Source organism: Panthera pardus, unplaced genomic scaffold (assembly GCF_024362965.1).
Source record: "Panthera pardus isolate Hobbes unplaced genomic scaffold, ASM2436296v1 HiC_scaffold_12, whole genome shotgun sequence".
Taxonomy (NCBI): domain Eukaryota; kingdom Metazoa; phylum Chordata; class Mammalia; order Carnivora; family Felidae; genus Panthera; species Panthera pardus.
This window is the reverse complement of record NW_026526677.1, coordinates 51,521,379-51,648,232: the sequence shown is the minus strand read 5'-3', so window position 1 is coordinate 51,648,232 and position 126,854 is coordinate 51,521,379. Positions and strand designations below refer to the sequence as shown.

At 38.0% G+C, this 126,854-nt stretch overlaps 6 protein-coding genes and 1 pseudogene across 6 annotated transcripts; 3 read left to right on the top strand and 4 right to left on the bottom strand.

Annotated features, from left to right (window-relative positions):
* Positions 1 to 33,833: 33,833 nt before the first annotated feature.
* On the bottom strand, positions 33,834 to 34,693 carry LOC109271324 (proline-rich protein 3-like; annotated as a pseudogene).
* A 21,291-nt stretch (positions 34,694 to 55,984) lies between these two features.
* On the top strand, positions 55,985 to 57,287 carry LOC109271325 (olfactory receptor 2D3-like). The gene has a single exon (XM_019456652.2). The coding sequence runs from the start codon at positions 56,191 to 56,193 to the stop codon at positions 57,112 to 57,114; it is 924 nt and encodes a 307-aa protein (XP_019312197.2). The 5' UTR covers positions 55,985 to 56,190; the 3' UTR covers positions 57,115 to 57,287.
* A 9,559-nt stretch (positions 57,288 to 66,846) lies between these two features.
* LOC109271326 (olfactory receptor 2AG2-like) lies at positions 66,847 to 67,936 on the top strand. Its single transcript, XM_019456653.2, has one exon. The coding sequence runs from the start codon at positions 66,986 to 66,988 to the stop codon at positions 67,934 to 67,936; it is 951 nt and encodes a 316-aa protein (XP_019312198.2). The 5' UTR covers positions 66,847 to 66,985.
* Positions 67,937 to 80,422: 12,486 nt separating this feature from the next.
* Positions 80,423 to 81,408, top strand: LOC109271327 (olfactory receptor 2AG1-like). Its single transcript, XM_019456654.2, has one exon. It carries the CDS (start codon positions 80,476 to 80,478, stop codon positions 81,406 to 81,408), a length of 933 nt encoding a protein of 310 aa, XP_019312199.2. The 5' UTR covers positions 80,423 to 80,475.
* Positions 81,409 to 82,134: 726 nt separating this feature from the next.
* On the bottom strand, positions 82,135 to 89,628 carry LOC109271328 (olfactory receptor 2D3-like). The gene is made up of 2 exons (XM_019456655.2): positions 88,720 to 89,628; positions 82,135 to 82,146 (listed from the first exon to the last, which is right to left on the bottom strand). Exons 1-2 carry the CDS (start codon positions 89,626 to 89,628, stop codon positions 82,135 to 82,137), a joined length of 921 nt encoding a protein of 306 aa, XP_019312200.1.
* A 12,924-nt stretch (positions 89,629 to 102,552) lies between these two features.
* Positions 102,553 to 103,476, bottom strand: LOC109271329 (olfactory receptor 2D3-like). Its single transcript, XM_019456656.2, has one exon. The coding sequence runs from the start codon at positions 103,474 to 103,476 to the stop codon at positions 102,553 to 102,555; it is 924 nt and encodes a 307-aa protein (XP_019312201.1).
* Positions 103,477 to 114,983: 11,507 nt separating this feature from the next.
* LOC109271085 (olfactory receptor 2AG1-like) lies at positions 114,984 to 116,702 on the bottom strand. The gene has a single exon (XM_019456160.2). The coding sequence runs from the start codon at positions 116,263 to 116,265 to the stop codon at positions 115,321 to 115,323; it is 945 nt and encodes a 314-aa protein (XP_019311705.1). The 5' UTR covers positions 116,266 to 116,702; the 3' UTR covers positions 114,984 to 115,320.
* Positions 116,703 to 126,854: the final 10,152 nt, after the last annotated feature.

Sequence of the window (126,854 nt, the reverse complement as noted above, 5' to 3'; positions counted from 1 at the left end):
AGAGCACAGGCTTTCATATCTGAAACTTTAGAAATCATGTCTTAAGGAGTACATCTATGAGAACTGGCAAAAATGAAGCTCACAGTCAGCTCTACTCACAGGATTTATTGTTTATTTATTTATTTATTTATTTATTTATTTATTCATTTATTTATTTTTATATGAAATATAATTTATTGTCAAATTGGTTTCCATACAACACCCAGTGCTCATCCCAACAGGTTACTCATAGGATTTATAAATCATTCAAAGGATGACTAAGAGAATTGCAGAGATAAGAGATATATTTGAGTTTATTAGGCTGCTTGACATTCCCCTTAGGTTTCTTATAGGAAATGTGTTCAATGTGGTAAGGATGACTGGTGGTCAGGTGAGGAATTCACCAGGTATAAATTGTACCCAAGAAACAGTGTAAAGTTTATCTATGGCACTCAGCAACCTTTGACCCATCAACTCCCTGAAACAACTTCCTGATAGAGGAAAAACAGTAATTCTGCTGCTCAGCAAACCACACAATCTAGGTTCAGATATCTGAACAATTTGCTACACTATAATCTATGATATTTTCCTGACATTTGTACCATAAATAAATCAACATCACCTCACTTGCATTTGCGTTACAGGTCCTAGGATTTTCCTTTTATGTTTGTTTTATATGTTTGGTTTATGTATAGTCCCATGGGCAAGATGGGGCATGGTTAACCTCTGCCTGAAATAACTACCTTTGGATTTTTTTCTGTGAAACTTACTAGGAGATTGGATGATGATGAGTTTGGGGTGGAGTTAAGAAATGGGAGTCACTTAAGTCTTAGAGTTCAGTGACAAGATTGTCTTTCCTCAGGACATTTCTTCTACATCCCCCCACTATGTCTTTCCTCCAGCCTCTCAATCTAGTCATCTAGAAGAGAGAGAAAGGACAAAGGAATACTTTAGCCATGCTCTCTTTAGAGGCATGAATGGAGGTCAGGCTTGTGGAAACAAACTTTCGCTTCCCTTAAAGTAATTCCCTCTGTATTTTTTTCTTACCACTGTCTGGACATTCATTCCATCTCAGCATCTTGTTTGTCTCTGGATTTTCAGGCCTACAATGGGGAGATAACTGATGTATTCTAATCTTCCTTGCTCCAAGGTCTTCTGGCTTCTTCCTTCTTACTTTCTCTTCAAAAGACTCTTCCATACGCAGATAGGGAATAAGAAGATTAATAATTCTTTTTCCTAAGACTTCAGTAAATCTTTACTGAACATCTACTAAGTGTGAGGCCTTATGCTAATATTACAGAAATATGTGAATAAATTGACCATTGCCCGTACAAACTGTGTTTTATGGGGCAGGGGTAGGAAACAGATATGCAAGTAAATAATGAAGTTAAAAGATGCTAATCACAAGAGATGAGGAATGTCACCCCAAGTCTTACACTGAGAAAAGAGCTTCTAACTTTGCCTAACTTGTTCTTCCAAAGCTAGTTGAAAGGCTACCTCCCTGTAAAGAGTTCTTGGATGAACAACCAGTTGCGTTCTCTATTTGACCAGTTGACCAACTGTCACATTTCATATCTTCAGTGTCACTTAACTCATTGTATTTTTGCTCCCTCCTGGATTGTGAGCTGCTTGTGAACAAGAGCTGTGTCTATTCCATTTTAGGCATAGTTGGATGTGATTTGCAAACATTATCATAAAGAATTTTTGCATCTTCATGAATAAGTTTGGGTTATACTTTTCTTTCCTTGCAGGGTCCTTGTCCAATTTGGTGGCTCGATGAAATACCCTTATAAAGGAAATCGATTGCTCTCTCTTTTCCCCCTTCTCCAAACTATTTTATGAGATAGGCATTTGTTTTTGAGTATATAGTTATGCTGCAAAAATGAGTCTGGAGTCTTTCAGGGATGGAGAATTGGAAAACAAATTTGGTTTCAGTTAGCTACATTTTCTTTTTTTTTTAAACAATTTTTTAATGTTTATTTATATTTGAGAGAGAGAGAGAGAGAGAGACAGAGCAAAAATAGTGGAGGGACAGAGATAGAGGGAGACACAGAATCTGAAGCAGGCTCCAGGCTCCTAGCTGTCATCATAGAGCCCGAAGCGGGGCTCGAACTCACAAACTGTGAGATCAAGACCCCAGCTAAAGTCAGACCCTTAATGAGTGAGCCACCCAGGTGCCCCTGGTTAACTACATTTTCTAAGGTGACTGTATCATTTTACATTTGCATTCTTACCGGCAGTGTTTGTGAATTCCAGTTGGCCATATTTTTGTCTACACTAGTATTGTTAGTCATTTGAGTGGGTGTGCAGTGCTATCTCATTATGGTTTTAATTTGCATTTCACTAGTAATGAATTATTGTGAACATTTTTATGTACTTACTGATCATTTGTATATCTTCTTTTGTGAAATGTCTGTTCAAATATTCTCCCAGTTTTGTCTTTTTTTTTCTTTTTGACTCTTAAATGTTCTTTATATATTCTGGATACAAGTCTTTTGTCCAATATGTCTTGCAAAGTTTTCTCCCATTCTGTGGCTTGATATTTTTTTAAATGTTTATATATTTATTTTGAGAGAGAGAGAGAGAGAAAGCAAGAGTGGGGGAGGGCAGGGAGAGGGAGAGAGAGAATCCTAATTTGACTGTACGCTCAGCACAAAACCTGATGTGGGGCTTGATTTCACCACTGTGAGATCACGACCTGAACTGATATCAAGAGTTGGATACTAACTGACTGAGCTACCCATGTGCCTCTGATATTTTCTTTTGTTAACTATGTCATTCAGAGGGTAAAACTATTTTAACCTCTATGAATGCCGTTTTATCAATTTTTCTTGTACTGTGTTTTGTGTATCCTATTTAAGGAAGTCTTGCCTAGCCTAACCCAATGTTATGAAGATTTTCTTTCTTGTTTCCTTCCCCAAAATTAATTGTTTTAGCTCTTATATTGACTTCTGTGACCCATTTTCTGTTAACATTTGTTAATGGTGGGAAGCAAGGATGAAGGTTCATTTCCCCCACTGTACAAATATCTAGTTGTTCTGGCACGATTTCTCGAAGACATCTTTTCCATATTAGTTCAGTGAGTAATTATAAAAAAAACTATGTAAGTGTTAGTCTATTTATGAACTCTCTCTTCTATTATAAAAAAAATTCCAAAGAAATTGAAGAATAAATGAAGACATATAAAATGTTCATTGATGGGAAGATGGGGGAGGAGTAGGAGGACCCTAGGTTCACCTTGTCCCATGAATATAACTAGATGACTGTCAAAGCATCCTAAATACCCCAGAAATAGTATGAAGACTGATGGAACAAACTCCATAACTGAAGGGAGAGAAGAGACCCCATCAAAGAAGGTAAGAAGTGTGGAGATGAGGTTTAGGGCAGAAATAAATTATGGCAGCTTGGAGGTGAGGGAGCCTTAGGTACAGCTGAGGGTGAGAGAGAGGAGAACATGGTGTGTGTTGGGGGTGGCGGGGTGGAGTGGAAGGCACAAGAGGAACATTTCCCCATAGCCATTGACTTGGAAAGCAGAAGATGCCAAATTTCCTGAGTTCTTGCAACCAGCAAGACTTAAAGCCTGGAGTTTTAAGGGTCAGAGGGTTTGGCTGGGATAGAGCCTGGAGGGCACTGCCCTGCTTCTGGAGAGAAGGCAGGCAAACAACCCATCAGTGGATAGCATGGAAACAGTGTCATGAATAGCACCTGGACACACAGTGAGGAGAATATTTGCTCTTCTTGGAGTTTGTCCCTGAGAGGCAGTGTTTATGGAGACACTTCTCTGAGAAAAAAGGAGCTGGCCTGCACCATTCTCCTCTCCTTCCCCTCAGCATAAACACAGAGCCACCTGCAGGAAGGAGCACACAGTAGGAGGACAATGGCTGCCTAACTTGCATATACCAAGTCCCACCCGCACGTGCTCTGGTAGAACCCCACTACCTAGTCATGCTTGCCTCAGTCCCAGTGTGTGTGTGTGGGTGCCTCCCCAGAAGACCAGCACAGGCCCCTGCCCACAGTCCATTTCCTGACCAGAGAGTTCTGCAAGGCCCCAGTTCTAGAAGAGGTGGTGACAGGTCTCATTTTATAAGCAGCACACCTAGTTAAAATTCACCACTTTCAGACTAGGGACGAAACACTGCCAACAGCAGGATAGGAGAACCTCTGCAGAGGACTGGCCTGAAGGATAGAGCAGCCAGAAAAAAGCACAGTGCATGGAGCACATACTGAAGACAGTCCCTGAACTGCCAGGCCCTAGGCATTCCATGATCTCTTCTTCATAAGGCCACTACTTTCAGGAGCAAAAGACACAACTGGCTTTTCTAATAACAGAAGCAGCCAGATACTTAGGCATATGAGAAGACACAGGAATCTATTCCAAATGAAAGAAAAAGATAAGGCCATGGCCAGAGATCTAAGCTAAACGGATATAAGTAACGTACCTGATGGAGAATTTAAAGCAGTGATCATAAGGATACTCACTGGACCTGAAAAAAGAATGGAAGACATCAGTGAGGCCCTTACCACAGAGATAAAGAATTGAAAAAGAAATAATCGGAGATGAAGAGTGCAATAAACAAGATTGGAAGCATGTTTGATGCAATCAACAGCAGGCTGGAAGAAACAGAGAAATGAATTAATGACCTAGAACACAAAGCAATAGAAAGCAAGGGAGGTGAAAAAAAGAGAGAAAGAAGAATTATGCAAAGTGAGAATAGACCTACGGAACTCAGTGACTGCATGAAATGTAATAACATTAGTGTTATAGGAATCCCAGCAGAAGAAGAGAGAGGAAAAAGGGCAGAAAATTTATTTGAAAAAATAATATCTGAAAACTTCCCTAATCTGGGGAAGGAAACAGACATCCAGATTCAGGAGGCACAGAGACTCCCATCAAAATCAACAAACGCAGAGCAACACCAAGACATATTATAATTAAGTTTTCAAAAAAGAGTACAAAAATGTATCTTAAAGGCAGCAACACAAAAGAAGTCATTGACTTAGAAGGGAAGGCCAATAAAGCTAGCTGGAGATTTCTCAACAGAAATGTGGCAAACCAGAAGGCAGTGGTATGATATATTCAAAGTGCTGAATCAGAAAATTCTGCAGCCAGAATATCGCATCCAGGAACACTATCATTCAGAATGAAACAAAAACTAAAGGAGTTGTGACCACAAATCAGCTCTGTAAGAAATATTAGAGGAGACTCTTTGAGTCGAAAAGAGAGACCAAAAGGGACAATGGAAAGGCAGGAAACACAAAAGCAGTAAAAATGAATCTTTCTGTAAAAATGAGTCGAGGAACTCACACACAAAAAGGGGTACCTAAATATAATATGTGTACCTAAAACGTGTACCTATAATGTGTACCTAAAACGTAGGGCCATGGAGAGGGAGAGGAGAAAAGAATGGACTCAAACTTCAATGACCATCAACTTAATATAGACTGTTAATTTGCAGAGGAGATTTTATATAGATCTAATGGTAACTATGTGTCAAAAAACAATAATATACTTACAAGGAATAGAGAAAGAAATCCAAATATATCACTAAAGAAACTCAGCAAAACATGAAAGACTGTAAGGTTCAGAGAAAATCTCCAGACACCACCACCAAAGAAGGTAATAAAATGGAAATATATATATATGTGTATATATATATATATATATATATATATATATATATATATCAGTAATTACTCTGAATGTAATTGGACTAAATGCTCTGATAAAAAGACATAGAGTGTCACAATGGATAAAAAAAAGCAAGAACCATTTATATGCTGTCTAGAAAAAACCCATTTATACCTAAAGTCACCTGCAGACTGAAGGTGAGGGGGATGCAGAAACATTTAACTTGCAAATGGATGTCGAAAGAAAGCTGGAGCAGCAATACTTATACTGGACAAACTAAACTTTAAAACAAAACCCATTATAAGAGACAGAGAAAGACACTATATTATAATTAAGGGGACAATCCAACAAGAAGATATAATAATTGTATTATATTATATTATATTATATTATATTATATTATATTATATTATATTATATTAATTATATTAAACAATTGTATTTATGCCTCCAACATGGAAGCACCCAAATATATAAAATAATAATAAACATAAAGGAACTAATCCATAATAATGCCATAATGGTAAGGGACTTTAACATCTCACTTATATCATTGGACATATCATCTAAACAAAAAATCAATAAGGAAATAATGGCTTTGAATGCCACACTGGACCAGATGGACTTAACAGGTATATTCAGAACATCCCATCCCAAAACAGCAGAATACACAATTTTTTCAAGTGAGTATAGGACATTCTCCAGAATATATCACATATTGGGTCATAAAACAGGCCTCAACAAATACAAAATTTTAAAGTCATACCATGCATGTTTTCTGACTACAGCACTATGAAGCTAGAAGTCAGCTATAAGAAAAAATCTGGAAAGATCACACATACATGGGGGTGAAACAACATGCTACTAAACAATGAATGGGTCAACCACGAAATTGAATAAGATATGAAAAATTACATGGAAAGAAATGAAAATGAAAACACAACAGGCCAAAACTTTTGGGAAGCAGCAAAAGCGGTCTGAGAAGGAAGTACATAACAATACAGTCCTATCTCAAGATGCAAGTAAAATCCCAAATAAACAGCATAACCTTACACTTAATGGAGCTAGAAAAAGAAAGGAAGGAATTCTTTCCAGCAGAAGGAAAGAAATAATAAAGATTAGAGAGAAATAAATGATATAGAAACTAAACAAACAATAGAACAAATTAATGAAACCAGGAGATGGTTCTTTGAGAAAATTTAAAAAAATTAATAAAATTGACAAATGTCTAGCCAGTCTTATCAAAAAGAAAAGACAAAGGACTCAAATAAACAAATCACAAATGAGAGAGGAGAAATAACAATCAACACCACAGAAATAACAAATAATTATAAGAGCATATTATGAAAAACTAGAAGACATGGATAAATTCCTAAGAACAGATAAACTACCAAAACTGAAACAGGAAGAAGAAGACTTGAGCAGACTGATAATAGGAAAGAAACTGAAACAGTAACCAAACCAAATATCTCTCAACAAACAAGACTCCAGAAACAGATGGCTTTACAGGGGAATTCTACCAAACGCTTAAGAAAGAGGTAATACCTATTCTTCTGAAACTATTCCAAAAAATAGAAAATGAGGGAAAATTTCCAGATTCATTCTATGAGGCCAGCATTACCCTGATACCAAAACCAGATAAAGACCTCACTAAAAGAGAGAACTACAGGTTAATACTCCTGATGAACACAGATGCATTCTCAATAAAATACTAGCAAACCAAATCCAAAAATATGTTTAAAAAAACCATTCACCATGATCAACTGGGATTTATTCCTGGGTTGTCAGGGTGGTTTAATATTCTCAAATCAATCAATAAAAGAATTAATAAGAGAAAGGATAAGAACCATGTAATTTCAGTAGATGCTAAAAAAGCATTTGACAAAGTGGAACATCCATTCATGATAAAAACCCTCAATAAAGTAGGTTTAGGGGGAGCATACCTCAACATAATAAAGGCCATATGAGAAAAACCCACAGTGAATATCATCCTTAATTGACAAAAACTGAGAATTTTCCTCTGCCATCAGGAACAAGACAAGGGTGTCCACTCTTACCACTTTTATTCAACATAGTACTAGACATTCTAATCACAGCAATAAGGAAACATAAAGAAGTGAAAGACATCCAAACAAGCAAGGTAGAAGTCAAACTTTCACTATTTGCGATGACATGACACTCTATGTAGAAAACCCCAGAGACTCCACCAAAAAATTGCTAGAACTGATACACGAATTTAGTAAAGTCACAGGATACAAAGTCAGTGTACATAAATCTGTTGCATTTCTATACACCAATAATGATGAAGCAGAAAGAGAAATCAAGGAATCAATCCCATTTTACAGTGGCACTAAAATCCATAAGGTAGTTAGGAATAAACCTAACCAAAGAGGTGAAAGGCCTGTACTCTGAAAACTATAAAATACTGATGAAAGAAATTTAAGTGGACACAAAGAAATGGAAAGATATTTTATGCTCATGTACTGAAAGAAGAAATGTTGTTAAAATGTCTATACTACCCAAAGCAATCTACACATTTAATGCAATCCTTATCAAAATACCACCAGCATTTTTCACAGAGGTAGAACAAACAATCCTAAAATTGGTATGGTACTGAAAATAGCCAAAGAAACCTTGAAAAATAAAAGCAAAACTGGGAGCATCACAATTATAGACTTTAAGTTATATTACAAATCTGTAGTAATCAAAATAGTGTGGTACTGGCACAAAATAGACACATAAATCAACAGAACGGAATAGAAACCCCAGAAATGAACCCACAACTATATGGTCAAGTAATCTTTGATTAAGCAGGAAAGAATATGCAATGGGAAAAGGATAGTCTCTTCAACAAATGGTATTGGGAAAACTGGACAGCAACATGCAAAAGAAAGAACTAGACCGCTTTCTTACACCATACGCAAAAATCAATTTCAAATTGATTGAAGACCTAAATGTGAGACCTGAAACAATAAAAGTTCTAGAAGAGAACATAGACAGTAATCTTTTTGACGTCATCAGTAGCAAGTTCTTTCTAGATGTTTCTCCTGAGACAAAGGGAACAAAATATCAAATAAACTGTTGGGACTACATAAAGTAAAAAGCCTCTTCTGCACAGTGAAGAAAACACTCAACCTACAGAATGGGAGAAGATATTTACAAATGACATATCTGATAAAGGATTAATATCCAAAATCTATAGAGTTTATCAAATTCACACCCAATATTGAATAATCCAATTAAAAAATGGGCAGAAGACATGAATTGACATTTTTCCAAAGAAGGCACACAGATGACCAACAGACACATGGAAAGGTGCTCAACATCACTCATCATCAGGGAATTACAAATCCAGATTACAATATCACCTCATGTCTGTCACAGTGGCTAAAATCAACAACACAAGAAACAACAGGTGTTGGCGAGGATGTGGTGAAAGGGGAACTTTTTTGTAATGTTGGTGGGAAGGCAAACTGGTGCAGCTACTCTGGAGAACAGTATTGAGGTTCCTCAAAATATTAAAAATAGAATTACCCTACATCCTAGCAATTGCACTACTAGGTATTTACCCAAAGGATAAAAAAAATACTGATTCAAAGGGATACACACAACCCGATGTTTATAGCTACATTATCAACAATAGCCAAATATGGAAAGAGCCCAAATGTCCATTGACTAATGAGTGGATAACGAAGATGGAGTGTGTGTATATATATAAACTCAACATCCAAAATTGAATATATATCATGGAACATTACTCAGCCATGAAAAAGAGTGAAATCTTGCCATTTGAAACAATGTGGATGGAGCTAGAGAGTATTATGCTAAGGAAACTAGGTCAGTCAGAGAAAGACAAAAACCCTGTGATTTCAATGATATGTTGTCTTTAAGAAACAAAAGAGATGAACGTGGAAAAAAAGGGAAGCAAACCAGGAAACAGAGTCTTAACTATAGAGAACAAACAGATGGTTACTGGAGGGGAGTTGGGTGGGATGATGGGTTAAACCAGTTATGAGTATTAAGTGCACTTTGGAAAAGCACTGGGTGTTGTATGTAAGTGATGAATCACTAATTTTTACACTTGAAACTAATATTGCACTGTTTGTTAACTAGGTGGAATTTAAATAAAAATTTGGGGAAAAAAGAGAGAGAGAGAAATGAGTTTCAGGTGTTAAGTCCAACTCATTGTAGGAATTTATAAAATTATGCCTCTCTGGTTTTCAAAGCTAGATGTTATGTGGGTTCATCCTCCTCATCCAGTTTGCCTGTGCCCGAGTGCTTGGAGTGAGGGTTTGGTTTTTTTCCTTTCTCCGTGGCTGTGGTGTCCCTCCATCTTGTGGACAGTCTGATTTAGCTCTGTACTGTGTCTTTGCCCTTCCTACCCTCTTCAATGTGGATTATTCTGTACATTTAAATGTGGCAAGTCTGGCCTACCAGTGTTTGGATTGTGTTCTGGCTCATTCACACTGATGTGGGTGTTATCTAGTTTTATCTGTGGGAGGAAATGAGTTTAGGATCCTCCTACTCCACTGTCTTCCCGTCAAGTGTACTTTTCGATAATGGGAGAAATCCTAAAAGTTTTTTTTTTTTTTTTTAAGAAATTGACAAGCAGATTTTAAAATTTGTATGGAAATGCAAAGGACTTAGAATAGGCAAAATGATTTGAAAAAGGAAAATAAAATTAGAGAAATTCAATTATTTGAATTCAAGACTCACTGTAAAACTACAATAATGAAGAATATAATTTTAGTGTTTATTTTATTTTTATCATGATAAGTGTACTCTTTAATCTTTATAACTTATTTCAGCCATCTTCCAATTACCCTTCCTCTGGTAACCATCAGTTTTTTCCTTACAGTTAAGGTCTGTTTCTTGATTTCTCTCTCTCTCTGTCTTTCTTTGTTTTGTTGCTTAAATTCTACATATGAGTGAGATCATATGGTATTTGTCTTTCTCTGACTGCCCTATTTCACTTATCATTTTTTGGTTTTGTGGTCAAGAACTCTTTTAGATTTTGTTTGTCTGAGAAAATCTTTATCTGTCTTTCTATTTTGTATGATAGCCTTGTTGGATAAAATATTCTTGACTGCAGATTTTTTCCATTCAGCACTTTGAAAATAACATGCCACTCCCTTCTGGTCATCAAGTTTGTGCTGAAAAATCCACTGATAGTCTTACGGGGTTTCCTTTCTTTTCTCTTGCTGCTTTAAAAATTTTTTACCACTACTTTCTGCCATTTTAATTACTCTGTGTCTTGGTGTGGACCTCCTTGGGTTGAATTTGGGAGGGGGATCTCTACCTCCTACATCTGAATATTTGTTTCCTTCCACAGATTCAGGAAGTTTTCAGCTATTATTTCCTCAAACAACTTTTCGGCCCCCTTTTCTCCCTCTTCTGATATCCCTATAATCCGAATGTTATTATACTTGATGGAGTCACTGAGTTCCTTAAGACCATTCTGAATTTGCTTACTTTTCTTTCATCTCCTTTGTTCAGCCTGGTTACTTTCCATTACTCTGTCTTCCAAGTCATTAATTCATTCCCTTTCTTCATATTTTCTGCTATTTATTGCATCAAAGGTATTTTTAATTTCATTTATTGTGTTCATAATCTCTGATTCGTTCTTTTTTTTATCTCTGTGTTAAGGGTCTCACTGATGTCCTCCACCCATTTCTCAAGTCCAATGAGTATCTTTAATGATCATTACTTTTAATTCTCTCTCAGACATATTAACGTATATCCATTTCACTTAGGTGTCTTGTTTTGGTGTGGTTGTGTTGTTTCATTTACGACATATTTTGTGTCTCCTTATTTTTGTAACACTCTGTGTCTGTTTCTGTGTGTTAGGAAAGTCAGTTACTTCTCTTGTTATTATTGTTTTTAACGTTTTTAATTATTTTTGAGACAGAGAGAGAGCATGAACAGGGGAGGGGCTGTCAGCACAGAGCCTGAAGTGGGGCTTGAACCCATGGACTGTGAGATCATGTCCTGAGCTGAAGGCGGACGCTTAGCTGACTGAGCCACCCAGGCACCCCTACTTCTCTTGTTCTTAATGATAGTAGCCTTATGAAGAAGAGGTCTTGTAGTGCCCTGAACTGCAGGGTCTCTTGTTCCCCTGGCACTCTAGGAAGGCTGGCACTCTAGGAAGAGTACTACTGTTGAGTCTTGGCCTCTTTTTCCTTTACTCTGATTGTCTGCAGAGGCTCTGTTTGCCTCTTTTGGGTAGTGTTTGGTCCCCACCAGGGAGGGGTGGGGCATGTTTTAACAAGGTGTGTGGTGGTCTGCTTGGGAAATGAGACCTTCCCTGCCACCACTGGAACTGCCCACCCAACATTTGGGTCGGGTGATGTGGTGTTGGTAGGGTTTGTGCCAATCTTCTTGTGGGGACAGGGCCCACAGTGCTGGGATTAAGGTGAGTATGTGTAAGAAAGGCAGAACCACCCAAAGCACAGCGGCGTTCCGGGGTGGGGAGGGTGCGTTGGTGTAAGCAAGTTAGGCGATGAGTGTCCGCTGTGGCTGTTGTTTATGCTGGGGGTTGGGAGGGAAATGGTGCCTGCCAGTCCTTTGTTCCTGGAAGGGTCTCCCTGTGATCCTTGTGTCTCTGGGCCATACTCTGAAATGAGCAAATTACTCTTCTTCCCATCTGCCCCTGGTGTTTTCAAACTGCTGGTTCTTCTACCCCCAAGCCCAAGAGCACACTGTACACACTGTATATTAGCCAATCTGACAATAAATTATATTTAAAAAAGCAAACAAACCAAACTGTTGGTTTTATGCTGTATCTGCACAGTCTGTTTGCCATTCTGTCCCTTTAAGGGGAGGGACTCTGCTAATACCCTCCTGGCTCTCCTAGAGCCAAGCCCACCAATTGATAAAAACTCCAAGTTTTAAGTCCCACTGGTTTTAAGAACTCATGAAATTTGCTTTCAAAGGCAAATATTATGGGGATTTTTTATGGGTTCCTTGGTGTAAAAGTCTGTTTCCTGCCCTTCTCTGTGCCACCAGTTCCCTCTCCACTGTGGATGACCATGATCCATTTGCTCCCAGGCCACATCTTTGCCCTTACTACCTTCTTTGATGTGGCTTCTCTACCTTTAGATGTGCAGTTATTTCCTGTAGTGTTCAGATCATTTTCTGGGTTATGTATGTGGACGTGAGTGGTCTCTAGTTGTATCCATGGATGAAGTGAGCTGAGGTCCTCGTACTTCACCATCTTCCCAGCCAACCTCCAGAATATCATTTTAGTTGTTTATTTTTTTTTTAATTTTTTTTTAACGTTTATTTATTTTTGAGACAGAGAGAGACAGAGCATGAACAGGGGAGGGGCAGAGAGAGAGGGAGACACAGAATCGGAAGCAGGCTCCAGGCTCTGAGCCATCAGCCCAGAGCCCGACGCGGGGCTCGAACCCACGGACCGCGAGATCGTGACCCGGGCTGAAGTCGGACGCTTAACCGACTGCGCCACCCAGGCGCCCCATATCATTTTAGTTTTAAAGGAAATTTGTGAAGATAGTAGAGTGAGTTTTATATATATATATATATATATATATATATATATATATATATATATACATACACACACACACACACATATATGTGTGTGTGTGTGTGTGTGTGTGTGTGTTTAGTTTCTGCCTACCTTCTAGCCACTTTTCCCTAATGTTAACATCTTCCATAACTATGAAACATTTATCAAACTAAGAAATTGACATTAGTACATTACTATTAATTGAACTCCAGAGTTGATTTGAATTTCACCAGTTTTTCCACTATTATCTTTTTCTGTTCCAGGATAACACTGCATCTAGTTGTCACATCCTATTTTCTTTGGGTCTGTGATAGTTTCTCAGTCTGGCCTTTATTTATCATGGCCTTAATTAACAGTTTCAAAGAATAATGGCCAAGTATTTTATATAATTTCCCTCAATTTGGATTCCTTTCATGTTTATATTGTGGTTATGTGTTGTTGGTAAAAATACCACAGAGACAATGTGCCCTTCTCATAAATATAATATCAGAGGGTACATAATATCAGGGAAGAGAGAGTTTTTAGTGAACATTGAGATACCCAACTTTGATTTTGCCCTCAAAATGCATACAATTTTCTATAACATAGTGCTGCTTTTATCCTTCAGTCACTTGAAGCCCATTTTCTGGACTACACTGCCAGTTCTTGGCTAAGCCCAAGCATTGATAAAAATCCATACCCCATCATTATTATTAGTTCCTCTGATGCCATGGGGAAATTATTATTAATTCTGCCCATTGAGTGTATTTTCCTCTTTCATCCTAAGTTATAATACAATCATCAACAAACTTAAGTGCATCTACTTTAGAAGTTGAATGTTTGGCCCTCCAACATTGAGTTGCCGTACGTAAACTATACTTCTTGTTGACGTTGTCTGAAAACATTATCGACTGTGGCCTATTTTGGGGGGGTTAGGAAGTCCTCAGGGGATATAATGCAGGGACCAACGTCATGAAAGCCACCTCTTTATGTGTGCAATTGGTATTCCCAGTGGTCCCCACTGTTATATGTTCTTGAATGTAGTATTACCGTTTAATGACAGAACTCCTTCATGCATTTCCTTCCCTCTTAGAATGATGATATGTTATAACCTAGGACAAAATGGGTATTTCAGATCTCAAAATATTTTATGTTCTTTCATAATTTAAGAGGTTTCTTTTAAAACCTAATAATAGGCCAACAGGCCTTTCAAGTGGGGAAATACCTTAAACACATGGGTAGTTTTCTAGTCCAGAATTCCAGTGGTTGCTACCGGATGGAAGTCATAGCCCTTTGCCAAAGGCACCATTTATCTTGTTGGCACCTGGTCAACACTTCCACTTTCACCATCATTCAGCCCCATTTGGGAATCTGAGAAAGGAGATCCACAATAATTTCCTTCAGGTCATCTCGTCATCCAACAATAAAGTTACTTAAAAGAGCATAAGCAGTTAGAATGACTTTAAAATTTTTTTTAATTTTATTTAAATTTTATTTAGTCAACATACAGTGCAATATTGGTTTCAGGAGTAGAATTCAGAGGTTCATCACTTACATATAACAGCCGGGACCCATCGCAAGAAGTGCCCTCCTTAATATCCATCACGTATCTAGCCCATCTCCCACCCACGTCTGTCCATCAACACTGTTTGTTCTTTATCATTAAGAGTCTCTTGTGGTATGTTCTGTTCTCTCCTCTCCCTTCCCCTTTCCATATGTTCATCTGTTTTGTTTCTTAAATTCCACATATTAGTGAAATCATGTAGTGTTTGTCTTTGATTGACTTAGTTGACTTCGCATAATACATTCTAGCTCCATTTACGTTGTTTTAAATGACAAGATTTCTTTCTTTCTGTGAGGAACATTCTGTGGTATAAATATGCCATTTCTTCTTTATCCATTCATCAGTTGATGGACATTTGGGCTCTTTCCATAGTTTGGCTATTGTTGACAATGCTGCTGTAAACACTGGGGGCATACCCCTTTGAATCTGTATTTTTATATTCCTTGGGTAAATACCTAATAGTGTAATCACTGAATTACAGGATAGTTCTATTTTCAGTTTTTTGATGAACCTCGATACCGTTTCCCAGTGTCTGCACCATTCTTCATCCTCACCAGGATGGTGAGGGCTCCTCTTTCTCTGTATCCTTGCCAACACCTTTGTTTCTTGTGTTGCTCATTTTAGCCATTCTGATAGGTGTGAGGTGGTATCTCATTGTAGTTTTGATTTATATTTCCCTGATGATGAGGGATGTTGAGCATCTTTTCATGAGTCTGTTAGCCATCTGGATGTCTTCTTTGGAAAAATGTCTATTCATGTCTTCTGCCCATTTCTTAACTGGGTTATTTACTTTTTGGGTGTTAACTTTGTAAGTTCTTTATCGATTTTGGATACTAGCCCGTTATCAGATATGTCATTTGCAAACATCTCCCACTTGCAGGCTGCCTTTTAGTTTTGTTTATTGTTTGCTTCACTCTGTAGAAGCTGTTCATATATTTTTTTTAATTTTATTTACATCCAAATTAGTTAGCATATAGTGCAACAATGATTTCAGGAGTAGATTCCTTAATGCCCCTTACCCATTTAGCCCATCCCCCCTCCCACAAACCCTCCAGTAACCCTCTGTTTGGTCTCCATTTTTAAGAGTCTCTTATGTTTTGTCCCCCTCCCTGTTTTTATATTATTTTTGCTTCCCTTCTCTTGTGTTCATCTGTTCTGTCTTAAAGTCCTCATATGAGTGAAGTCATATGATATATGTCTTTCCCTGACTAATTTTGCTTAGCATAATACCCTCTAGTTCTATCCACGTAGCTGCAAATGGCAAGATTTCATTCTTTTTGATTGCCGAGTAATACTCCATTGTATATATATACCGCATCTTCTTTATCCATTCATCCATTGATGGACATTTGGGCTCTTTCCGTACTTTGGCTGTTGTGGTCGTGCTTCTATAAACATTGGGGTGCATGTGTCCCTTTGAAACAAGGAGCTGTTTATCTTGATGTCCCAATCCTTCATGTTTGCTTTTGTTTCCCTTGCCTTGGCAACATGTAGTAAGAAGTTGTTATGGCTGAGGTCAAAGAGGTTGCTGCCTGTGTTCTTCTCTAGGATTTTGATGGTTTCCTGCATCCTGTTTAGGTCTTTATCCATGTTGAATTAATATTTGTGTATGGTGTCCAGTTTCATTCTTCTGCATGTTACTGTGCAGTTTTCTCAACATCATTTGTTGAAGAGTTTTTTCCATTGGATATACTTTCCTGCTTTGTGGAAGATTAGTTGACTAAATAGTAGTGGATCCATTTCTGAGGTTTCTAATCTGCTCATTGACCTATGTGTCTGTTTTTTCTGCTAGTACCATACTGTCTTGATGACTACAGCTTTGTAATATAGCTTGACATCTGAAATCGTGATGCCTCTAGTTTTGTTTTTCTTTTTCAGGATTGCTTTGGCTATTCAGGGTCTTTTGTGGTTCCATACAAATTTTAGGATTGTTCTAGCTCTGTGAAAAATGCCAATGGTATTTTGATAGAGATTGCATTAAATGTGTAGATTGCTTTGAGTAGTGTAGATATTTTAATAATGTTTGTTCTTCCAATCCATGAGCATGGAATGCTTTTTCATTTCTTTGTATCCTCTTTAATTTCTTTCATAAGTGTTTTATAGTTTTCAGAGTACAGATCTTTTACCTCTTTGGTTAGCTTTATTCTTAGGTATCTTATTGCTTTTGGTGCAATTGCAAACGGGATCAATTACATGATTTCTTTTTCTGCTGCTTCATTATTGGTGTATAGAAAGGCCAATTTCTGTACATTGATTTTATATCCTGTGACTTTGTTGAATTCATGTATTACTTCAGGAATTTTTTGGTGGAGTCTTTTGGTTTTTCTACATAGAGTATCATGTCATCTGCAAAGAGGGAAAGTTTGACTTCTTCCTTGCTGATTTGGATGCCTTTTATTTCTTTTTGTTGTCTCATTGCTAAGGCCGGACTTCCAGTAATATGTTGAACAACAGTGGTGAGAGTGGGCGTCCCTGTCATATTCCTGACCTTAGAGGGAAAGCTCTCAGTTTTTCCCCATTGAGGATGATATTAGCTGTGGGTCTTCTCTATACGTCCTTTATGATGTTGAGATATGTTCCTTCTATCTCTACTTTCTTCAGGGTTTTTATCAAGAAAGGATGCTGTATTTTGTCAAATGCTTTTTCTGCATCTATTGAAGGGTCATATGGTTCTTATCCTTTATTTTATTAATGTGGTGTATCATGTTGATTGATTTGCAGATATTGAACCAAACTTGCAGGTCAGGATTAAATCCCACTTGATCATGGTGAATAATTCTTTTAATGTACTCTTGAATTCTATTTGCTAGTATCTTGTTGAGAATTTTTGCATCTAGTTTCATAAAGGATATTGGCCTGTAGTTCTCCTTTTTAGTGGGGTCTTTATCTGTTTGTGGAATCAAAGTAATCCTGGCTTCATAGAATGAGTTTGGAAGCTTTCTTTCCAGTTCTATTATTTAGAACAGTTTGAGAAGAATGTGTGGTAGAATTCCCCTGGGAAGGCCTAGGATTCTTATCTGTTGTGGTATTTTTGATTACTCATTCAGTTTCTTTGCTGGTTTCTTTGCTGGGACTGTTCTTCCTGTTTTCTGTTTTCTGTTTCTTTCTGTTTCAGTTTTGGTAGTTCATGAGTTTCTCAGAATTTGCCCATTTCTTACAAATTGCCCAGTTTGTTGGTGTATGATTTTTCATTGTATTCTCATAATTGCTTGTATTTCTGTGTTGTTCATTGTGATCTCTCTCATTTCACTCGTGATTTTATCTATTTGGGTCCTTTCTCTTTTCTTTTTGATATATCCGGCTAGGGGTTTATCAATTTTGTTAATTCTTTCAAAGAAGCAGCTCTTAGTTTCATTGATGTGTTCTACTGGACTGTTGTTGTTGTTGTTTCTATATAATTTATTTCTGCTCAAAGTTTATTATTTCCCTTTTTCTGCTGGCTTTAGGCTTTATTTGTTGTTCCTTTTCTAGCTCCTTTAGATGTAAAGGAATTGTGTGTAGGTGTAAATGTAGGTTGTGTACTTGGGACCCTTGCTTCTTGAGAAGGGCCTGAGTTGCAATGAACTTTCCTCTTAGGACTGCCTTTTGCTGCATCCCAAAGGGTTTGGACTCTCATGTTTTCATTTTCGTTGACTTCCATGTATTTTTAAATTTCTTCTTCAGTTTTCTGGTTAACTCATTCATTCTTTAGTAGGATGTATTTAACCATGTATTTGAGTGCTTTTCAAATTTTTTCTTGTGGTTGACTTCAAGTTTCATAGGGTTGTAATCTGTAAATATACCTGGTATGATCTTGATTTTTTTGTACTTGTTGAGGGCTGACTTGTGACCCAGTATGTGATCTGTTCTGGAGAATGTTCCATGTGTAATCGAAAAGAATGTGTATTCTGCTGTTTTAGGGGTAATATTCTGACCATATCTGTTAAGTCCATCCAGTCCAGTGTGTCATTCAAAGCGATTGTTTCCTTGTTTTTTCTGCTTAGACGATCCGTTCATTACTATAACGGGGTGTTAAAGTTCCGTAGTATTAGTATATTCTTTTATCAATGTGTTTCTTTGTTTGTTAATAATTGATTTATATGGGTTCTTCCAAGTTGGGAGCATAGATGTTTACAAATGTTAGGTCTCCTTGGTGGATAGGTCCCTTAATTATGGTATAATGCCCTTCTTCATCTTTTGTTACAGTTTTTGTTTTAAAATCTAATTTGTCTGTTATACGTATGGGAACTCTGGCTTTCTTTTCATGTCCATTAGCATGATAGATGGTTCTTCATTACTTTCAATCTGCAGGGGTCTTTAGGTCTAAAATGAATCTCTTGTAGGCAGCATGTAGATGGATCTTTTTCTTTTTTTTTTTTTTTAATCCATCCTAACACGTTAGGTCTTTTGATTGGAACTTTTAATCCGTTTACTTTCAGAGTAATTATTGAAAGATAGGTATTTAGTGCCATTGTGTCACATATAGAGACACATGTATAGGTGTTTCTGGTGATGTTTTCTGGCCCTTTGTAGTCTTTGTTGCTTTGGTCTTTTATTTATTTTTTTCTCCACTCAAAGAGTCTCCCTTAAAATTTCTTGCAAGGTTGGTTTAGTGGTCATGAACTCCTTTAGTTTTTGTTTGGGAAACACTTTATCTCTCCTATTCTGAATGATAGCCTTGCTGGATAAATAATTCTTAGCTGCATTTTTGCCATTCAGCACACTGAATATTTCTTCCTTTCTGGCCTGCCAGGTTTCTGTGGAAAAATCTCCTGCACACTGATTTGTCTTCCCTTGTAGGTTAAGGACATTTTTTTTCACTAGCTGCTTTCAAGATTCTTTCCTTGTCTGTGTATTTTGTGAATTTGACTATGATATACCATGATGATCAGCTTTTATTGAATTTAATGGGAGTTCTCTGTGCTTTTTGGCTTTTGATATCTGTGTTCTTCCTCAGATTAGGGAAATTTTCAGCTATAATTTGTTTGAATAAATCCTCTGCCCTTTTCACTCTCTCTTCCCCTCTGGGACTCCTATGATACAAATGTTATTCTGTTTTAATAAGTTGCTGAGTTCTCTAAATCTGCCTTCATGGTCCATGACCTTTTTTCTCGCTTCTTTTTGGTTTCATTATTTTCCATAATTTTGTCTTCTTTGTCACTGATTCCCTCCTGTGCTTTGTCCTTCCTCATTTTTATGGCCTCCGTTTGCGATTGCATCTCAGTTATAGCATTTTTGATTTCGGCCTGACTAGATTCTAGTTCTTTTATCTCTGTAGTAAGGCATTCTCTCATGTCTTCAGTACTTTTTTCAAGCCCAGATAATATCCTTATAACTGTTGTTTTAAATTCCAGTTCAGACGTCTTACTTATATTTGCATTGATTAAATCTCTGGCCATCATTTATTCCTGTTCTTTCTTTTGGGGTGAATTCCTCTGTCTTGTGCTTTGGAGAGAAGGAAAAAAAGCAAAATAAAACAAAATAAAGATTTTTAAAAATCAAAGAAAAACTTCTTTAAGTAAAATAAAATAAAGGAAGCTAGATCATGGGTGTGATTTGGTCTGCTTGTTACTAGAAGCTTGATAGAAAAAAGGTAGAAAGAGAGAAAAAAGAAGAAAGAAAAATTGGAAAATTAAAAAATATACATAAACTAAAATAAATTTAAAAAATAAAATAAAAATAAAAAATTGGTCTTTATCAAACAAACAAAACAAACAAAAGCAAAAGTACACCACATCCCTTTCCCCCTAGAGCTGAAGGTGAGAGCATTCTATGATCAACAGACTTGGTGTATGCTAGGGGTTTGTGCTATTCTTCTGGGAAAGGGGCCTGCTGCTGTGACTCTCAGGTGCAATTTCCCTAGTGAAGATGTGCCTGCAGGGTGCAGGGGGGTGGGGCTTGATGTAGCAGATCCATTTTCAACTTGGTGGCACTGTTAGTTAACTGAGTTGGATCAGGCTGGTGGGTGTGGGAAGACAATGGCTTCACAGTGTTCTCTCAGCCCACAGCTGCAGGCCCTCACAGACCTGCAAAGAGTGACCTTGCCTGTGTCCCTGATTTCCTTTTGAGCCCTGCCTTTACCCTGTCTGTGTCCAAGCTGTCCACCTGCCAAATAGCACAGCACTCGTGTTTTAAGTCAGGTGCCTCTGTGTTTCAAAACTCCACACTTCAGAGACCATCCCACCCCTGGCCTTACTTGCATTGATCTTCTGGGGGAGGGTCTCCCTGCACTGTGGCCGGTGCCAGCCAGCGGATCAGAGTGTATGGTAAATCACTGTAACACAGTCTGCATCAGGGTTTGCAGACCTCCACCAGTATCTTTGTTCCTGTCTTGGTGAGTGGGAGAGTTTGATGGCTCTCCCAGGGTCCTTTGCCCTTGGAGAGGTCTTATTACCTCTACCAATCCACTCCAAGCAGGGGAACCACTTCTCTCCTTGTGACCCTGGGGATCCTCAGGCTGCCTGCTACTGGGACTCAGCTCTGCTGTCCCAGAGGAACACCGCTCACCTTCCTAAGCATGAACCTGGCAATGTTGCAGACCTCTGAAACTTCAGAATCTGCTCCACTATTTCTAGAAAACTGGCAGTATTATAACCCTCTCTTTGTAACCCCACAAAAGGTTTTGGGGAATAATTTTCTTGCGTAGTCCTCTGTGCATATTTTCACTCTGTTTTTGTTTTTTGTTTTTCATCCCGTGCCTTTTCTCTCTTTTCTCACTACTACCACCACATTCAATGCTCCCTCCCCTGGGTACTGCCCAAGGCTCTTTTCTCCCACTCATTCTATAAAGTTACCACCTTCCACCAGTCCTTTTTCTTGTTTGCAGATGTGCAACCTGTTCTCTAAGGCTTCTGATGGATTTCATGGGTGTTCAGAATGATTTGATATTTATTTAGCGGTGTTGGAGGGAAGAAGCAAGCTTAGGGTCACCCTACTCCTCCATTTTACCACCAATCTCTGGAATGCCTTTTATATCACAAATCATTAATTGCAGAAATTAATAGAATTAGGAAAAACTTTAGTATTATCATAGTTTTAGGCTTAGGATTATTCCATTAACTATTCTTTTTTCAGAGTACATGTTATGTACCCCCGTCTTTAACCAAATTAATAGATACAGAATTTCTCTTCTATCCGTACTTGTGTAAAATCTTCAGCTAACTTAAGGTTATGAGTAAGAACAAATATGCATTCTATTCAACCAGCATCTAATGCAAGGGATATAGCAACTTGATCTCCCATGTGCAAAATCCATTTCAAAAAGTGTTCAGAAGAGTTGCCAATAGTGCTTCACACAGAGTGGCTTAACTTCAAAAAAATAGTTTACAGTTGGGAAATGAAATGTATTTGAGCTAGTTGCAAAAGTATGGCACATTCAAAGGAGGTAATTAAAAAAATTTAATGAAGGGTTTACTTATAAAGGGGTTGAAGAGATAGTGAAATACCAGGGGCTAGCAACAGCAGGAAAAGAAATTCTAAAATATGTATCTTTGTAGGAAAAGGCCACTGCCAACCTGAGTCTGCCAAAGTGAGAACCATAAGGACAAAAACTCAGATCTGCTCCAACCCCCTCTACTTCTCAGTCACCTGCAGGAGCCTCTCATTGGCCAAACTCAAACTGTTGTCAGAAGGCGAGGAAGCCTGGTTGATTCAAAGCACTGAAATTAGCTTCATGGTATACACTGCAAAGTGTAGAGAGGTGACAAGGATCCTGAAGAGATAAAGGGAAATTGTTCAGCACAGCTACGTGTCTTTTAAAAAGTCCCACCCAGGATAGACAAATATTCTTATGAAGGTCAACAAGACCTATGTAACATGGACCTGGCTTTCTATCTAACTTAAATTTCCTGTCATTCCCCACATACAACTTGTGCTCTAACCATATAGTGAACTTTACTTCTTCAGTATCTAAGCTCTTCCCCCTGCCTGAGTTTTTTCCCTTTGCTTGACAGTTTTTATTCTTCTAAATTTGGCTCAGGCTTCATCTTCCTTAACTTACAAGCATTACGTGATGGTTCTACCAATGTAGACTAAGCTAAGCCTTCTGTCCTCTGTGTTTCCATACCTTTCTTTAATTACTTAAGTGATAGGAAATCTTATAATTTGTTGTCAGTAATATTTATTTTTTCCTTTCAAGCAGCCCTTGAATTAAACACATATACCCTAGTGTGGGAGGTTTGAGGGAATTCAAGGCTGATCATGACCACAAGATGGCAGAAACACATTAGCTTCTATTTCCTCACTCTTGCATTTTCTGCTGCCCATATATGCGAGATTACTTTCTGTTTCCCAAACATAACCTGCTTTCACACATTTTTGCCTTGGCTTTTCTGTTCTATTTAGAATGGCTACCCACTTACTCTTTGCCTGATAAAATCCTATTCCAAGCAAGTATTTGAGGCTAATGCCATTATCACTAAAATCTATTTTATCACCAAAATACTTTTTTCTGTAATCTGTCTTGTCTCTCTTCATCAAAACCCTGCCTATTCTTGAAGTCACTATAAAATGTCATTTTCCCATCTGTTTTGATTTTTCTCCAAAGATGTTGTGCTATCTATTTTTACTCTCACAATTCTTATGATACTTCTATTTGGTCTTGTTATTATAGTTATCTGCTTACTTCAACCATTTACCTCTGTTAGATTGAAAAAAACTCTTACTTAAAGGTACAACTGATATGTATTGGGCATCATTTGCATCCTGGGTACTGTGGCAGGTACTTTGCACAATTTATCTCATTTATTTTAAACAAAGAAATAGGTATTATGTTCATATCATAGGTAAGAAAATCAAGAGTGAGAGTAAGATTTCCAAGGTAATTTAGTCTGTGAGTGTAAGAATTCAAGCACAAGTCTTTGCAATTCCAAATCTACAATCTTAACAATATTATCAACAGATAATATATTATTCATCATTGTGTACATCTCAGTACATATCAGAATACTTTTTTAAACGTAATCATTGTCAAAAGAACTTTAACTTTTGCTTATTTTTTCCAACATTTCTGAAAAATCTCATCTAAAATTCACTTATCACTTTTTTATTTTTAGTGCCAAAAAACACATTGACTAATTTATTAGCGCTCATCATGCACCGAGCAATGATCCATTGCTGGTTATTCAATCCTGGACAAGAGACAGAGATTCCTTTCCACAGAGAACTTTCATATCAGGGCAGGGTAGTTGTTGGAGTGTGTGAGAAAAACAAGAGACAAACAATAAAAATATTAGTATGATTATTTTTGCTGTGAAGATGATGGAATAAGGTAATGTAAAATATTACTGGGGTTGGAAGATAGGGACTTTTGGGAAAGAATACTCTGGAGATGTAATAATTCAGTTTAAACCTGAAGGAAGATAAGAAAGCTAATATGTGTAGAACTTGGAGAAGAACCTTCCAAGAATGAGGAAGAGCAAATTCAAAGGACTCAAACAGAAGCTAGTTTGGTGTTATAGGGGACAGGAAAAGCCCACTGTGACTGGGGCAAAATTGAAAAACAGGCGAGGGAAGAAGATAAAAGTCTGAAAGTTTGATTCATATTCTGCCTTTTAGGTCATGATAAGAATTTTGGCTTTTCTTCCATGTCATGGAAAGCGTTTGGATCATTTTAACATTTTAAGCATGGGAATGACATTATCTGGTTGAGCTTTAGGAAGATTACATTGTCTCCTGGTTGAATATACAGAATAGGGGGGTTACAAGGAAGAAGGCAGTTGTAACAGTTAAGAGACTGTGGGCAGTACCTATGGGTATGATGGGCTATCACTTTGTGATTATGTTACTTTATATGGCAAAAGGATGGTTATACTGCATGGGCTTGACTTAATCAGGCCAGCTTTTAAAAGACACAAGAAACAGCAACAAGTGTGCTCCTGATGATCTGAAGAGAGCATGTGGTGAACTGCCTGTGTGGGCCATGTGCCTGGGAGCTGAGAGTGATTCTGGACTGATAGTCAGCAAGAAATTGGGGACTTCAGTCTTACATCCACAGTCTTACAACTATTTAAGTTGTTACAGTTTTTGGTAATTTGTTATGCAGAGATTGAAAATTAATACAGATGATTTCTAGAATTTTGACCTGAGCAAATAGGTTGATGATGGTGTCATTCTCTGATATGGTCAAAGTTTATGACCCCCATGAGCAGATTGGGAGTCATATTTAATTTGTGATACCAATTAGGCAGGTAAGTGGAGATGGAAAGCAGACTAAAGTAGGCCATGCCTTTTAAGGGATGCCATCCATACCAAGGAATGGTAGTGGTAAGCTTGGCTAGAAAGAAAGTGTAGATAGAGGAGAAAGAAGGATGCTGGTGGTGGGCAACATTCTAACATTTACAAGAGAGGTAAAGGACACTAAGAAGAGGCATCCAGAGAGGAGGAGGTAGGGACTGAGACACATTTGGGATCCTTAAAACCTGGAGAAGGAAGTATGGCAAAAGTGTGTTCAACCATATTAAATGCTTCTGAGAGGTCAAGAGGGTAAGGGTAGAGAGTTGATCATTATGTATTCTAAGGTGAAAGTCATAGATGAACTTGATAAAAGCCATTTCCATGGGTGGGGGGAAAGCCAAGTAAAACTGAGTAGAAATAAGATTTGAGATGAGGAGGTGGAGTTAGTTAAAGATCAATATTTCTTGCTCTTAATATAAGCAGAGGAAAGGGACTATCACAAGAATGGTACACATAATAAAGTTTTGTTTATGCATTTGTTTTAGATATTGGTAATTCCAAGGTATTTTATGAGGAGAGAGAAAGTTTTGATGGTGATTGTATTGGTTTCCCATTGCTGCTATGAAAAATTTGCATAAACTTAGTAGTTTAAAGGAGCAGAAACATATTACCTTACAGTTCTGGAAGTCAGAAGTTTAAACTTAGTTTTATGTAGCCAAAATCATGGTGCTAGCAGGGTTGAACCAGCTCCAGGGCTAATCCATTCCTTACTCTTCTAGCTTCTGTTGCATTCCTTGGCTTGTGGCTTCATCATTCCAGTACTTATTTCTGTAGTCACATTGCTCTCTCCTCCTTTGTAGTAAAACTTCCATCCGCTTCCCTATTCTGTGATTACATTTAGGGCCTTCTTGGATAATTCAGGATCATCTTTCCACCCCAAGATCCTCTACTTAATCACATCTATAAAGTCCCTTTTGCAATATTAGGTAAAGTTTGTAGATTCCAGGCATTTGGTGATGGATATATTTGGGGGAGAGTCATTATTTAGCCTACTACAGAGATTAAAAAAGATTGTGAGACAGAGGTAGAGGAAGGGAGGGATACACAAACAGATTGAGGGAAATTGGGGAGGAGAGAAACAGAGAGGAAGAAAGAGGAAGAAAGAGGAGAGAGGAGAAAAATGTTTTGATATAAGTAGAACATGATGAGGGTTAGGGGTAGAACTCTATCAGGAAGAAAAAGATATAGAATAAAATCAATTTAAGGGTTTAAAATTGCAAGGCTTTTTTTTTTTCTTTTTTAATTGTGTGTGGAAATGGAAGTATGGGTCTTGAAGGTGATTCGTAGGTGTGTACCTAAATGGGTAATTTAGTGAGATGGGAGGCTACAAGGTACAGGGCAGCTCTGAGGGTAGAGGAAGATGACTGATTCAGTTTTGATACACTGAGTTTGAGATTAATATAATGGTTAACACCATTGTATGGTGCTTTGTATTTTCCAGACACTCTTCTAAGTACTTTACATGTATTTTTTAATTTAATACTTATAACAACACTAAGAGGTAAGATAAGTACCATCTTTTACACATGAATCAGAGATGTGACTTGTTCAAGGTTCTATGACAGCCTGGTTCTAAAACCAACCACTACCACATTAACTACCACATTAACATCCTGGTGGAAGTATCTACTAAGCTGGTTACACAGTCCTGAGTTCCAGAAACCTGTCTGGAGTTGAAGATTTAGATTAAGGAATCATCAGCATATAGATCACAGTCAAAACCATTAAAAAAATGCAGTAACTCAGGGAAAATATGTTAAGAGAGGATTAGTGGTCCGAGTGCCCTATTAATATGGAGATGATATGCAGCTATTAAGCTGTGGGATGTCCTTATCGGTATTAAATATTGAAATACAGTGCTTTCATACTGGTGACAGATTCTTCTCTGACTCCCATGTGTCCTACCACCATCCTAGCTTCCGAGGCACCAAGGAAGCCTGGGTGGGCTCTGCCAAGGAGGTATATTCACTTTTATTTTTTAAATAAGCATTTATTGAACGTATCTTATGGTGTTGTGGCAGATTATGATGAATAAAAGAAAATTCCCTTAAGAGATTTATGAAAAATGGCAGACACAACCATGGAAAAATGTGATTAAGCTTCAATGAAATTATTTTATAGTGTGGCATAGGAGCCCAGAGGAAACAGAAAGTATTGTCATCCACTCGTTGATTCACTCATTCAGTTCATTCATTCAATGTGTGTCAAAAGCTATTTTAAAGCATCTGGTGTATGCCAGGCACTGTATGTTGTTATTCAAAGACTAAGAAGACAAAATCCCAATCCTCAAGTGTGTAGTGGAGGACATGGGCACAGACCTGATTTGCATATGTGTTTGAGGATAAAGATACAAGTAGAAGACATAGTGGAGCATAATGGGAATGGTAGCCAGTTTTGCCCAGTTCCAGTGACAGTGAAGGCCAAAAATGTGCCCATGCTCCAGTTAGTTAGTGGGCAGATGAGTTTTTACACAATATTTAGAAAATTCTCACTTTCATGGGAAATTACTTTAGGGATTTTCTAGCCCACCCCTCCATTTTCTAAGCCTAGGACTCGGAGGTAGGCTGTGATCAGCCTGTTTCACACAATGTGTTAGTGGCTGAGCCATGAATCCTACCCAGTCTCTAAGCCTGTCCAGAGATGTCCTCTCTGCCTCATGTTGCTTATTTCCTGATGAGTTCAGGCTGACCAAACTTATTAGAATCCAGTCCCTCAGGTCTGTTTCTTCATTGCTATATCTCCATCATTTTAACAGTTATTAATCAAATTCATTTATTTATCCACTCATTCAATAAATTATTACTGAAATTCCTCCACATGCCAAACACTTATGTGTACTAAGGATAATGGAGCAAATAAAATAGTACCGTAGTTATAATGAATGTTAGAATGTCCACATCTTTTAGTTTCCTATGGCTGTTGTAACAAATTACTACAAACTTGATGGTTTAAAACAACACAAATTTATTCTGTTACAGTTCTGCAGGCCGTAAGTCCAAAATCAGTTTTGCTGACCTAAAATGAATGTGTTAGTAGGATTGGTTCCTTCTGGAGACTCCAGGGGACAATACGTTTCCTTGCCTTTTCCAGCTTCCAGAGGTCAGCTACATTCTTTGGCTCTTAGTCCTTCCTTCCATCTTCAAAAGCAGCAGTGTATGCTAGGAATTTATCCAAGGGATACAGGAGTACTGATGCATAGGGGCACCTGTACCCCAATGTTTATAGCGGCACTCTCAACAATAGCCAAATTATGGAAAGAGCCTAAATGTCCATCAACTGATGAATGGATAAAGAAATTGTGGTTTATATACACAATGGAATACTACGTGGCAATGAGAAAAAATGAAATATGGCCTTTTGTAGCAACATGGATGGAACTGGAGAGTGTGATGCTAAGTGAAATAAGCCATACAGAGAAAGACAGAAACCATATGGTTTCACTCTTATGTGGATCCTGAGAAACATAACAGAAACCCATGGGGGAGGGGAAGGAAAAAAAAAAAAAAAAAAAAAAAAAAAAGAGGTTAGACTGGGAGAGAGCCAAAGCATTAGAGACTGTTAAAAACTGAGAACAGGGGCGCCTGGGTGGCGCAGTCGGTTAAGCGTCCGACTTCAGCCAGGTCACGATCTCGCGGTCCGTGAGTTCGAGCCCCGCGTCAGGCTCTGGGCTGATGGCTCGGAGCCTGGAGCCTGTTTCCGATTCTGTGTCTCCCTCTCTCTCTGCCCCTCCCCCGTTCATGCTCTGTCTCTCTCTGTCCCCAAAATAAATAAAAAACGTTGAAAAAAAAATTAAAAAAAAAAAAAACACACACACAAAAAAACTGAGAACAAACTGAGGGTTGATGGGGGGTGGGAGGGAGGGCAGGGTGGGTGATGGGTATTGAGGAGGGCACCTTTTGGGATGAGCACTGGGTGTTGTATGGAAACCAATTTGACAGTAAATTTCATATATTAAAAAAATAAAAAAATAAAAAAAACAAAACAAAACAAAAAAAAAAAACAAAAGCAGCAGTGTATGGCTATTTAAGCTATCCATTTCTTCTTTACAAAGTTGTGGTAGTTTGGGTCTTTTAATGAATTTGCTCATATCATCTTAGTTGTTGAACTTACTAGCATGTTTTCCATAAGCGTTCTTTCTTTCTTTATTTTCTTTGATCTGGACAGATGTTTATAATTGATCTTCACTATTTCTTTTCTTACTCTTATTTGGGTTTAATTTGTTCTTTTTCTGTTTTTGTTTTAAGTTGGGAGCTGAGATTACTGATTGGAGATTTTACCTCTTTTCTGGTATAGGCATTTGGTGCTATAAATTTATACGTAAATACTGCCCACAGTAAATACGTAAATAGCATCCCACAAAATTTTGTATATTGTGTTTTTATTTTTGTTTCACTTCAATACCTTGTATTTCCCTGTGGAAATGTGGGTCATTTAGAATTATGTTGTTTACTTTTCAAATATTTGAGTTTTTTTCAGATATCTCTCTGATATGGATATCTAGTTTAATTCCATTTTGATTAAAGATCATACTTCGTGTGATTTTTAGCCACAAGATCACACAAACAGAAGCATTTTTAAGCATCCAGTTTCAAAAATGATTTTTTTACTGTGACTTTAGTTAGATGATTACTTTCATTTTTTCTTAGTATTAAAATGTTCTTGTAACATTTTCAACCTGGCAGGAAACTTAGATGTTTCCAGAAGTGTTAATGAAATGATTAATATAGAGGTCAGGACAGAATTAAAGAAACTACCAAGGGATATTGAGATATCCAAAGATACCACAAAGATACCATTACTACCCTAAGCTTGAAGGGAGAATGGAGGAAATAATGTACTACTGTATTCTAGGGAGAGAAGCAGCGTGGTGGAGGATCCTCCTGCAAGGGTTGGGACATCAATACTATCAGAAAACAGGGCCCATAACAGAGAGTAAGCAGGGAAGAAATACTCTACCTCTGTTTTACTCCTGCTCTCTTGTTCCCTGCTGGCACTTCTTTCTCCCTGTCTATGTCCAACCAGAAGCTAGCCAGGAAAAGAACCCAGTTATATATTCTTTAGTGATCACCTCTTAGACTATCAGAGCATAGAAGGGTATAGAATGTTTCAGTGTAAGAAGGAAAATGGCAAAAACCAATATCATCTTTTCCTTGAGGGGAGATATCACAACTATTTATTTTGTGTAAATATCTCTTATGCCGTTTTAGTGGTATCCACTTATCAACCAAGCAAAAGTCATAAAATTTGGATTTTTGTTTTTCATACTTTGTAACTAAGTTACCAATTACTTTTTATGTTGTGCAAGTATTTTTAAGGTTGCTTACCATTACATTCTAAATACTTGTAAAGGTTCTACAGTATGCTAATGGCTTCCATTTCTAAAACTGTTCACATTTATGACATACCGTGGAAATCTGTATCCTCTGGCTTCAACACGTTTGCTTCAATAACTTTGTTATGAATGATTCACTGAATGGATTTCATATGAGTTGCTATTCCCATAACTTATTCCTGAAATCTCCCTATTTTTAAATTGGCATGCAGATGAGATTTTATAAAAATAAGTTTTAAAGATGTACAACTTAAATTTTTTGTTTAAATGAGTACAGTTGACACGCAATGTTACATTAGTTTCAGGTGTACAACATAGTGATTCAACTTTTCTATATGCTATGCTATGCTCCCCACAAGTGTAGTTGCCATTGGTCACCATACAGCACTATTACAATATCAGTGACTATATATTCCCTATGCTATGCCTTTTATTCCTATGACTTATTTATTCTATAACTGGAAGCCTGTATCTTCCATTCCCTTTCACCCATTTTGCCCATCCTCCCATCCCCTCCCCTTTGCAACCATAAGTTTGCTGTTTGTATTTATAGGTCTGATTTTGCTTTCTGTTTGAATAATCCTTTGTTTTTTTGTGGGTTTTATTTTTTTGGTTTTTGGAAGATTCCACATATGAGTGACATGATTTGGTATTTTCCTTTCTTTGACTGGCTTATTTCACTTAGCATAATAGTCTCTAGGTCCATACATGTTGTCACAAATGGCATGATCTCATCCTTTTTAAAGGCTGAGTAATATTCCATTGTATATATATACCACATCTTCATTATCCACTTGTCTATTAATAGACACTTAGGTGGCACAAAAACAGACACATAGACCAATGGAATAGAATAGAAACCCCAGAAATAGACCCACAAACGTATGGCCAACTCATCTTTGACAAAGCAGGAAAGAACATCCAATGGAAAAAAGACAGTCTCTTTAACAAATGGTGCTGGGAGAACTGGACAGCAACATGCAGAAGGTTGAAACTAGACCACTTTCTCACACCATTCACAAAAATAAACTCAAAATGGATAAAGGACCTGAATGTGAGACAGGAAACCATCAAAACCTTAGAGGAGAAAGCAGGAAAAGACCTCTCTGACCTTAGCCGTAGTAATCTCTTACTCGACACATCCCCAAAGGCAAGGGAATTAGAAGCAAAAGTGAATTACTGGGACCTTATGAAGATAAAAAGCTTCTGCACAGCAAAGGAAACAACCAACAAAACTAAAAGGCAACCAACGGAATGGGAAAAGATATTTGCAAATGACATATCGGACAAAGGGCTAGTATCCAAAATCTATAAAGAGCTCACCAAACTCCACACCTGAAAAACAAATAACCCAGTGAAGAAATGGGCAGAAAACATGAATAGACACTTCTCTAAAGAAGACATCCGGATGGCCAACAGGCACATGAAAAGATGTTCAATGTCGCTCCTTCTCAGGGAAATACAAATCAAAACCACACTCAGATATCACCTCACGCCAGTCAGAGTGGCCAAAATGAACAAATCAGGAGACTATAGATGCTGGAGAGGATGTGGAGAAACGGGAACCCTCTTGCACTGTTGGTGGGAATGCAAATTGGTGCAGCCGCTCTGGAAAGCAGTGTGGAGGTTCCTCAGAAAATTAAAAATAGACCTACCCTATGACCCAGCAATAGCACTGCTAGGAACTTATCCAAGGGATACAGGAGTACTGATGCATAGGGGCACTTGTACCCCAATGTTTATAGCAGCACTCTCCACAATAGCCAAATTATGGAAAGAGGCTAAATGTCCATCAACTGATGAATGGATAAAGAAATTGTGGTTTATATACACAATGGAATACTACGTGGCAATGAGAAAAAATGAAATATGGCCCTTTGTAGCAACGTGGGTGGAACTGGAGAGTGTGATGCTAAGTGAAATAAGCCATACAGAGAAAGACAGATACCATATGGTTTCACTCTTATGTGGATCCTGAGAAACGTAACAGAAACCCATGGGGGAGGGGAAGGAAAAAAAAAAAATAGAGGTTAGAGTGGGAGAGAGCCAAAGCATAAGAGACTGTTAAAAACTGAGAACAAACTGAGGGTTGATGGGGGGGTGGGAGGGAGGGGAGGGTGGGTGATGGGTATTGAGGAGGGCACCTTTTGGGATGAGCACTGGGTGTTGTATGGAAACCAATTTGACAATAAATTTCATGAAAAAAAAAATAGACACTTAGGTTGCTTCCTTATCTTGATTATTATAAATAATTCTGAAATAAGCATAAGGGAGCATATATCTTTTCAAATTAGTGTTTTTATTTTCTTTGGGTCAATACCCAGTACTGGAATTATTGGATCATAAGGTATTTCTATTTGTAATTTTGGGGGGAAACTTTATGCTGTTTTCCACAGTGTCTGTACAAGTTTACAGTGAATGGATTTATAACTTCAATATAATATAAGACATCTATAATATAATATAGTAGATATATAATACATCTATTTAAATTTTTCATCAGAAAATTTCCTTATGGCCTTTTGCTGTCAGTTCTTTTTTTGTTATTGTTTCCACTGCATTTATTACTAATATAAAAAATGTTTAAAAGAAAAAAATTAATTCTCAGTTCTCCAACGGCTCTCATCCTTCCCTCTTGCCCACACAACTCCTGACCCATTTCCTCAGGGCCAGCTCAAAACTGAGCCTGTTCACTGCTATTTTTATAGAAAGCAACCAGTGCCAGGGATGCAGGGAAGAAGCTTAGATGAAGGCAACCCTACTGCCCAGGTTCCACCCAAAGGTAGGCCGGGTGGAGATTCACAGAATTCAGATGAAAGGGCTGGTGGCCTCACAATGACATAGTGTAACTAAAGTGGGCTGGAGAGGAGATAGGGTTACTCGTCAGAAGCTTTAGAGGACATCTCATGGACTTGTGTCAAACCCAGAAAAACCAACGCCAGGATGGGGAGACCAGGGAGGCAGTCTTGCAGAAAGGTTCACAATTCTCCCATGTTGGGAGGTATGGAAAGTCTAGAGGGCACCAAGTCTCATTTGTTTTGGCAGAAAAACTTACTCTAGTGTTGGGAAGTCACAAAGAGGCCACGGACACTGAGAGAGGCTGCATACAAGGGGATGGGCAGTTTCACAAAGCACAGTGATCGCAGACCAGAGTGGTGGAGATCATGCTACTGATGCAGAAATTACAAAATCCAAAAGCAGGGAGAGCGTCCTTTCAGGGAGTAACTCTGAACCAGTCATCCATACTTGACCCCAGGTCAACCTGGTGAGTTTCACAGGACAACTGGCAACTTTGGAGGTAAGGGTTGTTTCATTTTAAAAAGGACTTAAGCAGCTAGAAGGGAGTGCTAGGAAACTGCTCCAGGGCTCTCAGGAATCAAGGACAGTACTGGGGACTGGGTGAACGGATGCATAAGAAACAGCACCAAAGAGGTTTCCTGTTCAGTCAGTTGGTGAGGGGGAAGAGGATCCAGAAGGCAGTTGAAGGGAGCAAAGATGGGGTCTTGAAGGCGAGTCTCTAGAGGCTGGATCAGAAGAAAGACCACACACTGGCACCAGTGATGAAACACAACTCTGGACCCCAAATGGGGAGGGGATGGATGGAGGTGGGTGTCACTGATTGAGGGTGGTGGGGGGAACAGCCTCACAGTAGCCATCACAGGGCCACAGGGAAATATATGACTGCTAGGTCCAAATGGCTCTTTCCAGCCTGGATGGGAAGGCACAGTCTCACAGAGGAGGTCCACTGATGCCTGCATGGTAGAAGGCACAGAGGTCCTCATATCGACAGTGGCCCTTTTTTGGCAAAGTGTCAGCAGACAGGGTGGTTGGATTTGTCTTCCATAACTTTGGGGCCATCCTTGGGTGGGCAGATAGAGACCAACTTATGAGCTTTTGAGGATTTTTCTCTGCTCTTTGTGAAAGCCTCCCCTGGAAGGACCCCCACGGCGTGGTCCAGGAAAAGGAGGTTCAGTACTGGCCCCCCACCAACCACGACCATATGGGCCACATCTGGGGCCTAGGCCCCCCGAATTGGGCCTCTGCCCCAGGGAGGAGGTTTGAGACTCAGTAGTGGTGAAATCATTGGTCCCCTTGATCCTGGAGGACTTCTGTGAAGAGAATCTGCATTCTTTCCTATCTGGCTCCTTTCACTCAACATCGTGTTTGTGAGAATTAATCCAGGTTGCCTATAGCAGGAGTCCATTCATTTTCTTGCAGTGTAGTCTCCCATTGCATGCACACACAACAACTTATTTATCTATTCTACTGATGGTGGACATGTGGGAGGATTCCAGCTTGGGACTGACTTGGGGTCACCCGGCTTTCCATTTGGCCATGGGGGGCACCCAGAATCCTGGGTGGTCCTATGGGACTCCCACCCTCCTCGACTCTACTCTCTTCCTGCTCTGGCAGCGGGGGCTGCTGTGGTGGTGGCAGCTGCTACTGATTCTGCTTCTTTTATTTCGGCATCGTGGTTGCAGCAATGGCTGCAGCAGGATTTGGAGGGCAGTGAGGAAGGGGCACGCTGGGTTGCTGTCAGTTCTTATACACTGGTCCCCAAGTAGCTACTGACTCTCGAATTTCATAAAAATGGAATCATACAGTATGAACTTTTTTGTGATTAGTTCTTTTGTTCAGCACAGTGTTTTTTGGATTCAATTATGATGTTACATTTTTCAGCAGTTCATTAAAAAAAATACTGAGTTGGGTCACCTGGGTGGCTCAGTCGGTTGAGTGTCTGACTTTGGCTCAGGTCATGATCTTGTCATTTGTGAGTTCAAGCCCCACATCGGGCTTTTTTCTGTCAGCCTCTCTGTGCAGAACCTGCGTTGGATCTTCTGTCCCCCTCTCTCTGTCGCTCCCCTACTGGTGCTATCCCAAAAATTAATAAATATGTTTAAAAACCTGAGTAGTATTCTGTTAAATGAGTGCACTATAAGGATACACTAGTTTATTTGTGTATTCATCTATTGACACACATTTGGGGTTTTTTTCGAGTTTTTTGGATAGTTTGAATAAAGCTGATAAGAACAATTGTAATTTTCTGTGAACAAAATATTTAATTTCTCGTAGGAGCCTAGAAATAGAATTGCTCTGTTGAATAACAAATATACATTGGATTCCATATCACTATTTAAATTTTGTCTCTTTTTAGTAGAGTTTAAAATCAAGGGAGACCCAGAGATTGTAATCTGTGTCTACAAGCATAATACAAAGAGCTTCAGAGAATTTTATGAAGCCAGACTCATGGGAATGTACTGTTTATCTCAGCTCTCAGGACTTCATTTTTAATAACTTCCTCTTAGGAAAAACCACTGTTCAGGCCCTTAGAGAATTTAGGTTTTTGTCTTTGACAAGTGGTTGGCAACAGTTTAGGATAGAGAAATGTTCTGAGTGTCAGGGAATAAAAATCCTGGAAGAAGTGCCAAGTGGGATTTGGATCTTCAGACTGCAGATTTCACCATCCTATACTCAGCCCTTGACCCCTCACCAGCGACTCCACTGCTCTGTGCTTAGCCCAGCCCAGCAGGTAAGAGTAGGGAATTGTCCAGGGGACTACATCTCTTTAGGAGCTTCTGCAAGATTTGTGAAGAATTGGCCTTTCCTCTTCAACACGAACTTTCCTTTTTTGATGTGTGGGGCACTTATCTTTAACTCTCTTTGCAAGAACTTGGTACAGAGATTCTGTTCCAAGGTACCTGCAGGGATCAGATTCTGTACAGTAGAAAAAAATTAGGACTTTTACACTAAAATCTCTATGGTAATAACTTTCCACATTGACCTCATTTTGTAACAACTGGACCCTGGCCGATACTTCTCTGCCCTTTGCTGACTCTGCTTCCATCCCCTTGTACTTTTCCCATTGCTACAGGCAGAAGCCTACATGGAAACCTGGTATTTTGATTTTGAAAATCTCTGGATCTAGAAACTGAGATGAATATGACAGCTTTTGAGGACTTTTGTTACCGAAAGACCCAATAGTTTGCTCTATCATCTCTGTCACAGTGTACATACTTTACCCTGATCTCATGCAGAAGGTAAAGTGGCCAATTGGTAATTTTCTTCTTGAGTTCAAGGTAGGAAGAAAAAAAAAAAACATTATTTGTGCAACTTTACCTACTCCAAGCCTAGGTGAACATGCCTTATTTTTCCTACTTTCATGCTTTATGGTTCCTGGTTGTATAAGTGTTTGTGTTTGGGAATATAAGTAAAAATATGTATAAAATGTGTGGTAATATGTGCATGGGATATACACATATTGATTTGTTGAAATTGAATTGATTTATTGAAAAAGTTATCTGTGTCAAGAGATGGGGATAAAGTCACTGAGAATCTTTGTCTTAAGAATTCATAAACTAGAAAAAAACAGCGACTTGAAAGTAAATATATATTGTATGACAGAAAATATGTATGAATAGTGGTAGGTATAAAACCTAGAGAAACCGAGAGAGATGGAAAATAACAGCTCAGCTTAGTAGACTTCTAGAAAGATTGGGTGAAGAAGTGTCAGAGGAGAATACTGAAGGATGACTAGGAGTTTATCTAGTTGATAAGGCAGAAGTGAACTTCGATAGAGGAAATGGCACAGGCAAAGACACAGATTCCTGTACCTTTGGGTATAGCAGGGACATGAATTAGGAGTTAGGAAGTGGGGAAGGATGGCCTTTCAGACAGCCGCAGTCAGGTAGAGATGCTGTAGGATTTGATCAGGCATTTGGATTTCAGTCTATAAGCAACGGAGAATCACTGAATTGATTTAATGGGAGAATTGAAAATTATATGATTGTCACTTTCTAAAGATTATTCTATTCTCTTTTTAAAAATTTATCTTGAGAGAGAGAAAGAGAGAGAGAAGGAGGGAGGGAGAGAGAGAGAATCCCAAACAGCCCCTGCACTGCCAGCACAGAACCCAAACTAATGAACTGTGAGATCATGACCTGGGCCAAAATCAAGAGTTGGGCACTTAACCAACGGAGCCACCCAGGCGCCCCACTTCTATTCTATTTTTTGAAAGAGCAATACAGGAGGCAGAGAGATCATAGAAGTATAACAAATAGAAAGTATAGGGTCAGAAAATAGGTTGATGATAACTGGGAATAGAGAGGAGGAGAGAAATTTGAGATCTGAGATACAATCTAGTGACTATTTCACCTGTCTAGTAGGTAGAAAGAAAGGAAGGGAGAAAAATGTCTCCCCCTTTCAGCCTGAGAGACTGTCTTAGTATCTGTGTCAATATAAGAAAGACAGGGAGTATTTATGTAGAAAATAAATTATGGAAAAAACAGAGGAGTATAATAGTTTCAATTTTTGTTGTCCTAAATTGAAAGTTAAATGAGAAAATGTGTGTAGAGTGACTGGTTCATATTTGTGCATTAAGTAATATTTATTTGTTATTATTACAGATAATTAATACTTGTCATATACCAAATAATAACTGTGTTTATATAAGTTATTACATTTAATTTTTACAGCAAATGGAGAAATTAGATACTAATATCCTCATTTTATAGATGTGGAAACTGAGGTTTGTGTAACTGAAATTACTTACTCAAGAAGATCTATATATTAATTCATAGAACTCAGATTCAAACCAAGTTGTTCTGAAAACTTATACTACCATCATCATCATTATTTCTATTATATATGTAAGGAAATTGTCAGTGAGGTCCTGTAAGATGTTTGTTGTGTAAATCAGAACTCTGAAAAAAAAGCCTCAGTTGCTTATGGAGATATAGAAGTCATCAACAATTAAATGATAGCCAAAGTCAGAAGAAATGAGGTCATTCAGAGAGTGTAGACTCAGAAAGTGAAGAAATGAGGGAAATGTCAATATTAAAAGATAAGCAGAAGGAAAAAGATGATAAAGGAAAGGATGTCATTAGAGAAAAAAGGAATAAGAGAAAGCAAGGGAAAATACATCTTCAAGAGTATCCATAGTTTTAATTATGACTGAGAGATCAAGCAAGATAACCAAAAGCAAAATCAGTATGTTTGGCCATTGAAAGGTGTCTTTGAATTGTGCAGAACAGATTCATCAAAGAGATGAAAAGCACACTACATGGGAAAGCTTAGAGTGAAGGGTAAGATGATAAATATATTTATTCTTTTATTAGAAGGAAAACCAATAGCATAGGAGATAAGGAAGATAAAGGGAGAAAAGAGGTTGTAATTGTTAGAGAAATAGCCAAAGAAGAAGTATGTGAAGTTTTGAGCACAGGGAATACCCTTATTGTAGCTAAGGCAATTTTTTTTTAAAGACAACTCTTCCCTGTGAGGAAAGGATGGATTGCTACAGGTTTGTAGGCATGTGTGGTCAGAGAGGTGAGTGGTTTAATTTATTTATGTTGAGGCTTTTAATTTCTCTGTGGTATGGTCAGAAAGACAGAATCCTGGGAGTGATGAGATGGAACCGGGTTGGGTTAGGATGGGGACTAGGAAAGAATTCTGTTCCCCCAGCTATGGAAGGGGTATTGGAAAGACACAAGGAAATAGTAAAGAAGGGTGCAAGGTTTGTGGAAACACTGGCTGTAATAAGAAACTTTTGCATTTGTTGTGATTATTCTGTAGTTTAACCTAGTGACTGGCATATAAGTGAGACAAAAATCAAATATTAACTGACTTTAGGTTCAAGAAATTAGACTTAAAAGAATCGAATGGAGAAGAGTTGTGATAAAGAGGAGTGTCAAATTGCCAAAAACTCTAACTAATGAACGAACTAACTAACCAACTAACCAACCAATGAGGATACAGTCGGGGGTGCCTGGGTGGCTCAGTCAGTTAAGCATTCAACTCTAGCTCAGGTCATGATCTCTCGGTTGTGAGTTTGAGCCCTGCATCAGGCTCTGTGCTGATAGCTCAGAGCCTGGAGCCTGCTTCAGATTCTGTCTCCCCCCTCTCTGCCCCTCCCACGCTCATGCTCTCTTTCTATCTTTCAATAATAAATAAACATTAAAAACTTAAAAAAAAAGAAAAGTGGCAAAGTGGTAAAAAGGGGAAAATGGATGAAAAAATTTCAGTCATGAATCTATTTGGCAATGAAAGAAAACAGAGTGAGTGGAAAGTTTGGGAACAAAATAAAAAAAAATTAGGCAGTGGCTAGAAAGGGTAACAGGACCAAAGAAAGGCTGTGTGTGTGTGCATGTGTGTGTGTGTGTGTGCATGTGCATATATGGATTTTTTTGATCCATATATAGTGTATTTCAATAAATGTACAAGGAATAAATCCATGATTAAACAAAATTGCTAGCCAATATCCCAACATCATTAAAGTATTATCTAATCCTTATTATTGTTTACCCAACAAGTGCCCTCCTTAATGCTTGTCCATCTAGTCCATCTCCCCACCCACCTCCCCTCCAGTAACCCTGTTTTTCTTCTCTATTAAGAGTCTTTTATGGTTTACCTCCCTCTGTTTTTATCTTATTTTTCCTTCCCTTCCACTATGTTCATCTGTTTTGTTTCTTAAGTTTCCTGTGAGTGAAATCATACGATATTTGTCTTTTTCTGACTTATTTCACTTAGCCTTATACACTCTAGAGCTATCCACATTGTTGCAAATGGAAAAATTTCATTCTTTTTGATCACCAAGTAAAATTTCATTCTATGTATATATACCACATCTTATTTATCGTTCATCAGTCAATGGATATTTGGGGTCTTTCCATACTCTGGCTATTGTTGACAGCACTATTATAAAAATTGGGGTGCATGTGCCCCTTCGAATCAGCATTTTTGTATCCTTTATAAATACCTAGTAGTGCAGCTGCTGGGTTGAAGGATAGTTCTATTTTTAATTTTTTGAGGAACTCCATACTGTTTTCCAGAGTGGCTGCACCAGTTTGCATTCCCACCAACAGTGCAGCAGTGGTGAGAGTGGACATCCCTGTCGTGTTCCTGATCTCAGGGGGAAAACTCTCAGTTTTTCCTCACTGAGGGTAATATTAGCTGTGGGTCTTTTGTATATGGCATTTATGATATTGAGATATGTTTCTTCTATCTCTATTTTCTTGAGGACTTTTATCAAGAAAGGATGTTGTATTTTGTTAAAAGCTTTTTCTGCATCTATTGAAATGATCATATGCTTCTTATCCTTTCTTTTATTTATGCAGTGTATCATGTTCATTGATTTGCAGGTATTGAACCACCCTTGCAGGCCAGGAATAAATCCCACTTGATCATGGTGAATAATTCTTTGAATATACTCTTGAATTCGATTTGCTAGTATCTTGTTGAGAATCTTTCCATCCAGGTTCATCAGGGATTGTCCTGTAATTCTCCTTTTTAGTGGGGTCTTTGTCTGGTTTTTGGAATTAAGGTAATGCTGGCTTCATAGAATAAGTTTGGAAGCTTTCTTTCCATTTTATTTTTTGGAACAGTGTGAGAAGAATAGGTATTAAGTGTTCTTTAAATATCTGGTAGAATTCCCTTGAGAAACTATCTGGCCCAGGACTCTTGTTTGTTGGAGGATTTTTGATTACTCATCCAATTTCTTTGCTGGTTATGGGACTGTTCAAATTTTCTATTTCTTTCTGTTTCAGTTTTAGTAGCTCATGGGTTTCTAGGAATTTTTCCATTTCTTCTAGATTGCCCAATTTGTTGGCTTGTAATTTTTCATAGTATTTTCATAATTGTTTGTATTTCTGTGGTGTTGGTTGTGATCTCTCCTTTTTCATTCATGATTTTATCTATTTGGATCCTTTCCCTCTTTTTTGTTGTTGATATGTTTGGCTAGAGGTTTATCAATTTTTTAATTCTTCAAAGAACCAGGTCTTAGTTTCATTGATCTGTTTTACTGGTTTTTCTTTTTGTTTCTATATTGTTTATTTCTTCTCTAATATTTATATTTCCATTCTTGTTTGGATTTAGGCTTTATTTCTTGTTCCTTTGCTAGCTCCTTTAGGTATAAGGTTAGTTACACCTAAGGTTAGTTGTGTATTTGGGACCTTTCTTGCTTCTTGAGGTGGGCCTGAATTGCAATATACTTTCCTCTTAGAACTGCCTTTGCTGCATCCCACAGGGTTTGGACTGTCATGTTTTCATTTTCATTGACTTCCATGTATTTTTAAATTTCTTCTTTAATTCTCTGGTTAACCCATTCATTCTTTAGTAGTATGTTCTTTAATATTCTGATTTGTGACCAAGTATATGAACTGTTCTGTAGAATGTTTCATGTGCACTTGAGAAGAATGTGTATTGTGCTGTTTTAGGGGGTACTATTCTGAATATATCTGTTAAGTCCATCCAGTCCAGTGTGTCATTCAAAGCTATTGTTTTCCTGTTGATTTTCTGCTTAGATGATCAATTCATTGTTGTCAGTGGGATATTAAAGTCCCTTAGTATTATTGAAATCTTTTATCAGTGAGTTTCTTTATGTTTGTTATTAACTGATTTATATATTTGGGTTCTCCAAGTTGGGGGCGTAAATGTTTACCATTGTTAGATCTCCTTGGTGGATAGACCCCTTAATTATGATATAATGCCTTCTTCATCTTTTGTTACAGTCTCTTTTTTAAAATATAGCTTGTCTGATATAAGCATGGCTACTCTGGCTTTTTTTAGCCTACATTAACATGATAGATGGCTCTCCATCCCATCACTTTCAATCTGCAGATGTTTTTAGGTCTAAAGTAAGTCTTTTGTAAGCAGCATGTAGATGGATCTTGTTTTTTTTTTTTTTTTTTAATCCATTCTGATACCTTATGTCTTTTGATTGGAGCTTTTAATCATTTAAAGAGTGAGTATTGAAAGATATGTATTTGGTGCCATCGTGTCATGTATACAGCTGGTGTTCCTGGTGATGTTTTCTGGTCCTTTATAGTCTTTGTTGCTTTGGTCTTTTACTATTTTTTTTCTCCACTCAAAGACTCCCCCTTAAAATTTCTTGCAGGGTTGGTTTAGTGGTCATGAACTCCTTTAATTTCTGTTTGTCTGGGAAACTCTTTATCTCTCCTATTCTAAATGATAGCCTTGCTAGGTAAAGAATTATTGGCTGAATATTTTTCCCATTCAAGCACACTGAATATTTCCTGCCACTCCTTTCTGGCCTGCCAAGTTTCTATGGAAAAATCTGCTGTGAACTGATCTATCTTTCCTTGTAAGTTAAGGACTTTTTTCCCTTATTGCTTTCAGGATTCTTTCCTTGTCTGTGTATTTTGTGAATTTGACTATGATATGCCATGGTGATGACCAGCTTTTGTTGAATTTAATGGGAGTTCTCTGTTCTTCTTGGATTTTGATGCCTCTTTCCTTCCCCAGATTAAGAAAGTTCCCAGCTATAATTTGTTCAAATAAACCTCCTGCCTTTTTCCCCTGCTCTTCTACTTATGGGACTCCTGTGCTATGGATATTGTTTCAGTTTATGGACTCTCTAAGTTCTCTAAGTTTCCCCTCATGATCTAATAGCTTCCTTTCCCTCTTCTTTTCAGCTTCATTATTTTCCATAATTTTTTCCTTCATATCACCTATTCTTTTCTCTGCTTCTTAGTCCTTGCTGTGACTGTCTTCAGTTAGTTTTGCTTCTCAGTTACAGAAGTTTTTATTTCAGCCTGACTAGTTGATAGGTCTTTGATCTCTACAGCAAAGGTTTCTCTGGTTTCTTCTATGCTTTTTGAAGCCCAGCTAGTAGTCTTATGACTGTGGTTCTATCTTCTTGTTCAGATGTATTGCTTATATCTGTTCTGAACAAGTCCCTGGCTGTGATTTCTTCTTGACCTTTCTTCTGGGGAGAATTCCCCTGACTTGTCATTTTGGCTAAGTTTCTGTCTTTTGGGTGTTTTAAAATCTTGTTATATTACTGCACCTAAGAGTAATGCTATATTAAAAAGAGGTCATACACTGTCCAGGGCCTGGCTCTTCAGGAAATGTTTCTGGTATATGCTGTATGCACGCTGCTATTGCATTTTGACTGCTCTTTTCCCCGGTCAGACCTCGCAGAGCTCCTCCTTGCTTGCAGTGGGGAATGTTTGGAACTTTAACTAGGTGTGCTTTGATTTGTTTGTTAAAATAAGCCTGGTTAAATGGAAAAAAAAATTGAAAAACCTGATTCTCCCCCCCCCCCCAAAAAAAAGAGAAAAGGAAAGGGAATAAAAAAAACCCCAGAGAATCAAAAAATGATAATGCTGATTCTAAAGGGAAAAATAAAAGAAAAAAAAAGAAGAAAAGAAAACGAAAGAAAAAACAAAAAATAAAGAAACTTGTCGAGAAAGAGAGAGAGAGAGAAGGAAATGAAAAAAAAAAAAAAAAAAAAAAAAACAAGTAAGAAACTATGAACCTGATTCCAGAAGAAAAAAAAAGAAGAAAGAAAGAAAAAAAAAGTAAGCCTGGCCCTATTTCCACCAGACCTGCAAGTGTTGTTTTGAAGCACGTGATTTTCAGTACACTTGGTGCTTTCTGGGTGCTGTCTGTGCCTGTCTTCTGGAGGGGAGGCCTGCTGTATTGGCTCAGAGTCAGTTGTGCCCCCGTAAATAAGCAGTTGCCAGGCACAGGGCAGTGAGGTTTGATGTAAGTGGTTCCTACCTCCACTGGGGGTTGGTGTGCTGCTTTCTGAAGACCAACCATGTCGGTGTTGGGGGAAAATGGTGCCACCCCAATCTTTCATCCACAGACAGGGGATCTCACATCCCCTGCTGTTGAGGCAGCCCTTACAGTATAGTAAGGGCAGTTAGCTTGCTGTGTACCACAACTCCACTGCATTTTTTCTTTGGAATGTGGCTGGAATCCAAAACTCAAAGTCTTAACACAGCACCACACATATCCATCCCCTTACTCCAGAGTAGAGCCCCTGTATGCTGTGTCTCTGAAAAACAGTCCCACCCTACACAATGTGCAGAATCTATGGTGTAGCACCAGTAAAAGCAGCAAAAGTTTTATTTCCTCTGGTCCTCTGTCCACTATTGATGAAAGGCCTTTTGCTGGCACCTGCAGGGTCTTTTGGCCTTGGGGAGGCCATATACCCTCTTCCAAAAGTACTCTGGGGGGGATGCTCTCTCCCAATTCACCTTGGAGATCTCTGGTTGCCGCTATGTATTCTGGGGCCAGCTCCCTCCTCCCCAGGAGGGCACAGCACAGCTCTGCTCCAGAGAAGGTCACTGTGCAGTTCCAATATCTCAGAGTTTGAGCTCCAAACACTGTTTATAAAAACAAAAAACAAACAAACAAAAAAATCAAAAAACAAAAACAAGAAAAAACCCCTGCAACATTTAGTACCTCTTGCTCCCCGGTCCATGGTCCACAGAAGCTTTCCTCTTATGTGAACCTGATGCTGCACTGTCTCAACCCCTCTCTCTTCCTCTCTTTTTTTGTCTCTCCATAGAAAGGGTTCCCTTCCCCTCCACAGCACCACCATTTTTCCTCTCCCCCAATTCACTTCTACACCCCTCACACCTGCCATGTTGTCTGCCTCCAACCATGGAGATCATTATGGCAGTCCACAGATCAATTTCCTGGGTGTTCCAAGTGATCTGAACACATAGCTGTGCTCGAGGGAATAGGAAAGCCCAGGGTACCCTTACTTCTCTGACATCTTAACTCCTCCTCCTGTATGCATTTTAACATAGAGGATATTATAACATATTTGAAGGTGTAATAAATGGAGGAAAAACAAAGTCAAACACAACTAAAAGAACATCAACTTGTATTGATATTTCTGAAGAACAAAAAAAGAAGCTTCCTGCTTTTGCTATTAATTCTTTAAAAGTAATGTGGCTTTCTCCCACAACTATATGGTCAATTAATCTCAAACAAAGAAGGAAAGAATTTCCAAAGGAAAAAAAAAGAAAGTCTCTTCGACAAATGGTATTGGGAAAACTGGACAGCAACATATAAAAGAATGAAACTGAACCACTTTCTTATACCATCCACAAAAAGCAAATTCAAAATTAGTTAAAGACCTAAATTGAGAACAGAAATTATGAAAACCCTAGAGGAGAACACAAACAGTAACCTCTTTGACATTGGCTGTAGCAACTTCTTACTAGATATGTCTCCTGAGGCAAGGGAAACAAAAGCAAAAATGAACTCTTAGGACTTCATTAAAATAAAAAGCTTCAGTACAGTGAAGGAAGCAATCAACAAAAGTAAAAGGCAACCTATGGAAATGACATATCTGATAAAGGGTTGGCATCCAAAATATATAAAGATCTTATCAAACTCAACATCTCAAAAATGAATAAACCAGTTAAAAAATGGGCAGAAGTCATGAATAACCATTTTTTCAAAGGAGACATGCAGACGACCAACAGACACATGAAAAAATGCTCAACATGATTGATCATCAGGGAAATACATATCATAACTACAATCAGATATGACCTCACACCTATCAGAATGGCTAAAATCAATCATGCAGAAAATAGGTGTTGGCAAGGATGTGGAGAAACAGGAACACTCATGCACTGTTGGTGGGAATGCAAACTGGTGCAACCGCTCTGGAAAACGTATGAGGTTACTCAAAAAGTTAAAAATAGAACGACCCTATGACCTAGCATTTGCATTATTAGGTATTTATCCAAAGAATACAAAAATACTAAATCAAAGGGATACATGCACCTCTATGTTTGTAGCAGCATTGCCTACAATAGCCAAAGTATGGAAACAGCCCAAGTGTCCATAGAGTGATGAATGGATAAAGAAGATGTGGTGTGTGTGTGTGTGTGTGTGTGTACTCAACCACAAAAAAGAATGAAATTTTGCCATTTGCAGTGATATGGATGGAGCTAGAGAGTATTATGTCTAGGGAAATAAGTCAGAGAAAGACCAATACCATATGATTTCACTCATGTGGAATTTAAGAAGCAAAACAAATGAGCATAGGGAAAAAAAGAGAGAGAGAGGCAAACCAAGAAGTAGACTCTTAACTATAAAGAACAAACTGATGATTACCAGAGGGAAGGTGGGTGGGAGGATGGTTAAAATAGGTGATGGGATTATGGAATACACTTGTTATGAGCACCTGGTATTGTATGGAAGTGTTGAATCACTAAATTGTACCCCTGAAACTAATATTACACTGTATGTTAACTAACTGGAATTTAAATAAAAACTTAAAAAATTAAAGTAATGTGGACTTCTTGAAGAATTTGATTCTAGAATATGGCCCTTGATTATGTGTTGGATAAATAGAGCAATGACTATGTAGTCAGATGCCTATTTTCATTATGGCTAGTGGATTTGGTGTCATGATTAGTTTTTTCTTATTCCAAGACCAAAACAGAATTCTTTGTATTTTCTCCTAAATTTTTATATTATGGCTTTGACATATAGATTATTGCTCCATCTGTAATATATTTTGTTTTATATTATGATGTAGTGATGTAATTTTATTTTTATGAAAACATATTAAATATAGCTATGTACTTAATATCTTTCTTTTCCTAACTGAATTGAAATGCCAACATAATTATTTATTATGTTCTCATATCCATTAATATGACTTATCTTAATGAGCTTCTTGATATAGAAGTAACCTTACATTCCTGAAATATAACCCACTCTTTAATGATGTATTATTTTCTTAAGGTGGTATTGATTCTGTTCATTAATATTTTTCAACAATATTTAAATTACCTTCTGTTGGGATGAGCACTGAGTGCTGTATGTAAGCCAATTTGACAATAAATTATATGTATAAAAATAATTATTTTCTATAAATTCAGTCTTTATTTTATGGATTTGGGATGGTTTCCCTATTCAAAAATACACAAGAGTAATTAAGTAAAATTTCTGTGGTGGATGGTTTTGTTTTTGTTTGGGTGAGGTGGAGAGAGATTGTATGCCATTTGATTTTTAGTTCTCTTTTTTCTTACAGAGATCCTAATTTTTCTCCTTTTGCTTCTTTATTCTTTCACTCCCTAATCCCCAAGGTTGCTTCTCTCCTAGAAATTATGCCTTTCCAAGACTGCTACTTTCAATCACACACATTCTTAAACTCTTCCCTATGGTCAGTTCTCTGATCTTTCAGGAAGTTTTTTGTTTGTTTGTTTGTTTGCTTGCTTGTTTTGCTCTGTTTTTAGTGTTTCCTTACTAAAGAAGGACTTTCTCTTTTGGGCAATGATTATAGATCAGTCTTGAGCTTTCTATTAGTATTTCTTTTCTTTTTTTCCACCCAGTTTTCATTGGACTGTTACAGCATTCTGAAAAGATTTACATCAGGAGTATAAGAGGTGGTTTTCTGGGATTTGGTGGGATTTTTTTTCTCCCTAATTTGGGTAATTTAAAGCTTAGGCATTCTCTGTATTTTAGTTAAAATAAGCACACGATTTTTGTAGTTTATTATTTTTTTATTTATTGCCATTGTAAGATACGCTATGAGATTTAAATTTACACAGACATCATTTATTTTCACATTGTCACATTTATTAAATATATATGTATATATATTTGTAAAAAAAGCTTGATATTTTTTATCAGTTTTGAAAAATTCTCAACTATTACCTCTTTAATGTTTTTCAACCTATTTTCTCTTTTCTCTGAGACTTCAGTTATACTTGTTAGACTATTTTTCACATATTTCACTTGTCTCATTTTTCTTTTTTTTTGTCTTTTTGTCCTTCAATCCAGATATTTTCTTCTTTTTAAAAAAATTTTTTTTAATGTTTATTTATTTTTGAGAGAGAGAGAGAGAGAGAGAGAGAGAGAGAGAGAGAGGCAGGGTGTGAGTGGGGAAGGGGCAGAGAGTAAGGGACACAGAATCTGAAGCAGGCTCCAGGCTCTGAGCTGTCAGCACACAGCCCGATACAGGGCTTAAACCCACAAACTGTGAGATCACGACTTGAGCCGAAGTTGGACACTTAGCCACCCAGGCACTCCCTGATATTTTGTTCTTATCTGTCTTCTTGTTCACTGGACCTATCTTTGTCTATGTCTAATATGCTGTTAAACCATCTTTTGTGTTATTTTAATAATTTTATTTTTTATACCTAAAAATTCTTTATTTCTTCCTAATGTTTTAATCCTCTGATTAAATTATCTAATCTGTCATCTAATATAAATATATTTTTATATGTTTATTTATTTATTCTGAGAGGGAGAGTGCACAAGGGGGAAGGGCAGAGAGAGAGGGAGACAGAGGCTCCAAAGCCGGCTCTGCACTGACAGCAGAGAGTCCAATGGGAGCCTGAACCCACGAACTCTGAGATCATGACCTGAACCAAAGTCAGACGCTTAACTGATTGAGCCACGCAGGTGCCCTAATATAAATATTTTTTAACTGACAGTATTTGAAAGATTATATCTGATAACACAACTATTTGGATTTCCCATCTTGGCTCATTTTGTTTATTGTGTGGTCTCTCTCTTTCTCTCCTTGTCCCTCACTCTCTTCCTCACTTCCTTACTTTCTCCTCTGCCTCTATCTTCTTCCTTTATTTTAAGAAGTAGTTCTGGTTCTTATATTATGGTATGCCTTATAATTTTATTTTGCTGAGTCTGTGACATTGTGCAGGGAATATTGTAAAGCTAATTTGAGGTTCTGATATGTTACCTTCTCTAAAAGACAACTTATTTTGCTTTCATCAGGGATTTAGGGAAAGAGAAGATTGTCTTATGCAAGTTAGAGATTGAATTGACTAAACGAGATGATTTATATATTTCCATTTCACTCCCCATTCTAAAGTTATAGCTCTTCAAGTAGCCCAAGTAAAGATTGGGATCACATGTGGTAAGTCTTAAGCTCCTGTTTTTATCTCCCTCACCCCCACTATTTTAAAACTGTTGAAAAAATTTTCTCAACTTTTCAGCTTCTCAGACCCTACTTTGTATTGAGTTTATCAGATTCTCGGCTGCTTCTTTACAGTCCACAGACAGGAGAAAAAATAATTCTGCCTATCAGGCCCACGATATTGTTCATCTTCTTTCTCCAAGATCTTTGTCTCTTGAGGTCTTATGGATTTATAACTGCTTTTGGTGGAAAGGTTGGTCTATAACAGGTATCAAACAATTACTAGAATTGGAAATCTGTATTTGTATTTTTATATTTCTCAGTTGATGTTATCATATGCTTCTTATTCCTTAATGTTCAAAAATACTTACATTGCTTGGTAAAACTCTACAAAGGTATTATATATTCCTCATTAATATACTTCCATTTATCATTTGCTATTATTTTATTTGCAATTTTTGCATCTATAATTGAAGGGTAAATTTCTATCACTCTGTGTTCTCTTTATCAGATTTTTGCATTAGAATTTGTTAATAAAATAAAATAGACAAATATACAGCTGAATTAGATATTTGATAGTTGTGTTTTTAATAGCACTTTTCCTTTGCTCAAAACTTGCTGATGTTTTGTGGATCCATATTTTTGTAGGGAATATGATTCTATGCCACATCAGACTTTATCCCAGTACCTTTGGTGGGAATGCCTATTGCAAAGAAACTTTATTTTTATTTTTATATGTGGGCAAGGAATCATGTATCCCTAATAACTGTTAGGATAAGGGTGACAATGGTGAGAACTATGTGAAAAGCTATAAAGAAATATATTGAGTGTCTGGATAGAACCTCACCCATGGCCAACACTGCTATGGATTTTAGGTAATTAAAATCTATAAATTCTCATTGTTTTTATAAGCACTCTGTATAAACATTTTTTGGGGATAAGCATTTGCGTTTCCTTTTACTTACAAACCACACATTTTAATAATAACAATTTGATATCAGAAGTGAGGTGTTGAAAGTAGCAGTAAAATATAGAATTAACTGTGTCAAGTATGTGGGGTGAAGGAAACAAAGAACTCACTCTTATTGTAAAGTTAGGAAAACCCTTGTTAGATTAGCTGTTAACATAACCACTTTGCCTCATGTATCTGGGAATTCTTTTCTGAGTCTACTTTCTGAGGCTACTTAGTTATGGGAAAGGTTAGAAAAAATCCACTGTGTTGAGTTTTGTTGGTAACATTTTATAATTTTCATGATGACCTTCTTTTCTTTTTACTCCTCCCCTCCCTCTCCACTCCCTTTCCATCCTCCCCCTCCCCTCCCCTCTCCACTCCCTTTCCATCCTCCACCTCCTGCTTCTCCTTTTCCTTCTCTTCCCCCTTCCCCTCCCTCTCCTCCTCCTCCTCCAGCTGCTGCTGCTGCTGCTACTTCTTCTTCTGCTTCTGTTTCTCCCCCTCCTCCTCCTCCTCCTCCTCCTCCTCCTCCTCCTCCTCCTCCTTCTTCCTCTTCCTCTTTCCATAATTTCGAGATTTTGAATCCAGAAAATTTTAAGAAATAATACGCTATAATATGAAACCTTAAATAAACGATAGTTCATTCATTTAGACAATTTATTGTGGATCAATTATCTTAAAAGAGTGCTCTTTTCTGAGACAGCTAATTATACCTGCCAAATGTTCTATTTTAAAGTAAACTTTTATATTAAAGCATAACATATCTGCAGAGAAACACAGAAATTACAGGTGTATAGTTCAGTGAATTTTCACATCATGAGCATAGCCATGTGATCAGCACCCATTTTAAGAAACAGAAAATTACTAGCATCCCTGAAACTTACTCCTTGTCTTTTCTTCATCCCTACACTCCTTTAAGGATAACTACTTTATGAGATAGTCTATTTTCCTTAAAGCATATATAAAGGATAAGAAGAAGGAAATATTAAAGAGAGGTGTGGTTGGGGTTACAGCCATGGTAGTTATACACATAACTCCATACTAGTTTTTCCAGCACTTGACCTAGACTGAGTTAATTTCTCTCTCACATCCACTGCTAAAATGATATGTTCCAATCAGGCTGACTCTCAGAACTTTTGGGAGAAATCTTGGTCACATATGTTCTATCTCTCCTTTTATATTTGAACAAGGGGTAACAGTGGGAGCTTTTCGTAATTATGTTAAGATCATAAAGGGAGATTTTCTTAAGAAAATGGTGACACCTAGAATGATAGAATTTAAAAAAAAAAAAGAAATGAAAACTCAGACTTCCTGTCATGTTAAACCTTTGGATAAATCCTATTCTGTATCCAGCTCTCATCAGTTATAAGAGCAATAGATTTATTTTCACAAAGGTTGAGATGGGTTTTTGTTTCTTGAAACTTTCAACATCCTATTTTTTATCTCCTGGTATAATTTAAATATTAAGAATTATCCATTCCTTGGTGTTTATATAGAATACATCTGTAAAACTATATTTGCCAGAGTCTTATCAATTATAAATATTTTAAAACCATTTCCTATGGTTGTCAGTCTCTTTATATCTTTCCTTTTTTTCGCAAAATTGGAAACTCAGAACTTTTTAAAAATTGTTTTTTTGTTCCTAGAAATTCAACACTTTTTTTCTAAATGAGTACACGATATTCTCTTATAATTTTTAAACTATTCTCTATTAATAGATGTATGACCTGTTCTTGTTATCTCTATTTCTTTTTTTTTCTTTACCAAGCTCTTAGAATCTAATATGAATAGTTTATTAATGATTTGATTTCACTGAAACAAAGACACTTTTAAGACAGAAAAAGGAAGGAAATTGGGATAAGCATGAGATAGGATTTAAATGCTCATCTAGAGAATTTGGAGTTTATTTCATTAGATGTAGAAACCATTTACTTTGGAAGATTTATCAGTTAGTGGAATACAAGATGTTTGATTCTAGGGTGTGGCAACAAGTTAGGATATTGAAATAATACAAGCAGAACTGAATGACTTACTAGACTAGCAAGAATGACAATGACAATGAAAAGTTAGAGATTTGAAAGATGTTTGAAAGAATGAACTTGATGATTGATCAACTTGCAGAAACAAGGAGGATAAAAGAAGTCAAAGCTGATTTTATATTTTAAGGTCATGATGGTTAGGAAAAGTGACAGTGGAATTTCCAAGAATGGAGTCCCTAAAGTTAAAAATGATTTATGGAGTAAAATTTAAATTCCAAATATGTTGATTTTTCAAGCAGAGGCAAAATGTTTTACTGTAAATATTGCAACAATGTGGACAGAGCTAGAGTGTATTATGCTAAATGAAATAAGTCTGTCAGAGAAAGACAAATACCTTATGTTTTCACTCATGTGTAATTTAAGAAACAAAACAGATGAATATAGAGGAAGGGAAAAAAAGAAAGAAGTGGAAGCAAACCGTGAGACTCTTAACTATAGAGAACAAACAAAGTTGGTAGAGGGAGGTGGGTGGGGAATGGGCTAAATGGGAGATGGGTATTAAGGAGGGTACTTGTTGTGATGAGCCCTGGGTGTTGTATGTAAGTAATGATTTCCTAAATTTTATACCTGAAACCAATTTTACTATATATATTAACTAGCTAGAATTTAAATAAAAACTTGAAAAAATATCCAGAAAAAAAATTGAAAATGTAGGATTCAAGCTAAGAATAGTGGTCAGTTGTCAGATGACTTTGAGGCAGTCTAGATATAGGTGATAATTGAGCCAACGGATGTAAATGAGATCCATAAAGAACAATATGTAAATAAAGAAGGAAGAGCAGGAAACTAACTTTGAGGAATATTAAGAAGTTGCTGATAGGAGCGCCTGGGTGGCTCAGTTGGTTGAGTGACCGATTTCGGTTCAGGTCATGATCTCACGGTTTCTGAGTTTGAGCCCCGTGTGGGGCTCAGTGCTAACAGCTCAGAGCCTGGAGCCTGCTTCTGATTCTGTGTCTCCGTCTCTCTCTGCCCCTCCCCCACTCATGCTCTTTCTCTCTCTGTCTCAGAAATAAACATTAAAAAAAAAAAAAAAGAAGTTGGGGCACCTGGGTGGCTCAGTCAGTTGGGCATCTGACTTCAGCTCAGGTCATGATCTCACAGTCTGTGAGTTGGAGCCCTGCATCAGGCTCTGTGCTGAGAGCTCAGAGCCTGAAGCCTGCTTCGGATTCTGTCTCCCTCTCTCTCTGCCCCTCCCCTGCTCATGTTCTATCTCTCTCTGTCTCAAAAATAAATAAAAACATTAAAAAAAAAAAAAGTTGCGGATATTTGCACTGACACTGCTTAGCTTCCTGTCCACCTGATTCCACACTACAGAAAGATAGCGTATTTGTTTATTTTCTGTGTATACCATCAGCCTCTGCCTTACATTTTCCCAGATCCTAATTCTGTGGTGTGTTCCATTTATGGCTTTTTCTGTGGACTCAGACAGAGCATGGTTCCAGAGTATATTTTTAAAATAGAATCCGCACTCCTATTCAGTAGAACAATATCAGGGCTGGGCTCTAGAATCAGATTACCTGGGACTGAATCCTGATTCAAAAATTTACTATCTCTGTAGCCCTGAAAGTTTATTTTTTTTTTAAATATATTCACTGACCCTCAGAACCCATATTTATAAAATGAGTATATTAGGAGTCTACTTCTTTGAAACTCTTCTGAATATTAAATAAATTAATAAATATTAAATGCTTATAAGGGTGCCTGGAACATATTAAGTGCCATGAAATGTAAGTTTTTAGTCCGTGTTGTTATTATTATGATCAGAGGAGGAGGAGGAGTAAGCTCTGCTACCTAGTGTACAAGATCCTATACATGATACTTAGGCTCCTGTATCTCTTACCAAATCCAAATATTCTATATTACAAATTTAATCTAGTAATCTGAGTGTTAATGATAAATTTATGACAACCATATAGTCAGCAGTAGTATCAGAATGAAATTGACCTTAGCACCATGTTCACCCTGCTAACAGATATGCCATTTGTCCCTTAAATCTGATTGGTTGTTCTACTTGGATCTTGAATCCTCTCTTTCATTACAAATCTCCTTCCTTCCTAAACTTAAAGAAAGTTGGCTGGAACCTTACTACAAGTCTTAGTTCTTTCTAGTTTATTTTCTAATTGGCAACATGTGAAAATCTTAACCTCAGCCAACTTTAGGAGCCAAGCCATTTATGAACATGTTTGAGATTGAGGATAATTTCCTTTGTCTCTTGAATATTGCTTGGATTTCTCTGTGGGGAGTCCATCTACATGATTGGATTTTTTAGTACTAGCTGCTGCAGTTGGAATTGTGACTGAAATAAGACTGAAGATTTAAAAGCTCAGATGCCAGACAAGACTCTAGGGCTTTGGATTCCAATTCTGGTAAATGATATCTGTGTGACTAGTAAGTTACTTTGCCTTTCTACACTTCAATTTCCTTATCTGTAAAATAGAGATTGAAAAATACTTCCTCATAGGATTATCGTGAAGATTAAATAAACTAACACATATAAAGTACTTAGAACTATGCCAGACTCATAGTAAGCATTCAGTAAGTGTTAGTCATTATCATCAGACACAGCTGGAACTCCTCGGTTGAACAAGGCAGACTTGTAATAATATTGTCTTCATCAGGTCTCCATCTCAGGTCCTATATTTCTCTTAGTTTAGGTTCCTGAAAGAAGAGGCTAAGAAAAGAACTTTGGTGCAGATAGCTTATTGGAAAAGTGATTCCAGGAAGTGGTATAAGGAAACAGTAAGAGTGACACAGGAAACAACTAAACACCAGTGAAGTTTGGATTATTGAAGTTGATACTCTAGACCATGCATTCTGTATGGGGGCAATATAAATCCCAAAGTTCTTAGAAGAAGAGAGAAATGTTAGACATCGCAATGGTTTGTGGTCCTCTAGAGGGCTGCCGTATATAAATAGATGTACAGTATATCTGTGCTATTCAAATTTCATTCTGAATTCATCTAAAACAAAATTCTGAAAAAGTCCTTTAGGGACTATAATAATAATGATAATAGTAATAGTAATAATAATAAACATGGCACAGACAATGGGGACTTAACTCCATAGAGCTCAACCTGTAAGAATCATACAGAGTGCTTCCCAGAAATACCTGGTGTCTTTATTCATCAATTTTCCTTTGCGCTCTGGTTAAAGATTGCCTTTGGGGCATTAACTTGCCCATACTTCAACATCTTGGGCAGAATGCTAAAAGACAAGGTAGGGAGCTCTTGACGTAGAATGTCAGCAGTGCCAAGCAAGTCAGAATTGTCCACTACAGCTGACGCTAAGGTCAGAGGCGAGCTGAAACTGGGCATTATGGAGTAGTAAAATTCACTAATATCTAGTTCAGAAGTTTAAGCTCCTGCTTATTACTGGCTTTTTTTTTTTTTCTTGAATAGGGCCTTGGCCACTGAAGTCTTATGTTACATTTCTGAATGTCACATTTTTTCATGATACTTTTCCTTTTAATCATGTGAAATATTTATACAAGGGCCAGGATTATGATCCCTGGGTATATATTTTTCTTTTCTTCCTTTACCTGTTTGGATTGCTACTTTAGAAGCCTCTTTTAAAAATGCTATGGAAGGGACCAATGCTATGTCATGATCTCACAGTTGGTGAGATCGAGCCCACATCAGGCTGTATGCTGACAGCCAGAGTCTGCTTGGGATTCTCTCTCTTTCTTCTCTCTCTGCTCCACCCACCATCCCCACTGCTCACACATTCTCTCTCTGTCTCAAAATAAATAAACATTAAAAAAATAAAAAATAAAGATGCTACGGAAAAAAAGCCAGAACTAATAGCTGCATTTTATCTGTTGACTTTGAAACCATATTTGAAACTCCTACTCTATTATGAACAAATTTATTATTGACCTCTGTGTTTTGATTTTGAATTATAAATCAAAAGTGGTTTTATTGACTAAACAAGTTCACCTCATTCTCAGACTGCTAATCCAGGTAAATACAAAATATTTATTGAGAAGAAAAAAATTAAATTGATCCAAAGACAATTCCCCGATAAAACTTCACGGTAATTTAGCAATATGTAAGTATGTTGATATCAGGATTAATTGAGAAGCCATGTCAAGTAGGATACTCAGCCTACCAAATGGATCAAGCAAAGAAAGACGTGCTTAAAAACTATGTAACAGCAATATGCATCCTAATGCCAACTGGCACCTACCAGGAAGCATCTGAAAACAAATAGTCCAACAAGGTGCACTTGTTATCATTGTGCTTGTTTATAAAGATTGTGAAAACTGAACATTCAGAATGCATGTGTTTTCTTTCTGATGACAGGTAAACAGGAATAAACATTAATGGGAGAAGGAAACCAAACTTCTGTGGCTGAATTTATCTTGCTGGGACTTTCACAGAATCCAAAGGTCCAGATCCTGCTGTTCTGTGTTTTCCTTACCATTTACCTTCTCTCTATGTTTGGAAACCTGCTTATAATAATCCTCATTCAAAGTGACTCTCGACTTCACACCCCCATGTACTTTTTCCTCAAAAACTTGTCCTTTGCTGACCTCTGTTTCTCTACAAGCATTGTTCCTCAGATGTTGGTCCACTTCCTCGTAAAAAGGAAAACCATTTCCTTTGCTGGATGCTCACTGCAGATAATTGTCTTCCTTTTAGCAGGGTGTACAGAGTGTGCACTTCTGGCAGTGATGTCCTATGACCGCTATGTGGCTGTCTGCAAGCCCCTGCATTATTCCACTGTCATGACCCAGAGGGTTTGTGTCCAGTTGGCCATAGTGTCTTGGATCAGTGGGGCATTTGTATGTTCAGTGGACAGTGCATTTACACTGTGTCTCCCCTACCAGGGACAGAATATAATTAATCATTATTTTTGTGAACCTCCTGCACTCCTGAAGCTGGCTTCAGCAGACACCTACAATGCTGAGATGGCTCTCTTTTCAATGGGTGTGATTATCCTCTTAGCACCTCTCTCCCTCATCCTTGTCTCCTACTGGCATATTATCTCAACAGTGATTCAGATGCAGTCAGAGGAGGGGAGGCTCAAGGTCTTTTCTACTTGTGGCTCTCATCTCACTGTTGTGGTTCTCTACTATGGCTCTGGAATATTTGCCTACATGAGACCCAATTCCAAGACAATGAATGAAAAGGATCAGGTCATCTCTGTGTTCTATTCAGTTATGACTTCCATGCTGAACCCCATAATTTATAGCCTGAGGAACAAGGACGTGAAGGGTGCTCTCAGGAGGCTGGTTGGAAGATAGTCAACCTTCAGAGGCAGTGATTTCTGACATTTTTCTTAAGCACTTGGAAGCTTATGACTGAAAACAATAGCTCTACTACTATCCTTGTCCTTTCTTTCCCTCGCTTTATATGCTCCAGTTGATTTTTCTTCTCCACACGTATTCATTAAATGCCTATTCAGTGCAAGCATTGTGTCTAGAACCTCACAATATGTGAAACTTGGTGTCTTCCTTAAAAGGTTTCATTACCTCTTGGTCAACAGAGTCATGTTCTGTCTTGCACTCTTTTGTTTTCTTATGGTCTCTTTTTGTAGTTCTTTCCTGAGGGAAATATTTTCCTAGCAAAGTAAACTCACCGTTGAAATGTTGGACCAAGGGAAAAAATGGATTAATCTCCCTGAACATATTTCTAGCATCCTTCACCTATTAATGAGCTGGGAAACCCAAGTTGTCATACAGTCACCTGTGGGCTTGCTGAGGTTCTGTTTCCACGTTTCTGACTAAATCAACAGTGACTGGTTAAAAAGTCAGCATTCTTTTCAGACATAAGGATGTCTTATGAGATATACCCATAGATGCATTACCTCAAACTGCCTTATTTCCAGTTAAAAGTGATTGAATCCTATAGTGTTTCTGTAACTTTCAGGCCCTCCTTGGCAATGAATTTAACTGTACTGCATGATGACCCTTTCTAAAGCATTCCTTTCTTCTTTCTCTTTTCTCCTTCCTCCATTTTTTGGTGGATAATTTTGTGCATAGTGTGTACAGGTATGAAAGAGTGTGCAAGTATGTACAGTTGTCTGCATGTGTATGTGTGTCTGTTGTCTGTGACATGTAAGCTTGACTATGTAGAATTCTCTACCAATATTATTGAATCGGATTTCTTCTCACCCCTTTACTAAGTACTATATTATCTTAGGCCAGTCTCACCTGTCCCCTAATTATTTTCCATGCCCTCCTCAGTTTTGTAGCTGTCTGCTACAATGAGTAGCAGAATAAGTTTGAGAGTGATTTCAAATGTATCACTTTGTTCTGGAGGGAGTAGAGGGTACAGGTGAATTCGCCTCAGAAAATAAAAGTAAATGTTTCCTTTTTTGATTATGAAAGGAATAATGTGAGAGTATTAAAAAACAAAATCGCACATAGTTCCCCCTCAAGGAATAAGTCCTGTCAACATGTCAATTTTATCCTTTCAGAATTCTCTCTCTCTCTCTCTCTCTCTCTCTCTCTCTCTCTCTATCTCTTTCTCAAGAACGCATGCAGTGTTGGTGAGGTAATAAAAATTAAAATTGCTTCATGTACATGAAGAACTTGAATAAGTCTCATTGCTTTGAATGGGGTTTCTTTTTCCTGATACATTTCACTAACCCCCCAGTGAAAAGAATCTGAATAAAGATCCTGCCGACCTTCTTCCTAATGGATATGAATCTGTAGAAGACTGTTAGCACCAGAAGGTTGGAGGACAATAGCATAATATTTAAACCAATTATAGAAAGTTTGGGGTTTGATAATAGGGGCAGGAGCTCCAAAATGTCATTACAAGATTTGGTACTGAAAGTGGCTGGTGTGAACAACCACTGGAAATATTTTGGAGAGGAAAAATTAATCACTGAATTAAGGCGAGATTGGCAAATTGGGGCTGGGTAGAAGGAAAGAAAAGAGAGAAAAGACAAAGTAAAAGACATAAGTCCAAGATCAAGGTGTCAGTAGGTTTGGTTTCTCCTGAGTCCTCTCTACTTAGTTTGCATATGGCAAGCTTTTCTCTGTGTCCTCACAGGGCCTTTCCTCTGTGTACTTGTACCCCATATATCTCTTTGGGTGTCCAAATTTCCTTTTCTTACAAGGACGCCCCTCAAATTAGATTAGGGCCCACCATAATGACAAAGTTTAACCTAATCACATCTTTAAAGGCCCTATCTTCATTAGCTGGTCACATATGACTCCCCCTTAATAGTTTTTCCTCTGTTGAGAGGTCGCTTTTAAACCTACCAAGTGGTTCTATTGGCCTGAGTCCCTTTTACAGAGACTTGTCTAATTCTCTTCCATAGGATTCACATATGGCCAAGTGGAGTCATGCTTGTTCCTATTTCGTTAAATTCTGGGGTGTGGAATGCTGTCTCTTCTCTTCAACCAGGGAGACTATACCAGTCCATAATTGACTTTTAGATTTTTTATTTGTGAAGAAGGTACTTGTTCTAACATTAATCAAATTCCAGATTAGACACAAAAGTACTTTTGAAGCTCTTGTCACTTGAGGTGAGGGGAAGCACCTTATTTTCTCATGGAAGGAAGAGTAAAAATATCTTCAAATTATTCCTCTCCACCAGCTTCCAACTATGTCTATTTTCATACCATAGTAGGGTTTAAGGTTTATTGCCTATAAATCATCTATTCATCACTTCCATATAAGTTTTCCCTAATGTTTGGAATTTGGAGGTACATGAAAAATGCCTCCATGGATTTTAGATAATATTTCTGTTCTATTAAATTAGTATACATGCAATAATCTAGCTGAAATTCTAGGAAATTCAGTCAAGTAGTACCATTTAAAAATAATGTACCATGTTATATTTATTTACTCTCCATGACACTCATTATTCAACCATTTTTTAAATCTCTTCATCATTTTGTACATTCTAGTAAATTTAAGACTATACCTTTGAGCAATGTCATTTATCTTAAATATTATTGTCTTACAATATAGCAGTTAGGTCAGTGCCTTCCACATATGCTTGTGACCCTTATCGTTTCAGGGCAGTTTGACTTCCACTAGCGACTATAAGCATCTTTTGCATCCAGACTTTCTTTGGCCGATATGCCAGTTCTGCTCACATGCCCAGAAGGCCTGTGGCCCAGGGAATTAATGTCCCCTGCAGCAACCAGGACTTGGATGATTGGTGACAGTTGGTGTCTGAATACCCCAGATCCCTCACACCTTAGGTGCGATATACGTCTGAGGTACATGTTCTACTCTTCTTTCTCAGAGTTCTCCAGGAGGATTAAGATCCAGTTGCCCACAGTAACTTGCTTGATGACACAACCTTTATTTGTTCTTTTGCTTTTCTGTCCCACTTCCCCATCCTATTAGTTTTAAACTATAATCACTCCCTAAATGAACTTTTTTCATTCAAATCCTTGCTCATGGTCAACTTCTGAGGGACCCAGACACACTCATTGTTTATAAATTATGTTTCCCCTGCTACAAATTGTTTCAGCTGCATGCTATCTGCTCAGTCCTTTGATGTTAATTAAAAACTGTATCCTCGGGGCGCCTGGGTGGCTCGGTCGGTTAAGCGTCCGACTTCGGCTCAGGTCATGATCTCACGGTCTGTGGGTTCGAGCCCCGCGTCGGGCTCTGTGCTGACAGCTCAGAGCCTGGAGCCTGTTTCGGATTCTGTGTCTCCCTCTCTCTGTGACCCTCCCCCGTTCACGCTCTGTCTCTCTCTGTCTCAAAAATAAATAAACGTTAAAAAAAAAAAATTAAAAAAAAAAAAACTGTATCCTCTGGGTGTCTGAATTAAGGAGGTAAAGAAAGAGGGAAAATATGGGGGAAAACTCTGACTTGGACTAGCTTCTGTACCATTAGATGATATTTTTCCATTTTCTGGTCTGGGAAACCTCTTTATTTTGGAATTAAACATAAATAAAACTTAGTCTAGATTATTTGGGTATGTCAAGTTTTAAATTCCCAAGTTTGAAGCAAAACTTGTTATTTATTTTTTTAATTTTTAAAAATGTTTATTTATTTTTGAGAGAGAGAGAGAGACAGAGCACGAGCAGGGGAGGGGCAGAGAGACAGAGAGACACAGAATCTGAAGCAGGCTCCAGGCTCTGAGCTGTCAGCACAGAGCCCGATGCAGGGCTCAAACTCATGGACCATGAAATCATGACCAGAGCTGAAGTCACACACTCAGCTGATTGAACCACCCAGATGCCCCAAAACTTGTTTTTTAATATATTCTTTGTTAAAATATAGAGTTGGTGAACATTTCTTCTAAATCTTGTCCCATAACTTTTCCTGTCTCTACTTTACTGACCTGAAGTCAGCTTTAAGATACACTTATATCTTCATGAATATTTTGTTTGTTTGTTTATTTATTTATTTACTTTCTTGTTACCAGACCAAATATTGAATTTAACAACAATTATAGAGCAAAGGTACTATATAGAGATTGCCAAATTGGATTATAGATAATTGTTACTATTTACTATTATTTAAAAAAATTTCAAATATTTATTATTGAGGTATATAGCTGACATACAATGTTATATTAGTTTCAGGTGTACAACATAGTGATCCAGCAATTCTATACATTACTCAGTGCTCACCACAAAAATATAGTCACCATCTGTTACCGTACATTGTTACCAAAATATTATTGACTATATTCCCTATGCTGTACTTTCCATCTCCTTGACTTACTTATTTTACAACTGAAAATTTGTACCTCTTAATTCTCTTCACCTATTTTGCCCATCCCTCAACTCCCCTCTTCTCTGGCAACTGTCAGTTTGTTCTCTATATTTATGTGTCTGGTTTTTTTTTAAGTTTATTTATTTTTGAGAAAGGAGGGGAAGGGCAGAGAGAGGGAGAAACATGATCCTAAGCAGACTCCACACTGTCAGCACAGAGCCAGATGTGGTTTCTATCTCATGACCCATGAGACCACGACCTGAGCTAATACCGAGAGTTGGATGCTTAACCGACTGAACCACTCAGGTGCCCCATGAGTCTGGGTTTTGTTTGTTCATTTGTTTTGCTTCTTAGATTCCATATACAGGTGAAATCATATTTGTTTTCTGGTATTTGTTGCTGGTATTTGTTTCTCTGTCTGATGTATTTCACTTAGCACAATACCCTCTAGGTCCACCCATGTTGCAAATGCCTGATACCATTTTTTATGGCAGAATAATCCATCACTATATAGATATATATCACATATTTTTTGTATCCATTTATCTGTGGATGGACACTTGGGTTGCTTCCATCATCTGGGCATTATTTATATATCTTTTTGAGTTAGTGTTTTCATTTATTTGGATAAATATCCCTACTGGAATTACCAGATCATATGCTATTTCTATCTCTAATTGTTTTGAGAAACCTCTATACTGTTCCCCACAGTGATTGCATCCATGTACACTCCCACCAATAGTGTATGAGGGTTCCCTTTTCTCCACATCCTCACCAACACTTGATACTGCTTGTCATTTTGATACTAGCCATTCTGACTCGTGTGAGGTGATATCTTATTGTGGTTTTGATTTGCATTTCTCTGATAATTAGGGACATTCAGCATCTTTTCATGTGTCTGTTGGGTACCTGTGTGTGTTCTCTGGAAAATCCCAGACAAAGCTGGAGGTATCACAATCCTAGATTTCAAGATATACTACAAAGTCATAGTAACCAAAACAGTATGGTTCTGGCACAAAAATAGACACATAGATCAATAGAAAAGAATAGAGAGCCAGAAACAAACTCATATTATTCATCTATGACAAATGCAGCAAGAATATATAATTGAGAAAAGACAGCCTTTTCATTAATGGTGCTGGGAAAACTGGATAGCTACATGCAAAAGAATGAGAGTGGACTACATTCTTTTACCAGCACAGAAATACACTCAAAATGGATTAGAAACCTAAATGTGAGATCTGACCATAAAACTAAAAGAAACATAGGCAGTAATCTCTTGGACATCAGTCTTAGCAACATAAGCTACTCTGATATGACTCCTCAGACAAGGGAAGCAAAAGCAAAAATAAACTATTGGGACTACGCCAAAATAAAAAGCTTCTGCACAGTGACAGAAACCATCAACAAAACAAAAATGCAACCTAGTGAATCTGAGAAGATACTTGCAAATGATGTATTCAATAAGGGGTTAATATAAAAAATATATAAATAGCTTACACAACTCAACACCAAGAAAAAAAAAAAAAAAGACAATCTGATTAAAAAATGAGCAGAGGACCTGAATAGACATTTTTTCCCCATGGATATTTTAGTTGGAATTTGACAGCAGCTGTGGTAGAAACCTTCATTTATTCACTCCTTTATTAATTTAGCAAACATTTATTGAGTACATTTATGCAGTTACCATGCTATGAGCTAGAAATGTGACTGGGAACAAAACAGACTAGTTCCTGCCCTTCTGGATCATGCTAGCGTGGTGTGCTACCAGATTAACACAGAGATCAGAAGAAAAAAAAATATTCCTGCTAGTATGGAACGAAAAAGTCTTTAGCCTTTTTGCAAAAAAGAAAAGGAATGTGGGAATTTGGTGAGTTTAAAACAAACCCAGTAACACAATAGTATGTATTACAGGATTTGGCAAAGAAGATTTTGGTGATCTTGAGACAAAGTAGGTCAGTTCAGTCATGTAGGGCACTTGGCAGGAGGTGATACAAATGGGCCGAGGTATACAATGCAGAGGTGAAGTGTGCCACAAGGTGTGCCATGAAGTGAAGTCTGAGCCATAAAAACACCTACACTTGATGCCATAGGATCTCTTTCCTTTCAGACTACCCAGAATGGAGAGCATTATTGTCAACCTGGGAATCACCTACTGAAGCTGTTGTAGGCTCCACCAAATGAAAAGCCTGGATCCCCACCCAACCCCATAGAAGAGAGCAATTAAGGACAGCTCCCTAAATAAGAAATATGCATTGAACTGTTACCTGTGTGAGAAATACATTTTATTGGGTTATGCTACTGTTATTTCTGGGTTTTCTGGGCAAATGTTCTCTTCGTGTATAATGAATGAGCAATTAAAGTAGCAGTAGACCCAATTATTATAAATGCGTTTTGAAAAAATGTATGGCAAAAAAATGGGAGGCATTTAGAGAGACAGTCCAAAGGGAAGAAAATCCAAATTGTTGTTTGTCTGAACAGGGAGATCTTGATCATATTTGGGAGCTGATGAGGTAGCAGGAAGAGCTTATAAAACAAGAAGAACATGTATACGATGGAGCACACGAGACAGGCAATGAACATGAGAATTCAGAATCAAGGTAACAATTACAGAAGATATTGTGGGAGTGTCCTAGAGCTGACACGAAACCCACTTTAAGATCTGGGGCAGGACACTGACCAGGAAAAGGACCTTCTTCTTGGCCTATCCAGTCAGAAATTCAGAAATGGGCCATCAGTGCCACCTTAGGGGAGGATAGAAGATACCTGGGGCATCTGAGTTCATTTAGTGAGAGAAAAGAGCAGGGATACCAGGCCAGGAAACATGCCCAAGAGGACTCATTAACATCTTGTTTCCTGAACCAGCATTTCCAGGGGAGGCCATTTCAGCTGAGAAGATAAGTCCTTGTGAATGTAGGAATGGAATAAAGCAGAGGGGTGAGGGGTCATGGGAAAGGAGCCAGAACAGCCTCCCCAGAGACAGTGAGGCCAAGCACAGCAGGGTCTCCCTTGGGGAGCTCTTCCAATATCTACTTCTTCCAGATTCCTGCTGCTCTCATCCTTGCTCCCAGACCCTAGCAGGAGTAAATGGCAGTCTGAGCATCTGGACCCAAGAACTCAGCCTGACAACTTCTCCAGAGCTGGATGGGTTCTTGACCTAGGGAACTGAGTGACAGAAACAGTTTCTTCTAATTCTCTATGGGTGTGAGAGCAGGAAATCCATCACTGAAGTAGGAGCGCCACAGAAACTACCCAAGGACTGAACTAGCCCTCTGTCTCCACTGCATCTCCAGAGAAGACCTTTAGAAGAATAGGAGGACCAGAAGGGGCCCTGACAGCTGTATTGGTCAGACTCCTCAGATTCTTAACCCAGCTTAGCAAAACTTAAACCAGTTGGACACTGCTGGAAAAGCCTCACCCTTTCCCCATTTCTACAGGAAAATCCTTCACCTTCAAACAATCCACAGGGCAGTTTGCACGTTTGGCCATCTGGGCTTCTCACTACCTGAGGTAAGGGCTTTGTCTCTCTGTCAGGGAAGTGTGCAGCCTCTAGGAATGCCGAGTTGAGAAACAGAGCCCCAAACAGACCCTAAGGACTTAAGCTACTCTGTCTTCCAGATTCTCTAGTGCTTTGGGGCCTGTACTTGATCCTAATGCCCTCTATTCTTGGTTTTCTGAACATGAAGAAAAATCAGTGAAAATGGTGAAGGAGTCTGTGCCACATCCCAGGCCAGGGTGTCTGCTTCCTGGTGGAAATACCAGTACCTATCTTTAGCACTCCTGGGCTTTCTGCCCTCTGCTCAGAGATTTTTGCCCCTATCTGGTAAAAAATGTCTCCAAAGGGCCCTCTGAGAGCAAATGATATGCCCGTCATATGCTCTAATAATACCTTTTGTGCCATTAAAATCCTGTGGACCCAGAAGAGACCCGTAGGGGAACCAGTGAAATGTCCAAATATAGAAGCCACAGTATAGGGGAAAGATTTAGAGAAACATGCTTCTCTTACAGATTCTTTAACACATGTTCAGAATTGGACTTATCTGCCTAGTTCCCATGATGCATGACATCGATACCTGTCAGTCCCAAGTCCCTGTCTCTTCTGACTTTTCTGGGGTGGGATACCACATTCCAAACGTGGCTTTCCAGAACAGGAGTTCATCCTCCCTATCCCCACGACCCTTCAATCCAGTGGAGATACTCTGGTCCTGCAAGAAGGAGAGTGGGGATCTGGGTCAGGTGCACAAGAGGGAAGATAGGATTAATGAGCCTGATTACAGCATACAGCACATGCTCTTTTGTTGCCAGCACCTTTCACCATTTCCCCCAAACACAAACACTCTGATATTCCTGGGCAGAGCCTCATCAGTTATCAGATTTTTGAGTTTTCCCAGGCTCACATGTTGTCATAGCCTGTAAAGAAACACCTATGTCCTTTCATCCAAAAGGTTTAGCTCCTAAAACCAACACCATGTCAAACACATCACCCCTTAGTCTGAGACAGTCTAGAATTCCTTCTCTTTCAGGCACATGGAGAGTGTGGAGCTGGCCCAGAGAGGTGACTAAGGTGGACGTACTTAACTCTTTCATGATGCTTACATCTACAACCTTTAATTCTGCAAACATATGCAGTCATAAGTTATGGAAAATGAAGTGGAAGTGTTTTATTGAAATCACATTTCTGTACCTGCTTTAGAGTTTTATATTCAGAATAGGTCTGTTAGAATACTAACTGGGCATGTAAATCAGTCATCAAACATTATACTTAAAACATAGGTACAAAAATAATTAAGGGCTCATGTACTGGAGTATTGCTTTCTTTTTAAAAAAATGTTTATGTATGTTTTTTGAGAGAGAGAGAATATGAGTGCAGGAGGGGCAGAGCGAGAGAGAGGGAGAGAGAGAATCCCACTGACAGTGTGAAGACTGACAGGTCTCGATCCCATGCCCAGGAGATCATGACCGGAGCTTACATCAAGAGTCAGACGCTCAACCAACTAAGTTACCCCGGCACCCCAATGTTGGTTTCTTTTAAATGTTTATTTTTATTTTTATTTTTGAGAGACAGGCAAAAAACATGAGCGGGGGAGGGGCAGAGAGAGGAGACACAGGATCCAAAGCAGGCTCCACGCTCTGAGCTATCAGTACAGAGCCCGATGCGTGGCTGGAACAAACTGTGAGATCATGACCTGAGCCCAAGTCAGATGCTCAACCGACTGAGGCACCCAGGCAGCCCAAGATTGCTTTCTGTTAAGAAATGTTTAGCTGAATATGACCATTCAGGTGGTTCTTTCATCAAGATACAATTAGAAGTGTCAGAAACTGAGAGATCAGGAGTTAAAGTCAGTTTCCAATTATAAATCCTTATTGGGTTCATATTGGTCATCATTAGGGTCCTGTGATGTTACAAACTAGGGACCACCTTTGCAAAAATTCACCGAGAATGTGTTTGGTTCTAGGCAACCAAAGAAACAATACAGAATGGAGTACTGGAACTCCACCCTGGGCAGTGGCTTTATATTGATGGGGATTCTGAAAGACAGTGGGTCTCCTGAACTGCTCTGTGTCATAATCACAGTCCTGTACATGTTGGCCCTGACCAGCAATGGCCTGTTGCTCTTGGTCATCACAGTGGATTCCCGGCTCCACATGCCCATGTACTTCCTGCTCGGGCAGCTCTCACTCATGGACCTCCTCTTCACATCTGTTGTCACTCCCAAGGCGCTCATGGATTTTCTGCGCAGTGAAAACACCATCTCCTTTGCGGGCTGTGCCCTTCAGATGTTTCTGGCATTGATGCTGGGTGGTGCAGAGGACCTGCTACTGGCCTTCATGGCCTATGATAGATATGTGGCCATTTGTCATCCTCTGAACTACATGGTCTTCATGAGGCCAAGGGTCTGCTGGCTCATGGTGGCCACAGCATGGATACTGGCATACCTGAATGCTCTAGGACATACCTTCTATACCATGCAGTATCCCTTCTGCAAAGCCCGGAACATCAGGCACCTGCTTTGTGAGATTCCACCTTTGCTGAAGTTGGCCTGTGCAGATACCTCCAGATATGAACTCTTGGTGTATGTGACGGGGGTGGTTTTCCTTTTGCTTCCTCTTTCTGCCATTATTGCCTCCTATGCACTAATCCTGTTTACTGTGCTTCACATGCCCTCAAATGAGGGGAGGCAGAAAGCCCTAGTCACCTGCTCTTCCCATCTGACTGTGGTTGGGATGTTCTATGGAGCTGCCACATTCATGTATGTCCTTCCTAGTTCCCTTCACAGCCCCAAGCAAGACAACATCATCTCTGTTTTCTACACAGTTGTCACTCCAGCCCTGAACCCCCTTATCTACACCTTGAGGAATAAGAAAGTGATGGGGGCCTTGAGGAGGGTCCTAGGAAATTATATATTGCCAACCCACTCCACAATGTAAGGATTCATGGCTTATTTTTCACCATTTCTTATCCAAATCAAAATCAGTGCACAGTTTGTCTTTATATGATATTCTGTGTGCGAAGATATAAACACTTTAGTTGTGAGCATTGAGATCTTAAGCTGTACTCATATGGACATATCACCGTGACCTTGGAAGCCCACATTGTGAAAGGAACTAGAAGAAAAGCATGGGATGGGTATCGTAGACTCACTCCATGGTGAGGCATCATCCTGACATGATTAACAAGTAGACACAGTAGGAGACCAAGTTTCAGATTCAATATCATGTAGCAGTGAGAAGCAGCATTAGTTTCAATATCATGTAGCAGTGGAAAACAGCCTAAAACTAGTTAACCAATCTCCAGCAGCCTCTAAATATCAGAGGATGATTGCTCTTCTTTGAACTAGATTCTTAGACAATTAAAGAGAAGTATCCTTAGAAGATAAATTAGGCTCTTGTTTATTAGGCAGATGGTTTTTCAAGTGATTATTTAGAAAAAGTAATAGATTTGTAACTGCATTTGTACTTCAGTCTTAAGAAACAGTCCATATTGAATACATAAATAAAGATAATACATAGGCTGAGATAGTGCATAAGGTTAAATCGGGCATTTCTATACTACCTAAAACTAAAATTAAAGTTAAAAAAGAGAAATGAATAAAATAGAATGTGAAGCAAGGTAGAGATATAATCACAGAGACAGATTTGAAGTAAGGTGTAGATATAATAACAGAGACATCTGTTCTTTATATTACTTGAATTTTTTAAAAAATGTGACCCACAGAGCGCCTGGCTGACTCTTGATTTTGGCTCAGGTCATGATCTCAAGCTTCATGGAATCAAGCCTCGCATCAGGCTCCATCCTTTCACAGAGCCTATTTGGGATTCTCTCTTCCCCCTGCCCCCTGCCCCTTCCCCACTCTCTCTCTCAAAATAAATAAATAAACTTAAAAAATGTGACCTTACCTGTATACAGACACGTTTTGAAACATCAAAACAATTGCAAGGAACTCATATTCTTGAGGTGAGTGTATGTATATGTCTGTGTCCATAGGAAAAGAGGAATAAAATATATAATTGACTTTCTAGCTAGCTTAAATATGCTTTATTTTGTCATTTGGTATTAGTGTGGGAAGATTAGTAACAAAACATGGAAACTAACATCTGTTCAGGTAAGAAGTTCTATATAGTTGGAATTTTTTTTTTTGAGGATAGTAATTTGTGAAACTCAGAAATACTTTTTTTTTTCCTTTATAGAGATAATCTTAAATTGCTTAATCTATAAAGCTAAATCATAAGAGCTAAAGCTAATTTATAAAACTAAACCAAGTTCATCATAAAAACGGGAAATTCAGAAATTGAGAACAAATTACCTGTAAAGTTTTCCTTTCATTTTTTTGTTATCCATATATGTATTTTATGCAGTTGTTATGTACATGCTGATTAAAGTCCTGGTTTTTGTCTGTAATATAAAATTTAGTGAACCTTATTCCTTGGGGATGGGACTATAAGGGGACATTATAGTCTAGGGGGAGGAAGTGAATAGCAGCAGGAGGGGGCCAGAGTATGTGAGTGTGACTCTCGGTTTTCCCTTTGTTATCTGTGCATCTTTGGACACTAACTCAAACTCTTTGTGCCTCAGTTTGCTTATCTTAAAAGTGGTGATGATAATAGGACTCATGATGAACTCACGATGTTTTCAGTATGATTGAATAAGGTAATATATATCAGGCACTAAGATCAGAGCCTGGCAAACAGTGCTTAAAACATGCTGGCTCAACTATGAATAAATAGTAAGTAGTCTTGAAAAAACTTAATTTTAAATGACTACATAATTTTCCATCATATAAATCTTCTGTAATATGATTAGTCAATTGCTTACATTTAGTTTTGGTCCCCCAAATTTTCTTATGTGAGGGGTGATTTTATCTTAGGTCAAATTTCTAGGAGTGAAATTACTGAGAAATGGCAAAGATACTCTTTATAATTATTGTTGTAAAGAGTCAAATTACTTTTCAGAAAGTTAGAAACACTTTGCATTCTGACTAGCATTATGCAAGGGTACCTGCCTCACTGTCGTCTTTCTAATCCTGTCTTATGAACTCTTTTTGTCAATTTAGTAAACATAGCAATGTTTTAATTTATATTAATTTTGTTTTATCCTAATGATTTTTTTGTAGCTCTTTATAGATGAAGATTATGCAAAACTTGATTGTTATATATGTAGGCAACATTTGTTTTCAGTTTCTTATTTAGATACTGAATCTAAATGTGTTGGTTAGGAAATGTTATAGTATTTATGCAGTTAGTATATATCCATCTTTTTTCCCTTGTATTCTTCAGAAGATTGTACTCTAGTAATTCTCATTCTTAATTCAGAAAATATTTACGTATATTTCTTTTAGATTTGCCTAATAATTTCATAAGTGATATTTAAGTTTTTAGTTTTTGTGTGATTTATTTTGGTACATGAAGTATGGTGAGGCTTTAAGTTAATTGTGTTTCCAAATAGCTAAATTTTCCTATTAGCATTCTAAATAATCCTCACATGTTATTAATTTGTTGTTATTTTTACAATTGTTTGGCTATAACCTATCTTCTTATAAATAGCAACAATAAAACTATCTCTGGACTAGTTCTGTAGTGGTCTATCAAGACTCTTCTCTCTCATTTTTCCTCACCAACCTTTTTTTAAGTTTTATTATCTATTTAATCTTCCTGGTTAACTTTTGAATCGTCAGCTATATGTCCCCCAAATCCCACTGGTATATTCATTGCAGTTGTGTTTAACTCAAGTTGATTTGGAAACTTTGACTTTTTGCAATATAGTCTTATCATCCCATTGCACCACCCTAATATAATCTGTTTGTTACTCTCTGAAGAAACCATTTTACACCTTCACTTTCAGCTTATGACTTTGAATCATACATCCTTGACAAAAAAGGAGTCATATGGGACTTCCTCATCTTCCACTACCAAACTTAGCAGCCCATCTGCACATAGCTTTTTGTCATTTAAAAGAACCTATTGGAGAAGAAGACATCCAGATGGCTGACAGACACATAAAAAGATGCTCAACATCACTCATCATCAGGGAAATACAAATGAAAATCATGATGAGGTACCACCTCACACCTATCAGAATGGCTAAAATTAACAACTCAGGAAACAACAGAGGATGCAGAGAAAGGGGAACACTTTGCTTTGTTAGTGGGAATGCAAACTGGTGCAGCCACTGTGGAAAATAGTATGGAGGTGCCTCAAAAGATTAAAAGTAGAACTACCCTAAGACCTAGCAATTACACTACTAGGTATTTATGCAAAGGATATAAAAATACTGATTCGAAGGGCACATACACCCCAATGTTTGTAGCAGTGCTATCAAAAATAGCCAAATTATGGAAAGAGCCCAGATGTTCATGGAATGATGAATGGATGAAGAAGGGGTGGTGTGTGTGTGTGTGTGTGTGTGTGTGTACATCTATATATAATGTAATATTACTTGGCAATCAAAAAGAATGAAATCTTGCCATTTACAACACCATGAATAGAACTAGAGTGTATTATGGTAAGCAAAATAGAGAAAAACACAAATATCATGATTTCACTCATATGTGGAATTTAAGAAAAAAACCCCAGATGAATATAGAGGAAAGGAAGGAAAAATAAAATATGTTAAAAAAACAGAGAGGGAAGCAAACCATAAGAAACTCTTAAATACAGAGAACAAATTGAGGGTTGCTGGAGGGGAGGCTGGTTTGGGGTGATGAGAATTAAGGAGGTCACTTATTGGGATGAGCATTTGGTATTATATGTAAGAGATGAATCACTGGGTTCTACTCCTGAAACCAATACTACACTGTATGTTAACTAATTTGAATTTAAATTAAAAAAAAAAGCCCATTGGAGGCCAAACTTTCCACTAGTGCTTTTGATACCTAGCTCTCTTACTCCTCAAAGAAATTGGTCTTGGAATTACTTGCTTCTCCTCTGGATCATCTCCGTATTTCCTGGAACATTTGCCATAGATTACCAATGTGCACTAGTTTCTACCACCTTAAAGCACCTTTCCTTGAACCACATCCCTCCTCCAGGTATACTCCATTTCTTAGAGAAAATTATCTTGAAAGACATGTTTATAGCTTTAGTTTCCACATCCTTTTCTACCATTCATGACTCTTGCCATGGTAATCAGGCTTCCCACCTTGTGCTTGCCCATTCCCCCAACCCTGCAGTGCTTGTCAACAAAGCAGAGGTTTATGATTCAGCTGCCAAAAAGTTTATAATTTTATAAAATGGTACATTTGAATTTTAATATCATTACCTCACACACAGCTCTGTGTGTGAGTGTGTGTGTTTCCCCAAATGATTTTATGTCTTGAATCAAGCCTCCTTCTTTACTTGCATAAACAATCCTGCTCACTTCTCAAGACTCCTTTTTGTTTCTTTAAATGCTAATTGGGAGGACTTGCAATTTAAGGCTGCAGGCAATATTTCGTTTATTTAAAAAGCATGTATTTTACAGCTTAACAAAATGCAAAATTAAAATAAAATTGGGAATGCAAAATGGTTCAGTCACTGTGGAAAACAGTTTGCCAGTTTCTTATAAACTTAAGCATATACATATCATACAACTGAGCAACTTCACTCTGAGGTTATTTACCCCAGTGAACAATTTATACTCATTCAAAAACCTTTCCATGAATATTTATAACTTTTTTTTTGTAATTAACAAAAGTGGAAACGTCAAAAATGTCCTTGTGCTGGTGAATGGATAAGCAAACTATGATACATCCATACAATTGGAATGGTGGGAATGAACTACTAATACAGGAATATGGATGAATCTCAAACATATTAGGCTACGTGGAAGAAGCTAGACTCAAAATGTATGATACCATTTAAATGACATTCTGGAAAAGGCCAAACAATAGTGATAGTCAACAGATCAGACAGTTGGCAGGGCTTACGTGAGCACTTGATAATTTGGGGGTTGTTGAAATTTGATATCTTGATTTGAGTAGTGGTTACACAACTATACAAATTTGTCACAACTTGCAGAACTGTGTACTAAAAAAAGGCGAATTTTACTGTATGCAAATTTTACCTCAAAAAAATTCTAAAATAGGAAATGATAATTTTATGTAAATGAATGAGGCTTTTAATATTCTGCTTCTGTAGCTTTCTTTAAGTACCCATAGAAAAATCCCACTTTGGTCTCATTATTTTTGTTAAGACTTTTAGTTTTAGTATTTCAATATATTTTGTATACTAACCCTTTATCATATATGTCATTTGCAAATATCTTCTCCCATTCTGTAAGTTTCCTTTTAGTTTTGTTGATTATTTCCTTTGCTGTACAGAACTTTCTACTTTGATGAAATCCCAATAGTTTATTTTTGCTTTTGTTTCTCTTGCCTCAGGAGACATATCTAGTAAGAGGTTGCTACAGCCAATGTCAAAGAGGTTACTGCTTGTGTTCTTCTCCAGGATTTTTATGATTTCAGTTCTCATTTTAGGTCTTTAATCCATTTAGATTTTCTTTTTGTGGATGGTGTAAGAAAGTGGTCCAGTTTCTTTTTCTTTTTTTTTTTTTTTTGCATGTTGCTGTCCAGTTTTCCCAACACCGTTTGTTGAAGAGACTTTTTTCCCACTGGATATTTTTTCCTGCTTCATCAAAGATTACTTAACAATATAGTTTTGGGCCTATTACTGGGGTTTCTATTCGGTTCTATTGATCTGTATATCTATTTTTGTGTCAGTACCATACTGTTTTGATCACTACAGCTTGTAATATAACTTGAAGTCCAGAACTGTGATGCCTCCAGCTTTGCTTTTCAAGATTTCTTCAGCTATTCCATATCTTTTGCAGTTTCATACAAATTTTGGGATTATATGTTCTAGCTCTGAAAAATGCTGTTGGTATTTTCATAGGGATGGAACTAAATGTCTAGATTGCTTTGGATATTATAGACATTTTTATAATATTTGTTCTTCCAATCCATGGGCATGGAATGTTTTTTCCATTTCTTTGTGTCCTCCTCTTTTTCATTAATCAGTGTTTTAAAATGCAAATATATATATTTTCAATTAAAAATTTGCCAATTCACCCATAACCAGTAAAGAAATTGAATTAGTAATCAAAAATCTCCCAAAAAACATGAGTCCAGGGCTGGATGGCTTTCTAGGGAGAATTCTGCCAAACATTTAAAGAAGAGTTAACACCTATTTTTTTGAAACTGTTCCAAAAAATAGAAATGGGGGGAAAACTTCCGAACTCATTCCATGAATCCAGCATTACCTTGATTCCAAAACCAGAAAAAGACCCCACTAAAAAGGAGAAACACAGACCAATTTCCCTGATGAACATGATAGCAAAAATTCTCAACAAGATACTAGCCATGTGGATCCAACAATACATTAAAAGAATTATTCACCACGACCAAGTGGGATTTATACCTGGAATGCAGGGCTGGTTCGTTATCCACAAAACAATCAATGTGATACATCACATCAATAAAAGAAAGGACAAGAACCAAATCATCTTCTCAATAGATGCAGAGAAAGCATTTGAAAAAATACAGCATACCTTCTGGATAAAAACCCTCACAAAAGTAGAGATAGAAATATCATAGCTCAAGATCTTAAAAGCCACATATGAAAGACCCACCGCTAATATCATCCTCAATGGGGAAACACTGAGAGCTTATCCCTTAAGGTCAGGAACACAACAGGAATGTCCACTCTCACCACTGTTATTCAACATAGTATTGGAAGTCCTAGCCTCAGCAGTCAGACTACACAAAGCAATAAAAGGCATCCATATCAGCAAGGAGCAAGTCAAACTTTCACTCTTTGCAGACAACATGGTACTCTATATGGAAAAGCCAAAAGATTCCACCAAAAAACTGCTAGAACTGATCCATGAATTCAGCAAAGTTGCAGGATATAAAATCAATGCACAGATATCAGTTGCATTCCTATACACCAATAATGAAGCAACAGAAAGAGAGATAAGGAATTGATCCCATTTACAATTGCACCAAAAACCATAAAATACCTAAAATACCTAGGAGTAAACCAAACCAAAGAGGTGAAAACTGAAAACTATAGAAATCTTATGAAAGAAATTGAAGAAGGCACAAAAAAATGGAAAAATATTCCATGCTCACGTATTGGAAGAACAAATACTGTTAAAATGTCGATACTTCCCAAAGCAATCTATATATTCAATGCAATCCCTATCAAAATAACACCAGAATTCTTCTCAGAGCTAGAAGAAACAGTCCTAAAATTTGTATGGAACCAGAAAAGACCCTGAATAGCCAAAGCAATCTTCTAAAAGAAAACCAAAGCAGGAGGCATCACAATCTCAGACTTCAAGATGTATTACACAGCTGCAATCATCAAGACTGTATGGTACTGACACAAAAACAGACACTCCGATCAATGGAATAGAATAGAGAATCCAGAAATGGACCACCAAACATATGGCCAACTCATCTTTGACAAAGCAGGAAAGAGTATCCACTAGTATAAAGACAGTCTCTTTAGCAAATGGTGCTGGGAGAACTGGACAGCTACATGCAGAAAAATGAACCTGGACTACTTTCTTACACCATACACAAAAATAAACTCAAAATGAATGAAAGACCTAAATGTAAGACAGGAAGGCATCAAAATCCTTGAGGAGAAAGTAGGAAAAAATCTCTTTGACCTTGGCCACAGCAACTTCTTACTCAACACGTCTCTGGAGGCAAGGGAAACAAAAGCAAAAATGAACTATTGGGACCTCATCAAGATAAAAAGCTTCTACATGGCAAAGTACACTAAAATTAGCAAAACTAAAAAGCAACCAATGGAATGGGAGAAGATATTTGCAAATGACATATTAGATAAACAGTATCCAAAATCTATGAAGAACTTATCAAACTCAACACCCAAAACACAATCCAGTGAAGAAATGGGCAAAAGATATTAATAGTCACTTATCCAAAGAAGACATCCAGATGGCTAAGGGACACATGAAAACATGCTAAACATCACTCATCATCAGGGAAAAACAAATCAAAACCACAATGAGATAGCAGCACCTCACACCAATCAGAATGGCTAAAATGAACAACTCAGGCAACAACAGATGTTGGCGAGGATGCGGAGAAAGAGGATCTCTTTTGCACTGCTGGTGGGAATGCAAACTGGTGCAGCCACTCTGGAAAACACTATGGAGGTTCCTCAAAAAATTAAAAATAGAACTACCCTATGACCCAGCAATTACACTACTAGGTATTTATCCAAAGGATACAGGTGTGCTGTTTCAAAGGAACACATGCACCCCAATGTTTACAACAGTGCTATTGACAATAGCCAAAGTATGGAAAGAGCCCAAATGTCCATCGACAGATGAATGGATAAAGATGTGGTGTATATATACAATGGAGTATTCGTCAGCAATCAAAAAGAATGGAATCTTGCCATTTGCAACTATGTGGATGCTAAGCAGAATTAGTCAGAGAAAAACAGATATATGACTTCACTCATATGAGGAATTCAAGAAACAAAACAGATGAACATAAGGCAAGGGAAGCAAAAATAATATAAAAATAAGAGGGGGACAAAATAGGAGACTTTTTTTATTTTTTTTAATGTTTATTTTTGACAGAGAGAGAGAGACAGAGCATGAGTAGGGGAGGGGCAGAGAGAGAGGGAGACACAGAATCCCAAGCAGGCTCCAGGCTCTGAGCTGCCAGCACAGAGCCCCACGCGGGGCTCAAACCCACAGACCACGAGATCATGACATGAGCCTAAGTCGGACGCTCAACCGACTGAGCCACCCAGGCGCCCCAAGAGACTCTTAAATACAGAGAATAAACTGAGGGTTGCTGGAGGAGTTGTGGGTGGGGGGATGGGTAAATGGGTAAGGGGCATTAGGGAAGACATTTGTTGGGATAAGCACTGAGTGTTATAGGGGATGAATTACTGGAATCTACTTTTAAAATTATTATTGTGCTATATGCTAACTAACTTGGATGTAAATAAAGAATTAAACAAATAAATAAATAAGTTAATAAAAAAAAAGAAACCTAAAAGAAAGTTTGCCAATTCATTTACTGAATCAATTCTTTCTGTGTACCATGGAACCCTATATTATATTATTCTCTAGACATCACTTCTTTTCTGGCTGAATTACATTTTTATTGGGGAGGGCCTTTGGCAATAACTTTTTTATTTTTTGTTTAATGTGTCCTCTGTTTAATGATGATTTATCTGTACATAGAATTTAAGTGTACGGTTACGTTCCCTCACTGTTTTTGACAGTATTTATCTCAGCTTACTACTGTCAGTAAAAGACCATTATCATCTGCCTTTACTTATCTCTGGGAACGATTAAACATTTGAATTAACATTGACCTTGCAGCTTCAGTACTGTCTGTATCTGTTTTTATTTTTCCTGCTCAATGCTTAGAACCTGGCTCACTGTCTTTTCAAGAATCACTGGCGGTAGACAACAGTAACACCAAGACACACATATCCATGCAAAGCCAAATTGGAAAGCCAAAGGTAAATAAAGGGAAGACTTCATAACTATCGGCTCAGAGGGCACAGTCCTGAGGACTGGAAAAAGTTCAGGTTAAAAGGATCATAAAGGGAAGTGGTAGAGGTGGTGGGTGCAGAAAGAGGTGGAAGGAGTATCCTAGAGCTGACACGAAACCCACTTTAAGATCTGGGGCAGGACACTGACCAGGAAAAGGACCTTCTTCTTGGCCTATCCAGTCAGAAATTCAGAAATGGGCCATCAGTGCCACCTTAGGGGAGGATAGAAGATACCTGGGGCATCTGAGTTCATTTAGTGAGAGAAAAGAGCAGGGATACCAGGCCAGGAAACATGCCCAAGAGGACTCATTAACATCTTGTTTCCTGGACCAGCATTTCCAGGGGAGGCCATTTCAGCTGAGAAGATAAGTCCTTGTGAATGTAGGAATGGAATAAAGCAGAGGGGTGAGGGGTCATGGGAAAGGAGCCAGAACAGCCTCCCCAGAGACAGTGAGGCCAAGCACAGCAGGGTCTCCCTTGGGGAGCTCTTCCAATATCTACTTCTTCCAGATTCCTGCTGCTCTCATCCTTGCTCCCAGACCCTAGCAGGAGTAAATGGCAGTCTGAGCATCTGGACCCAAGAACTCAGCCTGACAACTTCTCCAGAGCTGGATGGGTTCTTGACCTAGGGAACTGAGTGACAGAAACAGTTTCTTCTAATTCTCTATGGGTGTGAGAGCAGGAAATCCATCACTGAAGTAGGAGCGCCACAGAAACTACCCAAGGACTGAACTAGCCCTCTGTCTCCACTGCATCTCCAGAGAAGACCTTTAGAAGAATAGGAGGACCAGAAGGGGCCCTGACAGCTGTATTGGTCAGACTCCTCAGATTCTTAACCCAGCTTAGCAAAACTTAAACCAGTTGGACACTGCTGGAAAAGCCTCACCCTTTCCCCATTTCTACAGGAAAATCCTTCACCTTCAAACAATCCACAGGGCAGTTTGCACGTTTGGCCATCTGGGCTTCTCACTACCTGAGGTAAGGGCTTTGTCTCTCTGTCAGGGAAGTGTGCAGCCTCTAGGAATGCCGAGTTGAGAAACAGAGCCCCAAACAGACCCTAAGGACTTAAGCTACTCTGTCTTCCAGATTCTCTAGTGCTTTGGGGCCTGTACTTGATCCTAATGCCCTCTATTCTTGGTTTTCTGAACATGAAGAAAAATCAGTGAAAATGGTGAAGGAGTCTGTGCCACATCCCAGGCCAGGGTGTCTGCTTCCTGGTGGAAATACCAGTACCTATCTTTAGCACTCCTGGGCTTTCTGCCCTCTGCTCAGAGATTTTTGCCCCTATCTGGTAAAAAATGTCTCCAAAGGGCCCTCTGAGAGCAAATGATATGCCCGTCATATGCTCTAATAATACCTTTTGTGCCATTAAAATCCTGTGGACCCAGAAGAGACCCGTAGGGGAACCAGTGAAATGTCCAAATATAGAAGCCACAGTATAGGGGAAAGATTTAGAGAAACATGCTTCTCTTACAGATTCTTTAACACATGTTCAGAATTGGACTTATCTGCCTAGTTCCCATGATGCATGACATCGATACCTGTCAGTCCCAAGTCCCTGTCTCTTCTGACTTTTCTGGGGTGGGATACCACATTCCAAACGTGGCTTTCCAGAACAGGAGTTCATCCTCCCTATCCCCACGACCCTTCAATCCAGTGGAGATACTCTGGTCCTGCAAGAAGGAGAGTGGGGATCTGGGTCAGGTGCACAAGAGGGAAGATAGGATTAATGAGCCTGATTACAGCATACAGCACATGCTCTTTTGTTGCCAGCACCTTTCACCATTTCCCCCAAACACAAACACTCTGATATTCCTGGGCAGAGCCTCATCAGTTATCAGATTTTTGAGTTTTCCCAGGCTCACATGTTGTCATAGCCTGTAAAGAAACACCTATGTCCTTTCATCCAAAAGGTTTAGCTCCTAAAACCAACACCATGTCAAACACATCACCCCTTAGTCTGAGACAGTCTAGAATTCCTTCTCTTTCAGGCACATGGAGAGTGTGGAGCTGGCCCAGAGAGGTGACTAAGGTGGACGTACTTAACTCTTTCATGATGCTTACATCTACAACCTTGAGTGCTGCAAACAAATGTGGACATAGTCTGTATGGAAAATGAGTGGAAGTGCTTTGTTGAAAAAAACATTTCTGTACCTGCTTTAGAGTTTTATATTCAGAATAGGTCTGTTAGGACACTAACTGGGCATTTAAATCAGTCATCAGGGGCGCCTGGGTGGCTCGGTCGGTTAAGCGTCCGACTTCGGCTCAGGTCATGATCTCGCAGATGGAGGGTTCGAGCCCCGCATCGGGCTCTGTGCTGACAGCTCAGAGCCTGGAGCCTGTTTCGGATTCTGTGTCTCCCTCTCTCTGTTACCCTCCCCCGTTCATGCTCTGTCTCTCTCTGTCTCAAAAATAAATAAATGTTAAAAAAAATTTAAATCAGTCATCAAACATTATACTTAAACCTAGGTACAAAAATAATCAAGGGCTTATGTATTAAAATATCACTTTCTAGTACATAAGCTACCTTTAAGAGAGGGATAATTTAATCATTCTGGAAAGATACTTGTCCAGGTTTGGTGTCCTGAATAATACTTTCATATAATGACCTCTCAATGTTTAGTTATTACCATGATGCCTGCTCTCCATTTAGATGGTTCTTTCATCAATATACAATTAAAAGTGTCAGAAACGGAGAGATCAAGAGTTAAAGTCAGAGTCCAATAGGAAAGGCAACACCTCATTGTATTCATGATCCCTCACAATTCCATGTCCCTGTCTCTTCTGACTTTTCTGGGCTTGGGTACAACACTCCAAATGTGGCTTTTCGAAATGGGAGTTGGATTCATTTAGGGTCCTGTGATGTTACAAGCTAGGGACCACCTTTGCAAAAATTCACCGAGAATGTGTTTGGTTCTAGGCAACTAAAGAAACAATACAGAATGGAGTACTGGAACTCCACCCTGGGCAGTGGCTTTATATTGATGGGGATTCTGAAAGACAGTGGGTCTCCTGAACTGCTCTGTGTCATAATCACAGTCCTGTACATGTTGGCCCTGACCAGCAATGGCCTGTTGCTCTTGGTCATCACAGTGGATTCCCGGCTCCACATGCCCATGTACTTCCTGCTCGGGCAGCTCTCACTCATGGACCTCCTCTTCACATCTGTTGTCACTCCCAAGGCGCTCATGGATTTTCTGCGCAGTGAAAACACCATCTCCTTTGCGGGCTGTGCCCTTCAGATGTTTCTGGCATTGATGCTGGGTGGTGCAGAGGACCTGCTACTGGCCTTCATGGCCTATGATAGATATGTGGCCATTTGTCATCCTCTGAACTACATGGTCTTCATGAGGCCAAGGGTCTGCTGGCTCATGGTGGCCACAGCATGGATACTGGCATACCTGAATGCTCTAGGACATACCTTCTATACCATGCAGTATCCCTTCTGCAAAGCCCGGAACATCAGGCACCTGCTTTGTGAGATTCCACCTTTGCTGAAGTTGGCCTGTGCAGATACCTCTAGATATGAACTGTTTGTGTATGTGATGGGTGTGACCTTCCTGATGCCCCCTCTCCTTGCAATCATTTCTTCCTATGCACTAATCCTGTTTACTGTGCTTCACATGCCCTCAAATGAGGGGAGGCAGAAAGCCCTAGTCACCTGCTCTTCCCATCTGACTGTGGTTGGGATGTTCTATGGAGCTGCCACATTCATGTATGTCCTGCCCAGTTCTCTCCACAGCCCAAAGCAAGACAACATCACCTCTGTTTTCTACACAGTTGTCACTCCAGCTCTGAACCCCCTTATCTATAGCTTGAGGAATAAGGAAGTCATGGGGGCTTTGAAGAGAGTGCTGGGAAAATACATGCTGTAGACACATTCCACCATCTAGGGAGAGCTTATGGCTAGCCCTCAAAATTTATTCCTCTTTGAAGTCAGAAGAAATATGCTAATTCTCATGGTGAAAACACTATAACTCAGAGTGTATCTTTTAATAGAAAAATGAAGAAGTGTGACCTGACTTCTGAAATGATTTTGTGTGTCTGTATTTTTACCATTTTACTTTATTTTATTTTTTCAACTACAGTTGACATAGAATGTTACATTAGTTAGGTGTGCAACATAGTGACCTGACAAGTCTATACTTTATGCTGTGTTCACCACAAATGTAGCTACCATCTGTTACCATACAGCACCATTACAATATCATGGACTGTATTCCCTTTCATCCCCACTGTACCTTTTATCCTGGTGATGTATTCATTCCCAACTGGAAGCTTGTATCTCCCACTCCTCTTGACCCATTTTCACCATCCTTCCATCTGTTCTGGCAACCACCAGTTTATTCTCTGTATCCATGGTCTATTTCTGTTGTTTCTTTGTTTGTTCTTTTGTTTTGTTTTCTTTCCATGTATAAGTGAAATCATATGGGAATTTTTTTTTTCTGCCTGACTTATTTTACTTAGCATAATACCCTCAAGGTTCATCCATGTTATCACAAATGGCAAGATTTCATTCTATGTTTATGGCTGATTAATATTCCACTGTATGTGCATGTGTGTGTGTGTGTGTGTGTGTGTGTGTGTGTGTAACATCTTCTTTATCCATTCATCTATCAACAGGCATGTGGGTTGCTTTCATATCTCAGCTATTGTAAATAATGCTACAATTAAAACAGGGATGTTTATATCTTTATGAATTAGTGTTTTCATTTTCCTTGGATAAGTAGCCAGTAGTAGAACTACTGGATCATATAATATTTCTTTTTTTTCCCAGTATATGAAATTTATTGTCAAATTGGTTTCCATACAACACCCAGTGCTCATCCCAAAAGGTGCCCTCCTCAATACCCATCACCCACCCCCTCCCTCCCACCCCCCATCAACTCTCAGTTTGTTCTCAGTTTTTAAGAGTCTCTTATGCTTTGACTCTCCCCCACTCTAACCTCTTTTTTTTTTTTCCTTCCCCTCCTCCATGGGTTTCTGTTAAGTTTCTCAGGATCCACATAAGAGTGAAAACATATAGTATCTGTCTTTCTCTGTATGGCTTATTTCACTTAGCATCACACTCTCCAGTTCCATCCACGTTGCTACAAAGGGCCATATTTCATTCTTTCTCATTGCCCTGTAGTACTCCATTGTGTATATAAACCACAATTTCTTTATCCATTCATCAGTTGATGGACATTTAGGCTGTTTCCATAATTTGGCTATTGTTGAGAGTGCTGCTTCATATGATATTTCTATTTTGATTTTTTGAGGAATCTCCATACCGTTTCTACAGTGGCTGCACCAATTTATATTCCCACCAGCATTGCACAAAGGTTTCTTTTCCTCACATCCTTGTCAATACTTACTTTTTGTCTTTTTTATTCCAACATTTTGATGGATTCAAGGTGATATCTCATTATCAAATGCTCTTTTAAGTCTTTCTTCCATCAAGCAATTTATAAGAAATGATCTGCATTCTATTTAAAATTTGCCTACTTTCCCATTTAGCTACCAAGTTGAATGAGACAAGGAACTTTTACCAATTTTGGACATGACCTCTGACTGGAAAGTCCATAGTGGACCAACGTATGAACCAAAGAAAAGAAAGTTTCAAGAAAAGAAAGTTTCAAGTTTCAAGTTTCAAGGGCCTAAACAAGGCCCATATCAAGGGAGCAGACCTTGAGATCTGCACAAATTTAAGACACCTGACCTTGTTACAAGAGCAGGTAGGCAACCTAATTAATGCCCAAACTGGTAGTAGTTTGTATGGATTTGTATCATGTTCTAACTTCCTTTTTCCAAACAGTCATTACAGAAACTGACCCACCTGGACCCTCCAACAGGTGTTTTTGTTTGACTTTGTTTTTGATGTGGAAATTTTTTATACTGCCTAAAATCCAAATATTGCTGAAATGAATAAAATAGAAAGGACATCTCATTAGCAAGGTCCATTGGAAACAATGCTTACTCCTTGGCAGTAAACAGAACAGACAAACAAACAACTGGTTGCAGTCTTGAAATGGAGCTAAATTGCAGAGGGTTCATATGCTTAATATGTGTGGATGTGTGAGTCTGTGGATGTGTATTTGTGCTGAAAAGGAGAGGACAACATATCAATTAATTTTCTAGTGGCTTAAATATGCTGTACTACTGCCGTTTGTTTGTAAGCCTGGAAATACTTAAACAAAATCTGCAGGTTGTTTTGAAGCTTCAAAATAACATGGTTCATCCAAGTGGCACTATTTTGGGGAATATTGCTCTTTTTGGAAATTTGCTAATGCTTTCTCTTTAAAAAATAATAAAAAATTATTAAAAATTAATAACAGCACTTTCATCTGTAAAACTAAGGACTTTTAAAAAATTAATAAAATTAGGGATATTAAAAATAGGCAAAAACCAACTAAAATCTTACCCAGAGATAACCTCCACACTTTTAGATACATTTTCTTTCATTTTGAAGGCAGGCATGCATTTCCCTGAGTTTATATGTGCACATAAAGTAGAGATTTTTTCATTTATTAATACATAGTGAATTTTTCCCCTACATTATTTGGCAGCTGTAAAGAGCAGTGACAAAGAGGCTGGGGTCAGTTGTCAGAGTACCGAGGTTTGAATTCAGTATGCCCCCACTAACATAACGTTGAGCGTGTTTCTTAACCTCTCTGTACCTATCTGCAAATCTCTAAGCTGTATATTGGCAGTAATAGTAAGACCTACTTCATAGTCATTTGAGGATTAAAGAAGTTAGTAAACATAAATGTAAGACATTTAGAATAACACCTGGCATACAATGAGTATTTAATAAATCTTAACTCTTCTGTGAATAAGTAGCCTTGAAAATATTTTTATGTAATGACATAACATTACATCATATGGATGCTTTGTAATAGAATTGGCTATTTCGTCATTGATATACAACTAGTGTGTGTGTAAAAATAGCAATGTTGACCTCTGAGTCAACACTGTGTGTGTGTAAAAATAGCAATGTTGACCTCTGAGTCAACAGTGATTGATTTTTTCCATCAGAATAAATTCTTGTGAGTGGAATTACTAAAACCAAAGTCAAAATCTATTTAATATTCTTGACATAAAAAGATGAATTAATTTTTTCATATTAAACATTCTGCATTTTTACCAGCAACATATGTGTACTTAACTCATTTTCATATTGAGTTGAACAGTTTTTATTAATTTACTAGGTATAAATTTAAATATATTACTTTAATTTGCATAATAGATAAATTTATATTTTTCTTTTTGAGTTTTTGGAGTTCTTTACAGATTAGGGACACTGATAATTTGTTACGTTTGTGGTGATAACTTTTTATCAGTGTGTTATTTTTCAAATATCTGCATGGTAAGGATTTGTAGACACAGAAGTACTGAAAATATTTGTGTAGTGAAATCTATCCATCTTTTTCTTTTTTGTTTTCTTTAAGTAATTTTACTGCTAGGATGTAATTTTCTACTCTCTCTTTAGGTAACAATTTATATATGTTATTTTTTCTTCATAATTTTATATTTGTATTTAACTTTTAGAATAAGTTTCTAATTTATCTTGATATGGTGAGGTTTTAACTTTTTTCAAAGTTGTCATTTTCGTTTTTTTTAATGTTTATTTATTTTTGAGAGAGCCAGAGAGAGACAGAGAGAGAGAGAGTTGGGGGGAGGGGCAGAGAGAGAGGGAGACACAGAATCCAAAGCAGGCTGCAGGCTCTGAGCGGTCAGCACAGAGCCTGACACAGGGCTCGAACTCACAAGCCCTGAGATCATGACCTGAGCTGAAGTCAGACGCTCAACAAACTGAGCCACCCAGGTGCCACCAAAGTTGCCCTTTTCTTTACAATAATTCTTTTCCATGAATTTATTTTTTAAATCATGTATTATGTCTCATAAACATAGTATTAAGGTACATTTCTTGGCTATCTGTTCAGTTCTAGCTTCTTTCTCTCCTTACTCTTTCTAAGGATATTTGATTCTGTCATCTACACCTCAAAAACCCATTGGTAATTTGATCATGAATATATTCAACTGGTAAAGTAACTTGTAATTTAGGATTTTTTTGCAGTACTCAGCTATGCCTTCCAGAACATAGTATATACTACTCCACCTTCTGAACTCAATCTTCTTTTCTTTCTGAAAATGACTCTTTCACACCTCAGTCTCAGCTGATTATCTTACCCCATATGTACTTTACTTGGAATAGAATGTGGAGTATGGGGTAAGAAAGAGAAGGGAAATAAGAAAGGCCAGCCCCTTATCTTTTTCTCTTCAAACCTCCCACCCACGTGTATGTACTGTATGTTCATGTTTGGTTTCCCCCTTTACAACTATCTATTAAAGGCTGACCCCGTCACTAGTATTTCACCTACCAAAGATTTTGTTCCTGCAGAGTCTCTTTAATCTTAAACCATTATCTTCTTCACTTCTGGATCATAATCACAGGGATACAAGTATGCTCTGATTATCCCATCATAAAGAACCCCTTCTGATCACCAAGTAATATTCCATTGTGTATATATATATGTATATTTACCACATCTTTCTTATACATTCCTATGTGGATGGACATTGGGGCTTTTTCCATAATTTGGCTATTGTCGATAGTGCTGCTATAAACACTGGTGTGCATGTGCCCATTCGAATCAGCATTTTTTTATCCTTTGGATAAGTACCTAGTAGTGAAATTACTGGGTTGTAGGGTAGTTCTATTTTTAATTTTTTTGAGGAACCTCCATACTGTTTTCCAGAGTGGCTGAACCAGTTTGTATTCCCACTAATGGTGTAAGAGGGTTCCCCATTCTCTGCATCCTTGCCAACATCTCTTGTTTCCTGAGATGTTAATGTTGGCAATTCTGACAAGTGGGAGGTGGTATCTCATTGGGGTTTTGATTTGTATTTTCCTGATGATGAGTGATGTTGAGCATCATTTCATGTGCCTGTTAGCCATCTGTATGTCTTCTTTGGGGGCACCTGGGTGGCTCAGTCAGTTAAGTGTCTCACTCTTGGTTTCATCTTAGGTCATGATCTCACGGCTTTGTGGGTTCGAAACCCTACATCAGGCTCTGTGCTGGCAGTATAGACCCTGCTTGGGATTCTCTCTCTCTCGCCCTCTCTCTCTTCCCTTCCCCCACTTACACTGTCTCTGTCTTTCTCAAAATAAATAAACTTTAAAGAAAAATAAAAACCTTGTATGTCTTCTTTGGAAAAACGTCTATTTATGTCTTCTGCCTATTTCTTCACTGACTTATTTGCTTTTTGGGTGTTGACTCTGAGAAGTTCTTTATAGATTTGGGATACTAGCCCTTTGTCAGATATGTCCTTTGCAAATATCTTCTCCCATTTAGTAGGTTGTCTTTTAGTATTGTGGATTGCTTCCTTCGCTGTACAAAAGCTTTTTATTTTGATGAAGTCCCAATAGTTTATTTTTGCTTTTGTTTCCCATCCTCAGGAGACATTTCCAGTAAGAAGTTGCTACAGCAATGTCAAAGAGGTTGCTGCCTGTTTTCTGTTCTAGGATTTTGATGGTTCCCTGTCTCACATTTAGGTCTTTAATTCATTTTGAATTTATTTTTGTGTATGGTGTAGGACAGTGGTCCAGTTTCATTCTTTTGCATGTTTCTGTCCAGTTTTCCCAACATCATTTGTTGAAGAACCTTTTTTTTCTATTGGATATTCTTTCCTGCTTTGTCAAAGATTAATTGACCATATAGTTGTGGTTTAATTTCTGGGTTTTCTATTCTGTTCTATTGATCTATAGATCTGTTTTTGTGCCAGTTCCATACTGTCTTGATCACTATACTTTTGGGGTATTTGTTTTGTTGTTTTTCTTTTAATGTTTATTTATTTATTTGGTGGGGGGGTGGTCTCAAGGGACAGAAAGGGAAACCTAACATGTGAAGCAGGCTCCATGATGAGATCATGACCTGAGCAAAAATCATATACTCAACCAACTGAGCCACACTGGTGCCCTGATCACTACACCTTTATAGTATAACTTGAAGTCCAGAATTGTGATGCCTCCAGCCTTCCTTTTCTTTTTCAAGGTTGCTTGGCTCTTCCAGGTCTTTTGTGGTTCCATACCAATTTTAGGTTTGTTCTAACTCTGTGAAAAATGCTGTTGGTATTTTGATAGGGATGTCATTAAATGTGTCGATTGCTTCGGGTAGTAGAGGCATTTTAACAATATTTGTTCTTCCAATCCACAAGCATGAAATGTTTTCCCATTTCTTTGTGTCATCTGCAATTTCTTTCATAACTGTTCTATTGTTTTCAGAGTACAGATCTTTTACCTGTTTGGTTAGGTTTATTCCTAGGTATGTTATGGGTTTTGGTGCATTTGTAAATGGGATTGATTCCTTGATTTCTCTTTTTCTTCTTCATTATTGGTGTATAGAAATGCAACAGATTTCTGTACATTGATTTTGTATTCTGCAACTTTACTGAATCATGTATCTGTTCTAGCAAATTTTTGGTAGAGTCTTTGGGTTTTTCTGTACAAAGTATCATGTCATCTGTAAATAGTGAAAGTTTGACTTCTTCCTTGCTGATTTGGATGCCTTTTATTTCTTTCTAAAAAAATTTACTTAAATTCCAGGGGCGCCTAGGTGGCTCAGTCGGTTGAGCATCTGACTTTGGGCCAGGTCATGATCTCGTGGTTCATGAGTTCAAGCCACGCATCAGGCTCTGTGCTGACAGCTCAGAGCCTGGAGCCTGCTTTGGATTCTGTGTCTCTCTCTCTCTGCCCCTCCCCCACTCTGTGCACATGCTCTCTCTCTCTCTCTCTGTCTCTCAAAAATAAACAAATAAACATTATAAAAAAGATTTTACTTAAATTCCAGTTAGTTAACATATAGTGGTAATATTAATTTCAAGTGTACAATTTGGTGATTCAAAACTTACAACACCTAGGGCTCATTACAAGTGCACTCCTTAATCCCCATCACTATTTAACCCATCCTCCCATGCAAACCCCCTTCTATATTTCTTTCCTTTGTCTATCAATATGCCTTGCTTTGAATAGGCAATTAACTAAATTTTCTTAGAATAGATATAGGCAAATAGGAGAAGGAAAAGAAGTGGAGGAATGGGATGAAAATGGGAAAAGTTTATAAGAAAATCACTTCTCTCTACATCTTTAAAATTCTCATCATGATTAAAGATCCTCACCTTAAAAGAGACTATTTTGCAGTCACTCTCCTGAGAGCCCCTTTGACATCCTTGTTTCTCAGACTATAAATGATCGGGTTCAGCATGGGTGTCACTGCTGAGTAGAACACAGAGATCATTTTATCCCTTTCATTCATTATCTTGGAGTTTGGCCTCATATAGGCAAATATTGCTGAGCCATAGAAGAGGACAACAACAATGAGATGGGAGCCACAGGTAGAGAAAGCCTTGAATCTCCCCTCCCCAGACTGCATTTGGATCACAGCAGAGATAATATTCCAGTAGGAGACAAGGATCAGGCAGACAGGAGCTAGGAGGATGACCACGCCCATTGCAAAGATGGCCATTTCTGTGCTATAGGTATTTGTGGAAGCCAGCTTCAGGAGGGCAGGAGGTTCACAAAAAAAGTGGTTAATGATATTGTTCCCTTGGTAGGGCAGACACAGTGTGAATGTGGTATCCACTAGAGATACTAACGCTCCACTGACCCAGGACCCTAAGGCCAGCTGGACACATAACCAATGTGTCATGATAGAAGAGTAGTGCAGGGGCTTACAGACAGCCACATACCTGTCATAGGACATCACCGCCAGCAGTGCGCACTCTGTACACCCAACCAGAAGTAAGACAAATATTTGAGTTGAGCATCCAGCAAAGGAAATGGTTTTCCTCTTTGCCAGGAAGTGGACTAGCACCTGGGGCACTGTGGTGGTAGAGAAACAGAGATCAGCAAAGGACAAGTTTCTAAGGAAAAAGTACATGGGTGTGTGGAGTCTGGAGTCTGTGTGGATGAGCACAATGATAAGCAGATTTCCCAGTACAGTCAGCAGGTAGATGATCAGAAAAAGGAAGAAGAGCAGGAGTTGTGTGTGTGGATCCTGTGAAAGGCCCAGGAAGACAAATTCAGTCACATAGGTTTGGTTTTCTTCTCCCATGAAAATTTATTACTGTTTATAGGTCAGCACCAAGAAAAGAAACACATATTGATCAGTTATTTAAAAAAATGTATCTGGTATTTTATTAACCAGCATTAGAACTGAGCTATTAATTTCTATCTCTTGACAGATTCCATATGTCAGAAGACCGAGCTCTCTTTTTGCTCAGTAGTTTTGACAGATGAAAGTCATTTCTGATTTTCTATCCCCTTGAGTCTTTTAGTTGCACCAGAGGGTCAGAAATCATCCTGAATATGCTACATGACCAAACCTTAGCAGGACTACTTATGGTCCTGACAAGACTATAGTGCCGCTCACAGTGCATCCTTCCTTTGATGTAGGTTTGGGAAGCAAACAAATTGATGCTGCTTTAAACCAGTTCGATTGTTATGCTGAAAACTGTGTGATAACATTTGTGAAGGCTGATTTTTTTTTCATTATTTTTGCAAAACAATCCTAAAGAAGCACTCTGAGCAACGAATGGGAAATTAAAGGAAGATGTAGTAGTCTGTGATCCTGGCCCTTAAATAAATCTTCCCTCATTTGTTTTCAGTGTGAAGAGGGTACACAGGAACATTGGTAGAAATAACTGCCTCAGTGGTTGTTGCACTCAGTAGCGTCCTTAAATATGTCTTAATCCGTTCTCCACACATAATCTCTCTTTACATAAGGTCCTTTGCCAATAACAATACTAATTATAATGTGTTGGGCCCTGTCCTGATGCCATCTTTGTTTCTTTACACTTATTTTAAATCTTCTGTTCATCTGAGGAGGTTATTATCATCCCCAGTATATAGATGATGAAACAAAGACTCAGAAAAAATTTTAAGCTTTCTCACTCTTTCTGTAATCTGCAATTCTTTTTCTTTCTTACTCAAAAACTCATTGTAAAGAAGGTTAAACTTTCACCCAGTTGTTTCTGCCTATTTCCCACATCCACTCCTAAAAGACAGATCCATAGACCTTCGTTTTATGAGTTTAAGAGCTAATCCACTATGGCAGAGCTCTCTGTAGGCACAAAAATAACAGTCAGACATATATGAACAGATATTTTTAAATAATTTTGGGGGATCTTGCCCAAAGGACAATGGAAAGAATTAAAGGAACAAGTCTTCAGAAAAGTGATACAAGTTATTCGTAAATTACTTGATTGTATACCTTTAAAAAATCAAAGGGAGGAGTGCCTGGGTGGCCCAGTCGGTTAAGTGTCTGGCTCTTGATTTCAACTCAGGTCATGATCTCATGGTTTGTGTGATGGAACCCTGCGATGGGCTCTGCCCTGACAGCACAGAGCCTGCTTGGGATTCTCTCTTTCCCTCTCTCTCTGCCCCTCCTCTGCTTTTGCAACCCTCTCTCTCTTTCTCTCTCTCAAAATAAACAAATAATCTCTAAAATAAAAAAAAAATTAAAATCAAAAGGTTCAATTTGAGTTTATGATAACCAGTAAGAAATGTGATCTTGTACAAGGTCAGTCTTGTACAACTGAACAGTCCTGTGTTACATACCAAAATAAACAAGTAGAAATCTTAGCAAAAAAAAAATTCCTCCACAGTGGCTTAAACTTAGCAAAGTGTACACCTAAGAAGTATTCATGATCTATTTGAAGAAAATCATGAAACACGATATCTGAATAAATGGACATACTAATTTTGTAAACAAAACAGCATAGTCTTATCAAGGTATTCATTTTGCCCAAATTAATTCATAAATGCACTGAAATTCCAACCAAGTTCACGGAAGACTTTTTGTAAGGGAATTTAATAATCCCATTCTACATTTTATCTAGATGACTAATTCTATGATAGAAAATAAAGTGTGGAAAAGAAAAATTAGGGGATATAAGGAACACATTCTACCAGATATAAAATATATAGTAAATTTTACCTCCCTTATTAATATAGTGTATACTGAGCAAGCACAAAACACTTGACTAATACATATAGAACTGAAACGTATCCTAATATGTATGAAAATTTAATATATGGTAAAGGTGGCATCTTAAATAAGTGTATTTACTTAACAAAGGCCATGGGACAATTACTTATGCTTTTTAGAACATCATAGATACATGTTTATATATACATATAATGTAAGTATAAGCAATAATTAATTCCGAATGTGTTAATGATCTAATTTTTAAAAACATCTAAGTTTTTTTTTTAATGAAAATTGGTAGTCTGTCCATCTCCCTATCTATCATGTGTCTATCCATCCATCTAATCTTTGGGTCATAAAGGCTTTCCTAAACATGCATCAAAAGAGAGAGAGAGAATGAGAGAGAAAGAAAGAAAAAAAAGAAATAATAAAGGAAAATACTAACAAAACTGACAATTTAAACCATAAGAGACTCTTAACGCTAGAGGACAAACTGAGGGTTGATGGAGTGAGGTGGGTGGGTGATCGGTTAAATGGATGACAGGTACTAAGGAGGGCATTTGTGATAAGCACTGGGTGTTGTATGTAAGTGATGAATCACTGAATTCTGCTCCGGAAGCCAATATTGCACTGTCTGTTAACTAACTAGAACTTAAATAAAAAATTTTAGGGGTGACTGGGTGGCTCAGTCATTTAAGTGTCCGACTTCAGCTCAGGTCATGATCTCACTGTGAGTCCAAGCCCCTCATAAGGCCCTGTGATGACATCTCAGAGCCTGGAGCCTGCTTCAGATTATGTGTTCCCTCTCTCTTACCACCCCCCGCCGCCCCCCCCCCCCCCGCCGCCACTGCTCGCACTCTCTCTTTCTCTCTCTCTCTCTCTCAAAAATAAATAAGCATAAAACTTTTTTAAAAATAATTTTAAAAATAAATAAATACATTTTAAAATAAAATCTGATGATTTAAAAATATCAGATTTCTATTTAGTAGACTACTATAAACAAAATTAAATAAATAAATGTAAGTATTTTCAAAAACTTAAAATTTTTCTATTATTCCTAATATAGAAAGACTTCTTAAAATCAATAATAAAAGATATATAATCCATTAGAAAAATGGATGAAGGTTTTAAATATCCCATTCACAGAAGTAAGTAAAAGTGAATAATAAACACGAAACAAAAACATGCACATTAAAGCAAGACGAGATACTGTATTTTGCTTAGAGGTAAAATTTAAGAAGGTATAACATACAAGTTTAGTGATATAACAAGATGATTATGATAAGTTATTAAATGTAAGGAAAGCTATTCGACTTTATATGTGATGTATCATTTTTTTTTACACGTTTATTTATTATTGAGAGACAGAGCATGAACAGGGGAGGGGCAGAGAGAGAGGGAGACACAGAATTGGAAGCAGGCTCCAGGCTCTGAGCTGTCAGCACAGAGCCCCATGCGGGGCTCAGGCTCACAAACTGCAGGATTATGACCTGAGCCCAAGTCAGATAACTTAACCAACTGAGCCACCCAGGCACTCCGGTGATGTATCATTTTAATCTTTTAAACGGAGTGTGAAGATGTATGTATATTTGTATGTACATGTGTATTTGCAGTATGTATGTATTTCCATGGGCATTTCTCCTGCTGTGAGAGTCCATTGCTCGGGACTTGTCAGTTGTAAGGAAACAGCACAGTTCACTGATTGGGAATGCAGGTTCTACCACTAAACTGGAGGGTTTGAATGCAGCTTTTGTAGTTGATGGGTGACCAATGGAGAATTACTTAGCTTTTCTGTGTCTAGTTTTTCTCATCTGTGAGCTGGTGATACAAATAAAACATATCGTGTTTATGTAAGGAGTAAATAAAATATAAACCATTTAAAGAATTTCGGACAGTAAACAAGGCTAGCTCATAATATTATGTAATATCCCATTGTACTAAAGGGATCATGGCCTAGATCCCTAGATCCCTGCATGTTAGGAAAACAGCTGTTAAGGAGAAAGCATAGGAACACATGGCTGCAGTGTTTGAGGAGGATGCTTATTCTCACTGTTTTTACCCTTTGGATTCTTTTTTTTTTTTCCCTTAGTTGTCACCAGGTAGTTTTATATATTTATATAAATTTGCACATTTTGGAAAAATTCCAAACAAGTTCTATTTTAGGCTTTGGAGGGCCTATGGTAGACAGCCATGGGTCATTAAAAAAAAAGAAAGAAACAGAGGAAGACAAATTAGGTACATCTAAATATATTGAGAATTTTTTTATAGGAAAACCTCTGAATAAAGAAATATTTACAATAATCTTCTCAGGCAGTTTTTGTTTTCCTTATAACTTTCACAGTGGTCACATAAACACAGTGGTCCCCTTGTTTCCATTTATTTTCTGTGGCTATTACTATGATATATACAAGTTAATAATAATGATGTAACAAATATTGTGACAGATAAACAAATAAAAAAGAAGAGGACAACAGATTACATCTGCCGTGACAGGATGGAGGTTGAAACAACAAAGTTCCAGCTAACTGGAATATTAATATATTAATATTATATATAAAATATGTTATTATATATTAATATTAATTGATATTAATATTATATATAAAATATTATATGTTATTATATATCAATATTAATTGATATTAATATTAATATATTTTATTAGCATGAAAATACCTTTGCATTCTTTTGCTCTTTGTTCATCCTTTGGGACTGGAACTGTGTTGCTCCAAGTTTCAATGTTGAGGCCAAATGTGATAGGAGAGCCTTCTAAAGTATATGGAATGAAAGGCAAAGATAAACATTGGTTTAATTTAATGATGTTAACAACAAGGTAAATGTAGTTAATGCATATATGCTGAACTATACATAAAAGTGGCTGAGTGGTAAATTCAGTGGCTGAATGGTTATAATAAAAGTGGCTGAGTGGTTATTTTTTTTACCACAATTTCAAAAAGTGATTTTTCCTTGGGAAAAAAAAAAGAGAAAAGCAGCACAATCTCCCTTGATCATACTATGCCTTGTATTCCTTATTATCTAACTTTCGCTTATATTTTTGTTACTGAATTATCAAATACATGTTAAACACTACTACTTCTACTTTTTATCACCATTGACTCTTCAAATCTTTTCAGTATCATTTTTATTGCCATGACTGCAATGAAACCAAGGACACTCTTTTATCCATGCAATGACCTTTTCTCCCAACGCATATCCTTGTCAATTATGGCATTTGCATAATTTAACTATAAATATTTCTTAAAACCTCTCCTTTCTTTTTTTTTTTTTTTTTTTTTCAACGTTTTTTTAATTTATTTTTGGGACAGAGAGAGACATAGCATGAACGGGGGAGGGTCAGAGAGAGAGGGAGACACAGAATCGGAAGCAGGCTCCAGGCCCTGAGCCATCAGCCCAGAGCCCGACGCGGGGCTCGAACTCACGGACCGCGAGATCGTGACCTGGCTGAAGTCGGACGCTTAACCGACTGCGCCACCCAGGCGCCCCGACCTCTCCTTTCTTTTAATGTAAGACTATCTCACTGCTTTTCTTGTGTTCTACTATATCTTAATCATGTACTCTAAACCCCATTCTCAAGTTGTTAACTTCTGATTTCTTCTTCTGGTTGTCTACATCCCATGTGGGAGAACAAATCACACACACACACACACACACACACACACACACACACACTGCAAATGATACTACTATTAAAATTGTGAATCCTCATCTCAACTTCATACCATTCTTCTAATTCTTTTCAAATTCTGAGTAGTCTGTCTTCTGCCAACAGACACCTTTCCCTAACCTTTTATCCTAGGCTTCAGCAAAAAAAAAAAAAAAAAAAAAAAAAAGAAAAAGAAAAAAAAGAAAAGAACAGAAAACAAAAGAAAATGAAATAATCTATAGTTCCCCTAAACTGAAGTTTCCTTCACAGGACCATTCTGATCCCTCTGATTTTAACTACCCGTTAATTGTCTGAAGTAAGCTTTAGCATAATGACTTTCTTACAGTTCTTTACTCAGTGTACAGTGTAGACTTGACCATTATATTCACAATGTCCAGAAAAATATTTGTATGTACTATCTTTCATGAAGCTGTTACATTGTCTTTTAAGTATGTGATTAAATATTTGTCTCCCCGGACTGAGTTTTTCTTCAAGATAGTAAAACTGATGTCACTTAATCTTTATTATCTGAATATCAGTATCACCTGAGACATGATAGGGGTTTAAAATGAATGGACAAATAGACTCCTGCTGACACTCCACACCAACACATTAGCACACCAACACATTCACTCTCTCAAGAGAAATGTAAATGAGAAGAGTGGTCTTATGTTGACTGTTGAAATGTTGAACTCTGACCTGGGATTGGGAAGATCTTGGTTTAGAAGATCCCAGGATTGATCACTAGGTTAAAGAGAATGAATAAACTGGCTGTCACCCACATCCAAATGAAGAAGGGTGAGTTCAGTGTGACAGGGGACAAGACTGTCACATAGGATTTGTGTATATCTGCACATACAAATTAGCATACTCACACAGTCTTATGTGGCCATCCGGGGATGTCTGACAAGAAGATGCTGCCTGTGTCCCCTAGGACAGGCGGTTCAGGTTCTGTCCTGGCCCTGCCTACTCTCACTGTCCAAACCCAGTGGCAAAACAGAACAAGGAGGGAAGCCCTGAAAAGGGAACATTGAGACAGCAACAGGGGGAGGAGAATCTGGCAGATTAGCTTTCGGTGCCAAATAAGAGGCAATGGGTGTTCACAGCCCCTGCAGTCACTCTAATATCCCTGGTCAGTAGCTTAATCCTCTCCAGAGGAGTTGCAGAACAGGATTTGGGAGGCTATCACTCGGAATCAGTAAAAAAAGAAGAGTACGTATTTTCTGTAGAAGCCAGATGAAAAAGAGAGGGGAGTGAAAGGCAGAGCCCACCCCGATGAACACAATCAAGATTTCAGACTCTCTAAAAGGATTAAATCTCCCTAATCACCTTACCCACTCTCACATGGAGGACTGGCATGAGCCAAACAGGACACTGGGGTCAGTGATGAAGAAACAAGTTAATGAATGAAGGGAGTTATGGTTTTGGCAGTCTGCTAATCCATATCCTAACAGGCAATTTCCACTGCCATTTACCGAATATTCTGAAGGTTAGGACATCATCTGGGCTATGAGTCCTATTCTACCCCAAGCCAAGAAGCACCATTTTATAAAATTCCCCAAATTCACCAAAGAACCAGACTGGAGGATTTTCATGGCAGGAAGTCTTTAAGTCTGAGGTCCTAAGAGCTATTGTAAACAGGGCATTCCCTTGAGCAATTCGTGCTATTAACTTTTTAAAACCTTTCTACAATAAGAGATTACCCTTGGGCATTTTTCATTGTAATCACAAAGTGAAATACTTGAACCTTATCTGATAATCATATACTACTGTAGTGTTTCTCAAACCAATCTAAGGACAACTGGTGTCTCTGAATTTTGTCACCATTTCAAAAATAGAGGTTTCAATAATGATGCTAACATAAAAGCTTACAGAAGTGTATTCTGCATGATCTGGATGATACCCACTAAACTAACTACTGCCAGGGATTTTCAGAACTCGGCTGCCATTGTACCCCAAATGCTTGAAGTCTTATGCTAATGGGGTGGGGGGGAACACAACCCTAAACAGCTTTGGATGCAGTTTAGGATGTGTGACTGTTTAAATGAAGGCTTTATTGTAACTATTCAAATACAGAAGAGTGGTGTGAGAACAAAGTCAGCATATAACAAAGGGCCATATAAACAAGTCCAAAAGAGAATTCTTGATTTCCTCACCAAACTTCTCCCTTCTGGAGTCTTCCTCATCGTCCACAACATTGCTCAGGTCAAAGACTTAGGGATATTTCATTACTCTTTTTTTCATCTTGTACATCTAATCTGACCACATTTCTTATCTCCTCTGTCTCTCCATTGCTACAACCCTAGTTAAGACCAGCATCTCTACCATGGGCTACTGCAATAGAACTCACTCCTACTGATTGCTTTTCTTGTTTCCATGCTTGTCCACTTACAATCCACGCTCCATACAACACTCAGAGTGACCTTTTAATAGTGTAACATGAACATAGCGGGAGGGAAAGAAAAATAAGATACAAACAGAGAGGGAGGCAAACCATAAGAGACTCTCAAAATACAGAGAACAAACTGAAAGTTGCTGGAGGGGAGGTGGGTGGAGGGATGGGCTAAATGGGGGTTATATAGGGGATATATATATATATATATACATATATATATCTCCATATATATATCCCCATATATATATCTCCAGATATATATATTTATCTCCATATATATATCCCCACTTGGAACCTCATAAAGTGACCTTTGGAATAAAGATCTTTGCCAGTGTAATTAAGGGAAATTTCAAGACGAAATCCTCCTGGATTGGGGTAAACCCTAAGCCCAGTGACAGATATCCTTTTAAGAAAAGGGGTAGACACAGAGACAGAGGAAAGAAGGCCCTATGAGGACAGAGGCAGAGATTGGAGTTATGCTGCCACAAACTAAGGAACACCTCAGCACCAAAAACAGAGGCTTCTGAGGGAACAGAGTCTACAGATACCTTGATTTCAGACTTCTGGCCTCAAGAACTATGATTTCTGTTGTTTTAAACTACTAACATTGTGATAATTTGTTTTGGCAGCCCTGGGAAACTAATAAAACAGCCCTACCAATCTGGTCCTTGCCTGTTTCTGTGAACTCATTCCTTGCCACTCTCCCTGGCACTTATCAGCCTCTAATCACTCTCTCTGACTTTCCTCTCCTCTGATCTCAAAAAAAACTTATTCCCATCCAAACTGTTCAGACTCTGTTCTCTCTGCCTGGACCCTCTTCCCCCAAATAATGTCTTGGTTCTTTCTTCTGAACATCCTGGTCACAGCACAAATGTTAATTTCTCTAACATGTAAGGTGTACTTTAACTGAAATGTCATCTTCCCAGAAAGATCTTTCCTGAGCACCTGCTCAAAATTGCAACCAACCCTTCCTTGCTTTTATTTCCTCATAATAACTTATTACCATCAGACATATGTGTTTTACTTGTTTATTTTATCATCTTCTGCTAAAATGTAAGTTCTATGAGTATAGGAATTTTGAACTTCATTTATTCCTGTATGTTCAGCACATAGAAGAGTTCTCAATAAATATTAAGTCAATAAATGATTAGATGTTCATTGAATAAATGAACTCAAACTGTGCTATTGAAATCAATGCTCATTGGGTTGATTTAATACAAAAGGAACAGTCATAAACCTGTGACATAAATGAAAGAAACTTAATTTCTTTTAAAAACTGAAAAACTATTTGCTCTAGAAGACGAAGGTAGTACCCAGAATATGGTGACTTCAGTATATATGTGTGTGTGTATATATATATATATATATATATATATATATATATATACATATACATATATACATATATATGTGTGTATATATATATATATACATATACATATACATATATACATATATATGTGTGTATATATATATATATATATATATATATATACATATACATGTATATACACATATATATGTATATGGTGTTTTAGTTTCTCACATGTTATTAGTTGCCTAGCTGCCCCTGCATAGTCATTGGTAGTCTGCTATTCAGTCAGAGGCTGATGTTTTCATTTTAAAATATATATCAGTATCTGTGTTTTCTTACCTTCTTGCCTCCACCAATTCCCTAATGAGGTCAGATGTATAGTTTTTATGTAACTCAGTGATCCATGGGCACTTTTTCAATGATCATTCTAATTATGTGATATAAATTCTTTTTTACTTAATGGCCGGTAAAGAGGAAGTGGTGAAGTGAGCTTCTGAATGGCCATGAAGCAGCATTATATGTAGAAGTGGATGCTATTCAATTTCAGTTCTGGGTAGTTAATGTAATGCCCCCGATTCTGAATCCGAGAGACCACCAAGGAGCCGATACCGATGCAAACGCACGAGGGTTTATTTGCAAGCTGGAGCTTGGGCCCAAGTATACCCAACACAGCGGAGCAGGGACTTGGACCCCTAGGTTAAGAGGCATAGCAGTTTTATAGGGGGCAGTGGCTAATGAGATTGTAACACACACAGAAAGTTGCATAGTCATGTCAGTCCACACGCAGGTGGCCAATTGAAACACAATTTACCCAATAGTAACTGTTTGAACTAGCCTATCACTCTGGTCAGAATTGGCGCGCAAGTTTGGCGGGCAAAAGGCAGGATTTAAGAATTGGCGCGCAAGTTTGGCGGGCAAAAGGCGGGGTTTACATTCTCTGGCGGTTAGGGGTTCTGCATTCCTATATGAGCCTGTTTCCAGTAAGGGTGTGCTCAGCGGCTTGACTAGGGTGGGGGAGTGTCTTAAGCAATAAGTAGGTCATGTGGGGGTTATACATGAGATGGTGGGTGTATCATAAAATGGAGTTAGTCTTGCTCTGTTTGTCCAGGGGTAGGGGATTTTTGTTAAATTCCTTGGGTCCCACAGTTAACTGAAGAAAATGAAAACATTAATTTGAAAAGATACATGCACCCCTATGATCATTGCAGTATTATTTACAGTAGCCAAGATATGGAAGCAACCTAAGTGTCCATCAATAGATGAATGGATAAAGAAGAGGTGATATGTGTATCATGGAGTTAGAGGATATTATGCTAAGTAAAATAAGTTAGAGACAGACAAATACCATATGATTTCACATATATGTGGAATTTAAGAAACAAACAAAAAAGAAACAAAACAAGTAAACAAAATAAGACATAAACAGACTCATAAATACAGAGAACAAACTGGTGATTGCCAGATGGGAGGGAGGCAAGGGGATGGGTGAAATATATCAAAGGGATTAAGAGATACATTCGATTATGAAATAAATAAATCATGAGATGTAAAGTACAGCATAGGGAATATAGTCAACAATATTGTAATAACTTTGTCAGATGACAGATGATATCTCCATTTACTGTGGTGAGCATTATGTAATATATATAAATATTAAATCACTATGCTGTGCACCTGAAATTAATATAATATTGTATGTTATCTATATTTTAATTTTAAAAAAGGAAAATGCTATTATTTATAACATAGCTTCTCAAAGCATCTATAGTGCAAGACCAGTTTTGGTTTCCTTGTGTAAGATCATGCTAGTTACACATAATTTGAAAATGTACCTCACACATGCATAGTGAATCTATTATTGCACACATCTGTTCTCCCATGCAGAATCATTCTGTACACAGGTCATTCAATTCAGCAAGGACATCATGGCACAGAATGAATAGCATTGGATTCTCAGGATAGGCCATGGACATTGAAGCTGGAGCAGCCAGACCTCAATGTGACAAGCTTGATTTTCATTAGGGACTTATTTTCTCTGGCTCATGCCATACTTCACCCATAATTGCTTTGTTCATAGTCATGAAGCGAGAGCAGAACTCCAAGTTGAAATTTCTCCTGGTAAAAGATAAAATTTCCCATATTCTCCCCACTGTGTGAAAGGAGGATTTGTCTATGGTTAGCAGCACTCTTCTCTGTATGACAAGAATCCCTAGAAACAGCTGCATGGAGGATAAGGTGGGACAAGTCAGGGGATATTTGTAAGTCTGGCAAATGAAGTACAAAGTAATGGAATATGTTTGTGTCATGGGACTTCTGCCTGGAGAAATAGACAATCATGGAGGAGAAATAGGCAGAACTATGAACAGGCAGAATGTAGTCTCCAGCTATGTTGTCATGACTCACAGGCCCTGCAATCAGGGATGAGAATTGGTAGTGTTTCTACATGCCAATGGAGTGTTGGGTCAATTCCACTTAATACCTGAAGTTAAACCTTCAGCTGAGGGTAGATTTTCTTCCAAAGGAGGGGCAGTGTGCATGCTGAACATCAGTGAGTGACTATAAGTATCACCAGTGGTGCTTCTGCTATAAAGAGGTTACAGCAGTTGTTTAAAAAAAAAAAAAAAAAAAGCTTAGGGACCATTTAATCCCACAGAACAATGTATATCTTCTGGAATTGCTTCTCATATATCAGCCTTTCTTTGCTACTTCCCCAAAATGAGAACTTAATGGGTACTGGCACCATCAAGCCTGCAGAAATGGGGAGAGCATGTTTGAAGAGGCAACAGCTGTGGTATATTGGTGTCATTTGTGGTATATTGTGATATATTGGTGTGGTATATTGATGCAGGAAGGTTGCCTTTTAATTCTAATTCCCTCAACCCAGCAATTGTCCTTGGAGGGAAAGTGTGTGATATATGGAAGGTGTTTGCTGAATATGAGATCCCACAAATTATTGTCTAGGCCAATAGCTCCCCCATGTGTAGTTGAATTGATGATAACAGTATTTTGGGACCATACAGCAAAACAAAAACAAAATTTCCATATCAGAACTTTAAGGTTAAAAAAAATCATTGATATTTTCTCACAAGAAATTGTAGAGTCTAGCATAATGACATCAGGTAGTATTCCAAGGTTTGTGGATGGCTGTAGATGATGTTAGCATGGGATGAAGCTGACAAGCAGCCACGGAGTTTAGAACCGAAAGGTACTATGTCTGGGTGAAAATGTATTAGTGAACCAGTAATGCAGTGTAAATGAAGATCCTCATATATGTGTGTGTGTGTGTGTGTGTGTGTGTATACACATATATATGTATATAAATGTATGTATAAATTGTATAAATTATATATATAATGTATTTATAAAATGTATATAAATGTATATATATATAAATGTATATAATATATAAATGTAATTTATATTATAATATATAATATAATAGCAAAAAGCTGTAATGAGGCAAGCAAGCTGTAACCACAGAGAATAAGGTTGAGCAAGATGCAGTTGACAAACTTGAAAACATCCTAGATATACAAGGATACATGTATGACCCTTAGTTCTGCATCAGCTTAGAAACAGTTCACAGAGAAAGCTGTTAAAAATGTTGAACCACTTTGGAATGTCTTCATTCTCATAGATGTGTATCAATATAAAGATCATTGCCTCTGAGAGGCTCTATCTTCCAAATGCTTTCCTAAATGCCTCCTTTACCTCCTTGTTTCTCAGGCTGTAAATGAATGGGTTCATCATGGATGTTATGACTGAGTAGAACACAGAAATCACCTTATCCCCTTCATTTATCTTCTTGGAATTTGGACGCATGTAGGTAAATATAGTTGAGCCGTAGAAGAAGACCACAACAATGAGATGAGAACCACAGGTAGAAAAGGCCTTAAGTCTCCCCTCACCTGACTGTATCCGAATCACAGTGGAGGTAATATTCCAGTAGGAGAAAAGGATGAGGGAGACAGGACCAAGGAGAATTACTATGCCCATTGCCAAGATGGCCATCTCAGCTTTGTAGGTTTCTTCTGAAGCCAACTTCAAGAGTGCAGGAGGTTCACAAAAATAATGATTAATTATATTCTGTCCATGGTATGAGAGACATAAAGTAAATATTGTGTCTACTAAAGACACAATGGCTCCACTGGCCCAGGACCCTATGACCAGCTGTACACACACCCTCTGGGTCATGAGGGTGGAGTAATGAAGGGGCTTACAGACAGCCACATAGCGGTCATAGGACATCACTGCTAGGAGGGAACTTTCTGTACACCCAGCTACTAGGAAAAAAATCATCTGAATTGAACACCCAGCAAAGGAAATGGTCTTTCTCATTACCAGCAAATGGAATAGCATCTGGGGGATGACTGTTGTAGAGAAACAGAGATCTGTAAACGACAGGTTTTTAAGGAAGAAGTACATTGGTGTATGAAGTCGAGAGTCAATATGAATTAGCACTATGATGAGAAAATTCCCACACAGAGTTAGCAGGTAGATGATGAGAAACACTACAAACAGCAGGATTTGGGTCTGCCAATCTGAAGAAAGGCCTAGCAAGATGAATTCAGTCAGATAGGTTTGGTTTTCTGTGCCCATTGGTGTTTATTTCTGTCCACACATCAGCACAAATAAAGGAATCAAAAGTTGACTATGGTGGAAAACCAAATCCTGAAAGTGAAGATATCATTGTAAGCACAAATATGTTTTACTGAAAACATATCTCGGAAGCATTTAAGACACTTGATTTTCCAAAATTTCCATCCTTAATTCTTACGGAAGCTATTTGAAAAAAGATGCTCACATATTATATGGATTTGAAAAAATATGAAGAGTTCTGCCTTTAGTAGAAAGCCCAGGTTTTTCTTTTATCTAGTTTACTTTTCAATCAGCAGATTTTGACTTTCATTTCATCAAGGAGCAGAACCAATAATTATCTTTTCCTTTGTGTTTCTAAGGGATCATTTATCATCCTTCCAAGAAGGAAGGGAAGTTTAAGAAACCATTTAGATCATGTTATAATCCACACATTTAGTCCTTTTCTAAATTCTTCACTGGATCAGAGAATCAAGCCTTGATGGCAGTGTTGAAGATTAAGGCATGATAGGCCCTCATTGTTACAGAGCCAAGATGTTGGAGACAAGGCCAGACTTAAGTAGCACCACACCCTATGGAAGCAGGAACAGCCCTTTGTGGAGACCAAGTGCCACCACAATAGCTGTCTGCACAGTTTCAGTATCTTTTCTAGTGTGACAGTATTTGAGCTCATTCATGCTGCAGTTTGTTTCAGAGTATCCAATCAATGGGTTAGGTACATCAGTAGGAAATCAGGTACTGGTCCAATGCTTTGCAGCCAGGCAGGAAATACTATTCACTCTATACATTATTGTACATCAGAAACAAGCAAGGAATAACATGGCTGGATATAAGCTAATAGAGAAGGAAATTATAAAGAGTTAGGGAAGTTAGCTGGGGGCATGGGTAAATGGCTGGCACTCAGGGTTGGAGACATCTATCCCTGAGAAGGGTGGAAGTAATAGTCTTAGAATTGGCCTTTAGAATGAAGATGTCAGAACAGAAAGTCAGCCCACCTGGCAGGGCCATCTTGAGATAGATATCAGAGCCTACAGACTAGAAAGGTTTGTCTTCACATGTAAGACCCTACCTCTAGCGGGCAGTATAGGAAAACTATGGTCAGAGCAATTGTGCCTTGACCACTGGCTCATGAGCTGCCAAGTAGGACTTAATTTCAGGAACATGAGTTGACAGTGAGGTTTCTATTCATGAATTTCCATTCAGATGGAAATGAAATGGGTCCAGTCTGAGCCTACAATAGAGTCCATTGGTCTTTAAGGGACCAGGAAGGCAGAGTCAGGGAATGATTTGAGGAATTGGCAAAATTAAATGAGAAATATCTTTTCTTTAGATAAGTTGAAATACATAGGAAGATCACTGATAAAGTCTCTAACCTAGTAGCCAAACTAATTTTCCAACAATTATTGATAAGTGCAGTTTTTCACTACTTCATCATGGTAAATTTGCATTCAATGAACTACGAATATTTCATGTGTACAATCTGGTGAGTTTTGATATATGTACATAATAATGTGCTTTGAAAAGGTTGCTATTAACTTATATATGATTGTTTGTTTACAATTCTGTCTTCTGACTGGGCTATAAGTTTGTTCAGGGTAGAAATCCTATCTCAATCCATATGTCTGCATCACCTGGCATATAGTAAATTTTCAAGAACTATTCACAGACTGAATGGGTGAATAAATAACTGAATGCATCCAGGACTGAACAAACTCTTCCTCAACACATAGTCTCTGTCACACACACACACATCCACTCAATAACTCCTAAGTGCTAATCATCCTATGTAAAGCATAGTATGAGATTCAGAAGGCACAGCTGATATTGATCCAGCTATGTGGTCCAGCTTGGAATGGGGATATTCTGTGACCAATCAGAAGGATAAACACAAAGGATGATCACCTGGACTACTGGTGCGAGTACATAAGTGGTAGTTCTTCCAGGGGAATAGATCCTCAATATGCAATCATATTCTCTTTCTCATTCTTCGCCTCTGAGAAGATATATGCAATGTGGTAGCAACCTGAGTAGTAGGGTACTGGGGCAGGGAGTGCCCACACACCCAACATTAGCACTCACTTAGCTCTGGCTCCTTCTCACCTCCTAAACAATGGACAGCACATTGTGAGAAGCTCTGTTGTGCATCCTCGGCAGTGTCCTGTGAGTCCAGTATCACCCAAAGAGTGTCAGAAAACTGAAAGAGGAAAAGAACATCTATAATAACAAGGATAAAAGGTCAGAATACAGGAAGATTCTGGGAATCGAAAAGGGGTAAGCTAGTTTGAGAGACAGAGGATCTTTTGGTTCTTTGCACCTGTCAGCACACAAGCTAATCCGTTAAAAAAGTCCAGTAGCAAAATTTGTAAGACTAAGGATTCTAGAGAAGAGAGAAAAAGAAAAATCTGCTCTCACAAATAGACTGTGGGTTCTAAAAATAAGAATATGACCCTTTTCCCAGGATAGACACAAGATTTCTGGTTCTGGGGAGACTTTATTCCTTCAGTATTTTCTTTCTTCTTACCTGGAGACATGGGATGAGTTTGTTCTGGAGAAGGGGAGCTACATGGGAGGGTACCTCACATAGGAATACAAAAGAACGAAATCTAGAACTCCAAGTTACAGATCCAGATTTGGGTATTGGATCCTAGTGATTTCTCAGCCCTCTCTCTTAACAGCTGGATATGATGAAGTGGACTTTTCAGTGGCTTCCATTCCAACCTCTGGCTGTATTCTCAGATGACTTAAACACTTACTTTCGAGCACCGACACTGAAATGAATCTTATTATGAAAGGATTCTTGAAATATGAGGCTCTGAGAAGTGACGCACATGGGATAGTCCCTAGGGTTCTCCTCAGCACAGCTCACTCTATTATCTCTACACACAATGAAATACCATGGGACTTTTTATTTTTTGTTTTTTGGCAACCATATTGAATACTGTGAATCTCCTTTATTTCCAAACTTTCTGTAAGAGAAAAAAATTCATATGTTCTGGGCCTCAGGATAACTTAACAATCTATCTCTACCATTCTTGTTTTCTTCTTGGGAGCGGAACCTAGAACCTGCATGTAAAGTACATGCAGGCCCATCTGTGCATTCTTTACTTCAAATCCTCAGAAAAGTGGAAGTTTACACACTCTCTCAGTATTTTTCTATTAAAATGAGTTTAAAATTATTGCTCATTTGAGATATAGTGACCACTGTTACATAATATTAGCTGGTCCTAAAAAAACAATAGTTTAAGAAAATCTCTGTAAAAACCAAGTGTTTGAGCCAATATGCCAAATGCAAGGACAGATCCTTATTTTTCTGAGGGATTCCAGGTTGAAATTACTTGGGGCGCCTGGGTGGCTCAGTCGGTTAAGCGGCCAACTTCGGCTAACGTCGTGATCTCGCGGTCCGTGAGTTGGAGCCCCGCATCGGGGCTCTGTGCTGACAGCTCAGAGCCTGGAGCCTGTTTCAGATTCTGTGTCTCCCTCTCTCTGACCCTCCCCCATTCATGCTCTGTCTCTCTCTGTCTCAAAAAGAAACGTTAAAAAAAAAAGAAATTAACTCAATGTTGTGTTTTCTTGTCAATGTTTATTTCTTTTTATATGAACAATATTGTTACCCTTGGTATATGTGTTGCTAATTTTCCCCATTTGCTTCTTTAATGGCAGCACTAACATGTTTGTTTATTTATTGCTCAACATTATTTATACATTTTATCAGTCAAATATTTCCATATTTCCCATTTTGTTTCTTTATTTACCCCAAATTTCACCCTTTCTATTATAGATAGACTATGAAAATTTTCTTTTCTTGGGGCACCAGACTTGGGGCTCAGTCAGTTGGGCATCTGACTTCAGTTCAGGTCATGATCTCACAGCTGGTGAGTTTGAGCCCCGCATCAGGCTCTGTGCTGACAGCTCAGAGCCTGGAGCCTGCTTCAGATTCTGTGTCCCTCTCTTGCTCTGCCCCTCCCCCGCTCATGCTTTGTCTGTCTATCTCTCTGTTTCTCTCTCACTCCCTCAAGAATAAGTACACATTAAAAAAATTAAAAAAATTTTTTCTTCTCTTTACTTTTGACAATTTTTTTCATCCTTGGCTTTTCAGTCAAATTATTCTTTATTCTGGTGTGAGGTATCTCATGATGATTTCATACATGCTTATGACTATCCAGAGGAATGGGACTAATTTACCCTTTCAAGTTCTCTCTACTACATCCCTGTTGCTTTTTCTTTATTCAAATCAATTTGGCGTGAATGTTTTCAATCCACTGTCAGAATGTGGTAAGAAAATTTTATATTGTTATATTTTCCATTTACTGGGATTCAAATGTTATTAGTTTTTAATTGCTTAATTCTTTAGTCATTACTGGACGTTTCCGTAGAATTTATAGGGTCTGGTAACTTGTCTTTTGAATGAGATGGATGAGAAAAAAAGTCAAGATTTGAGATTTAGTTTAGAAGGCTCTATAGACTTGTGACATTTGTCCTGATAAAGGATATGTGGGAGAATTATTATGACTAGCTATTATTATTGTTCTTATATGAAAGTCATATAGATTAAGGGGCTAGTCTGAGGTCAATCATAGTTGAAATAAGCTCAGACTCTAATCTTTAACCTTAAGACTAGTCTTAAGGCTATCTCTCTTACCTCATGCTGTACCACTTCCTAATATTTAATGTCCTTTAGCAAGCATAACGTTCATATATTAGTTTGAAGGCCAATGTGGGTTGGCTGGGTTATCTCACACCTTGGGACAAACATGTGAAAGCATGTCTGCATAAAAGTAGAGAACGGCCTGAGTTATCTAGTGAGCCCTTAAGTCTACTACCCAACAACCACATGGACCAGAATGAACAATCCACTCCTGTGGGCCGGGACCTGTATACTTGCCGCATGGACGTAGGAAATGAAGAGAAGAAATGGCTAACCTTCCCAGAAGGTTCAATGACTTTTTACCTTCCCATTCATGTTAAGTAGTGCAAGAAAGGATATGGAGTTTAAACTTGGCCCTCTTAGGACACAAGGACCCTGGTCACCAGTAAATGTATGCCCAAATTCATGTCCTGTATCACTCCCTACAATGTTACCATGTTTCTTTTCTTGTACAGGAGCTAGCAAATATGCTGAGAATAGTTCAAAAATGGGAGTAGAATAGTTTTCGTCTTTTGCACATGCAGAGAAAGAAATACAATGAGAGATATGAAAATACTCTGCCCTCCCCAACACTCCACCTGATGGTCTTGGACTACCTGAAAGAGCAATGATAGCTAATGTGCCTGTGGCCTCACAAATGTAGAAGCAGCATTTACCTCATCCACTCTGCTTTTCCCTCAAGAGGAAGAAACACACTCCTGTCTGACACATGATTGTTAAGTCTGCTGGGGAAACAAGAAGTGTGTGTGATATATAAGGGAACCTAACAGTAAGGACTCTTCAGTCATACCTCCTCATGTATTACTGGTGCAGAACTCAGAGAAGACAGTGGCTGCTTACTGTCTCTCTTCAGGATAGTGAGTAGGATCTAGACAATGCTAGTTGTCTGCTCATAATTCATATATATCATAAATAAAATAATCTTTATGCCACTAAATTATCTCCTTAAGCTATAATAAATCAAGCACCAAGTTCTATCATTTCTAATTTATAAATAACTCTGAAAATCACCCTTTTCTCTTTATTTCTCCAGACTGTCTTAGTTCAGGTGGTCCTGACTGTGATTTCATGACTGTATTATTGCTATACTTTCCTAAATGTTTTTGGGGTCTTCTGTGTTAAGAATATTTGAGAAGTGGGACCTTGGATTTGATAGGGCCAAGTCTGTTAAATTCTACTTTGTTTTCTTTTGCCATTTCTATGGATGGAGAGAAAGCTATATTTTCTTACAAAGTAGGATGAATATTTACATATCTAGCTAAACTACATTGATTATTTGAAGAAATTACTCAATTTCTTTTATTTATATATTTTAATTTTAATTCCAGCATAGTTAACATACAATGTGATTTGGCTTCAGGTGTACAATATAGTGACCCAGTAATTCTTTACATTACTCAGTGCTCATCATGATACCTGTACTGTTAATTCTTTTACCTATGTCAACCATCCCCCTACACACCTACCCTCTGGCAACCATCAGTTTGTTCTTTGTATTTAAGGGTCTGTTTTTTGGTTTGTCTCTTGAAATTACCCAATTTATTAACCACAGAAGCCAACCAAATTAAATTACTTCTCTAACTCTATATTCATTTGATGATTCAGGAACTAAAAAATATTGATCAATTTTGATTAACTTAGAACCTTTCTAAAATTTTTGTTTGTTTGTTTTCTTTTCTTGGAGCCATTGCAAAAGGCTTGAGCTGGCCCACTTGAAAAGGCCTATAGTTATGTCTCTATAGGGTTATGATTTATATCTGGAAGGACTATGACTCAAGTCCCATGGGTTACTATTCAAATAACTGAGTTTTATCATACAAACAATCAAAAACAACCAAATGACATGTCATTAACTAGTTCAGGTATGATTACATGGCAGTGTTCAAATGGCCTCTTGTTAATGTTAGGTTAGAATTTTGTGGGGGCTTCTGGTTGGCTCAGTCGGTTGAGCCTCCCGCTCTTGATTCCAGCTCAGGTCATGATCTCCTGGCTCATGGGATTGAGCCTGACCCCTGTGTTAGGCTCTGTGTTGACAGCACAGAGTCTGCTTGGGATTCTCTCTCTCCCTCTCTCTCTGTCCGTTTCCCGCTCGCGGGTGTGCACACACTCTCTCTCAAAATAAACAACAAGAACAAAAAAGAATTTTGCTTTGTAGACTTCTAATCATAACAAGAGACTGGAGTGTTTTACTATGATAAAACTGATGAATCAACTGTGCTCTATAGAGACATACAACTTTACAATGGCTTGTGTTTGCTGGATGGAGTTTCATTCCCTTGCTCAGTGAAAACTGTGGAAGTTTCTTATTTCTTTTGAACATATTTTTGCACTCCTGTCTTCTGTGATTTAGCACTGTAATTCTTCAATTGATCATTTTAAAAACAATTCAGTGAAATTCTAGTTTTGATGCAGTACTCTTGTCTTTATTCATTTACTGATTCCTTTTATTGATTATGAATATCTCTGAATAATATATGGTATACTTTTCAAACTTTTTAGGCTTTATAAACTGTAATGATCCTGTATGTATTTATAAATGATTTTTTTACTCAAAATAATATTTTTTAATATTAGTTCATATCAATGCATATATATATAATCCAATCCTTTACTGTTATATTCATTCTGGGTGGTTTTTTTTTGCCTCAGGCTTTTTAAGTGGCTCAATTATAAACAACAAATTGAAAGAGTTACCTTCTTTATTATTCATTTATACTCTGTCATTTAACTGCAGCATTTAGTGAATTTATATTTACTGAACTGATTAGTAAGATTTATTTTTACATATGAGTTTGTGCTGCTTTTGTTTCTGTGCCAAGGTGCTTGACCCACAGAGATTGTGAAATAGTAAATGTGTCATTTTAAACCACTAAAAAAAAAAAAAAAAGAAAAGTCCTTATATAGATGGATTGTAGTAGTAATGGATGAAAAACACAAGTGATCTGAGCTCAAAGTCTGATTAATCCAGATTAAAGTTGGTTGAAAAGAGATGGGATGGCCTGTGGAAGAGTCCTTATTAGCAGTGGTGAAGTGAGGTTTAGCCCTCTGGCATCCGTGAGTCAGCAAAAGACATATCAATAGAGGTGACAGTTATTACCACACAGGAGAATGAAATCTCATTCTATAATAAGACAGTTTCTTGACATAAGGATTATTAATTTCAAGGAGTCCAGTTGCAATAAGACCATAGCGTTGGATGTAAGATCTCCATTACTTTTTCCATATTTACTATGCCAGAGAGAAATCACTATGGTGAAATGAGAGTATACTGTAAAGTTACCTCCTATGACCGAGTATAGTAAGAATTCAAGGCTGTTGCTCAGATGGGCTCACCAAGCAGAATTCTGCTATACATTCCCACACCTTCTATCCACCCCATAAAAAGATAAGGCCTTGATTAAAAGATGAATAAAAGGTGCATGTTAAGTCTATATTTTGGATCATTATGAATTCATTCATGTCTTCAGTTGCCAAGTCCCAAGAAGGAAGAGTAAGTGTGAAAAATAATGGTATTTTCTCAACCTGCCCTTGCACCATCCCCTTTATGATAGGTCCTTCAGAATTTGTTACTTCTTCTCTTCCTCTCTCTCCTCACCTGGAGTCTTCTTGAGTGTCACTCCAAGGTGGGAGTGGGACCAAAAGCCTATTGATGAATGTCTTTAATAAATTTCAATTTTATGATTATTGGAATAGAAAATTATCTCTTGGAGGTGCTTGGGTGTCTCAGCCGGTTAAGCATCTGACTTGGGCTCAGGTCATGATCTCACGTTCTTGAGTTTGAGCTCCGCGTCGGACTCTGCTGACAGTGTGGATTCTGCTTGGGATTCTCTCTCTCTCCCTCCCTCTCTGCCCCTCCCCTGCTTGTGCCTTCCTTCTTTCTCTCTCAAAATAAATAAACTTCAAAATATTTTTTAAAAAAGAGAGAAAATTATCTGTTGGAAAATCCCTAGGGCAAATGGGTGAGGGAGAGTCTTATGATGGCAATTTCTAGAACAACCAAGGTCCAGGGACTTTCAATCAGGATTTATTTATTTCTCATACAAATTATTTACATCTCAGCTGGGAGTAAAAGTTCTTACTGTGTAAATCTTGGGATACACACACACACACACTCACAGACACATTTATCTGGCTTGTTTACTTATTGATACATTTATTTCTTCTTTTGATATGTTTCTCCTATTAGTTATAGATCTTCAACAATACGAGCAGTTTCATTACAATGTTTAAGTACCTTTTCTGTTCATAATTATTTCAGTGACTTTACTTTTACTTTTGTACGAGCAACAATAAGAAATTCTTGCAACAATCCGAGAGTAATTGAACAAAGTATTCACTGATAACTTCTCTGTTCAAGACGGCAGAAAGTCAGCAGAGGAGTGAATATATGCTCAGTTAGCCCTGAATAAAATTCTGTTTTTCAGCAGATGCAAAGGAGAAACCACCTTTGATTAGAGAGAACATGTAATGGTTGTGTGAATATAGATTAGGTGAGAACATTTAATAGCTGTGTGAATATGGATAAGCCATCAAACATTGCTGGGAACTAGTCATTGTATATGTGGAATGGGGGATAATATTTGTCCTGTTTATATCTTTATAAGGCAAAAAGTAACAGTCTTTTCTGTTTTGCCTAAAGGCAAAAAGTAACAGTCATTAATATTTGTACATCCAATAATAATGTTCACAAAGCAGACTGTACAGAAGATGCATTGAACTATAGACATTGAAGTATATACATGAAAAGAGAATATTTTAATATACCTTTCCTAATTCAAGACAGATCAAAAGGACAAAAATAGCAAGAATAAAAAGACCTAAAATATAACCAGTAAAGTAGATAATATAAGTACATATCAAACTGTAAACCATCATAATAAAAATTATATCTTCTTTCAAATGTACCCAAAACATTGCAAATATTTTTATAAACACAATCTCAATAAATTTGAATGAATAGTTAAAATACAAGATAGATATATATATATATATATATATATATATATATATATATATATATAGCTACCTATACGAAGTGGAAGTGAATAGATTGGACAGAGATGTCAGCTAGACTTCTCTGGTTAGAAATTATTTTATAGGTTGATTTTTTTATTCAAAAATTAAAAGCAATCCCTAAAAGCTGAAAAAGAAAGATGAAATAAACAAATATAGCTATGTATCCAATTTGTGATATGTGTATGGTAAGACAAAACAATTGAGTAGTATGTTGTTACCATCAGGAACGGGGGTATTTGGTGAGAGGCAAGGAGGAGAGGTTAGAGAATAATAGAAAGCCTCAACAGTATTGCTAATGCTAGATGTTCAATACATAAAAATTATATATATGCATTAAAAATATTGAATGCATTAATGAATGAAAGGAATATCATATATCTCCTGTGGAGAATGGTGTTAGGGACACCAATTAGCAAGTTGCTGTAGTAAATGCTCAGGGCAGACAAGATGAGATCAAATCTGGACCAGAGTGGAATATTTTTGTGTGTTGAGAACTGGTATAATCTGGGATGTATTCAGGAAAAAAAATACAATGCAGGACTTTCTGGTAGATTGTATATTAGTTATGAGAAAAAAGAATTCTGAATGATTCCTAAGATTTTTACCTGAGTGAGATGATGATATCTCTTTCCTTCATGAGCATTAATTTTAGTATCTGTTCTGCCTTTTTTGTTTGTTTTTTTTTAATTCCTGGGCAAAGGAGATATTAATTCTGTTTGTATGTATGTGGAAAGGTACCTTTTGATCTTTTTCATTATGAATCAGCTTCAAGCATTACAGAGTAATTGATTTGATTGGTTTTTAGGCAAGGGACTTGGAATAAAGAGGAGTCCCATTTTTTTTTTTATTTTAATTTTTAGTTTATTTTTTTGGAATGGTTTTATTTTAACAGCTTTATTGAATCTGGATTTTATAGATCAATAGTAGCAGACAAGAACATTTCTTGAGTTTGTGAAACACATCTTAGTGCCAGGCAACTGGAAGATGTTTGATAAATGCTTTTGGAAACATAAGGAAATAAATGACTAAGCATCAACTGAGACTAGGTATTTTTCATGATGGAAACATTTCAGTCACAGATCCTGCAGGTAAAGACTTTAAACTTTATTGGGAGAGAAAGACGTTTAAATTCTTTTCATGCAGTGAGAAAAAGAGAGACTGGGTCTCAGCTAGAATTTAGTTCAAATTCTGATTCTATTGTTTAAAAAAATAAAAATAAAAGGAGTCCCATTTTAAATTGGGAATTTAAACAACTTTGAAAGGACTGGGGCAGGAACGAGTCATAAAAGAAAAACCTAGTCACTGGCCAAAATATAATTGACAAGGGTGCAGACCCAGGAAAGATATTGGGAATACCATCTTTGTTTCGGATGTTGATTTCAACCGTTTGTTCACATTCAGTGTTAACTGGGGCTGAGACTTTTATAGAGGGTGTTCCTAGCAGAGAACATTTGCATTAGAGTTCTCACTACCATGTATGCTTTCTGCTTTCACATACTAGCTTCAAGGCATCGGTATTTTGTAATGAAATTTCTTTATAAATAATGTGACATGGAAAGCACATGGCTGTCCTAATGTCATATGGGCAGCTTAAGGAGCTGATGCTACAATCCAGAACATAGGTATCTGATAGGAATTTTTCCAGAGTCCAGAGCTCTGATAATAGATCTGGAAACATCTCTCCACAATAAAACATTTAACATTATATGACTACAGATTCACAGTAGTAAAGAATTAAGAACTGAGAAGTTTCCTCACCAGCAAGTAGTAAAGTCTAACATTTGTATCTTCATTCAGTATCTTCATTTTCCTCTTTAGTTTTTATTTCCTGTTTTAAATAGAAACGTCAAGAAAAAATTCTGGCCAACTTCCTGTGTGGTTGAATACAGAACTGTTGTAGGGGAGGGAAAGAAAAACATGAAGTGAAAAATAAGATAATCTCTGTTAGAACAGAACGGGAATTTCAACCAGATCCTGGGGTATTGATCAGAAAAATGAAAATATCCTTAGCTATTGAAACATAGGGCTAATGGAGACAAACTCGTGTCTCTAAGGCCAAATGAGGACTTAATCTCCAGTGTGGCAGATTTTCAGAATTTTCAAAATGTGGAAGATGCCAGCATAAGACCAAGTGCAGATATGGAGTCCCATGTAGAAGCTATAGGGCTTCCACATGACATTGGCATCTACCATCTCTGGGCAGAAGTGAATCTCCCCAGTACTCTCCTGGAGGCTTCCATTACCTCCTTGTTTCTCAGACTATAGACAAGAGGGTTAAGTGTTGGAGTAATGATAATATAAAATAGAGAGAGAATGTTGTCCTGTTGGGGACTATGGTAGTGATTGGGCTGGATGTACATCAACATGGCAGCTCCATAGTACATTCCTACCACAGTCAGGTGAGAAGAGCATGTGATGAGGACTTTCTTCCTTCCCTTACCCGAGGACACGTGAAGGACAGCAATTAGGACAAATGTATAAGAGGCAAGGATAGCAGCAAGGGTAGGCATGAGAAAGATCACACCTATCACATATACCATGAGCTCATATATGGAGGTATCTGCACAGGCCAATTTCAACAAGGGTGGGATCTCACAGAGTAGGTGCCTGATTTTCCGAGACATACAGAAAGGAAAGTGCATAGTATATGAGGTGAGTATCACAGCATTCAGGAATGCCAGAATCCAAGATGTGGCTATTGTGAGCCAGCATATCCTTGGCCTCATGCGGACCATGTAGTGCAAAGGATGACAAATAGCCACATACCTGTCATAGGCCATGAACGCCAGTAGTAAGTCCTCTGCACCTCCTGAAGTGAGAACTACTAACATCTGAAAGGTGCAGCCTTCAAAGGAGATGGTGTTCTCCCCATGCAGATAATCCACAAGCATTTTGGGAGTAACTGCAGATGCAAACATCAAGTCCATGAGAGATAGCTGGCTAAGTAGAAGGTACATAGGCACATGGAGCCAGGAATCCATTATAATGACCAAGAGCAGCAGGCCATTGCTGGTCAGGGCCAACATGTACAGGACAGCGATTGTGGCAAAAAGCAGTTTGGGAACCCCACTGTCATTCAGAATCTCCGCTAATGTGAAGTCATTTCCCAAGGTGGAGTTCCAGAGCTCCATTCTGTGGTTTCTTTGCTTGTCTGAAATTACACAAGATCTAGGTAAAGTAGTTCTGATGTGATATCTGGAGACTCCTTGGCTTTATAATATTATAGCCTTTGATCAGCAAGATTAGTTGTTTGATTTATCATATTGTATTATACTTTTTCATTCATGAATTAACTCACCATTATGTACCGATAACATGTTGCAAAAGAGCACATTTCTTCCCTACTTCTGATGTTTCCCTCAATGTTAGGGGAGTCCCATTGTGCAATAATTCTGGGCTTGTCTCTGCCTTATACTTCTACTCTGCCATTTACTTTTTCTGAAAAATGTGGAGCAAGTTAATGGGAAAGATTAAAGGGAAAATCTGGGCACATGCTAACCAGCCTCCTTTTCAGGAGATACAGGGTCTTTGAGAGGGCTAAGATGTATTTCCCTCTCTCCCACCCAGGTTTTGAACCAATTGAGAAAGAAGATATTTGTGCAGGCCAAAGTGTCACCCCTATTTTTCATTAAACAGAAATTTGAGAATGAAGCCTATATGTCAGTCAGCAATGGGTTTCCTAATACCAACCCCCAAATGGACATAATTGCCTTTGCAATCACAGGCAATATAGGAATAAGTCAGTTTTCCCACAAGGAAGGAAGAGTGGGAAAGGGGAACAGGATAGGCCAAGTACTAGCAATTGTATCTTCCAAAAAAAAAAAAAAGAAATTTATCTCAGTTCATTCTGTAATTGGATTATGTTCCTCCCTTCCTTGAGAAGAAATGAGGAAAGAGTAAAGACTAGGTATCTTATATTACTATTTTCTTGACATAGAAGCAAATTTTGGGAGAGAGAAAGAGCCATCCCATCCCATGCCTCTTGTGTGCCAAGCACAAGATAGCTCCCAAGCATAGAGTGGAGTACATAACATATAGAACACCTGACCACATTAAGTTATATTCTTTTGTTTTTCACCATCTCTGATTTTTACTTTTATTTTTTAAGTTTATATCTTTATTTTGAGAGAGAGAGAGAGAAAGAGAGAGTGTGTGCACACGCGGGGCAGGGGCAGAGAGAAGGAGAGACAGAATCCCAAGCAGGTTCTGCACCATCAGCACAGAGCCTGATGGGAGGCTTGAACTCACAAACCATGAGATCATGACCTAAGCTGATATCAAGAGTCCAATGCTTAACCGACTGTGCCACCCAGGCACAGGCTTCATTTTTTAAAATTTTTATTCCAGTACAGTTAACACATAGTATTAAATTGGTTTCAGATGTACAATAGAGGATTCAACAATTCTATATATTACTCACTGCTCATCAAGAAAAGTGTACACTTGGGGCGCCTGGGTGGCTCAGTTGGTTAAGCGTCCGACTAAAGCTCAGGTCACGATCTCACAGTCTGTGAGTTTGAGCCCCACGTCGGGCTCTGTGCTGACAGCTCAGAGCCTGGAGCCTGCTTCAGATTCTGTGTCTCCCTCTCTCTCTGCCCCTTCCCCACTCATGCTCTGTCTCTCTCTGTCTCAAAAATAAATAAAAACATTAAGAAAAAGGAAACTATTTTAAAAAAAAGATAAGTGTACACGTATCTTGAGGAGCACTTATCTTCAGTTACGTTCTTATGAACGGCATTGAAAAATAGGTTTAGTAGCGTCTGGATTGCTCCGTCAGTTAAGCATCTGACTTCAGTCAGTTCATGATCTCACAGTCTGTGAGTTCGAGTGCCACATCAGGTGAGCTCGTGCCCTGCTTCGGGAGAGCCTTGCTTTTCTCTCTCTCTCTCTCTCTCTCCCTCTATCTGCCCCTCACTCATTTGCACCTCCTCTCCTCTCTAAAAAAAATAGGTGTAATCACAAACTGTGAAAATTATCATAATGAAAAAGAAGAGATAGTGGTTCTCATGTGGATTGGTAATTAAGAAAATACCTCTTGGGGCGCCTGGGTGGCTCAGTTGGTTAAGCATCCAGCTTCAGCTCAGGTCACGATCTCACTACTTCTAATTCTGTGTCTCCCTCTCTCTCTGCCACTCATGCTCCATATCTCTCTGTCTCTCAAAATGCATAAACATTAAAAAAAATTTTAAGAAAGTACCTCTCTGGTTCAATATTTGTAAATCATTCAATATGATACATCACATTAGTAGAAGAAAGGATAAGAACCATATGATCCTGTCAATAGGTGTAGAAAAAGTATTTGACAAAATACAGCATCTTTCTTAATAAAAACCCTCAAGAACATCGGTATAGAAAGAACATATCTAATGTTTATTTATTTATTTATGTATTTATTTTGAGAGAGAAAGAGACAGAGTGGGGGAGGGGCAGAGTGAGTCCATTGACTGATAAATGGATAATGAAGGTGTGGTTTATATATACACTGGAATACTACTTGGCAATGAGAAAGAATAAAATCTTTTCATTTGCAACGACGTGGATGGAACTGGAGGGTATTATGCTAAGTGAAAAAAGTCAGTCAAAGAAAGACAGATATCATATGTTTTCACTCATATGTGGAATTTGAGAAATTTAGCAGAAGACCATGGGAGTTGGGAAGGGGAAAAATTAGTTTCAAACAGAGAGGGAGGCAAACCATAAGATACTCTTAAATACAGAGAACAAACTGAGGGTTGATGGCGGGGGAGATGTGGGGAAGGGGAAAATGGGTGATGGGCATTGAGGAGGGCACTTGTTGGGATGAGCACTGGGTGTTTTATGTAAACAATGAATCATGGGAATCTATTCCTGAAGCCAAGAGCACACTGCATACACTGTATGTTAGCTAACTTGACAATAAATTATATTTTAAAAAATGTAACTGGCAAGAAGGCAGCAGAGGAAGGGTCTATATCTTCAGGCAGCCTGACCTAGAATGAAGCAAAGCATTTCTAAGCTTAATCTTGAATGGAAAAGCAAAAGACTGTCCATAGGTTCTTTGAAGTGACAAAAAATACACTAGTGTCAGTTGTGGGCATCTTCCAACATTCTGAAAAATCACTGATTTCTGCTAAACACCGCAGTCTGAGACCCAGGATCTGAGCATGGGAGATGATCACCAACAATCCCTCAATGAGAAAGAGAGAGAGAAAGACAGAAAAGAACCATTGGCTCAGTTATGATCATGTGATGTTCGACCTCACATACTATTTGTATTGCAAAATTGCTCATTTATCAAGTTAAAATTTAGTAGAAATGTTTGCTCATCTTTTGAACACTTGAAGAACAAGATACTCTCAATCCAAGGATTTACATGGTTAATATCCTCCAGGGATTATATTTTGTGTATTATGCAGGCTTAGAATATGAGAAAAGGGAGACTATTTCTACTCTTCTTCTGTGTCAATCAAATCATGTTTCTCCCTTTCTGCCTTCACAGAAGGGATGCCCCATCTCACATGATGAGTAATTCTACTTGATAAAAAATACTATTTTTATTAAAAAAAAAAAAAGACAGAAAAGAAAATACCTCTCTGAGAGTGTGAATTTCAAGCTCAGTTTTTAAAGACGAGCATAGGGGGCGCGTGGGTAGCTCAGTTGGTTGAGTGTTCGACTTCAGCTCAGGGCTTGTGAGTTTGAGCCCCATGTCAGAATCTGTGCTGACAGCTCAGAGCCTGGAGCCTGCTTCTGATTCTGTGTCTCCTCTCTCTGCCCCTCTCCTCCTTGTGCTCTGTCTCTGTCTCTCAAAAATAAACGTTAACAAAAAAAATTAAAAAAATAAAGATGAGTATAAATGATTCAAATGAAGACGAGTGAAGAGGCTCTTGAGCATATAATGCATTATATGCAGAATCTATGAAATAGAAAAAAGCTTGTAATTTCTGAGAAGCTAAATGAAGACTGATGAGTCAGGTAGTAACTGAGATAAATTTGGAGAGATAGATATGTTCCAAATCATGCTTGTACTTCTAGGGGATATGGAATGCAGTGCACACACACACACACACACACACACACACACACATATGACATCAGACAATTTTTAAAAGTAACTCTTAGGGGTGCCTGGGTGGTTTAGTCAGTTAAGCATCTAACTTTGGCTCAGGTCATGATCTCATAGTTTGTGAGTTTGAGCCCTGGGTTAGGCTCTATGCTGACAGCTCAGAGCCTGGAGCCTGTTGCAAATTCTGTGTCTCCCTCTCTCTGCCCCTCCCCTGCTCACATTCTGTCTCTCTCTCAAAAATAAGTGAACATTGAAAAAGTTTTTAAAGTAACCCTTATAGTTGTAAGGTTATAGTTGAAGGAGTAATGGGTAGAAGATGGACAAGAGTGAATTATATGGAAGTGATGAGTCACTAAATCCTACTCCTGAAACCAATATTACACTATATGTTAGCTAGAATTTAAATACAAACTTGGAACAACAACAAAGATATGTCCAGAAGTGATTGTGGTCATCCAGGTAAGATGGATCAGGAAAATAGCACATATATAATAAACACATGTTGGAGGCAGAAACAATAATAATTGGTGATTGGCTAGATATTTGCAATGGAAATAAATCAAGAAAAGCCAGTTTGGGAGGTTTTAAATAGAAGAATTGAGAGTGTTTAAGGAACCAGAAAATCCCATAAGAATGAGAAGTCCATTTGCTCAGTGTGTATAGATGAATGAGATAGAAGGAAAGAGGTATTGACTTAGCGGGGAAAAACTGAGGGACTGTTTTCTCCTGCAAAGTGCATAGTTTTAGCATCTATACTAGAATTAAAAGTAACTTATGCATCACAATGACAATATTACAATATTCTGTATTATCTACGTATTTATTTTTGTCAGCTGACTTACATTATCCAGCTCAACACATTCCACACCCCTATTCAAAATTCCTAGCCCTGGGTGCCTGGGTGACTCAGAGCCTGGAGTCTGCTTTGGATTCTGTGTCTCCCTCTCTCTCTGCCGTTCCCCTGCTCACACTGTCTCTCTCCCTCTCTCAAAAATAAACATTAACCTTTTAAAAAAATTCCCTGTCCTTAATTATTATTATTATTATTATTATTAGTAATTATTATTAATTATTATTATTATTTTTATGGCCTGGAAGCCATATCTCCCAAAGATAAAATCCTTACCTCAGATGGACAGGAGACACTGCTGATAGATTTTACTGCAAGATGTAATAGCTTATATGAGGGAGCCAAGGAGTGCAGATAGAAATTGGTGAATAAAGTGGCTTTTGCCAGAATTTGGGAAAGTATCTGCTGTGAGGAGGTATGGGAGGTCAGTGAGACAGGGCCTTCTCTGGCTTTGCAGACCTTCTCTGGGAATGGGTAGCCTTGTCTCTGAATGGCCAATACTACTGAGAGAAGAGTCAGGTAGGAATAAGAGGTTGCCTGTCTCCTCTCTTGTGTGAGGAGTTAGGACAGGCTGCTTCTCTGATCAGTTACCCTGTAAAGGAATTTTTCTAGCCCTCAAACAATTGTCAGGCTGAGGTCACTGCTTAGGCTTTTAAAAATGCTTCCACTCCTATTGGGCTCTGAAGGAAAAGCTGAATAAAGGAAAAATCCAAGGAAGGGGATATGAGAAAACCCAAAAGGAGAACTTAAAATGACTGGCCTCACTTTCCCTGAGGGCCACAGTGAGCCAGGGCCCTGTTTTGGGGGTGGTTCTTTTGCCTTCCTGTGTGAGGACAATGACTTTGATCTCCCTCTCCTCCCCAGAAGCTTTATTTAAAGGGAAATCTCTCCCCAGCTGACTTATTCCCTCACTAGAAATCCTAGTCTAGGAGATAGGATTTTAATAAATCCCCTAGGTATGATTCCTGACCTTCCACCTCTGCTTTCTTCTGTCAGTAAATGAGCTCTGCTGGCCCAGAGGGAACCCTTCACCTGTAAAGGAAAACAGAGGGCCATTTTCACATCCCTGACTGTGCATTTAGTGACCATGTCTTGGGCTAGTACTACCAATCTGCTCCAAGACCCATGGTATAATGAAGACCCTACATGGTCTCAGAAAAGCTGTGGAAGCAAGACTCTTAGTCTTTCCCCAAGAGGTAATCCTTTCACTGAACATAAGTGAGTATCTCAGAGCAAATTAACTAAGACAAATGCATACAGGATTTCCTGCTTTATTTTCCCTCCATAGATATGTTTTCTTTTTAAATTTTCTTACTCAACAGTTATTGGACTCCTATGTGCCAGATGTGAGATGCTAAGTTATATATCAATGAAAAAAATAGACAACTATCCCTCTGACATGGGTCTTATATTGGAACACTTGTAACATGGAAGGGGCAGCACTGTGTTCTCACTGCAAGAGACACTAACCCTGGATATAGATTTGCCTTTCCTAAATGCAATGCTTATGTCAAAACTACTATCTGTGGACTTACAGAATGACCTTATCCACTGTCGTGCTATTCCACATAGCATTGCTTCAGATCAATAAATGCGGTACACTTCACAGTAAATGAATTATAGCAATGGACCCATCCTCATGGAATTCACTGATCTTACCATTTTCTCCACCATCACTGAAGTAGTTGGTTGGATTGTATTGTGGAAAAACCTCTTAAAGGGCCAGTTACAGTACCAGCTAGATGGTGATACTTTGTAGGGCTGGAGAAATGTCCTCCAGGATGCTGTGTGTGCTCTGAATCAGCATCCAATCTATAGTGCCATTTCTCCCACTACCAATAGGCATATATCCAGCAATCAAGGGGTAAAAATAGGAGTGGCTCCATTCCTTATTACCCCTAGTGAGTCTTAGTAAAATTTTTGCATCCTGTCCCTGTGACTTTCCTGGCCTAGAGGTCTTAGTCCCAAAGGAAGGTATGTTTCCATTAGGAGGTACAACAATAATTTCATTGAACTGGAATTTGAGACTGCCACCTGGTCACTTTAGTCTCCTCATGTCTCTGAATCAATAGGTGATTGATCCTAATCCAAGGGAAAATTGGTTGCTACTATATAATGGAGGTAAGGAAGGAGTATGTCTGGGGTACAAGAGATTCCTTAGGTATCTCTTAAAACTACCACAACTGTGATTATAGTTAATGGAAAATTACAACAAACCAGTCCAGACAGTACATCTAATGACTCAGACTCTTCAGAAATGAAGGTTTGGGTTAACCTACCCAGCAAAAAACTATGAACAGCTGAGGTGCTTTTTTAGAGCAAAAAGAATATGGAATGGGTAGTTGAAGAAGGCAATCACAAATACTAGTTAAAACCCTGTGAGCAGTTTCAGAAATAAAATGAGATTTATAATAGTTTATTAGTTATTAGTATTTCTTCTATTATGAATACACACAATATTTTGTGTGTATATATATATATATATATGTATATATATCTCACAAATATGTTTTCATTTCCTTATCTCCTTTATCCCTATACCACGTAACATAAGATATGTTAAGAAATTAACTTTATATCACAGTATTTGAGTTACAGGAGAAGAGCAAACATCCTCTAAGGACTTTGCATCTTCTGGAGCAAGAGTTAGCATATTTTCAGTTAGAATATACACAAGTTAAGTTGTATTGTGGTAGGTAGAAGTATGACTTCGTTACTGTCTTTATTTGAAAAGGGTGTGGTTTAAAGAGATGTGTATGAGTGCCAAGTTGACAAGAGATGGACCGTCGTGGTCAGTTTTATGTGTCAATTTGGCTAGGCTTTAGTCCCCAATTTTTCAAACAAACATTAATCTAGGTGTTGCTGTGAAGGTATTTTGTAGAAGTGGTTAAAGTCCATAATCAGGTGACCTTAAGTATGAAAGATTATTCTAGATAATCTAGAGGAGCCTGATTCAATCAGTTGAAAGGCTGTAAGAGCAGAACTGAGACTTCCCTGAGGAAAAGAAGTTTCACCTGTGGGAAGCAGCTTTAGCTGCTTGAGACTTCCGGGCTGCCTTTTCTGACAGCCTGCCCTATAAATTTCAGATTTGCCTTGCCATCCCCACAACTGCATAATAAATCTCTTAATATACATCTCCTACTGGTTCTATTTATTTGTTTGCACCCTTACTTGTACATTCAATATACATTTTTCTGCAGTAAAGGGAAAATTTTACCAATTTAGTCACCTAGAAAACTTCTGGCTACCCTGAGTTTTGACAATTTATCCATCACTTTCTTGCTGGTTCACTGCCTAATGGAAATCCAGGAAAACTATAGCCTTTTCTATCCACCTCCTTCTCTGCATATTTCTTTTCAGATACAAGTCACGCTGTCTTTCCTTCTTGAATGTCACTCTTCGAATTTTGAACAAAATAACATAGTTATAACTGGAGTATAACATTAAATATGTAGCACAATATGAAACCTAATTACGTATAGTTTTTGATCTTTAATTCTTAAAATCTGAGTTGTGGATGAAATTGTTAATTGTACCCTTTTCTACTTTTCTGAATGTTTTAAACATTTGAAAGTAAAATATTTTAAATATTAAAGTAAAAGAAACATAAAAAGCAAACACATCATAAATGGAGAGAGAACAATGCACTGTTATAGAAACAATAAGTTAACTCTCTTGGAAATCCAGTTCACCAAATAAATTAGAAGGTAAGTAAGTACACAGAGGATTTGTATAACAACTGATCTAATGGCTGTATAGAAAACTTTAAAAATCAGACAGTCTAGACTAGAAAAGGAATGTCAGTTCATAAATATAGATGATAGTTGAGATTAGAATAATAAATGACCACAGGCAGGACTGCTTAACCTAACCAAAGTTAAAAAAAAATTTAAGAATAAAAAATAATGTTGTGAGGTTTCAAAATAGCACTAATTGGCCATTAGGAATTAACAAAGATTTTCAAGCAGAAATATATACAGCATAACACTGCTATCTTTTTAAATTTTTTAAAAATGTTTTTATTTATTTTTGAGACAGAGAGAGACAGAGCATGAGCAGGGGAGGGGCAGAGAGAGGGGGAGACACAGAATCTGAAGTGGGCTCCAGGCTCTGAGCTGTCAGCAAAGAGCCCGACGCGGGGCTCGAACTCACAGAGTGTGAGATCATGACCTGAGCTGAAGTTGGACGCTCAACCGACTGAGCCACCCAGGCGCCCCAACACTGCTGTCTTTTGACAAAAAGACTAAAAAAATTCGAAGTTGGGGTAGAAATGATATGATTCAAGATAGAGCATCTTATATTATTTTCAGTGCCTGTGTGAGGGCCATGGCCCATAGCGCTTCTTTTTGACTAAAGAAAAATGGTACAGAGGCACCTAGGTGGCTCAATTGGTTAAGCATCTGACTTTGGCTCAGGTCATGATCTTGCAGTTCCTGAGTTCAAGACCCATGTAGGGCTCTGTACTGACAGCTCAGAGCCTGGAGCCTGCTTCAGATTCTGTGTCTCCCTCTCTTTCTTTGCCCCTCCCTCACTCACACTCTGTCTCTCTCTTTCTCTCAAAAATAAGCAAACAGTAAAAAATAAATAAATAAAATAAAAATTATATATATTATTATGAATGTACAGTTGTTAGGCTACAAATAAGGAAGACCAGGAGGAAATAACAGGTTCAGGTAAATTGGAAACTACCACAGTCTGTAAAATATAATAATCTATATAAAATTAAATTAAAACAACCCCATGTGACGTTATACAAAAACTTAATACAGAATGGGAAGACCATGTAGTTACAATGTAAATAAAGTCAAAACAAAGCAAATACGGTATCAATAACCCAATTAAACTTATGTAATGTGGTTTCCAAAGTGTTGGGGTAAAATAGTATGCCTGCCATCCTTAAACACTCGACAGACTATATTTCATTAATTCACTCATCCAATATTGTTGCTGAGCCAGACAGAATCCATCTCTCGTCTATCATTTTATAATGTCTGACTGAAAGTATATAGTAGGATATTGCATCTGCCTTTCCACAATCAAAAAGGAAACAAATGAGAAGAGGAATGCTCTCGGAAACCTCGGAAAATGCTGCACATCTAGGCCAAGTACCATCTAAGCAAAAGCACTTTTGTGGCCTCTTGTCAATGTCAATGCTTCCTTTACCTGAAAAGGAATGGGCTTTAATGAATTGCTACTAGGTTTTCTGAAGGTCTAGCTGCTGACTTTATAACATCTGAAAAATTACACATGTAGAAATTCCAACAAAGGAAGAAAACTAAAGCATGAAGTTATATATTAAATACATATAGTTTATTGAAACTATACATTTTTATGTTCTAAAATTACATAATTGTTACGTGTAAATGCTGCATATAATAATATATAACTATATTTATACACACAAACACATATATACACACAAATGTATGTTAAATTTGCTTTCTCTCTGCCATGATAAGTGTTGCATGCTGTCTACCTTGTGGTATTTCTGTTACAGCCTAAAAGAAGTTTTTCTTTCATATTTTCTTAAATTTGAGAAAGTGATTAAAATGAGATATCGTCAATTAATTACAAAAGGAACCAGGCCCCTAACCCTCTAGGAAGCAATAAACAGGTCCTAGCCATGAAGTTAATGATAGCAGAACCTCTTTTTGTTTACTCCCCCTAAGAAAAAGAGGGCTTTTAAGACAAAACAAAACTGGGGTGCCTGGGTGGCTCAGTTGGTTAAGCGTCTGACTTGGGCTCAGGTCATGATCTCATGGTTTGTGAGTTAGAGCCCTGCATTGGGCTCTGTGCTGACTAACCAAAAGTTGAGCTCCAGCTCAGAG

Excerpts from the sequence above, each read along its gene's own strand:
- LOC109271325 (XM_019456652.2), top strand. The coding sequence starts at position 56,191 with ATGGGAGAAGGAAACCAAACTTCTGTGGCTGAATTTATCTTGCTGGGA.
- LOC109271326 (XM_019456653.2), top strand. The coding sequence starts at position 66,986 with ATGGAGTACTGGAACTCCACCCTGGGCAGTGGCTTTATATTGATGGGG.
- LOC109271327 (XM_019456654.2), top strand. The coding sequence starts at position 80,476 with ATGGAGTACTGGAACTCCACCCTGGGCAGTGGCTTTATATTGATGGGG.
- LOC109271328 (XM_019456655.2), bottom strand. The coding sequence starts at position 89,628 with ATGGGAGAAGAAAACCAAACCTATGTGACTGAATTTGTCTTCCTGGGC.
- LOC109271329 (XM_019456656.2), bottom strand. The coding sequence starts at position 103,476 with ATGGGCACAGAAAACCAAACCTATCTGACTGAATTCATCTTGCTAGGC.
- LOC109271085 (XM_019456160.2), bottom strand. The coding sequence starts at position 116,265 with ATGGAGCTCTGGAACTCCACCTTGGGAAATGACTTCACATTAGCGGAG.